Source organism: Acartia tonsa, chromosome 8 (genome assembly GCF_053477335.1).
Source record: "Acartia tonsa isolate MP-2025a chromosome 8, ASM5347733v1, whole genome shotgun sequence".
Classification (NCBI taxonomy): Eukaryota; Metazoa; Arthropoda; class Copepoda; order Calanoida; family Acartiidae; genus Acartia; species Acartia tonsa.
The window spans coordinates 18,493,792-18,605,169 of NC_137267.1; the positions used below are offsets into that span (position 1 = coordinate 18,493,792).

Here is a 111,378-nt window from a genome sequence, read left to right on the forward strand (position 1 = left end):
GCTTCCAAAACCCACAGAAAAATTGCAAATTTTCTTGCAGATTTTTGGCAATTACCTCATGTAATTTCAACATATGTATATGTATCTATGTTGTCTCAGGGAAAGATATAAATCAAATGAAAAATATTTTTTTTTAAAGTAGCTTAATAGAGCAGGGACGTCCAAGCTTTATTTTTTTTTAGGGGGGGGGGGTAAAATTTTGAAAGTAAAAATTCTGGGGGTGCCTACGGCACCCCTAAATTCAATTGGGAGGGGGGTAATCACTGCTTTACCCCCCCCCCCCTTGGACGTCTATTTAATAGAGCCTTTTAATGGATAGCCCTGAATGCAAATTGATTAGATTTGCCATTTTGATTCCCAACCGTGTATGAAGATTCATGTAGAAATAAGGTACTATCTTAAAAGCAATTCAACTTTACAAATGCATTTTTTAGCTCTTTATCAAATATTTTTTATTCTAATTTAGTTTTGAAAAAGTGATTTCTGATACAATTAGAATTGAATTGCTATAAGGGCTAATTTTGTATTGTTTCAAAATAATCGAATGTGTCCTTTTCCTACAGACTGTTTCTTTTATTTTTATTTTTATAACCTTTTTTAAAGAAAGAAACTTTATCTCTGTTTCCTTGTGGTGTGCAATACATGGAGTTTTCCAAAATTGTATCTATTTTTGGTCAAAATACAATAAAACATATCTTCATGGCAAATCCGTTGAAATCATTTCTTGGTTCTTAAATCAAAATGATAATACAATGATTTCATAGCAAATGACCCAAATACCAAAATATATCATAGAAATTAATTATTTTTCTCGTATTTATTTGAATCCGGTGGATAGGAACCGGTTCTCATCCATACGAAAAAACTATGTCTAGCATCGTATTATATCCAGTTTTCTACGAATATAGAAATGTACAATCACAAGATTAAAACTAGTTTTTTTAGCCGGTGCCTTTGGGCTATCCGCGAAAAGCCGTTTATAATACGATACGAGAAATAACTATTCTAACTTTTTAAAAATGGCCGAAAATAATCATATTAATTTTATTGACATCGTAATTACGCTTAAAAATATGCAATTTAACGATATTCTAATAATGCTTTTCTTTTTGCATATCAGTACAGAACTAAACTTAGAATTAAGTTTAATTTTATTCGTTTTGAAAATACGTCGTAAAAGACTATGTGTAAAATTAAATCCATTCACAAATCCGAAAAAAATATTTTAAATTTAACTTATTTTTTTTTACATAAGTATGTGAAAATTTATGAATGTAATGATTTAAAATAGTCTTTATTGTTTTGTATTTAATCTTTTTGTGTTGGTATCCAATTGTAAAAAAGGACAGGGTTACGAATTAAGGGAATGAAAGTATTAAAGAACACGCGTTGCATTTTAAAACCACAAACCATTTAAATCTAAAAATAAAATCCAAGTGAAATCGGGATGAAAAATTTATGATTGTGTTGAAACGAAAATCTGTTGTAATTTGTTTCTAATATTCTACAGGGAGGGAGAGGACAATGAAAGGTAAAATTAATCTACAACTCTTTATTCCCCTCCCCCCTGCTCCAAAAAACTTGCCTGTCACATAGGTATAACTCTACAAGAATTTGGAAGAGAACTAATTTCTCGTCTATTTTCATTTCCCTCCGGCCTGAGTATTACTGTGTATATCTGTTAATTTACACATGGAGGTAGAGTACAATAGCATTTGAAATAATCGCAACACCTCTCTTCTTCCTCATGTTTACAAAAGTGAAGAAAATCATTGGGAATACAGCACACCGCCAATTCTCGTATCCCTTAGATCCTGGATGTTATTATACATTTCTATGTTTAATCCTTTCAAGATTGGAAATACCTATAACGAGAGAAAACCCAACGACAGCTGTAAAACACGTAAAGGTTTTGTGATTTTTTCCCAAATTAATTTCGTTGTTTGTATTAGCTGGTTATTACCAATAGACATTAAAAATTCTATCCTTGATATGTGAAGTATTTTTAATGTATAACCTTGCTGTATCAATAAAATTTAATTTTGACAAAAATAACGATATATATTTTAATTTTCAATCAGTGGCGGGCACACGGTTTTTCCAGGGAGATGCACGAGGTGCATCAGAAAATCACCAACTTTTTTTACACTCCTCCTTTATCAATAGTAGAATATAGCAATTGATCAGTAACAATAAACATGTAAAATAAATCCTTTTAAATTGATTAAAATCACAAATTGCTTGTTTGAGTACATTAAAATCAAATCTGGATGTCACAAGGTCTAAATATATTATTTCTATAGTTTATGCCTCTTACTTTTCATGAACTAAAAAAGCTTATGGCCTACATATTATATTTAAAAGTTATTTTTAAATTGTAGAGTGTTGGATAGCAGCATCTGTTTTAATGCAATTACCAAACCCTGCTGATTTTCACGGCTCTGATTTGATTTTCTAAATATTTTCCACGCCAATGAACTTTGGATATTTAAAAAAAGGCAAATTTTATGTTTTAATTTAATGAATACATTTGAATTTAACAGGTTACCTAAATTTTAGCCTGTTTCAAAATTCAAATATTAAAAATAAATATATCGTCCAGTAAAGCACAGAAACAGACAAAGTATGTTAAAAAGGGTCGTGCACATTAGGTAGTATGTCTTTTAAGCCTATGTAACAGCCATTACCCATTCTCTTTAGTTTGTTTATACAGTGTGTTTTTTTTATGAGAACTTTTTTGAAAGTAATTTTATCCCACTTATAGTTATTAGAATTTAATGATTAATGGCTTATTTTCTTCGTTTTTTAATGCAATTAATAGAACAACAAAAAAATAATTTAGTTTTTATTTAAAATGTACAGTAAAATCTAAAATTCAAAACTTAAGTGTCAACATTAAAAATAGTTTTAGCGCATTTTTCTTATGCTCAAATATTCAACCTTTAGCAAGAATGGCTGCTAAACACTTCAAAGCTGAGATATAGAGCTAAAAATGTATACAGATACTACTAGAGACATGTACTAAAACATATTAAAGGTCATATCTCAACCAGGGAGGGAGCACTGGCCCCCCAAAGTCGACTACTGAAAAGGGTAGAAGATTTACGCATAAGAAAAATGTGCTAAAACCATTTTTAGATGTTGACACCTAAGTTTTGAAATTTAGATTTTACTGTACTTTTTAAATAAAAACTGAAATATTTTTTTGGTGTTTTATTAATTGCATTAAAAAACGAAGAAAATAAGCCATTAATCATTAAATTCTAATAACTATAAGTGGGGTAAAATTGCTTTCAAAAAAGTTCTCATAAAAAAAACACACTGTATAAACAAACTGAAGGACAAACTAGGTTCTAGAGCAGATGCTTAAACCTTTAGGGATGTGGTGGGGGAGGGTAGGAAGAAGCCTTCCCCAAAAAATAGTTTAAAACCTTTCCTAGGCTAATGATATCTTCACTGTAAAAAATATCTGTATCTGTTTAGTGGTTAGCAAGGTCTTTCCCTACAGACAAAAAATATTACTACCTATATAACAGGTTTATGGTTGGCGTTTGTAAATACCCGACACCTAGCCGACTGCAAGCTAATGCCGCGGGTAATATAGGGATATAGGGTCTATTAAAAGAATGTGCTTAAGAATTTAAAACTTTACAAAAATCTTTTAATAAAACGATTTAAAGGTACATAACAAATTAAATAATATTTAAAATATCTATTTTAAAAATTTATAGAAGTTTCATTAAGGATCTTTGAAATAAATTTAATTAAATTTAAATTTTAAGAGTTAGAAATTTAACGTTCTTAATCTTAACAAGTATGGAGTGAGCCAAAGTAAAATGTTCCTATAGATTATTTTTATGAAATTACCAGTTTGAAAATTATTTAATAAGTAAAATTGGTGTCTAAGAATCTTTTAGAATACATTCTATAAGTATTAATAAATAGAGTTGCAACGCTTTAATATTATTTCTTATTATAACAGGAATCTTCATAATCAGGCAAATTATAAAATGTTTAATTTTACAAGATATGTGCTACAGACAAACAAACCTTGAATGTATAAAGGATTCGTTAAAAAAAGTACTTTTACATCTTGAAAAGATACAAAGATTAAGATACACAGACATTACGCTCTGCAAAACAAATTAAAAGGACATTACAGAGGTCAAAGAATAGTGAAACAGCGTCAAGTGCCTCCACAAAAATGACCATTGATATGCACGTATACATTGTAATTGACCAATGGTAAAATTTATACTGGCCTTCATTGCTCATTTTATTGTATGACGTCATATTTTTGGCGGCACTTTACGCTGTCTATAGAAAAGTTAACCCATTAGTGACGAACCGGCTTTAAACGCCCGGTTCCAGAAAATGCCAAAATAAACCGGTTTTCTGTTTCTTGATTGCATCATGCTCGCTTGAGCCTACCCTTTACTGCGCTGTTTTTCAATTCCCCCCAGAGAGAAGCGTTTCTATCTATTAGGTCGGCCACAATCTTTCATCGAAAATGGGTGAACCAAAAAAAACAAGGTGATTTAAAATACCCCTCCTAACTTTTTTGTTTATGAAGTAAAGTTAGTGATTTTTTTCGTGAAATTTAAAGTTTATTGGCAACTACATTCATTTGTGAATTCGTTTTATTCAAATTATTATTTTTTATATGATTTTTTTATCGTTTTTTTACGTTCTATATAGGCCCGGTTCGGCGTGAGTAAAAATACCCGAAAGTTTTATTGCCCGGTTCGGCACTAATGGGTTAACTTTTCAACCATTAGATATATTAGATATTTTTTATCATTTATTATTCTCTTCAAATGTAAAAATTTCTTTATTTCCCAATGATAAATATCATTGATAAATAGATAAATAAAAGGATCAATAGATAGATAGATAGACTGATATATAGGGATAAGACAATGGCCGATAAATTTATGTAGATTCCCAATGATAATCAACAATTGTTAGATAGATAAACAAAAGGATGGATGGATAGATAGATAGACTGATATATAGGGATAAGACAATGGCCGATAAATTTATGTAGATTCCCAATGATAATCAACAATTGTTAGATAGATAAATAAAAGGATGGATGGACAGATAGATAGATATATCTTGGTTTAGACTTTATTACATAAATATTTTTAAGGTGTGGGGAGGGGGGGCGGGATATGTTTTTTTCTCTCTCAAAAAAACAATACTATTTTATATTTTGATTATCTTGTCATAGCCCTACAGGATGGGGGCATAACACACGAAAATTCAATTATTATTACTTGTAAATATGATGGTTTTAGGCCATTTCCATTATCTTGTCATCGCCTTCAGGATGGGGGCGTAACTAACCAGTATTCTATGTAAATTTGATGGTTTCAGGCCATTTTGCTTATCTTGACATTTCCCCACAGGATGGGGGCGTAACTAACCAGTATTCTATGCAAATTTGATGGTTTTAGGCCATTTTTGTTATCTTGATATTACTGTATTATTCTATTCTTTTGTTTGTGATATTTTTTAAATACTTTAGGCCAAAGATATGTAATAAGTCTTTTCTAGTCTTTCCTTTATCAATAAAAATTATATTTTTTTATATATTTGTCAATTACTGATACTACTAGAATAGTTGCTACTCTATAATTCACTTTGGACGTTCAAAAATTACATTATCAATATCCCTCCCATTATTATCAATACAAATATTAGCAAAAGTTTTAAAACTTCTTCGAAAATGGCTTTTTTAACCGAAAACGGCGGCACCTATAGCCAAAATCTTAAATGTGATATAAATTGTTTTGTATGTTAGTTGTAGCTCTATCAATTACATGAGGTTGTGTAGTTTTCAATTACGGATCGTATCAAAGTTCTAAAAAGTGTTCATCTCACTTTGGGCGTTCAGAAATTACATTTTTAACTTTTCGCGCCAAAAAAACGGGTATTTAGGTCGCAAACGGGCTTTAATGCCGGGGGAAAGCACCAAAAAGGGCCAAAAACGGTTATTAATGCCGAAAGGTTTTTTTACTCGCGCCGAACCGGGTTTTATTGCAACTTTCCTGTGCACGCCACTAGAGCAAAACAAAAAAATACGAATTCCGTTTTGACCATTATAAAGCTTCCCTGAGATTTTCAGCTCGATCGGTCCATAAAAGTGGCGCTCGGCACTAATGGGTTAATATTACTTGAATTCATTGTTTTTAATAAATCTATACATACATTTTAGAAAAAATAAACAAAAACGCTTTAAATCTTCTTTTATTGACAATAAAAAAACTACCTTACAAAATATTTGTTTAAGTCTGGTTTTATTGTATGAACATTTATCATTATATACAGTTTGTTTATTGTTAGTTGGCATAATAAGCATAAAACAAAGAGTTTCCTTTAAAAAGGTAGAAATCTCGTATGAAAAGTGTGCACCTATCAAAATAGTAATAAAGGCCTTGTTCTTAAGGATGGGGATTAAAAATATGCAAAATAAACTAAAAACAGACAAATAAGTTCAAAAAAAGACATGAAAAATTAAATTTCAATCGCAGTGTGATTTATTATTTTTCATGGAACAAATGACCAGTAATCAGCTCACTGGACTTTATTTTGGAATATAATTCGTTTGCATAATATAAAGACAAGTAAATAAGCAAAGGTTATTGTTTCAATCTTTTTTTGACACAATCTAAGCTCTAACTTTTACAAACATCTATCAAATGGTTCATAAATTTTGGTAGATTTTTTTATAATTGTGTTCTCTGTTTCTTTTCTGTTCTTTACTTTTTTTGACCACACGTCTTTATTAACAGGGATGTCAATTCAATTTAGTTACAAATGCCTAAAATTTGGCCCTGGCTTTTCAATAATTGTGCTTTCCAAAATGATTATGTTGAATAATGACTATGTTATTAGTTAAAGTCCTACCTAAACTGCATGATTCTAAGGTATTAAAAGTTGCTATTTCTACTGCTTTATAAAGTGCTTGACAATAATGCGACTGAATGCCTTGGTCCATACCTATACAATTAAAATTCATTACCGTGGACCATGTTTTTGTTTCCTGGCTTAAATTTAAAATAGCAATATATATAATTTAAAATTGACTTGAAAACGCTGATTTGATTAAAATAATAGGGTAGAGTAATTGAAACTATTAATCTGCAGGCAGGAGATTTTAATGGACTAGGATAGGATTTTAAATGGCCCCCGACTGGGATAACAAAATACAGCTGATATTTGATACTTAAAGTAATCAAGGACGCACAAAACAAATACAAGAACACAGGGAACGGGGGAGACAGTGGACTGTGAATTACACTGGTACACAATGTTTTAAAACCACGTTATATTATTCTTTGGCTCAAAAAAAATTAGTTACTTTTATTGAAATTTGATTTGTTGGTTAAACAAAACAGATATATACATAAAGTTGAAAATTTTTAAAAAGTTATTAACATAAAGAAAGATTGTTTTTTATTTAAAACATTATTAAGTATGAAAAGACAAAAGTAGGGATAGTTTTAAGTCTTTGATTTTAGTACATACAGGGTGTCTCGAAGATGGACGTGCGGACATACAATTATAGGGTAGCAGCACTTCTTTAGTTTCCTGTATTAAATCCATTTAGTTATTATACTTTGCAAAAAGTATTCATAAGGCTTCTAATATTATGCCAATTTGGTGCAAAAAGATAATCCATTACTTTTGTATAATTCAATACGATACGGATGTCTGTCTGTTCATATATCTTTTTTAGAAAATTGAATAAAAATAGTAATAATCTTGTAAATGGATTGTCCTAATGAATTATGCTATTTAGAGAATCCTTAAACCTATACAAAACAATATGGTTTAAGACAATTCCCCCCAATAACGCTTATAAGGCATTGGACTAAAAAAATATGTAAGAAATGGCTGCCATGAAAAAAAAATACTTTTTAGAGACTATAAGTCTTGATAAGGTTTTTGACCTTATTTCTAAAGGCTAGGGGCGACCGCGATATTATTTTTAATGGTAGTGGGTTTTAATGTTGAAACTTCACTTTACCTTGTTGTCATAAGAACCATTTTTTTAATATCAGATGAATAGGATAACTGTATCGTACAAAAAATGCTAAAAATAAGCATGTTTTGATTGAAAGGACGGCCTTTCTGGTAACGATTTTAGAGTTGCTACGCTTTCTAATTTATACCTAACTGTTATAGGAATTAATGTAAAGTTTTTAATGGAAGGGACAATTTTAACATTAAATTAACAAAAAGAGCTAACCGTGACGGACGTTTGAACCGACCCTAATTATAGAAAAGCTTCGCCTTTAAAAACAACAGGTGAATATAAGAGTAGTACATATATATAGTAGCTACACTACAGACAACTGTACACTTATTGCACAAAAATGGCTATCGTGAAATCTTTGCCGTGGCATAATTTAGAATTGTGAGAAATTAAAGTTATCACCTCAAAGAATGTGTCGATTTTTATGCTGAAAACATTGTAGAAAAAAGTTCTACTCTATAAAAAAAAACTTAGAAAGGGAATTAAATTACTTAATTTGAATAGTAAGGGATAGTAAAATGTAAGATAAATTGATCTAGAACTCCTAGGATTCAATTTGTATGTCAAATATTTAAAATTCCGGCTTTAACAAATAATACCCGCGACCGTGGCTCAACACGTAGTGCATCCGCTCGTCGTCGGGAAGGTGTTAGGTTCGAAACTCGGTCCGACACCGCGTCATAACTAAAGACGTTAAAAATGGTTCCCACTGCTACTATGTCAGATGCGCGACGTAAATAGTTAGAGTGGGGGGAATGCCTTGGCCCAAAACAGGCGCAACTCGTTACCATGCACAGTTAGGACCTTTCAGACAAAGGTCGTGCATCACAGAGAGTTGGTTGTCTGCAATGTACTGTACCACGGGTATGAGGTGATGGACCAAGAGTCTGGCCTTGAGTTGACAAGTTGACTGTTCAGTCCAGGTGCAACTCACCCATACGACATTAGCATAGCATTAACAAATAATACCTACTAAAACAATTTATGTAACCAATAGATAAACCATTAGGATTTTAATGGTTTGAAAATGAATAAAAATTCAATTTATATATTGTAATGGGTTATAGGTTATCTAAGACAAATAACATTTAGTTTATTGAAATTTTAAGTAATTATTCTTATTTATGAACAAATTCTGTATTTTTCTACTAGCGGCTACGGCCATTGAGGTCTCTACAGTGGAGTGTGGGCGGGGGGTTTGTTATACATTTTGTTTTAGATGATTGCATCAACCCCCCCCCCCCCCCTTCTTAAAAAATGTAATACACCTTCCCTGGACCTTCACTGTAAAGGAGAACCGTATCGGTTCAGAGGTTAGTGAAACACTTCGCTAAACAAAAATAAGGATTTAATGCAACATTAATAACAACATGACACTATTCTAATAATAATATTACATACAACTACAGTCTTATGTAAATATCATAACATAATCTAAGTTTTCAAATGATCCCTCAATCTCTGATAATTATAAAATTGTTATTTTGTGGTTATAGAAATGTATTCAAGGTATTCAATAACAATTTCATTATCCCAGGCTTACTAAACTTGTATGTACTATCAATAAATGTAATAAGTATAGATGTATAACCCAAATAACTTCCTGGAACCTTTCTTGGTGGCTGTTGTATGTCAAATGAATGACAGGGCGCTTCTTTATGCGATTTTGGTAAAGCTTATGGGTATAAATCTGTAATTTTGTATAGAAGGCGCATCATATAGTTTTATCGTTGTACTATAGATTACGCAAAAGTGACATAACTGCTAAAAACACATATTTTTTTCAAATCAATTTGTGACATTAGGGAAATTTATGGGAGAAGTCGTTTAAATGATGATTATGTAATGGATTTTTTTTATGAAATATTTATTTGCAGCACTGATATGTTTAGACATTATGCGCCAGTGATGTTTTACCAGTCTAATCTATATTATTTGAACAATATATGAAATATGTTGTGTTTACCATCAAAATTTGGCTTTAAACATAATAGAACCAGTAGAAAGTTTCCTCAAATATCAGAACCCAATAAGTCCTGTGTTTTGTAATTTACACTACTAAACGAACAGGCAAACATCGTTTTAAGGTGATGTTATATAAGTAAATCAAATTTTATTTGGAATTTTTTGCGGAAACGATAAAACATAAAATCTTTCAACCTCAATCATTTCCATAATCGGAAGTGTGATCGCTTTCTGTTATCAACATTTAAGAGATTTATAAAATATGACTTAAATTTACTATAAGAAATATTAGATTTTTAAAAATAGATAGGCTTTTATACCCATAATTAGCGCAGCAATGATGCTCCAATAAACCTTAAATTTTGACATGAATTGTAATTAACCCACATAATATTACATTTTTGTTATACTGCAAGAAATCTATCTAATTAAGTATTAAAATCCGTTAACCCTTACAGATCGGGCCCCAATTCCCACCTTAATAGATCGGGGGGGGGGCTCCAAGAGCCCCCCCCCCTCTATCTCGGCTCCTAGTACAGATAAAGACGTAAAATTTTTTTCTGGTGGTTCATGTGTATTTTTAGAGAAAATTACTTTTTCTAGTCATAGCGGTCAGACCGCTCCTTAGCCGCTTTATAGCGGCCAGCCGCTAAATTTTAAAACAGCTGTAGAGCGGCCAATTTTGCAGCTAGGATGACCAAACTTTAGGACGAACTTTCATTTTTCATAACAAAAAAATTACTTTTTCTGATCATCGCCGAAAAACGGCAAATAACGGAAACCGCCATTTTCGGCGGTTACGGCGGTAAAACGGCGGTTGGCAGCGCAAATTAATATTTTTATCTGTTTATTATTGCTCAAGGATTTACCAAAAAAAATTATAGGTCTCTAGCTGTAATAGAAGCCACGATATTCATGATATATGTCTGTAGTAAAAGCCGGACAAAAATCGGTCATAAAGGCGGTCAGGGAGCGGTCAAACGGTCATAACACCACTTTTCTCAGAAGGTCATTGATATCTAAGTATTCACCAAAAAATTTTTAGGTTTCTACCATATACACAAAAGTCATAATGTAGAAATTAAGATTTATTTAGAATGTTTTCTAATTTTTTTTGCTACCCAACCGACTTTGACCGGACACCACGACCGACACAGACCAGATATCCTAATAAAATCAACTCTTGCCGACGTATAATTACTAAACTTAAAAAGTCATGAAGTTACAGCTCTCCATCTTACCTACAAAAAAAATGAGATTGAAAAAACTAGAAGGGGGGGCTCTTGGAGCCCCCCCCCCCCCCGATCTGTAAGGGTTAAATAGTTTTAACATTGTCTAAACTAAAGTAAGTTTAGTTCTAGAAAGTGGCCTTTGATGCTAGGGATGTTTAATTGAATTTGAAATGAGCAGTTGGGGGCATTATTTGGATGTATTGATTGGTGTGCACTCACTACTGCACATGATCAAATATTCCTTATTATAAAGTAATAGGATCTCGCTACTCACTGAACCGATATGGTTCTCCTGTATAGGGTAGCTTCTCATAGGTCCTAGGAAGTTATATAACTATTTTGGGGGAGGGTACCACTACCTACCCAAGAAAAATCTTTTTCTTTTAAAAACTACTCTTGAAAGTTGAAAGAGTAAACTTTACCCCCTCCACTTTACTCCTCAAGGGCTCGAGCGTTATAATAATTTTATAACAGCATTTACTTCCATCATTTAATCATTTTTAGTTTAATCTAGTAACTTTTAGCAATTTTAAAATATTTTTGGGTGTAGTTATAAGTGGAATTAAAGGAGTACAGTATTGATGTTGATTTTTCTTAAAATATTGGATGCTTTTCCGAATAAAGTCAGGGGTGGGGGTATTTTATTCCTGATGCATTGACCCTGCAGGTGCCCTAACCTTGCGGGTCCCATATCTAATGTGTCCTTACCCTAACCTAACATAACCTAACCTAGACTGAGAGAAATAACAAACACCCCACTCTTACAAAATTTAAAAAAAAATTAAAAGTAAGAGGTGAGGATATCTGTTTTCGTCTGAAGAACTTTGATGTGAACATAAAATATTCATTTCTATTGGTGTTTCAGCTACTCTACAGACGCATTTGATAAAGTTTCCCTGAGGTAGTTAGTCTAAATTAGTTTCAGCTAATATAAACAACTTCATATTTTAAACTATATGTCATCTAGATCATCAAGTAAAAATGTTTAATATCTTTATTTCAAAACAGTGACCTCATAAATAAAACTTTTATTTATTTATAAACTTGAAATATTATGAATAAAATCATAATTAGATTTAAACTAAAGTACAAACTAAAATTTTAGAATATTCATTTTTAAAATTTATTTTGTAATTTGCAATTAATGGCCTCTATGTATTTTCACTTTTCAGTAACTCCCTCTGTATGTCTGTCAGTATAAAAAATTACTTTCACATTTTTCTTTTTCATCTGTCTGTAATGCTCTTTGAAAAATTTAATTTCTATGGGATGGTTTTCTCAGGAGTTATCAAATTTAATGTCTTAAATTTAGCTGAGGAAGAAGCTGTTTATTGTGCCTATAAAAAAGATGACGTTATAAAATATAAATAACCAATGTCACTACATAAAAAGTTTCGCTGATAAATTTGCCTGCTATTTTTCCATGAGTCCATTTTACGATTCTTGAACTACAAACTCGCTATACGGTTCTTGTTAAGTTCTTATTTATGTATTCATAGATTTTGTATTGTCCCTTTTCTTACAATAAGCTTCTTTTTCATAAAATTTGTTTGTATATTCATATAAAATGTACAAAAGAATCTTTTTTTAAATAAAATGAATACGTTTTTCGTTTTTGAATTTATCAATATAGATATTAGATAATGAATGAAAAAATCTACATACCTTTAACCCATCTTTCCTTTCACTAGCTTAGAGCTACCAGAGACAAAATTAACCACATTTGAATTGGGTTAAAGCTTATTCGTATAATACTTGAATATCTGATACATTATATAAATTTGACAAATTAAAAGAAAATAATAGGAAAACATTATACTATACATACATACATATATTTATAATTTAAATTATATTGTTATGAAATTGATTTATTCTTGTTTATTAGCAAATTAAATAATTTCTTTCAGAAAATATAATTTAGACAAAATGTACGAAAAATATTAAGTGTGACTTTTTATTTTATTGTTAAAAATTTAATGAATTACTTTATTTTTGGATTTTGCAGCGTTAATAAACAAGAATAACAGCATCCGTAGTTGCACATTGGCCAGGGGAATTTAATATCAATTTATTCAGGCAACTTTTTGGCAGAGGGAAGGGGGTGTTTGTTTACTTATCAACCTTAAATAGCTTGAAACCTGTCCTAGACCTACGACAGACTTCAGTAAACTTCTGTGTTGATCTTTAAAGATTATTTCGAGATCTTATTAGACACATAAAAATAGATATATCTTATACCTATATAGGATTGAAAGATTATTCAGGGTTTATAATTATTTTATTAAATAATTAGCATTGTGGTCAACTAGGCTAAACTGTATAACTATGAGCTAATTTAAATAAATTGAAAATATTTGATCTATTTAAGCTATGCATTGTATAGTTATACCCGGATTACTGCCGAGAATTGGTGTGCAAACATTATAACCACTTATTGCATTAAGAAAAACTTCTCTATGATTTAGCAAAAAAATGCGTTACTACTTTGATTAAGCAATTAGGAAGAGATGTCATAGGTTACATGTTAATTTACATTACTTAAATTAATACTAACGGTGCGCCCGGGATCTGAGGCTTTAGACAAAAACTTAAGTATTCTTAAGGTTCGAAGAGGTTTTGACACCACTCTGAGTCTACACCCCCCTTTTGGCACATTTGTGAGTTAATAATATTTCAACAGCTTAAATTATTTGCTGAATTGTGAGTGAGTTGAAAACTCCTAGGGGTTGATTATCAATATTGATTATAACCTTGAAATATGCATTCAACAGTTTAAGGGATAGGGAAATGGAATAAAAATTATACTGCATTTAAGAATTTTTGTAAAAGTTAAGTAAACTATTTAGTATCGAAGATTTAAAAGTGATCAGAAAAATTATTCTTGGCTTATGAACATTAAAAGTATGTATATAGACTATGCCTCATCTTGTCTGTATATCAGGTTGGCTTTTTGAATTCTGATTAATTTAGTAAATATTTGTTAATATTTTTCTATAAAATTTAATATTTTTTTCAATCCCTATTTTTCTGATTCAGACCTTTTAATCCCTTCCCTTCTCCCTCCCTCGCTGATCAATTACCCCCCTATCTATAAACATTCTTTTATCAGATTTATAGATAAATAGTTTTCATATAATTTTTATTTTAGTAAAATATTATTTGTAATTATAAAGTTTATATCATTTATATCATCGTTTTGCAAACAATTTTAACGAATAAATAAAATCATAAAATTTATTTATTTTTAATATCTGCAGAAACCTGTCTAATATACAATGCTGAAAATAACTATAAATAACGCTAAAAAAATAATATTTTTTATACTTATCCTTTTATGCTAACTTCTTAAACATACATACAATTTAAAATATACATATATTCTATGCAATTTTAAATGAAAGCCCTAATTCTGCCCATGGTTAGGGAATTTGCATTGAGATATTTTATTATTTGTATTATTATGCATTCTATATATTATGAATTGACGTTATTATAAGCAAAAATGGATTATTCTATCATTGTATGACTTAATTAGGGCTTAGATGAGGCAAGGAGGGAGGGGACATAGATCTGCAAATTATCCTGATATCAAAGATTTATTAAGAAGTTCTGTAAGTCGTTGGCTGAAAAACTTTGGTTCCTTTTATCTCTTTGGTTGTTTCAAAACAGCTCAAATAATTGTCATATGCAAAAGTGGTAATTTTATTTATTATAACAGGGGATGTACATCAATTCATCTTCCATTGTCGTATCTCTACAGATCTCTGGAAAGGAAAATTAAAATATTACTATTATATAATTGACTTTCTTAGAGCACAATAAACATGGATTTAAAAAAAGATAGATGGCTAACTTAGTGAACCTATTAAAAAAGGGAACTGTACACGTATTGATAAATGATTGTATATTGGCCTGGTCAATTTATCAGATACGTCAATTATCTGCACACTTTTTGCAATACACGATGTTCTAGACTGATTCATCTTAGAATAAGCAAAATAAGATTATTAAAATTGTAATAAAAAATGTCAGTAACGCTATCGGCTTGAGAAGGCTTATTATATTTAATGTGAAGGACGCCTAAAAAAAAGAGAATCTTCTTTGTAAATTGTACATCTGGCTATCCGTCAATTTAAAATTACACAGAGGGGTATTTACTGTAAATTATTATGGTACCCAAAGTTTTATAAACCTTAACATGCTCTCTCATTCGCTGACTTAAACTTTTTAGTATTTCTTAATTTGTAGGTTTGTTATGACAGTGTTCCAACATCTCAACTAATAATGGTCGACCAGAGGGGGCAATTTTGTTTCTCGTCATTGTGAACTTACAGGGGGATATTTCCTCCACTCTAAAACCTACTATGTCTGTCTATACTCCAAAAGGGCAAATTGAATTACATTTTTTATGTATGTTTTTGATTAATTTCTTTCGTCATTGATGTCTAGATTATTTCTAATATCTAACTCTATAAAACTTCCTAAATAGATTGATATCGGCTGGTGTGGTCGTCAGGTGTAGAGACAATTTTCCAGAGGTTTAACCTGTTTTAAATATCCTAATATTGTTGGTAAGGGGCTTAAAAGTAGGATAAATTTATATATATATTCGCAATGATGATAAGCAAATTTAGCCCTTAAATCTAACAAATGAAAAAACTTGTTTAAAAAACTTTGGGTACCAGTGCAAGTAACAGTCCCCTTCCTTTCTTGTATTTATAATGTGATCAACTTCCTGTCTTTTCCAAATCACGGTTCTTCTTTCAAATATCTCACGTAAACATATCTATATTAATTTTATTTACACAAATCTTACATGATTCAAATAAGTTTAGTGATTAGAATTATTGCAAAATATTTCCCTATCCCAAAGTGGTGGCTATAGCTTTATAATTTCAAGTAATTTTGCTTGATTTATTGATATCTTGCTAATTTTTAGTAGCAAATCTACTGTAAAAGTTCATGTGAGTCATTGGTTGGTTATTTTGACATTAAAATTGAAATAAGAAAACAGTAAAAGTGTCTTGACTATGACGTCAGAAAAAATTAACAATTAACCAATGAGAGGCCGCTATATATTTTACCATTGTGAATACTGGCTTCTCATTGGTTAATTGTTATTTTTTTCTGACGTCATAGTCAGACACTTTTACTGTTTTCTTGAAATAAAACTAAATTTAAAATAACTTTTACAATTGTAAGGACGTATCTAAGATGTTAGAATGTAAAAATAGGCATCAAGTAGTAATATCCATATTTGTTTCATAAAACATTTTTATTAGTAATTGCTCAGTTTGGACGTGATATTCCTTGTGATAATAGTATAGTCTATAATTCTTTTTTATCTGTCTGTTAATAATTGTGTAGTTAATATATAATTTATTGATCAGGAAATTGTTCTAGCAGCATAGGTTTTATACAGGTCATAGCTATAATTGAATGATTTAATTAAAACATTTTTTTAAAATCCTGACCGTTTATGGGTCTGTCTCTATATCAAGAGAAGGGAAGTTTAATATTAATCCAGGACAGGTGTTAGGCTAGTTATTGGATATGATGTTTATAAATAAAAACAATATGTTTTTTTTTCTTTGTCTTATAAACCATAACTCTAAGGTAACTCATACTCTATTGCAAAGTCACAAGTAATTTGAAATATATTATTTGATTTTATTATTAAAATTGTAAAAATAACTTTGAAAATGATTACAACTTCCACAAGTAAAGAGGCAAAGTAGTTTATGGACAAACGGACAAAGTGAGTATTAAAGAGATGAATAATGATAATCGCAACATCTTTATAATTTTTTAAAATTTACAGTCTTTCTGAATTAGCAGCCGAGAAAATTTGTTACAGATTGTCGGACAAATAAAGTGAATTATATAGTATCTTCGCTTATAGAAGTACATTAAATCAAACCGTTTGATTGAAGTTTGTCTATACATTTTATATGCCCAATAAACTCAAATTTGAAATGTCAGTATGTATGTGTGTAGTATACAAAAGAATTAAATATCATTCAAATGCTACCTAAACCTTTTATATAGGAAGCACAAGCTTGGGCACTTATTTTTCGTCACTTTTGTGTATACAATTTTCGGTATTTAAATGAAATAAAAACTGTATCTTTATAACTTTTTACAACCATCAAGTAATGCTTGAAAGCGTTAGGATGCTTATAACAGGCACCATTGAGGATTTCTAAAGACGGCGGACAGGCCCTAAATGTATAAAATCTTATAACCTACAAAACATTAGTTTAAGCACTGGTCATATCTCTGAGTATTAAATGCCCATTGCTTAATTGTTAAAAATTGAAAGAATAGATGATTTTAATTTGTTTGAAAAAATTGGGAGTTTACTTCTTAAGTTTCTATAAACAACTAAAAGTTAGATAAAATCGTCTATAAGGGCTAGTTTTAGGCATTTTATTCTATCTTTTAATAGATGGATTATGGAAAAAGAACACTGTAAGTGCGAATGCATGAGATTACAATACAATGTAGACAATGCCACGTACTTTAAGTGCTGGATTTAAAAATGCTTTTTTATTAACAATTTCTATCCCTTAAATGCCTGAGAAATATTCATGTATTGTTTTGTATATTGATTTGTTAACTTTGAATATGTCAAATTTAAATACTTATACGGTATATGTGGTAGTAGTATGTCTGTTGTACATATTTTAACAAACAAATGCCAAAGGGACAAATATGTTGGAAATCACTATGAATTCATCATATAAATGAAAGTTCCTGTGGGGCTACAAATACCAATTATAACCTAACCCAACTTGACCTAGAGTAATATATAAACAAACGAAGAACCATCCTCTTTTTCTCAATTTATTTAAAAATATGGTGGGGAAGGGTTGTTCATGTGTTCGACTACGCGCTTTGGGGGAAACCAGCAATAATGATAAAAAGTTTAGGGGTTCAGTTCTACGTTTACTTCGCTTGTCATTGGGTCATTGGCAAAAAAGATGGTTTACCAGTTTATATTTCCGAATACAAATATCTATTCCAGTATTTAAATGTAGTAAATGTTAACAAATGTTAGAATACTACTTCATAATAATATCTCCATATTGGAATAACTGGGAAGATTTTAAGATATATATTTTATATAGCCATTACAAAAGAGTAGTAAAGTTTAATATGCAAAATGTTATTTTTTAATAGTGTCAAATAAAAGACTAAATAAAAGTCGAAATATCTTATGATAAGGTTTCCTTAAACTATAATGTCTAAACTAGTGTCGTTCACAGCGATTTACCAAAGGGGTACAAGGCGAAAGGCAGGCCTAATTAATTATAATTCAAGGGGGTAGTTGTCACCCATTTACACCACTGCACTAGTCCTAACCATTGATTTCATTTGGTTCAAAATCATCCTTGTTTTCTATTTCATGATTTGTTGACTGAAAAAATAACATGAAAATGTCAAAATTTGAATTTCTGAATGTCCGGCTAAAACTCCATTTAAATAGAAATTATTTCAGACAAACAGCTTAGGTTATATTTAAATAGTAATACTATGGTTCAAATATCTTACAATATTTCTGATCATTACTGTTTAAGGGATTGCTATTTTTTTCATCAGAATTAAGATACAGATTGTTGCAGTGTTTTCCCTAATAATAGGATTATTTCCCCAGCCAAATTACCAAATTCTAAATAAGACGTCAAACTGTTCCAGTTTCGTCAATACATTTAATTAACTAAGACTCTAAATTAAAAAATTAAGTGAGGAAAAATTTAAAAGTAAATATTTGCTATTTTGTGAAAGCTATTTTAATTATCAATTATTTTTATTTTATATTACATATTTTGAAAACTTAAATAATTCTTATCAAAAGTATCAAATATTTCAAGTAGATTGGACAATTCTAACATGCCTAGAATGGCGACTCGGATTGACGCACTTCCCTCATTTGTCGAATATGTGTGTTTATGATTTAGAAAGTGAAAGCGAAAATAGATGAAGGATTAAAAATCAAATTGATTTAACATTACTTTATCCATACATGATAATTCCTGAATAACAGACCAATCGACAGATTATTATAGAGCAACTTTGCTCCTAATGAGGTAAAACTTACTCAAAGTTACTAAATTTAGAGTTTGTTTTAGTTTGATGAATCTCTATAATTAGAAAAATTAATATGGTATGTAATACAAAAATGTTTTAAAACTTCTTAATGAATATAATGACAAATTTTATTTTTCATAAATTCATTCATCATATAATCTATTTATATACTCTTTTAGTTGCAAAGCTACTATATTACTCACTTTGACTGTCTGTTCGTTTTTGACTCTAAGGAGGTAAATGTGATTTTCTTTGCAGATATTTAGCATAGAGTGCTAACTACCAAACTTCCTACACAATTAACATTCTTAAAAGTAAAACAATCGTCTTCTGATAATTAGAGTAAAACACTAGAGGGAGAAAGGGTTAAATAACTGTATCTCCCCATCGCAACTGCCTTGTGCAACCTTTCTATTGGGTCATTGAAAATCAACTAATGGTGTCGCTTTTATAAACACAGCCAAGTAGCGGGAAATATTTTAGAAGCAGACGAAAGAGGTCTTTGTAAAAGAAAGAGAGGTAGTTGTCTGTATATACATCTATACTATAGATCTTTTCTCTGATTGACCAAAACCAACTTAGATTTAAGGAGGAATAACTTACACCCCCTTTGGCTGTTTTAGATTGGTTAAGGGGTGGGGGGGGGGGGGTGATACACCCCCCTCTTGCACGCCTCTAAGCAGAAGACTTTTTTTGATGGACGGATGTACAAACCTAGTAATAAAGTAGCTGCTCTAATATAAAAATATTCTTAAATATCTTTTATTACTATTTTATTTATATTTTAGAAATAATATAAATTTAATGAACAACTTTTTCTTTTGATTATTTCTTAGTATAAGCTTTTCATTAAAGATAGACACATAATCATTAATATTTTGGTATTACATTTTTTTATTTACGCCGAAAATAATTAATAAAATAAAACAAAAGACAAATATTAAAAAAGATATTTTTACATTTTATAAGAAAAAATATTTAGAGCATTTTTTTCTCATTTCTTTAGTTTTGTTTATATGTATGGTGTCACCCATGTTATAAACTAAAGACTTTTCAAAGTTAGGACCAGTATATTTAACCTTACATTTTTAGGACGATCATTTCAAGTGTTTGTACATTCTAACAATTAGTTAGATGCACACTTTTAGCTAAATACTATGAAAGAAAATAAAACATTTACATCCCTTATGTCAGGGATCTTATAGGGATAAGACAGTGTACGATATATTAATGTACACCCTAAATTATGATAAACAAAAATAGCTCTCAAGTACTACTTTATTTTTAACTCTACTAGTCTTTTTATTTGTATATACACGCATAACTGTTTTTAAACATATATTCTGTTTTGATAAAATACTTGAAATGATTTTTAAAAATTGTAAACATTGGTCATAAACAGCAATTCATTGTTGTACATTTCAATGTTGCTGTTGTTTATAACAACAATCATGAAATCCACAAAAGCAAAGCTCAACAAACATTCAGATCAACTGAAACAAAAATAAATAATCTTGTTAAATAATTTATGCAGAATATACATGGATATTATGACAGGGGAAATTTTTTGTTATTGATATTTCCCCTGTCATTTATTGGTCAGTTTGTTCATCCAATAGAAAGGGAGGGGATGGGATAAAGGAAGGGATTTTTTTAGCCGTCTACAAGTTCACTTGATAAAATATAGTGTAAGATCCAAGAAATGATAAATCCATTTTTAAAATACTTAAATTGACACACAGAAAACTGTCCCGAATTTGTATTAATTTTGAGGAACAAGACTCCAGTTACGTCATATTTTTCTTTCCCGAAAAAGGGAAGAAGGAAAGAAAAAAAAGGGAAGGTGGGAAGAAAAAAGAGATGGGAGAAAAGGGGGTTTTCCCCATCTCTTTTGAAGAGATTTTCTTCCCCCCTTCCCTTTTTCGGGAAAGAAAAATATGACGTCACTGGAGTCTTGTTCCTCAAAATTAATACAAATTCGGGACAGTTTTCTGTGTGTCACTAAAATTTAGTATACATAATTTAATCTTCCATATTTTATCCCATGAGACCCCTGAATATTGAGTTAGGGTGTGGGGTTAGATTAGTATCAGAATTTTAACTTTTAATGGCTATGCATATTAAGAATCAAGTAAAAAATAAGAAGTAAGTTTTCTTAATGTTTCTTGAAAATAAGAGGCTGTTTATTTACAGATGACCTGATTTTATGTAACTGAGAGTTAAATGCGCAGCTCAAGTAAACGCGCTAAAACTAGCTGATATCAATCAAAGCTGGCCGGACTACCTATATCTGACCTGATTCCATATTTACAGGGATCTTAAGGGATAAGACAATGTACATTTTAACTAATGTATTTTCCTATGATAAAAGAATATCCTTTCTATAGATAAAATTCATTTGTTGAAAAGCGTGGAACCAGCCAACTAAAATTCAATTACAGTACCCATTGTTTTTATCCCAATGAATAAGATAACATGGTTAAAAAACTTTGGGTACCTTTGTAATTTACAGTTCTTTGGCCCCTCCTTCCCTGTATATTTAAGATAAATATCGTAACTTAACAAAAACTTGAAATGGACAGTCATTCTGGAATTATGGTAACTTGAGTATGGCATGGATATATCCTATAAAAGTACAGAAAGCAATTTGCTAGCAAATGAAAGGGTCTCCAACACTTGGGTCAGTTAGTTGAATTAGTAACATTTGTCCGTGTTAAAATATCTCGTTCCTAGACTTAGAAATGACTAAAAAAACACCTTTTCATTTTTTTTTTGTTGAGAATTTGCCAACTTTTAGAGGTTGTTCAGTCATTTCTAAGGCTATGAACGAGATATTTCGAAATGGATAACAGTTCCTGAATCTAGTCCTCAAGGCCGTTTCAGGGAGCACCTTGAAGCCATGTTTCTGATTCAAAAAATTTTGACTCCAATTCAAGAATAGCTATACAATTTAATGTATGGTTGCCATTTGTTTCTAAATGCCATTCCTAATTAATCTATTTTTTTTTATTTCAGAATAACCATAAACTAAAATGCGCAAAACAGAAGAGATATTTGGATAATTGAGAAGGGCACTTTTGAGAATTCGGCCTCAGAATGGTGACTACAGATATAAAAGACACTATTCTCCATCCGTCATTCAAGAATAATTTCTGGGTAAGTTTTTATTTTTCTTCTTTATTTAGTAAGAATAAATAAAGAAATAAGATATATTTTAACAACGATGACAACATTCATAAAAGCGAAGCACTAAAATCAGAAGAAGGATTAACAATTGTCGGAACTTAATAAGTAGAACATAATTTGTAAGTCTAAACAAAATAGGACAAAAATTTGTTGCAAAATTGCTTAAATACAGGTTACAATAGAAGGACATAGTTTTTTTAAAGAATTAATTGTAGGTATGTTTCGCTTTTGATATTGTACCTTGTTGTCCTGGGAATCATTATTACAAAAATCATATAAACATGATAATTATATCATACAAAAATTTGTTTCAGTAAAACGGCACGATCTTAATAATATAAAAGCTTTGCTTTTAAAAACGGTTATTTAAAAACAAATTATCCCTTTATAATTTATAAATTATTTTGTACCAATCAATCAATGACCCGCAATATTTTAAGACAACGAATGAGAGAACGTGCATATAAAATTTACTTTTTGTATAGAAAGAAATAAAATTATGATGTTTTTTTTTATAAGTAAGCTATAATCACCATTTATTGAAAAGAGTTTGCATACAAAATACAAAATAATCTATCTATCTATCTATGCATGTTTTTCAAATGTTGTTTTGTCTAATAATTATCTTGTTAAAAAAGCAATTTGCCTATTTAAATGACTTTTCATGACTTTAAACTGTTTACAAACAGTTGTTTGAAATTTTATGTTTGTATTCATTAATTTACATTTGTAAAACACATGTAAAACAATGGTGACAACATCCATAAGGAGAAAAGCTATAAAATATAAAGAAACCAAGTAGGAAAATTTTATTCATAAAATATTAGTAAAAAGGGCTGAATTCTGTCTAGAGGGGGAGGGCACCAACCCCCAAAATAAACCTTTCCTAGATCTATGAGAAACTTCAATCTAAAGGAGAACCATATTGGTTCATCGGTTATTTAGATCCTTTGGTACAAACACGCAACCAGACATATAGACATACTGTTACTTTTATTTAAGGATTAGTTTTTGACAAAACCAATCCCTTTTTTCCCCTGGGGCAGTATAAAAAAGAAGTTTCACTTTTAAATACATAAGAAACTAATTTTTCGGTAATCAACTAAACCATCTAGTCTACTTTTTCTTTCCTTCTACACAATTGAGTTAAATTAGATTATCCTTTTTCTGCTGCATTTCCATCAAGATTAGACAAAATAACGTTTCTCTCTGTTAGGTCATTTTTCTAAGAACTTTAAATATCAGGGAGTATCAGCTGCGCCCCTATCATCTAGGTGCTTTATATTCGAGAGGAGGGCTGAAAATAGATCAAATAAAATAAAGCAAAGGCGTGTTAAGGGAGGTATATCTCTTTTACACCCCCCTAATATAGCTAAGGAGGGTGTCAGAGTTAAATTTCATACCCCACGTAGATTTAACGGGGATGGTTAAAAAAATTGCGCGCTTCGCACGTCCATAACAAATTCAGGAACGCTTTTGGGACTTTTCATTGGTCATTTGCTTTTGCAACTTTTAAAACTTGCGTCCATTCTAAAACTACTAGGTGACTTTCATCGTACTAGATTTAACTTTCTATGAAAGAGTCTAAAATATATTATCTGTCTAATTTCTATCCTTAGTTCGACATGTCATTAGCTGATTTAAAATGACTGAAGAAACACGTCAGGGAAAAAGTTAAAAAAAGCAAAGCATAAAATTATACATAAATAGAAAATGTTAAAACTAAAATTTGCCATATATTTTAACTGCAAAGCTTTTCTGCATGTTGGAGACGACTAACTGTAAATTATAGCATATTAGAAAAAAAACCGAACTCTTTCAAGCCATGCTGGATGATATGATATAATATGAACATTTGTGCTACACTATAATTATTTGTCCGATTATCTTCTTTGATGATCTTTGGTTTTATAGAGTCAAACAAATTTTAATTCGCTTTCGCAATGGAAATGTAAAGTTTTTTTTACAATTTAAATATCTCTATGTCCCAGCATCATATATAGAACTCTATAGCTTGGGGCAAGTGTAAAAATGAGGGTGCTACCACTTCTACTATATATATTTCACTAGCGGCTTCGCCCCTAGCCTCTAGGGGCTTTGCCCCTAGAAAAAAATAATTTTCTGCACCAGCACCAGCAGCACCAGCTGCACCACCTGCACCAGCAGCACCAGCTGCACCAGCAGCACCAGGAGTATTTTTTTGGGGGGGGTAAATTTTCATTTTTGGGGGGGTTGGGGGTGTCCCACCCCCCAAGAAAATAGCTTAAAACCACCACAGGACCAGTAGGTATATTCCCTGAAGAGTAGAGCCCATTCGGTTCAGCGGTTACCGAGATCTTAAGCTTCAGACGGACAGACGGACAGACGGACAGACAGACGGACAGACATCGTTCTACTTTGTATTATAGATATTAACAATTCATAATAACCGCAAATATTTAGAATGTTTGCTCCACTCCCGTTATTAAATGCTTCAAATTTGTTTGTTACTTGAAGCTACGCCCTTAAATGCCTCTAGGGGCCCTTGAGGGGGGGGGGGAGTCGACCCTCCCCAACTTTCAATATAGGAAGGATAGTCAAGTAAGAATACAATGTAGCTTTTTAAACCTTTACAGTACCTATGAGAAGCTACACTGTAAAGGAGAAACATATTGGTTCAGTGGTTAGCTAGATACCTTGGTACAGGCAAACAGACACACCCACACAAACATAAATCCTGTTTCTTTTGTATTAGAATATTGTCTTTTTTAAAAACAATCTAAACCCAACTGCAGATAGGATAATTTGCGGAATTGATAACACACCGTAAAACTGTTTCAAATTATTATTTCTTACTAGTTTTCTTAAATGGCATTGATTTACAAAAAAAGACCACTGGGAAATCTTAATAATGCTACAAATTAACTTATTTTGACTTTACAGTATACTGATATCTTTATCAATAATATTTTACTGCTAACTTATTTTTAACATAATTGCTTAAAAATATCCTTTTTTTATTTTATTTTGATTTTCAATTATCCTGTCTTTTGAAACTTTTACAGTATAGCTTCTCATAGGTCCTAAGATGGTTTATAACTATTTCTGGGTTGGGTACCACAACCCTCCCAAGATAAATCACAATTAGAAAATGACCCTCCCCGCCTGACAGACTCATGGATAAACCCTTATTTTAGAGTATCTCCGTTTCACAAAACAAAAACACACATTTCATAAATTTTAGAGCATCAAATTGCCCCAAACCATACAAGACGAAAAAGTATACGAAAACAAAAAGAGAAAAAAATACGACTTAGTTGGCCTTTATAAAATCGAATGTATTATGTCATAAGTGAAGCTGCTGTATAATCTACTAAAAAGTTGGATGTTTTTGTTGCAGGGACCTAAAGGGAAAACTATAAACGATTAATTGATGTACATCACCAAAGATAAAAAAAATAACTAAAAATAAATTGATGTCTATCCCCTATGACGATACACAAAATTATCCCTTTTGTAGATTACACAATTAGTGATTGAAACGTTTGAACACTCAACTAAAGATCCAACCAAATCAAAATGTCCCATCCCTTCTTGATAAATTTCCAATCCAAGTCTTTTTAATTTAAACCCCATATAAACCTTATAAACTTATTACCAATTATAATTTTTCAAAAAAGAGCTAAGCATTAATGAACACGTTTGCGAGATAATCTTTGTATGACACCATGGAGGAAAGGGACATTTAAAAGTTTATTACACTTGTACCCACAGTTTTATAATATAATTCGTAGGTTCAACAACTTTAGGGACTTTGATTTAATTTGATTGGTTGATTCATTATGTTGAGTGTCCAAACGTTAACCATTAATTGTAATCTACAGATGGAATAATTGTGTGTATCATTATTAGTAATGAACAATGAACATCAATTTATCTTTCATTATCCCTTTAGATCCCTGATATGACACACCTATAAATCTTAACATAGGATATGGTTAATTTACCGTGATCATTAGATGATAGGCTTTTATAAAAATAAATATACCATTACCCGTCATTTACAAACATGGACAGCTATATTTGAAGGTATTGCAACAACTAGCTGAAAACTTTTTCAAAAATAAGATAATCAAAGATTTTCGTAAAATACTTTAATCAGGTTTGATTTTCTAAAAATGGTTTATTATTATTTGGATCTTCACCAGACTTTTATGGTCTCTTATAAAGTGAAACTTGCAGCAGGGTAAAATGAAGATTCCCCCTTACACTCCCTTAACCCAAACCTCTCCCCTTTTACTGGATGAACAAACTGACCAATAAACGAGTTCCATGTTAGCAATCTAACTTGACGACATTTTCCACCTGTCATGATATCCACGTATATTCTTCATCCATTTTTATAATTGACTTAATTCTGTTTTGATATTTTTTGAGGTTTTCTAACTAATAAGTCACTATTTCACAGCCTATTTTGAAGAAAAATATCCCAGTAGAGTAGAAAACTGTAAATCATACTGAACCAGAATCTTGATTTGTTGGTTTAAACTAGCAGTGTTCAAACTTTTCAACCATTTAACTTTTATCTACAGAAGAGAGGTAGTAATTTTATTGATCATCATTGGGGATATGCATAAATTCATAGTCTATTGTCTTATCCTTTAAGATCCCTGGAATAACCCAAAAAAAGGCTTTTTAGTCCTTGCCTGGATTTTTGTTCGTATCTTATACATATATGTTTAACGTTAATAATGGTAATTTAGGTTTCATAAGTTTATTATGTTTTTGTCAAATATGGAGATAAAAATAACATGTTCATATGCCAAAAACAAGAATAAAAATATTCTTTAAAAACATGACATGTATCATACATTAAAAACGAGTACTAAAGCGAACCAAAAAAATAACAGACAGCCAACAAAGTTTGTCATAAAGAAGATGCTCATTACTCAAAGGGATTTCAAATTCCAATTTTGAAATGTCAAACTTTAACTTCAGTAATAATCCTGTATTCCTGTAGCTTAGGAACAGACGGAATGATTATTAGGATTATAGAGTAGCTTAGGAACTAGAAATTAGCTAAAAAGTATCTATAAATCTAAAACAGGCAATAATATTACCAAAACGTGTCAAATTTTGGCTTTATAAACAAAGATTGTAAACAAGAAAGCCATCTTCCACATGCAAAAAAAAAATGAAATAACCCATTTGAGATTGATTAATCGTAATGGGGTTTGTCTTTCCCCCTAAAAATTTGCCTTATGCTTATAATCTTAGAAATATCCATAGAAACTTTCAGCAATATATCTTGAATAGCAAAAGCAACAAATACATTTCGGCAGAACGACGGTCCAAGTGAATTACAAAAAAGGGTGCTCAATATTTTCCAACTAAATATATTAAAAAAAAAGTAGCCGTCAACCTAAAGTATAATGCAGAATAATTCACATTCCCCCCTTAGAATGGTCATGCATACACGGACTAACAGGCAAAGAGAGTTATACAGTAGCTTCGCCACTAAAAAGTGAAACAGATTATCAGCAATGTGTCAAGATTTGTGGCTTTACAAAAAACCGTTCAAGGGTATTGAAGACCACGGACAGTGGCGGATTTTCTAAAAATAAGTAAACAGGACTATGAAACCACAGTCATACTGTTTTGCAAGCTACAACCATATACAGCAGTAATCAACGATTGAATTAATTTGAAAATATTTGATAGATTCATCTAGTTTTTTTTGTAATTTTAGGGGAAAATGCTTCATAATAATAATTACCTTTTTTTCTGCCCCTCAACAGTTATTTTAGATTTATTTCTCTTGTTGGCTATGCCTTATTTCCGATATACAGCCGCTAGAAAATATATAGCCGCATAATTTTGTATTTAGTTGCAGTTAAATTAACAGTCTACAACTAATAACCGAACCACAGTTTTTTAACCTTTTCAATAATCCAACAAGCCGCCTATTTCCAACAATTCATAGCCGCCGCAGTTCAACCTTAATAATTTTGTTTCGGATTTTTGTATTTTTTGCTCGGAATGGTCCCTTTTTTGGCAATGCCCCTTTTAAGGGGCAAATCGTTGTATTTTTAAAATGGCTTTTGAAAGGTCAGTTTAGGTTAGGTTAGGTTATATTGGGTAAGGTGATTGTTTCAAAGGGTTAGGCAATTGGCCCCGCAGTGTTAGAGCTCCACGCATGGGCTAGAAATAGGAGAAGAATCGCCCCTTAAGGAGCGTTGCCACGAAAGGGACTACACCCAAATTATTAAATCAAAACTGTCTTTTTCTAGCATTTATTTTAATAACATACATGTCTGTGTTTGTAAAACGATCAAAAAAAGAACCACTACAAAGAAAATTAGAAAATAATCGTCCAATCATTTTGTTCTTAATATAGACACACACACACACACACACACACACACACACACACACACACACACACACACACATACATGTAACAAGAACATTCAATGTCATGTATGAGAAAGCGCAGCATAGAGAGACTAATGGATATAGAACACACAGGGGAAAATTGTCGTCAATTTAGCTTGTTAACATGGAACTCATTTATTGGTCAGTTCATTCGTCCAGTAGGATGAAATCTCAAGCTGCGACAGAAAAACTTTATTACTTTATATAAAATGATTATATAGTTTTATTTTAATTTTTCAAGATTAATAGCATCTTACTATGAATTAACAAGACCCATCAAAAAAAGTATTTAAAATAATAATTAGTTTACCTACTCTATTAGCCTAGAGGTTAGGGGTGAAGCATCTAGAATTGGTAAAAAGATAAGCAAATATTTATAAAAGATAATACATATAAATATTTATATTTTCCTATCTTAATATTTTCAAGTGTTCTAAAAATAACTTTATTTGTAAAATCTAGGTATTTAATTCCTTCATTAAAACACTTGAGTGGCAAAAACATTTATTTTTAAGTGTTGTTTTTGTTAAATTATGAAAGAAAATTTTTACAATTACTTGTCTGAAACAAACATACAAAGCTGTTCTTGATGTGTTGTTTCTTTTAATCCAGTTTTAGATGCCTAACGCATAATGGTCAAAAGAATCTACACAAAAAATAATTGAGTCTTGAATTAAAACAGAAAAATTTATATTTCCAACAAAAATAATAGCTTTTAATTTAATAAATATTTTTTGAGTATTGCTTGGAAACCCTTGATCATAACCGGTTCTCAGAAATACTGAAAATTCATTTATAGCATCGTATTACAGACAATTTTCCACGAATAATACAATAAAAAAGATAAGTTAAATCCCGTTTTTATAGCCCGGGCCTTTTTCCCTTCGGGACTAAAATAACTGTGATATTCGGGGAATTCTGTCTTTAATACGATGCGATAAATAAATATTACTTAATTATATCACTCTTCTTCTTACAAATATTAACATCCTTGTTTATTTTCAGAATGCCGAGATTGGAAATTTTAGTGGTTTTGAAGTACTTGTCAAGAGAAGCAAAGAATCCAGAACATTATGCAAAGATTTCACTGACTTTATCAAGCAAAGGTATTTATAATCTTATTGACACATTAATAAGTTGTATAGTAATAGTCTTAGATGGTTAAATGAACAGAAAGAATCGTAAATAAAAAATCAAAGAATAGCTAGATAGAACTATTTGATATCAAATTATATTTGCATTAAATTTCCCAACCTATAATTTGTTAAGGTCTAGAAAAGTTTGTGTATTTTTTCCACAGGGGTCAAGACAAAAGATCACCGCATTTTTTAGGCCCATGCAATATTTATACCGCCAAAAGGAATTTCCAAGACTTGTTGGACAATAGTCAAAAAATTACAAAATGAGATTTTATGTCTTATGTTATCATATTTGGGTTAAACAAGAACAATACTGTCAATATGTTGCGCAACAATAACATTTTATTGATAATTAGACAGTAAATATAGTAAGACTAAATCATTTTCGACAACTATTGTTTTAAAATTGTTAAGATAGATGATTTTTTCCATTCTTTTAAGTTTTGTCAATAAATCTCTGATTATGACATATGACATACGAAATTTTGAAATATAATTAATCAACAATTAAGATAATATATATTTATTGAACAGTACAAATATGACAATGAATTTCTTGGAGGCCACAATTTCAAGTCCAGAAAATCTTCCAATTTCAAAGAATATTTTAAAATAGAAAGTAATCTAAGTTAATTTATACGCATATAATTCCAGCGTTCACATAGATGTATGTATCAATTAAATTTGTATGTAAATATTAAGCAAGCCAATTTATGTAATGCGATTGGTTTACTTAGCTTTTGTAATTAATCAATTAGTTGTTAATAAATATTTTGATAATATAACAAATTTATTTGTTGGCTCATTAGAATTTTCGAGATTGCTAAGACAAAATGGTATAATTTGTGATGAAGATTGTTGAACTTCCCATTGTCTGATAACTAAATCTGAAAATAGGGTTTATGTTTTGTCTTTTTGTGTATTTATTTGTGTGTTTTTGTGATATATTGTTATGCAATATTTTGAAAAATAGATGTTTTAGTTAGCAATATACAACTCAGAATCTGTCTGTATATCTATCTATCTATCCACCTATCTAATGTTTCAGGGCCCAAATAGAAGAACAATATGGAAAATCTTTGCTAAAATTAGCTAAACTACAAATAGGTAACTAAAAACAATCTTATTTGAATATTCATCGAGGGCGAGCATACTACAGAATACATACAAAGTAACAACGGATTTTAAAAGATAAGGCAATGAAGATAAATTGATGTAAATCCCCAATGATAATGTACACAATCACATCCTATGTTGCATAGAAATTTGAGTTGATAAATTTAAGCTTTGTTAGTCTAAATCAACCATTTTTGATAAAAAGTACTCCAACGATAGGAGGGCTTATAAAACATTTGGTACAATAATAATTCACCGTCCAGTGTTCATTTTCTCTCATTTATCTATAATGAGTAAGTATAGTATGAGTGTAATCCGCGATCATGGCTCAAAACGTAGCGCATCCGCTCGTCGCCGGGGAGGTGATAGCTTCGAATCTCGGGCCGACACCGCGTCATAACTAAAGACGTTAAAACTGGTTCCTACTGCTGCTATGTCGTGCAATACTTGGGTGTTAGAGTACCACATCCAATTACACGTGGATGATGCTCTAGATTCTCTATATGATCACTTAAATCGAAGGATAATGTCGCCCTTACGAGAAGTAATGGTAATAAGTATAGTAAGAATTTTTGTTTGAGGCGAAATATTTAGTAGTCTGATTGATTGTTCTTGTAATAAAAGCTTTATATGTCACTTTGGTTGGTTTACAAGTGGCAATCTGCTACCAAAGAAGTTGCTGTTTTTGTTGATTAGTTTCTATAAAGATTTATTTGAACACCAACAAAGATATGCATAATGACGTAGGTACATACGCCCAAAAAAGGATTATTGGGTCGTTTTATTTAAAATTCAATTAGGACATGTTACCTTACAGCATATACTCCCTATATGATCATGGATACAGGGAGTTGTTCATCATACTTTTCATTGGTCATTAAAAAGGAAATATTTTAAAAAGAGGCAGGAATACGAATAATCTTATTTAGCAAGGATGTCGATAACCGCTGAACCGAAATGGTTCTAGCAGTGAAGCTTCTTATTGGTCAAGGGAAGGTTTATAACTATTTTGGAATAGGGTACCCTCAACACTACAAGAAAATAGCCCATAGTGACAATGTAGGCTAAACATTTGTGATAGGAGTACAAACAAACGGACATACGGGTATTATATATTTGTACATCTGCTAAAAACATAGAAAATATGATCTGTGTTTAAAAATAAAATCATTTATTAAAGAGAAAAGGTAAAATATAAATAAAATGCAAAGGATATTTATAAATATTTAATATTCTTGACTTATTCCATAAATAAAAATATCTAATTTTAGATTTTAGTTTTAACTAAATAAATCCTAACTATGTTTTAAAATTTTTAAAAAATACTTTGTGTTATTTTATACACAAAAGTAGCTGAATGTTTGCATAATTATCCAGTAAGATCTCGTAAATGGCCAGACCGTTTATTTGGAAGAGGGGTAGATCACTCTCCCTAAGACATTACTTCACGACCTCTCCTTTTGTGTTTGTATCACCCCCAAAGATCTTTTTGTCTATGGGCAAAGCCACTAATGGATAAATTATTGCTTGGATCTTACACCATTTTTTTGTTCTCTAATAAAGTACAACTTGCAGCGGGCTAAAATAACGACTCCTCCTTCCACCCCCTTTACCCCATACACTTCCCTCTACTGATTGAACAAACTGACCAATAAATGAGTTCCATGTTAGCAAGCTAAATGTATCCCTTGTCATAATATCCACGTCTATTCTACATCCATTTTTTATAGTTGTTGAATTGTATTTAAGGTGGAGAAGAATTTGGACCACTGAGAAAAATCTGGGAAACATTAAAGGATCACACAGAAGCTGTTGGAGTTTCTCATTCACAGGTTTAATGATTATTCATCGTGTCGAATTAAAGACAGTCTTCCGCGGATATTAAAAAAAAAAAGATAAGATTAAAACCAGATTTGTGAGACCTGAAAGGTGAAAGCCCAAGGTAGCAAAACTGATATCAATTTTATGGTTTTTATTTATGGTAATATTTGTGGAAAATTGTCTGTAATATGATGCTTTACTTAATTTTAATATGGCTGAGAACCGATTTTCTTTTCTATTTCTATGTATTTGGATAAAATTTAGTTATCCTGTTATAAAAGCACACACAGAGAGATAAACAGAAAGACATCTAGTTACTTTCATAAGAACACAGTAATAGTGTCTGACTGATTATGACGTAACAAAAAAAATTAGCCAATGAGAGGCCGTTATTGACCAATGGTAAAATTTATAGTGGCCTCTCATTTTTTTTTTATTACGTCATAATCAGTCAGACACTATTACTGTGTTCCTTTCATAACTACCTAATATTCTAACTAAAATTGGTGCAGGCTGCTCAACAGTTGGATAATGAAATTGGATGTGTCCACGAGTTCCTAGAATCCTCCAAGGACAGACGAAGATGGGCGGAAGAAAACTCCAGGTAAAACTAAAAATCAATCATCTGCAAATTTCAAACTGCATCAAAAAAAAAGAAAACATTGAGGTTATTTGGGTGATTCAAGAGATAATAGTCCATATTGTAATATTAAATTAATGACTACCTATATTACCTAATTATGGTGGGATTATCCTTCGATTTCAAGTGATCATCTAGAGAACCCAATGGTTTCATCCGTTTGTAATTAGATGCATCACTATATATAACGCCCAGTGTTAGATATTAGGTTAAGTAACATACAAAAAAACCCTTGATTGCACGACCTTTTTAAGAGAAGTTCTATCTGTGCATGGCAATGAGATGTGCCTGTTTATAGGCCAAAACATTCACCTACTCAACTATTCATATCGCATACCTGACATAGCAGCAATAAAACCAACTTTAACGTCTTTAAGTATGACGCGGTGTCAACTCTACCAGACCATTTTTAATTTTAGTTTTAGGAAGAAAAAGAAAAAAAATAGAGGGGGGGGGGTTAGTCATTTTTAGCGCGCTACTTCTCTTGGGAGGTGGCTGTTAACCTCCGTCAAAATGGTTATAAACCCTTTTTTTTGTTACTTTTATTTCAGAATGTTATCAACTTAAATATTTTAAATTTGATCTATTTTTCAGAACCCTACAAACTCAAATAAAAACAGCACACAAACGAATGCTTGATCTCAGGTATAGTTTTCCAGCTCATTATCCCCACGGATTTCACGGGATAAGACAATGGACGATAAATTTATGTACATACCTAATAGTGATAAACAAAATATCCCTTCTATACAATTACAAATCAAAATAAATTAAAAGTCCCCAAAGTAGTCAAGCAAACGAATTTGAAACCATTATTATAAAACTTTGGGACTAGTTAATAAACAGCCCATTGTTCCTTCTCTCTATGTATTTTTCCAGATATCATACCGATGATAAAATAATTTGCCTCCATCCAAAATAAACAAAATTATCACTTTAGTAGATTAAAATTATTGTTAGATTAGTCTGTTTTTGTGTCTTAAATTATAGAAAATTTTTATACAATAACAAAATTCTTTTAAAAAGAAATTAATTAAAATCTACGAAATATTTTATTGCACTTAATCAAATATAGTATTAAAATATTTCATGTTTCGTATTTACCTCCCACTCTTTAAACTAAAGAAATTTTATATTTAGGTTTTGTAAGAAATTTATTATACACTTTTAAATTTATATTCATATAAAATATGTATTTTAAATTTTAAAAAATAGTATACAAAAAAGAAGGCAATGTTTTATAAGAAATTTATTATACACTTTCAAATATGTATTTATTTTTTTAAAAATTAGTATACAAAAAAGAATGCAATGTTTTACCCATTATATACTATGCGATATCAAAATTATATGTTTTAGATCTTTTTATGAACCTATTAGGTCTTTTTCGTTTAGTTCTTATATTTTGGTCTTTTCCCCTTAGGTATTTTTAAAAACAAAGCTTTTCTATAATTAGGGTCGGTCCGTCCGTACGTCCGTTTCGTTAATTTAGGCATGTTAGAATTGTCCTATCGATTTCAAACTTTCCATAGTGATTCCTTTAGTAGTTAGGTACGATTTAGAAAGCGTAGCAACTCTATAATCATTACAAGAATGTCCGTACGTCCATTTTAAACATGTTGTTTTTTTACTTTTTCACAACAATTGATATGTGATGTAATTATCTGATTGATCTGATTTTTGGTATGTTGATTCCTGGGACAGCAAAGTATAACGTTATAAGCGAAGCAACTCTATAATCAAGTCCTAAAATTGTAAGCATTTCCATAAACTTTATCCTGTATCAAGCAGTTTTTAAACAAATTTACTTACAATTTTGCTTCGACTCTTATACATTTATATTCTGATTATTCAGTTCTGACATTATACAAGTGTTAATGTCCGTTTGTCCTACCGTTTCAGTGCTTCGCTTTTATGGATGTTGTCATCCTTGTTTACTAAAGCTTTAGCACCAAAATTGTTTTTTCTTTCTTTTCTTTTTTATTAGCAAAGCTGCTCTATTATTCAGTTTGTCTGTATGTACGTTCCTTATGCTATTTGCTAGGCTGCTATAAAATAATGACTGCTAAATTCTTTCCCAATGCTCCACTGGAATATATGTTTTTTTTTCTCAGCCGCTTCTATACCAAAGATGTTATTATACTTTAAAGAAATACTTTTATAGAAACGTTAATTTTATTCTCTATAAATCTAATAAAATCAACGAGAACAGGTTTCTCTAATAGCAGCTAAAAATAATTCGTATTAAAATCTCTAACAAAACAGTTTAAAGCTAAACTTTAACAAATCTAGTAACTATTAAAACATCGTTACATACAGAAGGTCTATGCGTACAAATAAAATGATAATTCATAGCTTTGTTACTTATATATAAATTTGGTAACGTGATATTTTTATATCTTTTATAAGCATATTTAATTAAATATAATCCAGGGAATAATGGACAAACCTGGGTAAATCCTTCATTCCACTTGGTTCCACTCCCTTGTGGTTTCCTGTTTCCCAAGGAGTGACTTGGATGAAAAAAATATTTTTTTTCATTGACCTATCTCTGAATCCATGAATTCAGGATATATATGCAAATATAACAAATATCACCTTACATTAAAATTTTATATTTTAATATTTTATCTTACAAAAGCCCTCGCGACCTTAGTTTATACGACTGTACAATTTATAATTACAAAGACATTTATGCTGACTTTCAAAATTAATCTTGGGGAAATGTAATGATAGGAATGTAACCATTTTTTTAGCAAAATTACACCTTTTTAGATTGAAATTATTGGTAGTAAAGTTTTGACTTACAATACATATGCAGATGCTTATATAGATCCAATGTTATCTAATAAAACTAAATCTAGTATGGAGCTGTTTGACTGATACACCTCTTACTATCCTATGAAAACAAAGGGATCGCTAGTGTAAAAATAAGAGCAAGGAGGAGAGTCTATCTCTAAGTCAAAATAAGTTCTATAAATCTACTCATATCCTGTAACTGATCTATTAATATTTTATACTTTATTCTCATTTACTTAAAATATTTCTTTTATTTTGTTATATTGTCTCTGATGTGTTTTTGAATACTAAAGAATTGTTTAGTAGATAAAGATAAAAATCAATGAATAAAAAGAAAGAACCCCAAAACAATTAGCTTCATGTTAAAAACACAAAAAAATCTTTCTTCTAAACTTTCAATAGGTTCAAAAAGGAGAACATTCATTTAAAAATGTTATATAAAGATTTAATTAAAATATTAAATAGCAACAAATCTAAACTATTTATGTGTCAAAGTAGGAAAAACAAAAATTAATTCCATTATGTAAAGAAACCAGTGTCTTTGATATGTAGCAAAGTTTTACAAATGAAAGACTTTAGTTAAGAGTAAATGGGTGTTTGTAAATTAAAGATTAGCCTGTATGAATCATTAAGGTTCAGCGGTTAGCAAGATACTTTGCTATTCACACATAGACAGACTTTATATTTCTTTATATTTATGAAACAGGTATAAACACGATTACTTATCAATTTAAAGGGGTAGTTTTACAGAATGCATCTAAACTTAAAATTAATGAACTGCATATTTTTTCCTGTTCAATAGTTTAAACAACATTTATATGGCGTATATTTTAAAGAATTTCAATTTTCTTACCATATAGTTTTTTTTTTAAATATCAAGACTTGCAAATCATATTCTTCTGATTTATTGCAATTTATATATTATTTTCACAAAATCAGCAAGACGACTAATTTAGTGATGTCTAATTGTTTGATTGTTTGTTATTTATTGTAATTCAAAATTATATATGTTTGATAGTTTACTTGTAACTTATGTTTGAAATCATTGTTATGAAATGCACTTCATGCAACTATCCCTTTTTTAGGAAATTATATGAATGTAGGTGTAGAGAAGAGGTACAAGCTAGTCATTCCTACCATCAGGTGCAACAATAGATACAATAGATACACACAACATACAAATAGATAGATACACACAATATACAAATAGATAGATACACACTATATACAAATAGATAAATATACATACACTATATATGAACATATAGATAGATACAAACATATCAAATAGATAAATATAAATATTGGCATATTTATTAACCAAAGTTTGTTTGAAAAGTAGTTTTTATTTATAGAATTTTTTCTCTCAAATCGCATTACTCTTGATTTATTTATACCTTACTCCCTAGTCTCAAGGTGATGTAAAGGGTTTTGATAATAATATCTTTTATAGAAGGGGAAGGTGTAATAAAAGTAATTTTTTACAGGAGCCATTCAATATGGGTAGACGTGAAAACCTCCAAAGAATTAAAACACTTGTCCTATACCTCTTATGTAAAAAGATACTAACTTTGAGATGTAAATATTAATGCAAATAAGAAATGTAGATCATGATAATAACTTTAGGGGTTAAATAGACAGGCACCTCCCATTGGTTAGGTTGTCTCAAAATTAAGTTTTTCTTGTTAGGGTGTTTCCATGTTTATAATTCAGATATTTAAATTTCATTTATTGGTATGGTTAGGGTAAATTCAAGTATATTCAGATTTTAGTTTTTAGTGGTCTGAATTCTTTATCTGATAGCAGGGCTTCATATCACTCTAGAAATAACCCTTCCAAAGAAGATACTAAATATTTTCTTCGTATTTTAGGAGGTAGCACGAGGAGGTGAAGAAAGTGGGGGAGCAGATAAAGCTGCTGCCAGGCATAGCAAGGCTAGAAGCAGCATGGAGTCAGCTGAGACAGCTTACAGGTAGATTATAAGATAGATCAGTTAAACAGCTGCTAGACACATTAAAGCTCGAAGTATTATAGAATCAGCCTAGACAGCGTTTAGATAGATACATAGATAGTTCAGTATAATGGCTGCTAAGCATCTGTGAGTCAGTTAAGACATATAACAGGTAGTTGATTATAACAGCTGCTATTCACAACAAAGCTAGAAGTAGTATGGATTCAAATGAGACAGCTTATAAGCTTATAAGTAATACGTTTATTAGCTGCTATGGACATTAAACATGTGGAGCATTGCTAGAGGAAGAAAATAAATGTAGCTAGGGAAAGAATTGTTTGAATAACCTGGAACAGCTTACATACAAAGCATTTTTCAGTCAGTTGTATTATTAAAAGATTCTTTCTAAAAATTAGATAATAAGCTAGGCAAACTATTCTTATGCACCGTGTTCCAGAAAAGCCAAGAAATGACAAAAAATCATAGAGAGTGTATATTTTAGAATTTTTAAGAAATTTTATTTAAATAGCAATAAGTATCAATATATCTTTCAATATAATGGCGAAATTTTAAATATCTCCATCCTGGCTGGCACAGGATGCCAGCAAACCTGGCAGGGTCATACAGGTAAAGAGCAAAAATATTTTGTTTGCCTTAAACTAAGCATTTTAAGTTACCAAATACTAAAATATCCTATACCAGTACATACCAATATCAAATTTAAGTGTTTAAGTCAATTTTAGGGTCCAGGTATGATCCTGCAGGTCCTGATCCCTCAGAAATATTTAAACAGCTCTTGAGACCGCAATTTTTGACCTATAGACTTCAAATTTTAAACATAAGCTTTTCTAACAAGTATGTATGACCTACGGAAATCATATGAAAATCTCCCGCTGTTTTCCCGCCGACCGCTGTCGCCGAAATTTATATTTTACGATTTCTAATCCAAAGTTGACATACAGATGAGCCTATTTCTTATTTATTTTCTGTGTGTATATGTAGGGAGGAAGGGGACAATGTGCTGTTTATTATAATAGTCCCCAAATTCACCAAATAGCGTTTTCTTATTTGTAGGCATAACAATTTGCTGGACTTTTATTGAATTTTGATTGGTTAGTTTATTAATTGAGTGTCCAAACGTTTCAATCACTAATTGTAATTTATAGAAGAGGCAATTTTGTGTATTAGCATTGGGAATGTACATCAATTTCTTGGTCATTGTCTAATCCCTATAAATCTCTGATATGTAATACTTTTATTTTATTTTCAATTTACTTGAAAGGAAGCATTTTCTATCTTAAACAATACAAATTCTACTTGTCTTTTTTTAATAAGTATGAAAGCACCTTTGGAATAAGGTTGTTTAATGAAAGGGTGAAGGGAGTAAATAATGCTAACGAATTAAATAAGAATATATATTTGAATTAGGAAACGACATAAAATTTTTTAAACTTCTAGCTTTAATAGGTTCAGATGTGGATATAAGTGGGGCATTCCCCCCCCCCCCCCCAATAAAAAAGGTAAAATGGTTCAGATAAGAGCCTAGACATTTAGGGATAATCTTTATTTAAAACTTTTCTTTACTTTTAGTTTAAATGAATATGTGTTTTAAATAAGTAGAAAATAAATTACTTTTATATCTAAAAAAATTGTTATTTTTTGATAGACCCAGTATTTTTAGGGCTTAAAAAAACAAACTTCGCATACTTTCGCATACACAGGGTAAAGTTCTCTGATATTATACATACATCTAATATCACCATGTAAGAGGATTTGCTTGCGCTCTTTTGCGCTTACGAGATCTGGAACCAAACGTAAAATTTTCATTAGAAGAAAATTGTCTATTTTACAGAAATCGGGTATGCTAAGAAAACCATCTACAATTACATCAAAAATTGGAGATTTGACTTCTTTTAAAGGCTAAACGTATAAATTATTACATACTGATTCCAAAAATATATAATACTTAAAAATAGCTTTAAAAATAAAGGGTCCACACTGATTTGAATTGTAGTTTAGTTTACCTTAAAAATAGTTGTTAACAATGATGAAAAGGAACTTAATTCCATACCTCTGGTATAATTACACATGAAATTCTTATTTTTCATAGTAAAGAGCTAATTCTTTCGGCTTTATTTCCAAAAACTTGTGTATATTACTAAACAATTGTTTAAAAGTGTATTTTCCAAAATGTAAAAAACGATTATTTGTCACTCGCTGGAACATAGTGTTATGGTTAAAGATAGAGTTAGTTAGTGCATGTTATAAAATTTAGGATTAAAATTTAAAAGAAAATTTAATTTCTAGCATTTGTAAGGATTTCGAATTTTAAGAATCTTCAAATGTAAAATTATTACCTTTGAAAAGTTTAAATAATCTTGGATTCTTAGTATTTTATATTTACTGAAAGTTCTTGAATGCCCTACATTGAAATAGGAAAAGAATTATTTGATCAAAGTTTCTTTATTATTTTTATACTTTTAAATCACAGTACTTTTAAATGTACTGATTAAGCCAGGGATCTACAGGGATAATACAATGACCGATAAATTGATTTAATCCTGAATGACGATACACAAAATTACCCGTTTAGTAGATTAAAATTAGTGGTTGAGAAGTTTGAACACTCAACTTTATGATCCCACATACTCAATTTTGACTGTGGTCTCCAAAGATATTAAGCCAACAAATAAGAAAATGTTATCATAAACTTTGAGGACAGTGTAATAAACAGCCCATTGTAACTTCTCTCTCTCTCTGAGTTAAGCAACGAAAAAGAACGAAATGAACTCACAGACCTATTGGCAATGGTCATAAATAAAAAAAAGCTTTATGATAGGTTTTGTGAATAGATTACAACAACAACTTTATTTTCAGAGGTTCTGTAGATTACCTCCAAGAGGTGAAGGAGCTCTGGGAGAAAGAAACTGAATCAACAGCTGAAATATTTCAGGTTTTCACATTTTTATTAGTGAAGCTTCTCTAATTCTTTTTGTCTGTCTGTTCGTCCAGCAGTCTGTAATTCTTTGTGATTTTCTCAGATAAAGATGGACGACTTTTTTTGTGAAGATTCCCTGTACGAAAGAGCATCAAGTATGACTGACTTGGTACGTTTGTCTGTCAGAGATTTTTTTACTATATTCATCTTTCTAACCAAAATTTTTATGTTTATGCTCTTCCTTTGACCATAATTTGTTCATAGATGGCAATTAATAATTTATTTACATAAAATTTTAGGTAAATGGAGAAAGTCACTCAAAATCAAACATATAACGTCATAAAAATGAGTGATTATCTAACCCTTTTATAGGGGTTTTCTTTCCCACTTCTCCTCTTATCTCCCTCATTTTTATGACGTCACATGTCTGATTTTTGAGTGGCTTTTTCAATTTACAATTTTTTTATTTCTGTCTTTTAGATGAATAATTTTTTAGGAGTTAGAGACAACTCGATTGACCCTACTAAGAGACTCAATATGGAAGCTTTCCAATATTTTATCCAGTGTCTGTGTCACAGATGATGAGGTATGACCTACATTTTATCAGATTAACAGTATGTCCATATGTGTGTCTGTTTGTGCAAAACTATCGAGATAACCGATGAGCCGATATGGTTTTCCTTTACTACTGTGTAGCTTCTTATAGATTCTGAGAAGGTTTATAACTATTTTTGGTGAGGGTACCTCCACCCTCCTAAGATAAATCATCCATAAAAAATTACAAGAACCCTAAAAAGTATTATTAAATTCTCTGAAGTGCAAAAATAAACTATTGCAACTACGTAAAAGAGTAAGTTGTATTTTTAAACTTTGTAGCAACATATCATTTCAAGGCTTATGTGGACACAAGAAAAATATTAGGGACAATTGATTTATTCTGTAAATTTTGACTTTCTAGACAAGTGACTTATTTATAGAATGGCTTCGAAACAGATTGATATCCACTGAATTAGATCTTGTTCTCGTCCATTCTGAAAAATCTTGTATAGTTATAGAAAATTAAAAATCATAACATTAATACAAGTTTTGGTTGCTGGGCCTTCGGCCCTTCGGGGCTATCAAAACTGGTTTTAATCTGTATTTGATTTTAACATCAGCGGAAAGCTTTTTATAATACGCTGCTCTCATAACTATCATTAAACTTTGAAATTTTAACAATGCAATTGTTTAGGCATATGAGGACACGCGGAAAGTACTTGAGACAAGCGATATAGAGGAAGGAGTTCAGTTATTTATTGCTCAACATCAGACAGGAACTAAACGACCAGGTACAAAAATGAAGTCAGGAATAGTGGGAATTATTATAAACCTAGTTCTTCTAACTTCCACCATTTACTAATGAGAAAAATGTCTGAAGATAAAATTTATTTAAAAAATATAAAAATAAGACGACATAAAATAGATTGTTCAAGTAACAAACTATCTAGTATAGCTTAAAAACCGATTAATATCCGCTGGATTAGAACTAGTTCTTAGCAGCACTGCATAACTATGTATTGCACCATATGACATCCAGTTTTCTTCCAATATGAAAATGGTTTTATTCCTATAATTTTACATTTTGATATCTGTGGAAAGCTATTTAAAACACTTATAAATGTTATCAAAAAATGTTAATGTGTTAATTAAAAGTCTTGGCTAATAAAAATCCTATGAAAATTAATGACTTAATCATTAAGGTGCAATCAAACCAGAATCTATTCCTAACTCTTCAACTATTGGAATGGGACATGCAAGGTAAAATATATAAAATACCTATATTTGCGACAACTTTTTAATTCTTTTAAGAAGGTTCTTACAGAGAATGATAAAGCAATCTGGTAGTTTCCCTCAAAGTACCTAGTCAAGCATATAGATCCGCCCCTTGAATTTGAAAGAAAGTAGCAATTGCATGCTACTGAACTTATATTTGTGAGCAACTTTGTTCTTTTCAGCATTTCGCAACTACAAAAATTAATTGTCTACATTTTAATTTTAAGGCAATATGAAAGTGGAAGCCTAAGCAGGGCAAAGCATTTTTCATCACTTGGTCATCTGGTAGACGCTGGCAGATCCAGGTATAGACTATGTAGATAGTTATATAAACTAGAATAAAGTTCTATTATACCAATTTGAAAAACAAGCATATAGTTCCTTATAATGCTCTATCTAGTTATTTTCATGGTCTTCAAAAAGTTTGGCTGTGTGTTAGTACTTTGCTCTGTCCATTTAAATTTTTTTTGTCTGATATTTAATTTTACTTTGGCTACAAGCATTAGAAAATAATTTTTAATCGTTTAATGTGATTTGTTTGTTTGTTCACGAAAGGACAATAATTATATTTTTTATTTAAACCATCAACCAATTTTCATAAATTATACTCTTATTCAAGGTTTTTTTCATTTTTAGTAGATTTTCTTACGAAGACGACATTTCCTATATTTTTTCAATTTTAACTTGAAGTTTAAAAACATTTAATTTTATATTTTAAAATTTACTGGGTTGAATACACACTAAGAAATGCTGAACCTAATCAAAATTCAGTAAAATTGCATCTTGCTTCTAAAGTTTAACATAATTTATAACAATTTACACATTTATAATTTTGTTTAGGTCAGATCTTGGGTTCCTCCACCAGGATCCACCCGCCCGGCCCAAGAAACCTCCCCGCCTCCACACATATGAACCCCCCAGGGACACAACCATTATTGGGACACCACGGATTAATAATAACAGAGAGGATAACTCAGGTACAATTATAGTAAACATCTAGCGTGTCAAGCGCGAGCGGCAGAACACGAAGGACGGACGTTACTCAGTTTAACGGTAGAAAGGCTTCGCTTCAATCCCAAATAACACAGAGGTTCTATATACAAGATGATTTAATAATCATTATTATGGGTCGCACAGCTACTCTTCAACTAAGTCTGTCCGCTACTTCGAACCCCAACTTCGGAACAAAATAACCATATCAAGCATTTTATACAACAAGAAAATTAAAACTTTTGAAATATAAATTCCAGGTGAAAATGAGGAGCCTGGACTGGTATCAGGCAGGCTGTTAGAGCCGGCAGCTAAACCAGCCATGAAACACCATCTACCGGCCACAAGGCCAAATAATGGCGCAAGCAATCATATCATGACTTCACAAGTGCATCAATCAGCTGTTATGACGTCACAGCACCAGCAATCAGCTGTTATGACGCAACAAAACTCTCCGTCAGCTGTTATGGGACCACAACAACAGCCATCAAATGGTATGACGTCACAAAACAAGGCTGGTATGACGTCACAGCAGCCGCGTAAAGGCTCAGCTGTCATGGGACCACGTGGTTTAGCTGGTGGCAGCCAACAAATGATTGATTCAGGTTTATATTTAAATTAATAGTAGCGAAGCTACCCTAGAAGTACCTTTAAGTTATAGAAGTTAGTATTAAACTACCAGCAAAGAAAACCGCAAAATTTGTCTTAACCAGTCATAGGCTTGAATAAAAAATAAATCGCCCAAAACCATCCCGGGACCTGGAGAACTCAATCAGTTTAGATATTATTGAAAGCTTAAGTTTGAGGGAAAAACCCTTACTAATTTATATAATATGATTGTATTGTTTCAGGACCTCGCACCCCAAGTACACCGTCAGCTGTGCACACAGGAGCTAGAAGTGGACAAAGACCAATAGCTATGGTGCCAGCGGGAAGCAGGAGTAGGAGGTCGCAGTCCAGGGACAGGCTGGAGAGACATACCATACCTATCTGTAAGATTTTAACTAATCGTACCTTACCTCATAAGGGCGAGATTCTCCTTCGATTTATAAATCATCATCTAGAGGATCCAAAGCATTATCCGCTTTTAATGGCATGCGATACTCACCCAAGGATATCAGATTTTGTAACATCCAACATAAAACTAACTCTTTATTGAACGACCATTGGCCAAGAAGTCCTACCTATGCATGGTAATGAGTTTCGTCTCTTTATGGGTCAAGACATTCCCCCTTGCTCTAACTATTTATGTCGTGCACCTGACACAGCAGTAGTAGGAACCATTTTTAAATTTATTTATATTTATTTATGATGTTGGAACACGTAATAAAAGTTTTAGGTTGTAGATAATTCAGTTCATATTGTATAGAATTGTAAAGTATAGGCAGATTTTTATAATACAAATCTTTATATTGGAGTACCAATAATTTCACTAAATTCTAAATGTCAGTTCTAATTTTGTGGCAGGTATTGAAAACAGCGAGTACTATGGTATACAATCTAAGCAGGCCAGTCAAACCCTTCCCAATAATGCACCAAGTCCAGTTAAAGATTACAGGCCTTCTACAGGTATACACTATACAGACTGAATTACAACTCACATGTGTCCTACCTCCTTTAGACTATGGTATCTTATAAGAGAAATAAATTTAGTTACTCAAAATACACTTTTTGGATGCTGTGAGTATTGGTGCAAAAAATATGACGTAACAAAAAAAATTAGCCAATGAGAGGCCGTTATTGACCAATGGTAAAATTTATAGTGGCCTCTCATTGGCTAATTTTTTTTGTTATGTCATATTTTTTGCACCAATACTCACAGCATCCACTTTTTGGAATATAATTTATCTGCTGATCTAAAAAGTTACTTTAATATATGTGCAAAATTTATCTCTCTTTCTCTACTGGCTCCTAGCGCCAGGCCATTAAAAGATCAACAGATAACGGTACCATGGCGGTGTAAACAATTTCTCAGCAATTTGCAGGTGTTTGGCTCTTCTGCATATTTCAACTTAAACATATAAGGCCAAAGATTGATATCCAAAATATCTTTTGTCAAAGTCTTCTCTACACCTAGCGCCAGTCAGTTTTCCAGTCATGCATTTTACCTAAAAAAAAAAAATCTAATACAATGTGTTTTTTTTATGAAAACTTTTTTGAAAGCAATTTTACCCCACTTATAGTTATCAGAATTTAATGATTAACGGCTTATTTTCTTTGTTTTTTATAACCATTTTTAGAACATCAAAAAAATATTTCAGTTTTTATTTAAAAAGTACAGTAAAATAAAAAATTCAAAACTTAGGTGTCAACATCTAAAAAAGGTTTTAGCGCATTTTTCTTAAGCTCAAATCTTCTACCCTTTGCAAGAAAAAAAATGGATTTTTAGTAGTCCACTTTGGAGGCCAGTACTCCCTCCCTGGTTGAGATATGGCCTTTAAATTTTAATATGTTCTAGTAACTGTCCGCAAAAGTATCTGTATTAATTTTTAACTCCGTATCTCAACTTTGAAGCGTTTTGCAGCCATTCTTGCAAAGGGTAGAAGATTTGAGCATGAGAAAAATGCGCTAAAACCATTTTTAGATGTTGACACCTAGGTTTTGAATTTTTTATTTTACTCTACTTTTTTAATATAAGCTGAAATATTTTTTTGATGTTCTATAAATGGTTATAAAAAACGAAGAATTTAAGCCATTATTCATTAAATTCTGATAACTATAAGTGGGGTCAAATTGCTTTCAAAAAAGTTCTCATAAAAAACACACTGTATTTATTACCCATGTGGGCTGTACACAATAATCCGTTAAACTTAAAAAGCATTTTTTAGCGGACGAAGATTTTTGTTTATATTTTGTCACATACATATGATTCAAATACAAGTGATATAATTTTCAAAGGATAGCTTTATCTAAGAAATATAACTATTTATTGCTTAATTATAAAAATGATATCAAATGTGTACACTTTCTAACCAATAACCAAGATGGATTGTTACTACAAAGTGTTCTTATTTGTCCAAGTTACTAATTAGGGATATATTTAGTTATACTAAATTTAAGTAAGGGAATATACATTTTTATTTTATTTTTATAATTAAAAAGTGTTTTGATAAATCTGTGAAGCCACACACATATCCATTATTTTAGGTACACTATCAAGTAGTAACTCATCTACGCCTCTGAATGGTACAATAAACAAAAAATCCTCTTATTCTAAAACAACGGTAAAAGAAACAGGTGAATATTTTATAAAATTTATGGATTTTTAACACGTTTTATAAGGAAGAAATATAAACAAAATAGATAGAAAAACTAACGGCCTAGCCTCTGGGAGCACTTGAAGTGGGGGAGGGGAAGTCGAGCCCTATACCCATTTTTAATTTTGCTTTAAAAAATCTAAAACTGGGTGAGATGGTCATTTTTTCTATGGGCAATTAAAATTTCACTTTTGAAGGTGGTGTTACTCTCCCCCAAAATAGTTATAAACACTGGACATATAAGAATATTCACTGCAAATGACAACCTTATTGGTTTAGCAGTTAGCGACATCTTAAGCTATGGACAAAAATACCTTCGTACTTTATATTAGGATTAATGCTGAAGATTTCAGCTATTTTTCTCTACCTGCCTTATGTAAAGTCCTGTAAAGTAATTGAAGATTTAACAAACCATTCCATTCATCCTTAATTAAAAGTAACAGGATGTCTATATCTTAGGGTGTAAAGGATATACGTAGCCACTGAATCGATAAGGTTCTCCTGAAGCTTCTTATTGGTCCGGGGAAGGTTTATAACCACTTTTGAGAAGGGTAAATTTATTCTCAAAAGAGAAATTGATCGTAAAATTAATACAACTTTCTGGGTCATATCCCCCCCTCCCCTCCCAGACAGTCCATTCATTAACTCAAATGGGGCATAGCCTCTAGTAGTCTAAACATTGAATTTTCTTTAAAAGGTCATCCACAAGTAGTTGGAGGCGAAAAGAGCGGTCATTCCAGCCAATCCCAGCCACAGGCTCAGCAGAGTAGCTCCAGCCAACCACAGCAACATCTGCACCAGCCACAACAACAACATCACCAGGGAAAACAGGAGCTAAGAACAGCCATCCCTCCAGGTTTGTAGCGTATTTCTAGCATCGAGGTCGCCCCCCTTTTCCTTCCCCTCCCCCCCATTATTTATTTTTTGGGTTGTTAAAAACTCACATTTTGGTTGGTAAATGTTAAAATTTTTATGAGTTAAAGCCTAGAGGTTTAATAATGGTAAAAAACACTTAGGTGTAAAAATTTTATGGAATGGGTAAAATGTAGTTTGTTCATACATTTTGGGGCCAGAGTCGTGTAGTCAACTTCCCCCCCCCCTCCCCCATAAAGGTCCTTCCCTGATATATGTTAAAACTAAAAAAACGCACTTTACCCCAAAGTAGGACTAGTCTACAGGAGCTTTGAAGATGTGAGGCCAAATGCGGATGCCGATCCCTAAGTTCTGACGCAAAGTGCAATAAAACCAACTTAAATGCATTATAAATTTTTTTTTCAACAATAATTTTGTCGAGTTTTGAAAATGAGATTATATGAGACAAATTTTGACTAAACTAATTTCATTAAACTTGAAAGTTTTATAATTTTCATTAAAACTTGGCTAGATTAAATGAATTCTGGTATATTCTTGGTATGTGTCACATGAGATATTTTTGTACGTATATTAAATATGAATTTGTTTTTGCTTCTTGTCATAATTATTCTTATAATAATAGGGTGTGGGGGAGAGGGGGTCTTATATCTAAACAATCCAATGTTAAAATTAAACTGCTAAAATATCTACTAAGATTATAGATTAGATTAGACTAGATTTATTATTCTTGCACACTTATTGAATTTAACCAACCAAAGAATTTTTTATCCAATCTTAACCAGACAAATGCCATCTAGCTATAAAAGATGTGTAGATTTCATTTCTGGCAACCAGAAAATCCGCAGAAATCGAATTCACGAGATCCAAAAAAGTTTCATTAAAAAAAACCTTACACCAAAAATAACAAACAATAATGACTTAGTTTCTTTTTCCTGTTTAATACGAATATTGAAACTAATTTTCATGCATGCATGTTTGTTGGTATAGTCCTTTTTTTAGAAACCAAAATACAGACATATATAAAACTACGAAATTGTATATTAGTTACTAGAAAGATTATATTTTTTTTCTTGCTTTAAAACAACTTTTTGTACATAAAAACCCGTAATTTCTTCATTATTGACACAAACATGCATGCTGTATAGTTTTAAAAAATTTAGTCAAATAAAATACCTGATTAGAATACAAAGCAAGAAATAAAGGTTATCAACTCCCTATGAGCTTTTTGTGTTAAATAGAATTATTAATAAGAATAAAAGAGTTTCAAAAAAAAGTAAAATAACAAAATGTTAGGTGAATTGTTAATATTAAATCAATCAAAAAATGTTTTACATTTTTATAATTAATTTCAATAAAACATATATATGCTCAATAAAGGTTATTTATAATTATGAATTCTACCAGACTAAAATATAAAAGGGGAAATAGTTTAAGAAGACGACACAAAATGATTTTAAAAATTACTTATTTTTATCTTTTTTTTTAATCTTTAACAATTTTAATGTTTTTATTATGTAAATATATAAAGTATTATTCAACCTTAAAGGATTTAATCTTTTTCTTTGTAATTTATATGTCAAAACAGTGTAAAAATGAAGTTCTTAATTACGAATTTTCAAACCATTAGATTTTAATACAATTTATTATAGAAATAAAGAATAATTTCAACAAAAAAAAATTGCTACAAAAAGGCTTACTGTATTATTAAACTGACTTAATTGTATAATAGCATTTATTTTGTTTATTTACCTTGAAAAATGAGTGTTTAAGTGCTGCATTGGTTAAAATCAAACCTAAAAATGCTCTTTATTCAGTGACAGAGTGAAAAAAATATATACCTTGTTTTATAGTTTTGATCTCTTTTTTTATATATTTTTATCTGATATGTATATCAAAATTTAAAAGTATCTATTTCATTAGATATTCATACTTTGCTAAAACGTCTTGGTTACTTTTTGCACTATATTTGCTCTAAAAAGGATTCTTTATCTGACTTTTACATTTAAAATGAAAGATTTTATGCCAATTTTTGTGTTGACTGTAGAAAAAAATAATTACTTTGTTTATATGCAATTTTCTATAATAAAATGTGAGAAATGCCTTTTTTCACATGTAGGGCGAAAAAAGTAACACTGAAAATATTTTTTACGTCTTAAGCATGTCCTAAACTCAAAGATAATAAACTTTAATAAAAGATTTATTTAAGAATATGTCATTTAGGGGCATAAAATTAATTTTGCAAATTAACATTGCAAATGTTTGCCAATAACTTTTAAAAATGATTTCTGCGGATTTTCTAATTTACATGGGTGTTTTCTACACATTTTACCCTTTCTAAAAATACCTTCCTCATAAAGATTGGCTTCCGGAAAGTATATACTTTTCGAAAATGATATGTGCTTGGGTGTACATATGTGGTATCCGCCTAGGGTAAATGGCAGACACCAGAGTTCGAATAAAGACTACGGCAGTGTGAACAGACGTGGACACCTTACTATAGAGAAGCTATGCTTCTCTAGCATTCACTAGACAAGAATCAACATCTATTTCAGTTGTCACTTTATTGGAGGTGTAAAGGATACTAAAGTTATATACAACAAACAATAACTACATGGATAGGAATAAATGATCATAACATAAAAGCATTATAATACATATACAATAGTCAGTTTGGGCAATCATGATTCCCCATCCCTGGAAAGGGTGGGGGGGATTAAGAATACAGTTAACCATAATATAAATACATATGGATTAGGAATAAAGATGGTTAAAGATAAATCATACAGTAAAACATAGATAATTGCAATGGTTAGGTAGATGGCTATCCCTGTCTGGGGCAGGCAGGATAGCCCATGGAGCAGCACAATAGGTAGATAAGCATAGAGGGGTTGAGTGGTAGGTCTGGGTACTAAAGAGGGAAGGTTTGATGATTACTTGTGACAACAACAGTCTGTGTGGGGGCAGGTTTAGATCCTTTATCCTCAGGGTTGAGGTGGTGCTGATAACTTGGTGGTTGAAGGGGAAGGTTCCGGTGCTTAAGATGGGAGAGGGAGGGTTAACACCCCTCCCTCCATTGGCCGGACAACTGAGGGATAAAATCAGTACCGTTATCTGACATCTTTTCAGGTGGCTTCATAATTGTAGAATAACAGGATTTAACTAGGTGCGTAGCATCACTATAATGTCTTGGTTTCTGCATGGTCCAGAGCTGCCGCATACCACAACTCTCCCCTCGGAAGGCTGGAGGGGTTGTCTGCACCGCCAGACTTCCGACAGTGGTGGCGGCCTTCAGTTTGTTGTCCTTGTGGAATGGGTCCGCCAGGATACCAGTTGCTGGACGGTGGTGGACTCCAGCCCTCCCCAGGTCTAACGGAATCGGCTATATCTGCTGGAGTAGCTGGTCCTGTTGGATCTTCTGGCCGTTGGATGTGTACCTCTGAGGCCACCCTGGCAACCTCCAGGGGTGGCACAGCACCTGAGGGGGCTTGGACCAACAGCCTCCTGGTGGACACCTCTGCAGGTTTCTCCACTGGGCTGGTGGTCTCCATCGTGTTGATCACCTTGCTGCTGGCAGGCTGGCTACTGGATGCAGGCGCAGTTTCTTCGCCCTCGGGGCTGGTCAGGTTCATTTGGCTTCCAGGGTCTCTGTCAATGCGGGCAGGTGGTGGTTGCCATACTGTAGGAGCGTTGCCTCCTTCAGGCTCATTCTGGACATTGGCAGGGTGGTGCATGGCAACCCGACCTGCGGGGTAGGGAAAGGTAACAGTCCACCCTTGATGCCGGAGGCTGTCTTGGATCTGCAAGGGTGGCTCCGCTCTAGTTGGCTGGGAGACAGGCCCATCCACGGACACTACTGCTAGTGGACTGGAGGCACAAGGCTCCGGATTTCCTCCCCTAGCCTGAAGGGGTCCAGGCACATTGTCTCCATCTTGGGTAGACATAATTGTTGGGGATCCTCTACTTCTATGGTTAGGCTCGGCACTTGGCGCATCTAGTTGTGTTACTCCCCAGGCAGCGGTCAAAGCTTCTTCAGTTTGGCTGGTCATGGCTGATACCCTGGCTCCTGGGGCAGATGCAGGGGGCGCAGGCAAGTTTGGCCCAGCCCAAACGTCCTGGTACACCAGTGCAATACAATTACCCTGGCTTGGTTGAGGGAGGTAGACAGCTGGATGCAGTTGAGGGTGAGGGACAGCTGGACTCTCCCTGCTGGCTGGGGGCTCTGGCTGGCTGGGGGTGACGGGTGTCACCCCTTCCTCTGGGGCTGCGGGTTCATTCCGGGGTCCAGGTATCTCGGTGGCGGCGACGGTTGTCGCCCCAGGCACCAGTGTGGGGGCGCTGGATAGCACCCCCCAGTCTTCACAGGGGTCCAGGTCTCTCGGTGGCGGCGACGGTTGTCGCCCCAGGCACCAGCGTGGGGCGCTGGATAGCACCCCCCAGTCTTCACAGGTGGCGGCGACGGTTGTCGCCCCAGACATCAGCTTGGTGGTGCAGGGAAGCACCTCTCGTTCCTTCCAGGTGGCGACGCCGGTTGGCGTCCCATACATCGACTCAGACTCGCTGGCTAGCGCCTCTTGCCTCTCCCACTCGGCGGCCGCCAGGGCCTCCCCGTACACCGTCCCGGTGGCGCTGGGTAGCGCCCCTCGGCTCTTGCTGGGGGTGACAGGGGTTACGGACACCGGTCCCCTGTGGTTGCGGCTGAGGTCCAGGCCAACCCGGTTGGGTTCAGCCGCTCCTCCCAGCACGTTGATCCTGGCCACCATGGTCCCAATCTGAGACACAGACTCCTGGGTAGCCGCGGCCCCAGCGGCGGCAGCTAGTTGGGGTGACGGCTGGGCATCTCCCTCCAGGTGGACCTGGGTGGCAGACTGGTTGCCTGCAGGTTGTTGGGCGGCCTGGTGTTTCTTCATTGCCCGGTCCCAACCGGTTCTACACTTGGCGTCTGTGTGGCCGTTGAAGCGGCAGCGCCCCTTCGTCCAGCTGGGTCCCATCAGGCCGGCTTCCCCAGGGTGTATCAACCTGCCAGGTCTCTCCTCCTCCAGTTGGGGCACCAGCTGACAAACAGGGTCTCCCCTACTAGGGGTCAGGCGGTGCTGGGCTGCTTGTGGTGGCTCCTTGGTTACATTCAGCCTCCTCCCCATACACACAGGTTCCTTCCATCCAACAGCGGCTCTCCTCCCCTGGGTGGCGAGGCCAGCCTCGGCCTTAGCTTCTGCAGGTGCTTCTCCACATGAGGGATCCTGCCTCTGGGTATGCCAGGTGGTTGGTAGCAAAGGCTGTTGATGGTGCCAGTCGGAAAGGGGGCTATGACCTCTGGGGGGTACCTGTGGCCAGTGTGTGGACAGGTACCCACAGGTGGACCAGCAAGGCCCAGAAGATGCCATACTGATGGTAGCCTGAACTGTATTCCGGACTGTCAGCAGACTGTTGGTAGCCACCTGAGTTGGGCCAGAGTTGCCAGCTAGTATTGCGTCCCTGCCAGGCTCCGTCAGCTGCTGGTGGGGAGCCCCTGCGGTGGTTCTGGTCTTGGCAAGGGGTGGCCTTCTTATTGACTTTCCTAGTTGGAGCTCTGCATCCTGGTGGGCCTCCATCTTCAGCAGCATGGGGGAACTTGGCTGGGACATGTGCAGTGGTTCAACAGAGTAGCGGCATCTGGTCTTGGAGTGTGGGGGAACAGCCTCACTGCTGCTGGTCAACCCTGTTCCCTCCGTGCTGGGTAAAGTCTTCCACTGCAGCAGGTCACCAGTCCCCATCCTTAGGCCGGTCCCCAGTCGTTCCATGCCTGGGGGCTCCCAGGGAGGCTTGGGTGGCGGCTCCCCCACCCCCAGGTACGCGTCGGGCATCTGGGTGAAGAGCCTATTCCCCTGGGACAGCTCCCCATCCTCCAGATTGGTGAGGCCAGTGCCAGGGAGGACCTTTCCACCCCAGAAACAGGTGGTACTGGCCCTAGGGCTGGGCCCCTTTGAAATCTCAGTTCTGGGAGTAGTGTCCATCTTGGGGCTGGCCACTAGGTCTCTGAAGCTTGTCACCTTCTCATTAGGCTCAGTTGCATCGTTCAACACCCCCAGGAGGACACCTACAGGTTCAGCAACCCCCAGTCCAGTATTGCTATTTCTCGTACGTTGAGCACCAACTGAACAGGAGCTGTGCAGCGGACATTCAGTCACCCTTCCAGACAAGGGCATCTCAGGGACCAGGGGTCTGTGACCTGGCATGTGTTTGATGTTCACTGTACTCAACACCGTCGGCCAAAGTAATAACAGAAGTAGTATCTTGTAGATATAGAAGCAGAGTAGAGTAGCCGCGCCGCAAGGAGGTTCGAGCCGGCTCACCCCTAGTATAAATACTATAGCTGTGTAATTAGGGTGGTAGTCCACGTAGCCGTAGGCTCGGTCCTCCTGGCTCAAGAGTTTCTGTGGCTGGCGCGCCCCCATGATAAGTAGCAGGGTGTTGGTCTGTTGGTGCCAGCGTCTTGTTTAACTGTTGAGCCTGAGTTGTTCTCCTTTCCAGTATAGCTCTTGATTTCTGTGGTAACTAGCGGATCTTAGCTATATTCGCCCTTTAAAGGTAACAGGGAATATGTTAGGCATCCACAGATGTCTCTAGGAGCGTATCCACTAGTAGATATATGGATAGGTAGGCTATCTATATATATACATGGCTACACGCCCATATATATATATATACGTGTATAGGAATATCCCCAGAGCTAGCTAGCTTTTCCTCCTTGCTCCAAAAAAATCACGCTTCCTCTGTATATAGTTCACTACTATGAGGGTCGATGGTCCAGGTACACACCACCACTGCCCAGTGTGGGGCAGCAAGTCAGGCTATGTCCACAGGGTGGGCGTACTTTCGTTCAGTTACCATATCAGTTTCCAGTGTTGTTTGGTGAGGTTAGTATTCACTTGATTGTACCCATGATACAAAAAAACAACATTATTTATCACTTGGGTATTTATATATACATATATTTGTTTCACTAACCACTCAGCTTTGAAGTAGGGTTGGCAGAGCTAGGAGATGTTGAGGGTCTGAGCGGGTTCAAGGAACTGGTTTAGTTTTCCTTATCACACTGTAGACAGGGAGGGAGGAGCTTGCAAGTTTTTCTCCTAAAAAAATATCTCTGATGTATGCTATAGAATGGCCCCTCTCCTGTGTGGGTGTGTGTGTGTGTGTGTGTGCGTGAAATCTCCTGTCCTTGCAGCGCGCGTCCGCACCGTCAAATCCGCGCACACGGGGAAAACGCGCTCTCACCCCTCAACTCGCTCTCTCATTGGTCCGCTTCGTCCGTTAGATTTATGATATTTTCCGCACTCTGTTGCGCTACCCGTGAATGGCGCTCTGTGTGTCCGATCGCTAGCCCCACACTACAGACGGACTTAGTCTAGTGTATTTGCCTTCAATGGAGAGGGGGGTCCCTCCCCTTCCCCTAGAATAAGGGGTGTATTGTTATTGTGCTGTGGGCTTGAGATATTTTGATTGTGTATCAGGGTCCTTGTTTATATTGCATCTAGCTTTTATTATTGTCCTTATCACAATTGCATAACAAATTTGTTTACCAATTCTGTCCTATTTTTAGTTGTTATCACAATACCCAATAATCCAAGCCTGTTCTATTCTTAGATTTATCACAACACAACAATTTGTTTGCCAAGCTTTGCTCATAAATCTATTGTTTGGCCATAACACCAGGGTGGTAATCCTTGCACTGTAATATAATATCTGTTTTTCTAGATGGGTGGCTGCGTTGTAGCCTCTCAGGACACTTAGAGTTGACGTAGTTTTTCTCTGTTCTGGTGCACTACACTCGTATGTTGGCTCGCAGCTTGCAGCTATGTGGCATGTTTCAGCCTATTGGCGGCAGGGAATGTCCCGTCCTGCTAGCGCCGCTTATCCAAATCCAGCTGATGGCGGCAGGGAATGTCCCGTCCTACTAGCGCCACTGGTTCGGATCCTGCTATTTCTTGCAGTAAAATTGGCCTATTTTCAGCCGTTTACACTTCTTTGGCTTGTTTCAGCCGGTCCGCAGGCCTGTTTCAGCCCTTTTGGCGCTCAATTCTCCGTTAGATATCAGCGCTGCTCGCGGTTATTCATCAAATTTCGCTGTCTTGCTTCCACAACTGCCGGATGCAGAGTTAAACTTTGCTATCCAGGGTGGGTAATTCAGGTTGCTTGCGTCAGTTTTGCCAGATTCACTGCTGGGAGTACCTTCGTCTCAGATGCGCGTCTGCTCTACACTTGTGGTTCGCCGTAATCTCACACAGCTGTCACCAAAATTGTGGTATCCGCCTAGGGTAAATGGCAGACACCAGAGTTCGAATAAAGACTACGGCAGTGTGAACAGACGTGGACACCTTACTATAGAGAAGCTATGCTTCTCTAGCATTCACTAGACAAGAATCAACATCTATTTCAGTTGTCACTTTATTGGAGGTGTAAAGGATACTAAAGTTATATACAACAAACAATAACTACATGGATAGGAATAAATGATCATAACATAAAAGCATTATAATACATATACAATAGTCAGTTTGGGCAATCATGATTCCCCATCCCTGGAAAGGGTGGGGGGGATTAAGAATACAGTTAACCATAATATAAATACATATGGATTAGGAATAAAGATGGTTAAAGATAAATCATACAGTAAAACATAGATAATTGCAATGGTTAGGTAGATGGCTATCCCTGTCTGGGGCAGGCAGGATAGCCCATGGAGCAGCACAATAGGTAGATAAGCATAGAGGGGTTGAGTGGTAGGTCTGGGTACTAAAGAGGGAAGGTTTGATGATTACTTGTGACAACAACAGTCTGTGTGGGGGCAGGTTTAGATCCTTTATCCTCAGGGTTGAGGTGGTGCTGATAACTTGGTGGTTGAAGGGGAAGGTTCCGGTGCTTAAGATGGGAGAGGGAGGGTTAACACCCCTCCCTCCATTGGCCGGACAACTGAGGGATAAAATCAGTACCGTTATCTGACATCTTTTCAGGTGGCTTCATAATTGTAGAATAACAGGATTTAACTAGGTGCGTAGCATCACTATAATGTCTTGGTTTCTGCATGGTCCAGAGCTGCCGCATACCACACATACATAGAATAAAAAAAAAAATAATAACAAATGAATTAAATGAATATTATATACCTTTATATATACAGTCAAATTTTATTGATATAGTTAATTTATAAAAAAAAAATTTCTTCCCAAATGGCAGTTTCCTAAAAACTAGAAGGTATGCAGTAATGTGTATTCACACATTGTTTTCATACAGGCCATATAAATAAGACAAAAAAAAATAGAAAAAAAAGATAATGAGCAATAAATAAAATCATATTGGAGAGGAAAATGATAATAGGAAGGATTGATTAGGGCATACAAGTCTCACACCATTATTGCAATAATAGAAATTTTAAAAGATAATTCAACAAATAGATTTTGATTAATTTATCAGATTTCAAACAATATTGAAAAGAAATATAAATTTATCTACATTCTTGACATAATGGGTTGTTACACACTAGAGTTAAGCTTGATAACAAAGATTCTTTTAGATTTTTAATAATTTTTTTTCTTGATTGATTGTGGGTTAATAAATCATTATTACAATGGTTATTCCATAATTCTTGGAAATGATACTTAGGAAATCTTTCAATAGATTTAAACTTCGGTTTTTTGACATCAAACATATTAGCGTTTCTAAGATTTCTGGTATGTAATTGATTACGGAGAAGCCATGTACCTTGAAAGGAACTTGGTAGCTTACTGTTTATAAAATCATACATAAATAATAATTTCAATAATTATAAATTTGATTGCATCAAACCTCCTGGACAAGTGACTGCATGCCAATTGAAAAGCAAAAAGCAATAATTGCACAACAAAATCACGTTTTGAGTAAAAGAATTTTGAGCCAACAAATGACAGAATTTTCATTTAAAACGTTATCAACCTGCCTCTAATTCAGTATGTCCCATTCTTATATGTCAATTATATAGTAATTAAGATTCGAAATTATCTGTGCTATAAAGGAATATAAATATGTTTTAAGTTATTTTTCAAGCTTTACTAAAAATAATCAACTTATCCTTGTTATTATGTAATAGTTTTATTACTTTTATTATAGATTACGATTAAGCTATTCATTTAAACTTTCAACTTAGAATTTTGAAATAGAATCAACATTTGAGAATATATTGCGTGATTTTATAGGCAGTTGTCTGCAGAAACAGAAATAAAAGTTATAGGATATATACTCATAATAGATTGTTATTTGATCCAAGACAAGCATTTAAAATTATGAAACTAATTATGCAGTATAATATCGTTATTTTATTAGCAATAGTTTTGTATATTTTGATTATTGTTTAGGAAAAATATCATGTGGTTCTGAGAGTAGTGATTCAAGTAGTCAAGATTCTGGAAAATATTCAGCAGAATCCAGCCCTAGTGGAATATCTAATAGGTAACTGTAATGGATGTATTATTCTTTGGATGTTGGGATTACACCAGATTTTCATGTTCTTTGATAAAGTGAACCTCGCAGCGGGCTAAAATAACCATAGCCCCCATCAAACTCCTCTACCCCCTCCCTTTCCCTCCTACTGGATTAATGAACTGTTCAATAAATGCTAACAACATAAATGGACAACATTTTTTTCAAGTCAAATTATACTGGTATATTCTATATCAATTGTAACTGTATTATAGTATATTCTTCTTTTTAGGCTACACTATATAAGTCTGTCGGTATTTAATGATTGGGTGGCCCTATTTTTCCTAGAAGTGCAAATATTTCATTTTTTATCAACTTCACCTCTCTTAACTTTCCCTAAATTTCCCCTCTACTATAACAGGATGTCTGGATTTCACTAGCCGCTGAATAGATGTGGTTCTCCTTTACAGGGTAGCTTCTAATAGGTCCCTGGAAAGTTTATAACTATTTTAGGGGAGGGTACCATCACCCTCTAAAGCGAAATTTTCCTTAGAACCCCCTCCCCCCTCTATTGGATGTATTATCTTTGTGTTTTATATTATTATTCTTTTTTTTAGGTATTACCCACCAGCCTCCCCCTCCCCAGAGAGTCGGTATTACTCCCCCACATCTCCCACGTCTACTCCCCGCCACAGAAGGGCTAGTGTTTCCCCCACAAGGTAAGTTTTACATTGTATAATTGTGCTCAGACTCCCCCCCTCCCCCTCAAAAAAAATGTAGTGACAAAAAATAGATAAATTAACTGAAAATCAAAGATAAATTTCAATTGTTATTTTCCACATAATATAGATATAACTGCCTATCAATATTTTTATTTTTAGATCACCTCCTTTCACTAGCCCCCCCTACAGGAATGGAGGAGGGCACCATCTTGCCCGTCCCTCCCCCTCCTCCTCCCCCTACAGGGCAGGACCTGGAGGAGGGGCGACGGCGATGACCGCTAGCCCTGCAACGCATTACAGGTAAAATTTCATTTTATGTGGCTTCTTGTTTTAAAAATGGTGCATTAAAATAAATGGTCTTATAATTGTATATTTTATATTTGCGGGAAGCTGTTTTAATATAAAGCGAAAATAATCATTTCAAAGTGTAACATTTCATTTAAGTGTATAAAATAATGCCTTGCTGTTTACGAGATAATACTAGACATTGATACTTTTATTCATTTTTAGGTCACCGTCCCAGCCCCCCACCCCGTCCCAGTATCGGCATCACGGAGGTGGTAATGGTCCCCATGAAGGAGCATATAGGTCTGCATCCGTCGCAAGGTACAATTCTAATTTATCTTATGATTTTAAAGTAACCTGATTTCATTCAGATAATATGCATTTCCAGGGATCTAAAGGGCTAAATTGAACGATAAATTGATGTACATAACCGATGATGGTATACAAAACTACCCCTTTTTTAAATTATAATTATTAGTTGAAACGTTTGGACACTTAACTAAATGAACCAACCAATTAAATAAAAAAAAAACAGATGGACAATAAGAGAATATAAATGATAACAACGAATAATTTTGCACAGGGTACCCATGTCCTCGGCTCCCCAATCCTCTTACCACCAGCAAAACCAGCAACATGGCATGCTCAGTAGACAACACTCCCTGCATAATATGGCTACTATGAGGTACAGTAAAGATATTTTCAACAATCTTGTTTTAATGGATGTAGAATATACGTGGATAATTATGACATATAAAAAATTGCCGTCAATTTAAGTTGCTAACATGGAACTCATTTATTGATTAGTTGGTTCAGGTAGGAGGGGAGGGTATGGGGTGGATATTTATTTTAGCCCGCTATATTAGAACACATGGAAATCTTATTATACATTCTTGTTTTGTTGTCTATGCACTGAATCCTAAAAACAAGGATGATTTAACATTTCAGCTAAGCTTCTATGAAAATAAACAGATTGTATTTAATGGCACTAATTTATGTCTTTGTTTTTCATCCTATTATATAAAGTAGTAAGCTTTTTTTTTGTCTGTAGCGAAGGATCTAGCTAACCGCTGAACAAATCTCCTTTACCATAAAGCTTCTTATTGGTCCCAGAAAGGTTTTTAACTATTTTTTAGGAAAGTATCCACACCCTCCCATTAAAAATGATCCCTCTGTCCCACAAAAAAATATCTTAGTACCTAAAAAAAAAATCAAATTGAATGTGGAGGGGGTCTACTTTTCTCCTCCCACCTTATGCCCCTATTGGCTTCTAGGGGCGAAATAGCTAGTACTTATATAAACTAATAACGGCTGTTTTAAAAGGGGTATAGAATGGACAGAAAAATCATCCAAAGGCATAAATTCAAGAAAAAATTTGAAAAAACCATCCCGGGACCCATAGACGTCCAAGTGGGGGGGGGGTAATGGGGCGATTACCCCCTCCCAAAATTTTTTCATTTTACCCCCCCCAAAATAAAAAATCTCTAATAAAAAAGTTTTTGCGCGCTTCGCGCGCATTTTTAATACTATATATTTCATAAAATTTAAATTACCCCCCCAAAAAATTTTACCCCGGGGGTAAATTTTGGGGGGGGTAAACTAAATTTACCCCTGCCAACAGATTTCAGGGGGGGTAATTACCCCCCCAAGCAAATTTTACCCCCGGGGTAAAAATTTTTTGGGGGGGGTAAAAAAAAGTTGCGGCGCGCTTCGCGCGCCATTTTACCCCCCCCCCCTTAAAATATTACCTAAGTGAATTCTCCTCCATTGATTAATATAGTTTTTAACGGTGGACAAAACAAATGATTACATTTCCTAGTAAAGTAATTAAAACACTTATCTTTTATTTCTCAGGCGAGCCAGGGTTCTGTGTGAATACAAGCAAAAGAACAATACAGAGGTTAGTTTTCTTTCATGCATAAATATTTAATAGACATTCTAGAGATTGATACCAATAGTACAGAAATCAATGTCATGACACAAAACTTAACATTCACATATAATTATACTAATCTACAATATGTGGCTGTTTTAATAATCTAAACTATAATATCAACTTATCTAAAATACAAAGTAGAACGACGTCTGTCTGTCTGTCGGTCTACAGATTAAGATCTTAGTAACCATTGAACTAATTGGGCTCTACTCTTCATGGTATATACCTACTGGCCGTGTGATGTTTTTTTGCTATTATCAGAGAATATCTTTATCTTATAGTAAATGTAGTATTTAGAAAATATCTTTATCTTAGAGTAAATGTAATATTTTCACAATTTACAACATCCAAAGATAACAAAAATCATTGATGATCAAATGGAAAGTGAATTACAGAGTTGTTAGTTATTTCTAAATGTTTAATTAAATCTTTTGCTGTCATATAGTCTACATGTCTATGACTAGGACAGTTACAAATGACAGAGTACATGGGAGGGGACAAAGTGTCAAAAATCAGCCATGTGACGTCTTAAAAATAAGGGATTATCCATCTCTTTTTTAGCGTTTTTCCCACTTCTCCTCTTCTAATCCTTCATTTTTATGACGTCACATTTTTTTCAGACACTTTGTCCCCTCCCAAACACAATGACTGTATTTTCCTAGTTTTCTATTTAATTTATAAAACAAAAAATTAAACGCACTTTACTTATTATGCCATAGATATTTATTACAATAACTGCTAAAACTAATTTTAGTAGTTTTGTTTCATGCTGTACTACTTTTGAACACATTAAAACTTGTTAAACTAACCTTAATGAAACAAGTGCCTATATGTATTGTTATGAAAAAAGTTTGTTTTATCCTAAGAAAAATAACTTCCATCTTTTTGATCTCTGTTTAGCTCAGTTCAACTTTTTAAAAACACATAAGTAGCAAGAAATAGTTTGTATAACTTTTTTTGCAACTGTAAAAATAAACTTTCAGTTTATTGATAATACAATAAAAGTTTTTGAGGTTTAAGAGAGGAAGATACAAGATTTTTTTTAAAAAGTATAAAATAAACGGAACCTTGAAAAACTCCTAATAATAGCAAGAATCTACATGTGATAATACAATGCCTGATAAATTGATGTACATCCTCAATGATGATGCACAAAAAAATCCCTTGTGTAGATTACAATTTTTGGTTGGTATATAACAGGAAGAGTTTAATCTAAGAAAATATATTAATATTAGTCATTCCCCTATAATATCTTTATAAAAACATCTCATGGACCAAAAGAAGTTTCAGCGGAAAAGAATGCCATATCAGTTCACAACTCTCCTTACGGCACACAGGCTAGCGTTAATAAAATAGCGAGATACACCTTCTGTTAATTTTAGTTTTCTTTCAAGATTATAAATTATGATTAAATTTTACTTTTTTTGAATTTACTTTAAACTTATTTAACAGAATAATTCTTCTTTTTAATCAGGACAGTTTCATTTTTAGTTTATTTGTACTCAAGGAACAGATAGAATGCATAAATTTGGCGTTACACACTACAAATCTTTTAATTCAAAGACCATCGTCTTGGAAATACTTTTATAATTGAGTTAAGGTGATTCCTGAAGAAACCCTTAGATAGTTTTATAACACTTTATCAACAGTCTAGCAGGATATAATATCTACTGTAATAATTATAAATTTGAGAATGGTAGGACTGCTCCATCATTACATTGACAACCTCATTAGTAACTTGTCATATAACACAGTTCTCAACTGATACATTTTTTGAGAGTTGGGAGAGTTTTTTGAGACAATAACCAAGATTTGTACACTTTGTCCACATGTGTCTTAGGAAACGGATTTTAGTTTTATTAAAAGTTAACTTTAAGTTTAGTAATACTCAGGGATCTTAGGGATAAGACAAATGAAGTATTCTACAATTTTGATTACAAAATTACTCCTTCTGTATAAACTTTACTAGTTTGTACAACCGTGTAAAGATTCAAATAAAATCTCAAATATTTTAATCCATACTTTGGTTTAGTTGGGATCAATGTTATTACATTATGTCCATTACATAATACTAAAGTAGTATTTTATGTATAACAAAAAAATTTAATTCAATTTCTTGACAATAAACAATTTTGAATTTGAATTTATTCATGCAAAATCTTATTTTATATTGCAAAATAAAGAACAATCAAATCAAACAATATTCAATATAAAATGTGAAAATAATCTCATGCTACCATATTTTGTTTCCATTACTCAAAACTTTTATCTCTTCATTTTCTAAGAACTTTCAAAATATAGGAAACAAAATAATTATTTCTTTTGAAAGTCTAGAACATTTATGATCTTATAATTACTTCAGTAAGATAATCTAAAGCCTGTAGTAGATTGCTAATTATGGATAAACAATTAATAATTCTAAATAAATTAAATATATAATGGAATGGGAACCTTAGCTTAAATCTAAGTTCTATATTATTTTCTTGACTAGCCTAGAAATTAGGGTTTCCTGAGTCTAAAATAAATTGGGATCGGAAGCCTCACGTAAGCCGCGTGTAAGCCTCAGTGAAATCGTGATTTTATCACTATAAAATTCAGCTGGATGTATAAAACGGCTCTTTAGCAGACAATCCTTCTTTCTTAAATTTTTTTTTCTGCTCACAAGCAGGTTTAAAACTGAGGCTTATGCGCGGCTTACGTGAGGCTTCCGATCCCTGCTGAAATAATATTTACTGGTAATTTTGAAGAATGTGACCAACTCACATTGATATATGTATATGTATAAATATATAATTTAGACAACTATCTTACCCAAGTTGTGGAGACACATTTCCTGTGCTAGTGAATCGTTTCATGTTCTTTTGTCAGGACTGTGCTTATATTTCCGACGCTATTAGCTGATTTCAAAGACCTAATACAAAATCGGAACAGATTCCCCGCCCTGTGGGCTGATATTCTTATAGCTTATGTCCCTTTTATTAAGAGAATAGTTGCACTAAAAAAATTTCTTTTTAAATAATTATTTTTTTCCATTAACATTGCTATTCACCAATAGAATTCTATACAAAATACTTATACAGTTAGGGAGCTAAATCCATTTTTATAGAAGCAGAAATATAATCTATGATTACGGTTTTGACCCTCTAAAAAAACGTAATCTCCCCTCTCTTGGTGATGTTATCATCAAACGCCGATATTATTTTTGTAATCTACCATTCCAATTTTGCCTTGCTTTGTGATGCCATCATTAATGCCGATACGATTTTTGAAATGTACCATTCCACTTTCAAGAGAGGCAAAACTGTAATGGTGGTTTACACTTTAAACATCAACATAATTGAAATCATACATACTATTTTTAAATTATGTTAACCGTAGTAATGTATGAAATACTATTTGTAATTAAAAATCTTTTATGTAAAATAAAAATAATAACTAGAATATACCATTACTATTATGCCGATTTAAATTAGGAAATCAATGTTGATAAATACGCTGATATGTAAACATAAATGTACCATTCCAGTTTCGCCTCTATTGAAAGTGGAATGGTACATTTCAAAATTCGTATCGGCATTGATGATATAATCACCAAGAGAGGGGAAAGTGGAATGGTAGATTACGTTTTTTGGAGGGTCAAAACCGTAATCATAGATTATATATTTCGATCTGCTTCTATAAAAATGGATTCAAATCCCTAACTGTTATATGTAATCGTTAATTAAATGTTTAAACAAATAGAAAATACTTCAAAGACATACATTCAGCTTTCAATTAATTATTAAACAAACTATTGAAGCGTTTTTTCTGCATTTGATAGTTTTAGAGAATAACAGTTGGAGCGATGACAATTTTTCACCTCTTAAAAAGAAAATTAAAAAAAAAAGAGAATAAAAATGTATTATTTGAAATATAGGCTAGTTCTTAAAAGTAAAGCTTTTTAAATTCGGTTCGTCTGTTCGTAAACCTGTTAGGTTCATCTGTCTATTCATAATAGATAGTTTTTATTATAATATCGGCATGTTAGATTTGCTTTATAATTCTTAAAGTTTGAATAATGATTAATAAAATGATTACGATTTATTAAACACTAGCCACTTTGCCCCAAGAGGTAAAAATAAAAAAATAAGTACCACTGGAGATGCCACAACTAATTTCAAATAACTTTTAAAAATGTGGAGGGATTTTTTGAATTTTCAGGGGGTTGGGGGTGTCACATTCCCCAAGAAAATAGCCTAAAACCACCACAGGATCAGTAGTTATATTCCCTGAAGAATAGAATCCAATCGGTTCAGTGGTTACCAAGATCTTAAGGGACGGACAGACAGACGGATGGACGGACAGACATCAAGCTACTTTATATTAAAGATATTAAATTCATAAATGGGAGGAATAAATTAGCAGAATTAGATAATCTTTTTTAAGAGAGAAGAAATAATTCTACTTTTTATGGATTAATCAAAGAATGTGTACAAGTGTTCTTGGAAACAATAAAAACTAAGAAAAAAATTAATTTTATTAATCTGTTTACACAGTATGTATATCAAACAACATTATTTAATTGTTTTAATTTATTTACTTGTTTTTAATTCATTTAATATATAAATACTTATAAACAAAAAAAGCATTAAAAAAACTTAACTTATTCAATCATTCAGATTTTAAGAAAACTTTTCCCAAAGTTTGACATTAATAGGAATGTTTTTTATAATCTATTTCTGTGAAAATTAAATGCGTTTATATTAGCTGATATTCATATGCTTCAAACGTTTGGAAAATAAATATAAAAAGTTTAATATGTTCTGCTACAACAAGGTCACACACATCCTTCACAATAGATGATTAAACTACTGCCAATTTGCAGTTGCTATTGCTGCAATTTAAATGTATAAATATAAGTATATGTTATTTTTTTCAAGACATTAGAGTATAATTTTTTAAATTTGTGCAAAATTTAGGGTTTGAACTAATTGCTAAGTAAAAATAAAAGGCCATTAGATATCAAATGGACACACACAGGGTAATATTTTAAAGGAATAATTCAATCAACTGAAATTACTAACTCCTTAGCATATTATTTGATGTATTTTTTGAGCAACCTAGTAGCTTCAAACATCAAAAAGTAAAATAATAAAGTTCTTTGTTTAGTTTTGTTTTTAGTTTTCTGAAACTTTAGTAAAACTAAAAATAACTTTTTGTACCTTTAATTTTTTTAAAAATCAAATGTGTATATTTTGGAAAAATAATTATTTTTTACAAATGTTTTTGATTTGGTATAAAATATGTTTTAAAATTGAAAATAAGGTCCCTAATCCAATATCATATGTTATAAATCATATAACCTCATATGATATTTATTATAGATAAGAGTAAAATGGAAAGATTGAAGAACCTGTACTAAGCTTCAATAAGCTTGTTCTTTCAAAAAATTATAATCATTCAAATGAAATTCTAATATAAAATTTTAGTTTTATTTAAGATTTAAATTTTTTTAAATTAGATTTTAGTTCCATATCAAACTAGGAATCATATCACTATTATTGTTTTGATAGACAAATGTGAAATTCTTAAAACAAAACAAGGAGATTACATAGAAAAATTGGTTAAGTAAGCACAAAAACTGATTGTATTAAACAAAATATTTTCAAAAGATTTACAATTTTTCAATTGTAAAAACTCACAACATTTAAACTTTTATATAATGATACCATGTCAAAATAAGAAAAGAAAAATGACCTCATCCTCTTAACTAAATATTGCATTTGCCAAATTGGGTCAAAGCAATATTATAAGATGTACATCATGGACAGAAATATATATAAAGGAATAGGAAGTCTTTTTGTCCGTCTATCTGTACCTAAAGATTAAGGTAACTGTTATATTTCTCCTTTACAATGAAGCTTCTCATGAGCCTAGTAAAGAAATGTAACTTTTTTTGGGAAGGGTACCTCTTACCTCCCAAGCGAAATCGCACCTATCAAAAAATTCCCTCCCACCTTAATTAAGTAATAATGAATTATGTGTTTATCCCCTAAAAAGGACTAAAGAATTAGGTAAAAACTTGAAATAGATGTAAATTTTGCTATAATTAGGAAAATGTGTTCATGTACATTGAAGTATTCTTAATCTTACACAAAAGTTGCATTATCATGAAAGTCACTCATTAGAAAAGTTACATCAAATCAAAATTAGAAAGGAACAAGAATATTTGTGTACTACGAATTTGAGCCAAGCTCCCTGAAATTGCTTAGAATATCAAAATTTTAGATATTGAAACAAAGAATTGCTTATTTGTGCTTAAATTTAGATATTAAATTTTAGTTTTTCTTTCCCATCAAATATAAAAAGAAATTTCCAGGATTTTTTTTTCTTCATTGCAATTAAAGTTTTCTTTCAGATCCTAATCTCCAACTCTGCTATTAAGCTAAATTATATTGTAAATCGTAGATAATCCTGATTTAACATTATTAGATATTTCAAATCCTTTTCAAAAGTTTTTTTTATACAAAATGAGTAATAAAAACGAATGTAATTTTTTTTGTGGTGCTATATTATGAAGTAATGGCATAGTTATTAAAATGTTCTTCGTAGCGTAAAAGCTATGGTTACATTATTATGTTACTATACTAACAGCAGAAAAGGTTAATTTCGAATATTAGACATGTATTTATTTTATTTTTGAATGAGACTACATTTTTTCAGATTGTATTTATTTATTAAGCACATTATGAATTAATTTATTGATCGGTAATATACCTTATTTACTAAGTATATTTGCGATAACTTTTATTTAATGAAATCTTCCAATTTTTAACATGTACAAAACGGCCTGCTTAATTGCTTCAAGATCCATGTCAGATCTATATAGGAAATAAATGTCTATAAACGAGCTCAAGTTTTCCAAGGAATATTTGTTTAAAACTCATAGTGCTCCAATAATCCATAATAAACTCTCATTGCCCAGAACGATAAGACCCATTATTTTACTTTATTAAAAATAAATTCCTTTTTTTCATTTCATGTTGCTATTTACCTTATATCAATGTAATTAATTTCTAATCATAAAAAAGAAAATTTAGATTTATAATATAATAAATTTAAGAAAACTCTATTTTAAAAGAATTCGATTGTGGCGACACTTTGTGTGTTCAAATATTAAACTAAAATTGTAATCATCATCATTAACCCTTTGGTGATGGTAATGTAAAGAAAAAAATATAATTTAAAAAAACTTTTTAAAATCATTTAGATTATTAAATATTTACTTTCTTTTAGATAGTAATGCCGGGTGAGGAAAATAGATTTATTGAGAAATAGATATGCATATAGAAAACTAGCCAATAGGGAGATAATTATATCAAGCCAACTCTAGTCATGCTATATAGACAGCTAACATGAATGTATATAAATGTAGTCTCAGGTAGCTTAGTCGCCTTTTAAACTTTCCACAGTAATTTCATCAACATAATACTGTCATCAGTGACTATATTTATTGTATAATCTATTTTTAAAATATTGATAATACCTTAGAAATTACCACTTTTCTTATATAACATTAACCACCTTCTAGGCTTTATTTTTGGTGTCTATTTTATTGTATTCTATATTTTTCTGTGGCTGTTGGTAAATTAATTATACACAAGATAAATAGAGGATTAATATATCATTGAGTGAAATCCCTCGAACTTAATAATAACCACAGAGCAACCCCCTCCCTCCCTCTAATTGTTGCACCTGCTGGAATTATTGATCACTCTTATAACCTAACCTAAAATAAAAATTATGAATAAGTGTTTTTTTTAAAATATTTTTGTGTCCACTTTAAGTTTGAATAAGATTGTCTATTGAAATAATTAATTGATATACACAGAAACGTAGCAATTCATTACTCAACATTTAATATGGAGCTAAGAATCATTACATAACCTGACAATAACTTAAGTATTATGTGTGTTAAATATTTATACCTTTTTGAATTTTCTGAAAATAACAAACAGATCAATTGATAATTTGGTTCAAAAAACTCATTTTCTTTGCCCCAGTCCTAACTTTAAATAAAAAATTTTGATTTTTTAAAAGATAATGTTGGGTACTTTTCTTTGTATTGAAGGAGTTGACTTAACATTTTACCAAATCACTGAAACTATCCCATAATAGTTCTCTGTGGATGACAACCATTTTGGTCCAGTAGTTAATGTGAAGTCATGATAAAAAACACCCTTACAGACTTAGTATTCATTTTAAAAGATTTAGCTATATTATTATTTACTAATCATTTGTTTCATTTTCAGGTAAGCCTACCCCGCAACGAGCTTGTGTGGGTGGTGGAAGGAGAGGAGGGGGAGGAATGGTGGTGGGTCAGGTCTGACCAGGGAAGGGGAGGATATTTTCCCGCCAATTTTCTCAGAGTTATTGATAGCCCAACATAAGCCACTGTGACAAAACAACAACTCTGTACGATTTGCTCATTGTTAATATGCAGAAAACAAACAGTAAAAGAAAACTTGAATTTAAATCTGCTCTGTTATTTTTTAAAGTAAGATAGACGAAGAAAGGTATTTTTTGGTGATTTTAAGGTTTCTCATGGGCAAACGAATGAACGATGCACATCATTAGACATTTATACCTAAAAATAATCTGGATTAGACAAAACAAAATAATAAACCGGTAGCATACGGCTAGAGCCAATGCGCGTGAAATACAACTTTTTGGCATTTACTTTGGTTCTCCCAATGCGTTGGTGAGTCTTGATTATTCCAGATTATTTTTGAAGATGTTTTACTGGTTCTTCCAACTGTTTTCCTCTCAATAGCCTTTAAAATTACAAAAAATACACCTGTAATTGTTTATCGAACTTGATTCGTTTTTTTCTTTCACTATTTTTGTTGTAAAAGTTTCAATTTTATGAAACAAACAACTAAACTCTCATTATAAAAATAAATATGCAAGATTTTAGAAATTAAGCATTAATATTTTACCACAAAATCCTTTACAATTTTGGATTATGAAACCCTAAATTGATTGAGTTAGGAAAGGATTAAATAACTTCTCTAATTAAACCACAAATTTTCACTAGCGAAGCTTCTTCACAACTACATCGGTATGTCAGTCAGTAGTAATCCATAAATAATGCGCTAGAGTCTAAGATCAATTGTAAACGCAATAATTTTAAAAAAGAAAACCATCTTAGACTCTTGAATCATTTAGAAATTTATTTTTTATGTTGAATGACAGAAAAATTTAATCCTTCACTAATAATAGCTTTGATCTAAAATAGGTTTTTATTCTTGCTCAGATTTGCTTCATTATCTCAAATTTTACGTTACGTTAATTCAAAATAAAATAATTAATTTTGTAAGTTGCTCAAATGTTAAAAATATTGAAATTTTTATTTAATCATGTATTGTTTGTTTTAAACCAGTGTATTTTATCTAGTCAATTATATTCAAAATTTATTGATTTTTATAATATGTGAATCATTTTTGCTTTCAATGTACCTATATTAAAAATATTTTATCTTGTTTTTTTAATAATTGTAAGTCTAATGATGTTGAAACAATAAATTGTTATATAGTAATCTTTTGTATATTATATTAGTTTTTATTTTCTGATGTTTTTGGATAAAGAATATCAATGAAATAAGTGAGATTTTTAAAATTTTTTTTTATGAATTAGAGAAGTACTTAGCGAGTAGAGAATTCAGCTCTCACCCCCCCCCCCCCCCCCCACCTTCTCCTCGTCCATTTCCTTTTATTTTTTAATTAAATTCAAAATAGTGGGGCTGGATGTATTAACTATACCTAACCCCTGCATGGCCCAAACCTGCGGTGACCAAACCCTGCAGGGCTCAGCTATACTCAAAATATTTCTACCTAAGGTAAAACATTAAGACACTATTGTAACTCCGGCCCCTTAAATAGACAAAAGAAAACGACTCCTCGCCTAGCTTATTTCTAATTTATTTCAATGAGAGAGGGAGGGGTCTAGGCTCCCTTAGAAACTTTGAGGGAAACCACCCAGGTGACTTCTTAGTAGATTCATTATTAGATAAACTGTTATGCAATCTAAGATATAAACATTTCTCTATGTTAGCCTTATGTAACAAATATTTATTGTATTTTTGACTGAAGCGTGGCATTTAATAGTTGCAAAAACAATATGAAAATATTTATATAAGATTATCATTAACCCTAACAGATCGGGGGGGGGGGGGAGGCTCAAAGAGCCCCCCCCTCTAGTTTTTTCAATCTCATTTTTTTTGTAGGTAAGATGGAGAGCTGTAACTTCATGACTTTTTAAGTTTAGTAATTATACGTCGGCAAGAGTTGATTTTATTAGGATATCTGGTCTGTGTCGGTCGTAGTGTCCGGTCAAAGTCGGTTAGGTAGCAAAAAAAATTAGAAAAAATTCTAAATAAATGTTAATTTCTACATTATGACTTTTGTGTATAAGGAAGAAACCTAAAATTTTTTGGTGAATACTTAGATATCAATGACCTTCTGAGAAAAGTGGTGTTATGACCGTTTGACCGCTCCCTGACCGACTTTATGACCGATTTTTGTCCGGCTTTTACTACAGACATATATCATGAATATCGTGGCTTCTATTACAGCTAGAGACCTATAATTTTTTTGATAAATCCTTGAGCAATAATATACAGATAAAAATATTAATTTGCGCCGCCAACCGCCGTTTTTCGGCGATGATCAGAAAAAGTAATTTTTTTGTTATGAAAAATAAAAGTTCGTCCTAAAATTTGGTCATCCTAGCTGCCAAATTGGCCGCTCTACAGCTGTTTTAAGATTTAGCGGCTGGCCGCTAAAAAGCGGCTAAGGAGCGGTCTGACTGCTATGACTAGAAAAAGTAATTTTCTCTAAAAATACACATGAACCACCAGAAAAAATTTTACGTCTTTATCTGTACCAGGAGCCGAGATAGAGGAGGGGGCTCTTTGAGCCCCCCCCTTCCCCCGATCTATTAAGGTGGGAATTGGGGCCCGATCTGTAAGGGTTAAATATAGGAATTGCGCAGAAAGCTTAACAAGTAAAATATAAATATTTTCCAAAGCGAAGCTTTTCACATTAAGATGTGTACATAGAGCGCAATTATAGCTCTAATGGTGAAGATGAAAAAGCATGACAGAATATCCTATTATATGAAATACTAAATATCTTAATAACCACTGAACCGAATGAGTTTTACGGATTTATTTTATATGTCCTGGATTGGATTTAGTAGGCTATTTCCCCTCCGTATTGAATCTGGTAATCTACAAAGTGTTACAATTTAATAAACATCTTCGCCTAAAAACTCTTCCTTCAGTTCCTAACAATTTTAAAAGTGTATAATTTTAATTTTCCCTTTTTCTGACGATGATGATGTTATCTTTTAGTGAAGAAACTTATTTAAAGTAACAAGAAGGTTATAATCCACATATAGCAAAGAAAAAGATAGCATAAAGATACATGATAAAAAAATGCAAAACCTTCACATATCAATACAAAAAACGGACCAAGTTGTATACTGGGTGCTCTTAGGTTAGTGGTTCTTCACCAGTTTATCTTAAATATCAGCTGTTAATAGCGTTACGGACGGACTGACAGAATGACGTACGAACGTGAATATAGAGTAGTCCCGCAATAAAAAAAATAATCAATTGTAAATAGAAAGAACGGAAATTACGATCTTATCAGAAAGAAAATGAAATTTTTACGTATTGGTATACTATTTCTCTTTGAACAAAACTTTTTACATTTATGTAATAACATAAAAGTTTTACCAAGTAAAAAAGATACTCTTCACCTTAGGTTGTAGGCGAAAATCAGCAGCAAAGGCAATAGTTTTGATTTGACGGCTTCATGAACATTGCGAAAGATTCGTTTGCGGCCTTAAATATACTGATAATACTATGAATACTGTGATTTTTTTATCATTAGCTACTGCTAGAGATTTATAAAAAAATTGCTTGTCTCAATAGTTTAATAAATTTGTTACATGCAGAACCAAATAAGCTAATAAGCTAAAAAAGGGCACGCGCAGTAAAGGAACACAGTAATAGTGTCTGACTGATTATGACGTAACAAAAAAAATTAGCCAATGAGAGGCCACTATAAATTTTACCATTGGTCAATAACGGCCTCTCATTGGCTAATTTTTTTTGTTACGTCATAATCAGTCAGACACTATTACGGTGTTCGCAGTAAAGCTTTAAAAGCTTCGCTAGGACCAGATTTTATCATCATTGGTTTCTGTAAAATTTTGTAATAAAAAGTTTTTTTTCTTTCGATGAATTGGAATACTTTGTAATAAATACAATTTTAGTTACATTTTATGTCAGGGGACTTTGGGCTGTTTTTTACCAGTCTCCATAATTTTTTAACAACATTTTCTTATTATTTGGCTTGTCAATTTGGGGGACTTTAATTGAATTTTGAAAGATTGGTTGCTTAAAATGAGTATCCAAACGTTTCATACACTATTTGTAATTTATGGAATGGGTAATTTTGTATATCATTATTGAGTATGTACATCTTCCCTTTAGATTCTTGTTTTTATGTAGATGCTTAAACCTTTTTTTAAAATTTTCTAAAAAGCAATGAAAAGAAACAGAAATTCTTGAAAAAATTTAAAGAAAACAAGGATGACAACAAATACAATGAATAATTGAAAATTCAACATTATTTAGATTTGATTATAGAGTTGCTATTCTTTCTTAACTGTACTCAACTGTTAAAGGAATCACCATTCTTAAATCATTACGGAAACCATAATACTAATCATATCTATATACAGGGTGTCCCTCGTAAACTGTTTTTTTTGAAACGCTTATTACTCCCTTAATATTTGAGCTATCATAGTAAAATAAAAAGTATTTTGCAGCCTACTACTGACCATTTTATGATATAGTGATGAAAAATCCGCAAAGTTAACAGAAAAAAATCTACAAGGTCTTACATAACAGGCTGATTTTAGTGAATATAAGACTAATACACAAGAAAAATATGTTTTAGTTAACTGTTAAAGAAGCTAGTGGTCAAATGGTGGATCACAAAGACTTGCTCCATACATTATAAGAACTGGCATTGTAGTCTAATTAAATTATCTGGTATATTTCAGGTTCTTGTGTGCATTTGAAGCGAGCTCACATGAAAAATTAACGCAGAAGATCAATGTTATGCTTATTTTCACATATTGTTCACTTATATTACACTTCAGATTCTTGAATATTGGGAATTTTTGGTTTGCCATGTCAAGCCAGTTCTTTTAGTGTGCTTAGAAAGTTTGAGCGACCAGCCGTTTGGCCCCTGGCTCATCCTAAAGTTCACAAAGCAAATATTTTCTTCTGGGTTAGTCTAAACAGTGGTACAAAATGATGATACAAAAATTACCCCTTATATAGATTACAATTAGTGGATGAAATGTATGAAAACTCGACTTAATTAACCAACCAATCAAAATTCCATTAAAGTCCCCAAAGTTGTTGAGCCAACGAATAAGAAAATTTTATATGAAATATTGGGGACTAGTGTAATAAATAGCCCAAAAACCCCTACCTCCCTGCATATTTGAAGAAAAAAATTTGCACTTCGTGCCCTTCCAAATGGTTTCTGCTTTTTATCACATTGTATATTTTGTTTTTATTTCTATAAAAAGATGTGTAAACAACAAATATTTAATCAAAAAGTTATTTTATATAAAAAAGAAACAGCGTTGATATTTATCTAAGCCTTTTTCTCAACACTGTATGTCTGTCTAAATAAATAACTATATATGATGTCATATTATTTTTAGGATAAGTTTATCATTTTTTTTGTGTACATACCCTTACAAAAAGACATGTTTTTTATGGCAATTTTCATTAAAAACCCTTAAAACTAACTACCACTCTATATTCCTAACTTGATAAAATACGCCACTCTTGTTGTCTTTAATTGATTTTAGTTCAAAGGGGGAGTAAATATTTTTAGGTGCGCTTTACGCACCGCCCTTATAAATCCTTGGAAACACCACTTAATCAAAAATTAACAGAGGTTTAAAGTGCCATTTAAAGAGGGTAGGATATGTTGATATAACTTTTTAGCTTCTCTATAATTCACTATGGCTTTCAGTACGTAATGCTAAGGGGGAAGTGTGATTTTTTCAACTGCAATTAAAGATAGAAGGCTAAAACTTAATGTTAACATTCCCATCATTATGGAGTATAATTAAGTATTAAAAATTCATGGAGGTGGGACTGCTTTTCAGGACGTTTTTGGCTATTTTTGTATCTTTTAAATTTCGAGTATAGTCCCTTTTGTGACATTGCCATAAGGTGCATTTCGTCATATTTTCACAGTAGCTTTTCAATTGCCTAACCCTGCCTAACCCTGCGGTGAAATCACCTGACCTAACTTAACCTAGAATAACCTATTAAAAGCTACTATGAAAATACAACAAAATTCCCCATAAGAGGTGTTGCCACAAAAGAGACTATACCCCAAAGTTTTCCATATTTCTAAAAGATTTTTATATCTGTAGATGAAAGGACAAGTAATTTTTTATTTTTTACATAGTTCTTTACGCCTTTGGTTTTTATGGTATGATAAATTTTTTTGTGGATTATAAGATTAAGAAAAAATAAAATTTCTCGCTGTTTTGAGCATCCAGTATGTAATTTTCTTTGACTGTCATCACACAACATACAGGAAAAAGGATTTGTGACTTTTTTATCTAAAATATCTATTTATTTCAACAGATGCTCTTTAAATCTACTTGTCTGTATTCTTATTAATGATTTTTTGTGCTTTGCTATCCTTTGTCATCCTTGTTGTCATACAATAAAGAAATATTTAAAATCAGTTTTACATATTAGGTTAATTTTTGGTAAATTATTTCCAAAATGAGTGTTTTTATCTCCCCCCCCCAAAAATTTTTTTAATGGGGTTATTCATCCTTCCTGCTGAGATTTTATAACATCCCCTTCCACCCATAAAAAATGTTTTGTGGTGGGGGGGGGGGGAAGGTTAATTCGAAGATGCTTTCTAGCTCCCTTCCCTTAGGTCATTGCAGGGTGAGGAGAAGGAATGGGGGAGAAGAGATGGGGGGGGGGGAAGAGATGGGGGGGAAAGAGATGGAGGATATAAATGGGAAATAGGGATGGGGGAAGGGATGGGGAAGAAGAGATAATGACTAAAAGGCCCATAATCAAATAATCCCACCCCTTAAAATGGATTTTCTGTAGTCGACTTTGGGGGGCCAGTACTCCCTCCCTGGTTGAGATATGACCTTCAAAGTTTGATATGTTCTAGTACATGTCCCTAATAGTATCTGTATACATTTTTAGCTCTATATCTCAACTTTGAAGTGTTTAGCAGCCATTCTTGCAAAAGGTTGATTATTTGAGCATAAGAAAAATGCGCTAAAACCATTTTTAGATGTTGACACCTAAGTTTTTAATTTTCAACTTTACTGTACTTTTTCAACAAAAACTGTAATTTTTTTTTGTTGTTTCATAATTTCCCTTAAAAAACGAAGAAAATAAGCCATTAATCATTAAATTCTGATAACTATAAGTGGGGTAAAATTGCTTTCAAAAAAGTGCTCATAAAAAAAACACACTGTATTAAGTAGTAAGGTCTTATATTTGCAGTTAAGATCTCACTAACCACTGAATCGATTGAATTCATATTTTAAGGGAAGCCACCCTAAGCTAGTTTACGCTATTTTCTTAAACCTTTTTCTTACCACTTCTCCTTTGAATACAAGTCATCTAGATACTAGAGGCGCAATAATTAATACCGTCAGTTGTAAAATGCATTTTTTAATAGGAATATGAACTAGTTATTTGTTTTATTAACATTTTTCCTTCCCAGATTTTTTGCTTCTGTCTAAATACCTTTGCTAATGGAATTATTCAATTAGGCTTAAATGCATGTTTGTATACAGGAATAGTAGGTATATTTAATTGAGGTAAAGTCCCTTTCGTGGCAACGCCTCTTAAAGGGCGTTTCTTCATATTTTCACAGTAGCTTTTCTCCTATTTCTAGCCCCTGCGGGAGCTCTAACTCTGCGGGCCCAATATAACCTAGCCTAACCTAAAATAACCTATCAAAGTCATTTTGAAAATACGATGAATCGCCCCTTTAGTGGCGTTGCCACGAAAGGCACCAAAAAAGTGTTATTTGTAAATATGCGTCTTTTTAATTTTTTTGATTTATTATGTAAAAATTATAATCCAATACCCAATACAGCTCACAATCAAATTTGTTTTCGTTAATTGAAGACTGGCTGTGAACCGTGACTAAAAGACATGTATCGTATGTTTTTTATAGAAATTAAAGATAAAGAACAAGCATAAAGAAGAAGAAAAATCATAGTATTAATCCCTTAAATTCATTGATGTAAACGTAGATTGTTAGTTTGTATAGATATAGTTAGTGTAAACAAGAAAATACAAAAAAGAAATTCAAACATAAAAATTACACATGTTTGACCCTTGAACTTAGTATAAAATTAAAGGACGCCTGCAAAAAATAACACGCTTTAACTGCTGAAAGACTGCCACAAGAAGAACCAATACCCCAAATTTAAAGCCTTCAGTTTCAATAACCCAAAAGTTCTAGGCATTTCAAAATAGCATATTATGTACAATGGAATTTTTGAAAGATTTCCAATGCTCATAAAAGAAAAAACAATATTAGATTACGTCGCCTAGACACAATATTATAACCTTATCTTTGTCAGAAACTTAGATTGCCTGTAACTGATTACATTTTTACAATAAAAACACCACATTTCATAGTCAAAATCTAAGAAAAAAATTCGATTTAAATTGCATTTTTAAACGAAAATCATAGCGGAAACAAAGGGGTAAACCAGTACAAGCTTAGCTGTGATTGGTTGTTAAGCTGATTTAGCCTTCTGATTGGCTACAGTACATTCGGTACAATGCAAGTAAAACTTAATTTCTTTTAATGATTTTGACTATAAAAATGGGTATTTTTATTGTAAAAATATAATTAGTTACTGGAAACCTAAATTTATGACAAAAATAAGCTTATAATTTTGTTTCTAGGCCACGAAGTTTAATTTCAAAGTTTTCAACATGAGCAATGCAATTCTTTCAAAATTTTCATTGTACATACAATGTCATTTTAAATTGCCTAGAACTTTTTTGTTATAGAAGCTGAAGGCTTCAAATTTCGGGTATTTGATCTACTTGTGGCAGTCTTTCAGCAGTTAAAGCGGGGTATTTCTTGCAGGCTTCCTTTAACCCTATACTTAATTATACTCTAAAATACACAGTAAATTTTATAAAATAGTAAGAATTGTAACAGCTTCTTAAAATACACTTTAAATGTTTGTCAAGATACTTTATTTCAGTTTCATATTTCTGTTTGTGAAGGCATAAGGGTGTAAATATGTTCAAAAAACTGTTCTTGTGTATGCTAGATCTTAGATTAACTGTTAATACTTCATAAAATATTAATAAAGAAAATAAATGTTTTTTTTTATTTCTGGTAATGGTTGGTTTGCATTATATTAACTTAATATTAATATAAAGAGGAAAAAAAAAGATTTTTCGTTTTTACTTTTATTTAGATTTGCTCAATTTGATGGAAGACCTTTCTTTTTGGCAGAAAATTGTTTTTTTTTAAAGAAAATTTTGCTTTTTTTTAGTGGGTGAGGATGGGGGAGGTTGTGAAGGGTGAGGGTGTCTCAGCGGGTAGTGGTTACGCTTTGGTTGGGAAAATTAGAGTAAAAGTCACTTCAGTTGTAAGGAGGGAGATTTATAGGAAGTAAGGATCCTACCTAATAGGCAATTTTAATCATGCTTTCCTTCATTCATGCTCCTTAGTAACACTTCTCATAGATATTAGCCAGGTATAAAAAAAAAGTAAATTAGGAAAGAAGACTATATACAACCATTGACGAAAGTTTGAAAAACTACTCACAAACTGATAAAAAAAAAGTTATTTGTGTTCGTAGCACAGTAATAACAAGAAAACAAATAGCAGCAGATATGAGCAAAGTCATACCATTCATAAAGACACCAAAAAAATCTAAATATTTTTGGTATCTCAGCCAAAATCAGAGCGTCCGCAGCAATTAAAGTTTTTGGGGGACCTGTGTAATCATACCTTATAGTTGGCTTGCATCATTATATATTTTTCATATTAAACAATTGCTTTTATTAAGTCATTAACACACTACTCTTTGCAGGTTCAAACTGTTTATGGAATTTTTTTTATAGTAAACAATCTTGTTATGTTTACTGATAAAAAAGCACATATTTACAGAGTTGCTTTACCACATAAAAGGGTAAATATAATTATAGTTGGTAAATAAGTCTCTACCATAGCAGTCACAGATTTGGACAAGTTTTCTGCCAAACATTTAGCAAGTCACATCATAAATCTTTGCTAAAAGTAATATTAACATCGTTAAATGGGAATTCATACAAAAATCTGTCCAAAACCAATAGTGATCATTCTTTGAAAGTGTAGCACCAGAGTTTTACAACAAACTGTTATGCTTCTATGATTTGTAGTCAAGTATTTTAATGAATGTATTCTTTTAGATATCATAATTTCTTACCCCAAAAAAGATAACATGATAAAAGCCAATTATCTTTTAGTTTTCTTAATGTTTATCTCTGTTATTAGTGACACGTGGACATCCATGTGTCATAAATACATGAAGAAATCTAGGGAAACTAGGACAATTATTTCAAAAGAAGCAAAGCAAATAATATAAATACAAAATATTTATTATCAAAAACAGTTAAAATAAATAAATGAATATGAGCTCACTTGCCTATGTATTGTAATTTATGAGATTGAAATTCAATCTTATATCGGAATCCTATTATTAAAGCAGTAAGGTTCTTTTGTCTTAAGCTTAAGATTTTTATAACTAGTGCACCGAGTGGGTTTTTATATTTTAGGTAAGCTTTACAAAGGCCATATGATGGGACGGGTTTAAGCTGTTTTTTTCTCTGCCTCTTTTAATACAGAGCCTCTAGATGCTAGGGTTGCATTCAATTGTTGATAGATAAACTAAGCTGTTTGATCAAATACAAATCAACATTTCTTCCGATGCCGAACTAACAACCATACAATCAGACCAAATAGCAGCTCCACTTTAATAATGTAGTAATAATAGAGAAAAAAAAGTGAGCCTTTACAATAGTATTTCTTTTGTCACGTGGCTATTAAAAGTTAATTGGGACTACTGTTTAATCCATTCATATAATTAATCTTTTTCGTACATCATAACTTATTTTACATTTCCTTTACTTCATTAGTTTTTTTTCTTTTAGTGTCTCAACCCAAATGTGATTACCCTCAATTTGCATATGGACCACAAACGAAAGTTTTGAAGAACGTGTTGTCGTGATGCTTATTATAGGTTAATTTAGGTAAAAGTTGAGCAGGAATAAAAATCTTTATGGATAGAAGCCCTACAGGGCTAAATTTATATTTTTAAAATTAATTGATAATGAGGGAGAAGGATATTCGCTGACCCAAAAAAGGATTGTTTAAAAGGTAAAAGTTCCCAAAAGATAATGAAACAAATCTTCCCTGAAAATTTATGAATGTTACAGAAAATTTAATTGTAGCTTTACAAATTGTGTCTCAAAAATCAGCCATGTGACGTCATGAAAATGCGGGATTATCCATTTAGAGGGTTTCTTTCCCACTTCTTCTCTAATCTCACTCATTTTTATGATGTCACATGGCTGATTTTTTGAGACAAAAGTTACATTTAATCACCTGTAAATAGTAGAGCCATTTAAATTCTAATCACTAAATGACTACAAGCCCTGGCTTGGGCTTATCTAACCTAACTAAGATTCACCTTTGTGACCCTAACCCAAATTTATAATAAAAGCTAATTAAATCGATGCTGATTTAGCAAGGTATAGAGATTTATAAAATGTACAACAATTTTTAAAAATATTACTTACCTTATATTACTTATCGTTTTTAATATTCTCTTTATGTATTCTATATACATTGAATATATTAAGTCTTATCTACTAACACACAGAGAATGATAAAGTTGTCTACTATAACTCTCTATATTATCCCATACTGTCTGTCATCTTGTCAGATTAGTGTTTCATATTCCATACGCATAATATTAGTCATCTATAATACAAAGTAGAACGATGTTTGTCTGTCTGTTTGTCTGTTTGTTTGTAGCGAAGGATCTCGCTAACCGCTGAACCGATCAGGTTCTCCTTTACAAGGTAGCTTCTCATAGGTCCCGGGAGGTATATGACTATTTTCTTGGGGGGGCGGAACACCCTTAACCCCCCCCCCCCAAAAAAAAATTAAAAATACCCCCCTCCCAAAAAAAATTTTTCTTTTTAAAACTAAAATTAAAATAGTGGGGTCGACTACCCCCCCCCCCATATTTTTTTTAAATTTTTTTTTTTAAATCTAAAACACGAAAAATTAGTTTAATCAAACCTCTTGGGGCAAAGCCCCTAGAGGCTAGGGGCGAAGCCGCTAGTAATAATTATAAAACTTCAAAATATTATTTGGAAATAATAAAAACGTCATTAGCGAAATTGGTATTAGGCGCCTGACATCAATAGTAAGAGTAGGGTAAATGCCATAAACATTCGCAACTCATTACCATGCACAGTTAGGTCGTGCAAACAAAGGGTTGGTTGTCTGTTGCGTAACCCAGTATCCATCAAGCGGATAGACTCTTTTCATTGCAATTATAAAAAGCTAAGTATGCTTCAAGATGCGTGGAGATGTCTAGAAACTGATGCGACACCAAAGGCCCTATAGGTCATCAACATTGTCCAAAAAAAAATACTCTTCAGGAAGTAAAAAGACCAACCTAGCTGTGAATTATAAGATTTTAAAACGATTAAAAATTTTTTAAAAAATTAACAGAAATAACTTAATTTTTTATTACTAATAAATATATTTAAAGCCAAAAAAAAAGTTTATTTCAACAAAATTTATCATATTTTATATATATTTTTGATACATATTCTGTTATTTCTAAAATGTAAAATTATTGTCTGTTTGACTTTAGCATAGCATTTGATTTATGAAAGCCTTTGTAATGCTTTCAACTGTTTTATATTTTAGCTTGTAAACTACTTACGAGAGAAAAGTATGCCTTCCCCTTAAAAAAAACTATGGGACCTGTGTTGTGCCTTAGTCCTGTGGGGCAACCCTGTACCCAATAACCTTAAGTAAAATAACCCTATTTTTAGAATTTATCTAAAAATACATAATTGATGTATCACATTTAAAAATAAAATATAGTTAATTATTTCTATAAAAGAAAATGAAAGAAGTATTAATCATAAAAGATGAGAAAGAGATATATTTTCAATTTCTGGTAATCCACTAGTATTAAGACATACACACACACACACACACACAAACACACACACAAATAAATTACAATTGTAAACAATTACTAAAACAAGGATGACAACATCTAAGCGAAGCTCTAAAACTGTAGGACAAACGAACATTAACACTTGTAGAGTGTCTAAAATGAATAATCAAAATATAAAGTATAAAAGTCAAAACAAAATATTAAAAACTGCTTAAATACAGGATAATGTTGAAGAACATAATTCTATTTTTAGGACTTGAATATAGAGATGCTTTGCTTTTAACATTGTAGTTTGTTGTCCTAGGAATCAGTATTTTAAAGATCAGGTCAATAGAATAATTTTATCACAGAAATATTTGCTGTTAAAAAACTTAAAATCAGCATGTTTAAAATAGACATACGGACATTCTGGTAACGATTATAGAGTTGCTACGCTTTCTAAATCGTACCTAACTACTACTGGAATCACCGTGCTAAGGTTGAAATCGATAGAACAATGTAATTGTTGTTATGGTTTCTAAAGTTCTAAAAATGAAAACATAAATTACTAATTGGTTATTGTAATATAAAAATATTGGGAATAGTCTCTTTCGTAACATCGCCCCATAAGGGGCGATTCGACGTATTTTTGTAACGACTTTTTATAGTTATTTTAGGTTAGGTTAGGTTATATCGGGTTAGGTGATATCCCCACAGGGTTGGGTAATTGGCCCCGCAGGGTTAGAGCCCCCCGCAGTGGCTAAAAATAGGAGAAAAGCTACTGTGAAAAATACGATGAATCGCCCCATAAGGTGCGATGTTACGAAAGGGACTGTACCCAAAATATCTTGTAATGTACAAGTTATAAAAAAATCCAATAATGACATACTACTAAAAACCATATACATACACACACACCTATATCTACTCTATCAAAAGCCTGATTCGATCAATCTCAATGTGTCAATTAACAAAAAAAGGGGAAAAGGTTTTTCCAATTCTTTTTTTTATAACTTAATAGCTTGTTATCAAAACAGTTATAGAAGTAAAATTCTATAATGTTTTTGCCATCCATTGTATAACATGAGAAATGCACCGGCGCGAGAACAGGCATAAATATCTTGCAAGTACAGTAATACCAAAACAAGAATCACCACTTGTATAAGACAGTGAAATGTATTATCACTCGTGGATGCGCCCCTGGCATCTTGAAACTTTGCATAAAAGAGAGTAGAAGCAAAAATAGCCTAAAAATATCCCAAGACTTTAATCTAAAAAGGACCTACGTGAAGTTTCTGTAAGGAGAACTCAATTAGTTCATTAGTTATCGAAAATTGAAGCTAGAGACAAAAAACTATCACTTTTGTAAAGTGGGAGAGTTGTTAATTTTCTTCTCCTATAAGTTGATTTTAATAATACCTTTTTTCGTATTCATTCGAATCCGGTGGATAGGAACCGGTTCTCATCCATACGAAAAAACTATGTCTAGCATCGTATTAAATACAGTTTTCTACGGATACAAAAATGTACAATTATGAGATTAAAACCATTTTTTTTGCCTGTACCTTCGGCATCTCGGGGCAAAAAAATTGGTTTTAATCCTATAATTGTACTTTTTATATCCACGGAAAGCTGTTTATAATACGATGCGTGAAATAACTATTCTCTTACTCCTGAACCAATATATCGGATGGCTGGATGGGAATGTAATATGATAAACAATATGTATCCTTATCATATTATTACATAATGTATATAAAAGTAATTGTATGTTTATAACTGGGAAATTTTTATAGAATACTTAATTACTATTTAACCTTTAACAGTCGGGCCCCTTGCCGCACCTTTATCGTTCAACGCCCCCCCCCCCTTATTATCTCAGCTCCTATTATAGCTAGAGGGTTAAAAATGTTGTGCATATCCCCTGTTTGACATGGTTGGAGGGGACATTAGACTGATGAGGATCTACCTGGTATCCAAAGTTTTTAGAACACGATATCTCTTAAAAACTTGAAAATACTTTAATCAAATCTTGATTGGATTGTACAAACCTTCAGTGTCTGCTTTTTTTCGTATTAATCTTTAAAAATTAGGCCAAAAAAGTACTTTTTGCTATTTTGCTAAAGTTACTGCAAATAATATAATGAAATAATACTGATATAGGCAAAGTTTAAAGAAGTTAATTGTCCTTCAAGTTATTCAACTGATAAAAACAGTAATGTGATCAAATAGAGAATTGCTATTATTTGATAAGATCGCATTTGGAAACTTATGAGAATTAGGTGGAAGTAGTAAGTAAAATAGAAATTGAAAACTAGGTATTTACTAAGGATATAGTATAAAGTCCTTGTGCTCATTTTCCTGATTGCACCGATTTCAAAAATTCCCCGTCTCACTATCCTATTATATAAAGTAGTAAGCGTTTTATGTCTGTCCCGAAGGATCTTGCAAACCTTTTAACCAATATTGTTCTCCTTTACAGTGAAGCTTTTTATACGTCCACGGAAGGTTTTTACTATTTTTGGTATGTCTTCACCCCCACCCTCCCCCCCCCTAATTTTTTTTTTATTCTTTTGAACACAAATTTTAAATGGGATGAGTTCGACTTTTCCCTCTCCTACCTTAAGTGCCCCTAGAGACTCTAGGGGCATAGCTGCTAGTTTTTAAATAAAACAATAAAGAGGGGGTGGGTGTGGGTTTATGAAGCTTTACGTATGTTTGTTTATTACTTTAGGTCAGTTAGGTTTGGTTCAATTTGGTTCTAGGCAGTCCTGCCCAGGTGAAGGTTTAAAACACATTATTTTATTTTATTTAAAAAGGGGGGGGGGGTAGAGGTTTTTCAGTGATCAACAGGATCTTTGAGGGGAAGCACCCAAAAAGTTTACAAGCCTAAAGGCCTTGACCTAGATTATCTTGTCTGTATAAACTCTACCCGCCCTACCTATATCAAATCAAGATATTTAAACAGTCTATTAAATTTTTTAATTTGGAAAAATCCTGCCTAAATCTTTAGTAAAACTATTTCAAACTGGGTGTCTAATATGGAGGAAATACCTATATTCTAAACTTTATCATAGAGATGAGAAATCAAAATTAGATTAAATACTTTGGTTCAGGACTAAATATATAGTATTTTTTAAAAGCATTTTTGTTCAACACAAAACGATTTTTTGTGGCCAAAATAACTAAAAAACCCATTGCCAAAAATATACTTTTTTGTTATTAAATCATGCAAAAATGTTTCAATGTCTTGATTAAACTTAAGTGCTGGTTGGTTGCATTTTCTTAGACCAATCATTGTATTGTTTGTTTAATAGATTAAGCTTGTTCAGTCTATGTTTCATGTTTATACAAGACGTTTACAAGAGTTCGGATCACAAATGTACATATGTAACTGTAAGAAAAATTGGGACAATGTTAATAATAACCCAGCCACTCTATGAATATAAAAAAAAACCTGTTTTTAAAATGAGTGTGCTTAAAGTTAAGGTGAATCTATTCACTATTTTTTAATTAAAATTAAAATTTAAAGAGGAGGGTCGACTTTTCTTCGCACCTTTTCTCAAATGCCCCAAGAGGTTTCTATATAAAAATTTTAAAAGGCGCTGCCGCTAGTATCTGTACGCGAATGGGAAATGGAAGGCAGGATAATGACTTAAAACCATGAATAGACTTTACTTTACACATGGAACCTAAGTCAAGCTGCCCTTTTAATGGAGAACTCTTTCAGTATTATAATGGTTAGCGATATAGAACGACAAAAACCTTCACAATTGTAAACTAAAGGATAAAATTATACAAAAATATCTGCTCTCTTGTGTATCACATTGTTTTTTTTTTATAAAAAAAATAATGTCCATCACAATGTACCATTGTATTCTAATTAAAAACAAATATTATTTACTTTTTTTACAAACCTGTAGCTGAGTTTTTATGTCGTTTTTTTGAAAGCGAAACTAATCTATAGTTCTCGTTGCCCGTCTATGATAAAATGGGGAATATTAGAATTTCTCAGTTGATATTTAAGATAGACTGCTTATTTGTTTGGTAAAGGTACCTGTCACTGAAGACCACCCAGCAGGCATACATTTAAATTGGTCTACCTATTTTTCCCTCTCTCTGTATAATCTATTTTGTATAAAAGACTCATGAATATTTTGTTTACTAAGCTACATTCGTTTATCTATTCTGTAAAAAGTTGAATTGTTTACCCAGCATTTTGTTACATAATTTTATTTTTACACTTCAAGGCTGAAAATGTTTAGTTAAGGTTCCACAGATGAGCTAGATGCTGCCAGTTTTAGTGACTTTAGCGACAGCTGCAACTCGTTGAGAGCTTGCTGAAAAAAAATACGAATCTTTTTTTATAATTTGGATTCAGTGAATACAATATGACCAATCAGTGACGTCAAAGCTTAACAACTGTGGTTACTTTTGATTGGTTGGTTCATTGAGTTGAGTGTCCAATCGTTTCAACCACTAATTGTAATCTACAAAATCGGTAATTTGATGTATCATCATTGGGGATGAACAACAATTTATCGGCCATTGTCTTATCCCTTTGGATCTTAGGAAGATATTTTAAATTATGTAATTGTGAATTTTGCAAAATATATTACACGTTCGCTGTTGTATATGCAACTTTATCTTTCCAATTTAAATTTTCAATATGTTCTTAACCGTAGCAAATTTAAAAAAAGAATATTTTTATAATATATGATGAGAAAATTGTTATCCAGGAAGTTTATTGTATCATTTGACCGTAGAGACCCCAGAGAAACCCTTAACTGTTAGAAGGAGGGTTGGATTATCCCACCATCTTAAAATTCATATTTTTGGGTAGAGTTATCCTTCCCCATAATTGAGTATAAACTTTCAAGGACCTATAGTATAGAAGCCTTACTGAAATGAAAAGCCATATAGGTCCAGCGGAAAGCGAACTTTTACCTTAAGAGACACAAGCTCACAGGTATACAGACACACACCCTACTACTTTACAGAAAAATAAATGAAACAAATCAATAAAAGCAAACAGTAGTGATTTTCACATATATTTATTAAACAAAACAAAAACATATTATAAAGATTTATCATGAATAGAGGAAAAGAATAACTAATTCTTAAACATTATTAAATGCATGATAAGGTGATTAATAATAATATCATTAATACACTTTTTTATTGTAAAAAAATTAATACAAATTTGGCAAATATTAGTTTGTATTATTTCCATAAGCTTTAAAATAAAAAATGTTAATAACTTGCACCTATATACAAGTCAAAGTTGGTTTCATTGTAAATTGTAAATTTGATTTAGCTGTTTACTAGATCTATTGAGATACATAAATATTACTTCTATATGCAATAAGATAGAGTTAAAAATTTAATTTCATACTCTAGGTCATGAATGCGAAGCTTTTTTATAATTAGGTTCGGTCCGTCCGTTCGTACAGATAGCTTTTAGCATTGATTTAGGCTTGTTATATTTGGAATACTGATTTATTTTCCAGGACAACAAAATAAAATTTTGTAAGCGAAGCATTTCTTTAATCCTAAAGTCCTAAAAAATGCAAATATGTTCTAAAGTTTTGAACAATTTTACAAAAAAATGTTTTACAGTTATTTATTTTCATTCTGCTTATTATGTTAAATTATATCAGTTTGTTTGTCCTACCGTTTTAGAGCTTCACTTTTATGGATATTGTCATCCTTGTTATCATAAAAATTACTTTCCTTGTTTTTATAATAAGTTTACGATTATTTTAAATAAGATTAAATTAAACTGCTGGTCCTGATTGGTCTCTCTTCTAACGCTGTCTTGATAATTTTTAACATCAGTGTGTATTTATTTTCTTACACAAAATCCAATTAACACTTTGTTTTCATAATATGTATGCAATTTTTTTCTATAAAAAAAAAAAATTTTCTTAGACTTATAAGCGCAACAATAACAAGCTATAGAAAAAGTTATTTTATTGAAAGCTGAATCATATTTTTGTTAACTAGCCTATCAATGTTTCTAAAATCTTTCAGCAAAATTAAATTTAGATATTTTAATTTTCAAACAGAAGGACGGGCAAACATAAAATTGTAGTAGAGTAGTTACGCTACCATTTATAAATAAGTCATTTATTTTGTAGTATGTTTTCGAAACCGATTAATATCCGCTGGATTAGAACCGGTTCTCGTCCATAAAGATAAATCATGTATAGCTTCGTGAATTTCCATGATTTAAAATAAAAATTATAATATTGATAACTGTTTTGTTCGGGTCTAACAACAGGTATTTTATAAATCTGGGTTTGATCTTAAATCTTTCATTTTAATATTAATGAAAAGCTGCCTGTAATATTATGCAATTAATAATAATTATTGAAAATTGTTTCAAGTTTTAACATCTTTTTTTTTACTGAATTTATATCAAGTTTAAGCTGACATATATTTGTTTACACCTTCAAGATTTGTTACACGGGAACGTTTATTGCATCTTTAAGTCAAAACAGAGAACTTTCAAACATTTTTAAAAAACATATAGTTTATATTAAACTAGCGGCTACGCCCCTAGAGGCCTCTAGGGACAAGTAAAATGTTTCATTTTCAATCCATATCAAAAGCAGCTTTTCAAATATCCACTGGGCGGCACTTTATTTTTTTGATTTTTGGCGCTTTTTCCCGGGAGGATGGCTGTACAGTCCCCCCAATAGCTTTAAACCTTCCCAGTACCTATGAGAAGCTCCACTGTAAAGGAGAACCATAAGAGCAAGATCCTACGATACGGACAAACATCAATTTTCTTTACTATGACGATTAATTTTTATATAAAATTATATGTAATGAAATACAAATGCTTTTTATAATTCAAATTATAGTTTTGTTATAAAACTTTCAATAAAGTAAAAGATATTTGTTGATATAAAAATGTCACAGTTGACCTACTTGGAGTCTTTTGTAGTAAAAAGTTTTTTACTTTGATGAAAAAAGTTTAAGATTAAGATTTGGGATTTTATTAAGTTTAATACAACAGCTATATTTGTATATTATGAACTGTAAAAATACTGATTTATATAATTTTTTTTATGAATGCTTAAAAACATTTTGAGTTGAAGTTATTTAACTTTAGCTCTTTTGGGTTTAAAAAGCTATTCATTTTGGGGATTAAGTCGGAAATACAAAGAAGTTTTTACTTGTTCTAATAAATTTAATTGCTGTTTTTTACTAGTATTGGGAAATTCCAAAAATTTGTCCGTTTCTAATGATATGCTAACATAGGCTGTACGGCAAGAAGGTTGTCCGTAACCAGCCTTTGCAGTTATTGTAAAAAGGAGTGTCTTCGCATTTTCGTCTTGTTCCAAATTTTGTAATAAAAAAGTATTTTATGAACTTTAACATGAATATTGTTTATGTTTATGGGATAACTCTTAAAACAGGGTATCCAAAACAAAATACAAAATTTTTAATCAAAAAATAAATTGTATAAATGCATTTTCTTAGTTTTTAGTTTGGCATCTCTCATTTAAAGAGGATATTTTTATAGATTGTGTTTATAATAAATATAATCTAAAAAATATTGAAATATGGATAACCTATTCGCTTCATTTAGAAATATGAAATATCAAGTTTTGGCATTTACTTTTAAATTTTAACTTTTTTGTACAATGTACAATTTTACCAAGACAGGTTTTTATTAATATTATAAATTTTAAAACAAACAAATTTTAAACGTACAGGCATAGCAATTATCTCTTGTCGTTGTCCACTACAAGATTTCTGTACCAATTATAAAATCACATTAATAACAGGGATGGGACAATAGAAGATTAAATTACTCTCCTCCCACGATTACTGTGTAATATTAGAAGCTAAAACTAGATTGGAAAGAATAATCTATCTACCATTGTCCTCTTCTTCCTGCACATAGCTTAATAATTGATGTAAGGAGCCCTGGGCACCCTGCCACATCTGTCACAAGGCTCCCCTGGGAAGTAGGCCGCCTTCTCACCTATCTCAACCAACATACAGTCAGCACAGTCCGAAGAGGCCTAAAAAACAGCATGTAAATCAATACGTAGATCATCTTAGATATTTAGCTTTCCTAATTCTAAGCATATGCTACTTATTAATTAATTTAAAAGAATCATAATTTTATTGTTCAATTGATAGAAAAAAATGAAGCTCTACAAAGTGTTCAGAAAAATTGGCCGTGTTACGTCATAAAAGGGAGAGAGGAGAGAAGAAGTGGGAAAGAAAACCCCTTAACATGAGATTAATCTATTGACGTCACACGGCTCATTTTTTTAACACTTAGTAGAGCTTCGAAAAAATAAGTTATTTTTATTTGAATCAAACGCTTTGTTGATATCAAGGTGTCACAAATTCCGAAATCGACCTATTTAGAAAAGAAAAATAGTAAAACAAATATATCGTAGAATTCTTACATAGAAATTGGATTGTCTGCGGCAACGAAAATAAATTAAAGCAAGATTCACTTTAGAAAAAAAACTGAACATTAGTTTTTTAAAGATTTATTAAAGAAGATATGCCAAACTTTGAAGTGTAGACAAACTTTTTGGAGACAAATTTTTTAGAGGTCCTTAACAGGGACCAAAGTTATAAATATTCCCACTAATGATAAACAAAATTTATATTTCTATGTATGAAAGTTAACAGTTTTAACGTTTGAAAATTTAACTAAATGAACCACCATATTTTTTTTTTTACAAATTTTAGATTTTGTGTATGCGAACAACCTAGGTTAAATTTTTACGAATTGAAATTTTTGTGTATACGGCAAACAACCTGGGTTTAATTTTTACAAATTGAAATTTTTGTGCATACAGCGCACAACCTGGGTTTAATTTTACCTCAGAGTAATTAAACAAAGAATAACTTTTTTGATTATTTCTATTTAGGAGGGCTGACTTTTAATTACTATATAGGGCGAAGCCTCTAGAGGCTAGGGGCGAAGCCGCTAGTATAAAATAAAGGAAATACCTGAAATACACTTGGTCTCAGCTTGCCACGGACAGATTTCTTTAACTTCAGCGAGAATCGGGGCCTTCTGAAACATTAGGCATGTATCACTTGGTAAAATACAGTCTGCACTGTGTAGTCGGATGAAAATTATTTTACAGGCATTTTGTTCGTAAGTTAAAGATTGCGTAGTACTTTTCTTTATGTGTAATCGGCAGTTTTCCTGCCTAGTCGCATTGAACCCCTTCCCCTCTTATTTTCATTTTTTTCAAGTGAGTATGGAGGCATTTTCTATGATCGACTATGCACGTAAAGGGAAACCGCCTATTGTACAAGCTAAAACATGGAAGATATAAAGGCCATCAAAAAATCTACAAATAGTTAAATTGTTATAAAACTATTCTACGTTTCGATGCTAACATGTATACATGTTCTTGATCAACTTTAATTAATGTTATGGTTTAATTTAAACTTGATGAAATTAAATAAAAATAGAGCAAAAAGGATAAAAAGAACATCAAAGAGAGGAGTATTTTTAGAGAAATTAAATAATAAGTATTTTATTATGTCAAAGTAGCCATAGAGTTTGCCTATCCCAGCGTATTATGTAATTGTACATACCTAGTCATAATACATAAATTTTTTAGTGTATAAAAACAACATAATGAATTTTCAGAATGCATCTTGCTCATACCGTTTACATTAGGGTGGATTAATTTTCTCCTTTTATAAAAATACTGAGTAAAGATGTTTTAGGTTTAAATAATAGAGAAGAGAAGACTAAGTTAAAGAAAAAAAGGTAAGGGAAAGGGAATTAAAAGGATACTTCAAAAAGGAAAGAAGTAAAGGGAGTAGTAGGAGAAGAAAAGAAATGAAAAGCTAAGGGAATGGGAAGTAAAGATAAGAGAAGGGAAGAGGAACGAAGGGAAGGGGGAGTGACGGGAAGGAAAGGGGAAGGGAATGGAAGTAAAAGATCATATCTTGTAATAAAAAATCAACCCACCCTTGCATTAAAGATGGACATTATGATTATTTCAGACCCTATAAGTTCCTTTGAACCTTATTTAACCTGACCAAACTTTACAGAATTATATTTTAACAAGGATGACGACATCCATAAAAGCAAAGCTCTGGAACGGTATGACAGACGAACATTAATTCTTGTAGAGTGTCAAAACTAAATATACAAAATATACAAGTTTCACAAAATTATACGTAAATTTGTTGCAAAACTTCTTAAATACAGAATACTGTTTAAGGACATACTAAACATTTTAAGACTTGTAATAGAGATGCTTTGCTTATAATATTGTACCTTGTTGTAATAGGAATCAGTAATTTAAAAATCATATAAATCGGATGATTATATGACATAAAAAACTGTTGTTAAAAAAGTTAAAAATAAACTTGTTTAAAATGGACGTACGGACATTCTGTTAACGATTATAGAGTTGCTACGCTTTCTAACTCGTGCCTATCTACTGCAGGAATTATCATACAAACTTGATATCTATGGAACCGGACAGACCCTAATTATTGAAAAGCTTTGCTTTTAAAATGGTTGCTGTGTTAATAAAGCCTTTGTTCTATTCCATATGAACAACAATTCTACACAAATGTTAATGTGGTTCTTTATAAAAACAAAAATATATTTTCTTTAGCTTCAGAGAAGTGTAAAAATATGACAATAAATGTGATTTTTACCAAGAATATTAACACAACAACAATATTGGGTAAGATCATAACAGTCGAAGGTGTAATAAAACGTTATTTCTTTATACATTACTAGCGGCTACGCCCCTAGTGGGACTCTCCCCCAAAATAAACCTTCCCGGGACGTATGAGAAGCTACCCTGTTAAGGAGAACCAGATCGGTTCAGCAGTTAGTGAGATCATTCGGTACATACACACAAGCACCAGACAAACAGACATCCGGTTACTTTATTATATGGATTATTTGTGACTTTGTCCCTTTACCATTTATTTTTTTTTTGGTTGAAAACATTTTTATATGGTAGTTTTTTCTTTGGAAATTTGCCCCAAAGAATGGTTTTTGGTTACCCTCATACAAGGACGCAGGGGCGTCCAAGCTTTTTTATTTGGGGGGGGGTAAAATTTTTTTATTTTCCTAAATAGGTTTGGGTAAATTTTAAATGAATGGGGTAAAATTAAAAAAAAAATTTGGGGGGTAATCAACCCTTAACCCCCCCCCCCGTTGGACGTCCTTGCAAGGACGTCCAAGCTTTTTATTATTTGTGAGGGGGGGGGTCACCCCTTCAACCCCCCCCCCTTGGACGGCCCTACCCCCACAGTTATTTTTTTAAAGAAACATTTGTGGCAGTTTTGCATGTTTTTTTTTATACTTCCATGGTAACATATAAAAACAAAGTGTGAGAAACCAATCTGTATAAAACACGCTCTGCACACCAAAACTATTTATAAGTTAAATTGATATTATTCTTAGAAGTATAAATTGTTTCTGGTATTTTCTTTATATTCTTTTCTTTTATTTATGGAATTTTCTTTTATTTCGATCATATTTGTCAGTTTTGGAACTTTTCCATATTAGAATAGGGAAGTTCGTTATTTTTTTATACCTAACCTTTGCGAGGCTCCTCTAACATAACCCAAAACAAATGAAACAAACAAAATCCCCCCCTCCTTTGCACTTGTTTCCAAAGTTTTAAAATAGTGTTCTCTTATTCGTTTGCTTAATAATTTTGATCGGTTGATTCATTAGGTTTTAAAACGTTTTAACCACTATTCTTAATCTACAGATGGGTTAATTTTATGTATTATCATTGTTGTTGTACATTAATTTATCTCCTATTGTCTTATCCCTTTAGTTCACTGACCAACCCCCCCCCCCCTTAACTTTTAGTTTATATCAAAATCTGGGTTGTTAGAAATCAAGTGCTCTTAGTCTTCTAGGCACTTTGTGGAAACTGAGGAATAATTTAACCAAATTCTTAATCAAAATTGATTGACTGCTAACGCTAATTGTAAAAATGTTGCCAAATTTGTTGGCAATCTGGAGACAATTTGCCTATTATCATATAATAGATTTACCCTAGTTTTTATGTTTATCTGTCGATCCGTCCGGCTGTCTGTTTGTATAAGGTCAAAGATCTACATATTAAATTTGATTCCTGTAATAGTTTTGATATTAAAAAAAAAAACGATTTTAAAGTGTAGTATAACGTTTTTAGGTTAATATTGAAAATAAACCAGTTCTTTCAAGTGTAGAGTAAAATTCGCTATTAAAATTTATGTTAGCTTATGTTTATAGAAACTAAACCTTTAGTAATACATTTATCTCCAATATTCGATATATCTAGAAAATTTTACAGGGTTCGGAAGCCGCGCGTAAGCCGCGTGTAAACCTCAGTGAAATCTTCATTTTATCACTATAAAATTCAGCTGGATGTATAAAACTGCTCTTTAGCAGACAATCATTCTTTCTGAAATTTCTTTTTCTGCTCACAAGCAGGTTTAAAACTGACATATGCGCGGCTGAGGCGCGTCTTACGAACCCTGAAATTTTAGAAGAAACTATCCCTATATCTAGTTATCTTATATTTTTCCATATTATTCAGAATTGTTTTGCATAATATAAAGATTGCATTGGAAAATAATCTAAAACATATATTTATTTGAATATTTGGCGCTTTTTGGACATTAATTAGTTTTTTAGTTATTTTGACGTTCTTAATTGGTCAAAATTGATCAAACGCATGGATGGCAAACGTCAGAGTGGACATCTAACCAAACCTATGTTAAACTCTCATATAGGTTTTTTAAATGTCTAACCCCTTTGGGGGGCATAGTTGATTATTCATATTCTAACCAAACCTAGCCTGTATAGAAATACACTCAATAAAGTTAATTCTTTATACAATCCGACCTTGGTCAACTCTGACCTTTGTCACTCCTGCGTTTGTCCTGAAAACTTATTTTTTCATTACAACAGACAAACCGACAAAATAGACTTTTTGTAGCTTCATTCCAAAATTGATTATCTTAAATTTTAAATTAATTTTAAATAAAATATTTTCTTTTATTTAAGCTTATCTTCCGATTACCAAAACCATGTTTTCAATTGGAAGGGAAGCTTAATCGGATTGTAAATTACATTTTTACCGAAAATAAATAATTATACTCATTTATTCGTAGCTTTAAAACTTAGGGCACTTTACTATCATTAATTTTAATCTTTAGAAGATGTCAATTTGTTTATTAAAAATGTAGGTGCGCATCATTGGTCTATTGTCGAATTCCTTAAAATCCTTATTAAGGTAAACAAAACATACCTGAATGATGATTTTTCGCTATCACAAATATCTTCAAAACCTTCCTCTTTAGGCTCACTAGATTAAAATTGTCATGAAATGCAGCAAAAAAATTATGATTAAATCGATGAACTTTAAAATGATCTAGAGAAGCTCTTTGTAGTTCCTTTAAAAAAGGAGATAAATTTAAAAACTTCTGCTTTGGACACAATTTTTTTTTATTTATCCCCTTTTTTAATAGACACTATAAAGAGTTTCTGACCTACAAAATTAAATCCTCTAATATGTGTTTATTGTTATATGTTAAAATAAACAGTTGTTCTTTTCATATAGGTATTTTTTCTAGTTCAGAATGTTTAAGGGAAAATTTCTAAATTTAAACATTAACGTCTTTACTCCTATAATTTTGCAAAGGACATTTTTGCTTAATTGTATTCTTACCTGGATTTACAACAACACAATCCCATGATGATTATATTTGATAGAACAGGCACTACAACTTAGATTAGGTCCACATTGTGTTCTTTTATATTGTAAAATCTGAAAAATATATGGTCAACATCTTAAATTCAGTTAGGTTAAAGGTTAGGTAGTTGATTTTAACTGGAAAATAAGTTTCAGCCTTCTATCTTTTATAGGAGCCGAGAAAATCACGTTTCCTCCAATTCATTAATTTTGGACGGACGGACAGACGAACGGACGGAAAGACGGACAGACGGAAGGATGTACATTGTGAATTATAGACTACTACTAAAAAACGGAGGGACAAAATTATTCAAAGCAATTCTCTTCATATTTTAGATTAGATCATCAAAAAAGATAAAGGACAAAGCAAGTTGAAGTGCAGATGCAATTTGATTATCCTCATATAAAAGTAACATAATTTTTGAGTGTGTACTGAAAGATATCACAAACCACCAAACCAATATGTTTATCCTTTATGGTACAAGGTTGGTTTTAGGTTATATTATTTGGAATTTAGGTCATTGAAAGATTTTTATGATTTCTATCCCTTTAACCCTTACAGATCGGGGGGGGGGGGGCCCGGGGGGGGGGGGGGCTCCAAGAGCCCCCCCCCCTCTAGTTTTTTCAATCTCATTTTTTTTGTAGGTAAGATGGAGAGCTGTAACTTCATGACTTTTTAAGTTTAGTAATTATACGTCGGCAAGAGTTGATTTTATAAGGATATCTGGTCTGTGTCGGTCGTGGTGTCCGGTCAAAGTCGGTTGGGTAGCAAAAAAAATTAGAAAAAATTCTAAATAAATCTTAATTTCTACATTATGACTTTTGTGTATAAGGTAGAAACCTAAAAATTTTTTGGTGAATACTTAGATATCAATGACCTTCTGAGAAAAGTGGTGTTATGACCGTTTGACCGCTCCCTGACCGACTTTATGACCGATTTTTGTCCGGCTTTTACTACAGACATATATCATGAATATCGTGGCTTCTATTACAGCTAGAGACCTATAATTTTTTTTGGTAAATCCTTGAGAAATAATAAACAGATAAAAATATTAATTTGCGCCGCCAACCGCCGTTTTACCGCCGTAACCGCCGAAAATGGCGGTTTCCGTTATTTGCCGTTTTTCGGCGATGATCAGAAAAAGTAATTTTTTTGTTATGAAAAATAAAAGTTCGTCCTAAAATTTGGTCATCCTAGCTGCAAAATTGGCCGCTCTACAGCTGTTTTAAAATTTAGCGGCTGGCCGCTAAAAGGCGGCTAAGGAGCGGTCTGATTGCTATGACTAGAAAAAGTAATTTTCTCTAAAAATACACACAAACCACCAGAAAAAAATTTTACGTCTTTATCTGTACCAGAAGCCGAGATAGAGGGGGGGGCTCTTGGAGCCCCCCCCCCCCCCCCGATCTATTAAGGTGGGAATTGGGGCCCGATCTGTAAGGGTTAATAAGAAAGTCCCTATATGCTAGGAATGTTTTCGCAGCTAGGAAAACCATAGAATCATTATCACAACGCATTTAGCGAGGAGGGGGAAAATAATTTGATATTCTATTAGTCATAGAAATCTACATTTCAAAACCGTTTAGAAAAATTGACCCATGAAATTTCCAACTTCACTGGAGCATAATGGAAAAACATACAAATAGAGCTAAATAAAAGATCGATGATTGAAATTTTAAGAAATAAGAAAAATATAATTTTATTATTCAAATAAACGTGTCCCAAAACATTTCTTTAGATATATAGGAGAACATTTAAATTTTCCTGCTTTGTAAAAGAACATATAGCTTTCTTTTACAACTATTAACAAGGCTTTAGGAGATAGGATCTGAAACTTTAAGATAATTTTAGTTCAAAAATTTAGTTTGTTTGTCTGGCTTTAAGTTTTAAATTTTTAAGTATTGATTGGTTGTTGCAACCTAGCAGTGTTTAAACTTTTCAATCAATAAATTATTATTTTCATTCTATTTAATTCTAATCGTCCTTTGTCTTACCCCTTATTTAATTAAAGGCTTTGTTAATGTCAAACGAATAATTTAAAGAATTTTAAATAAAACATTTTATTATTAAGATTTGGCTAGCATTGCAAACTAAAAGTTTAAAGTGAATGAAATCATGAATTATACGGCACTTTCCCCAAAAATGTCTTTCAAGCACTGAATCCCTCCTCTTTATTTAATGAAAATAAAACAAGGGAGGAGGAGGATGGCAATTCATTCAGGCATAAAAACCCTAACCTTGCGATGCCCTAATCCTAAAAGACCAACCCTTCCCTCCAAGTTATTTTAAAATAAGGAGGGAGGGGGGGTTCTTGTGCTCGAATAATTTTTAATGGAAACTGAAGAATATACTAGGATAAAACTTAAGAGGACAGGGTGTCAGTTTGATACATTTCTCAATGGATTTGGGGTTTTCGAGGGAAACTGGGATAAGAAATTGAAAAATTAATAAATCTTTTGTCTAATCAGGGAAAAAACTTACCCTTACCCTACTCATTACCTCCTAATTTGTCTAATATGTCTGTAGTAAAAGCCGGACAAAAATTGGTCATAAAGTCGGTCAGGGTGCGGTCAAACGGTCATAAAACCACTTTTCTCATTCACAAAAAAAATTTTAGGTTTCTACCTTATATACAAAGTCATAATGTAGAAATTAAGATTTATTTAGAATTTTTTTAAAATTTTGGTGCTACCCAACCGACTTTGACCGGACACCACGACCGACACAGACCAGATATCCTAATAAAATCAACTCTTGCCGACGTATAATTACTAAACTTAAAAAGTCATGAAGTCACAACTCTCTATCTTACCTACAAAAAAAATGACATTGAAAAAATAGAGGGGGGGGTCAATATGACCCCCCCCCCGATCTGTAAGGGTTAAGTAAGTCAAGGTCAATTTCCGCTTCCTTCACCCTTTTATTTAACAACCTTTGTTTTTAGGTCCTTTTTTACCTAAAAATTTCAAACGGCTGTAATTTTTTTATTTTTAAAGCTAGAAAAAAATTTTTTTTGCAGAAAATGTTTATTTTTATTTAAATTTTATATTTGAAATATCAAAACATAAGTTTCAGCGGCCGCAGCTGTACTTGGCAGCTGCCAGCCGCCGCAGTCGGCGGTCGGCGGGAAAACGGCGGCGGATCTTTATGAAATTTTAATACATTATGTAGACATGTAAGAAAAGCTTAATTTTAAAATTTGAAGTCTCTAAGTCAAAAATTGCGGCCACAGGAGCATTTTAAAGATTTCTGGAGACCTGGAGGATCAGGACCTGCAGGATCATACCTGGAACCTGAAATTGACTTGAACACCTGTATTTAATATGAGAATGTACTACTAGAGGATATTTTAGTATTTTGGTAAGATAAAATGCTTTGTTTAAGTCAAAAACAAATTTTTGTTCTTTACCTGGATGACCCTGCCAGGTTTGCTGGCATCCTGTGCCCGCCAGGATGGAGATATTCAAAAAATTCCAACTCTCAGTTATGTGTCATACCCATACTTAAAAAGTCAAGCAGTTTGGGCTCTTTATCATTCACACACAGAAAATGAGATAGAAAAAAACGGATGGGGGGGCGTTCAACGCCCCCCCCCCCCTGACCGTTAAGGGTTAAACCAATGTATAGTTACTTAGAAATTGATAAAATAAGCAATATTTTTTTATTGAAAAACAAATACAATAACAAAACTAGAAACAGGTTTTTTATTAGTATCCAATTAACTTTAGATGGCCCATCTCTCGCCCACCTTTAATTACAAATTTGTGCATAATGAAGACGCAATATTTCTTTATAAACAGTCTGATAAAAGTGTAAACTAATTCTCCAAAGTGGGTTATTTATTGTCAAACACAATAAAAAAGGATAATATTATTTTAAATAACCTATGAGATTCAACCCTTTGTAGACAGTGAGGTATTTTTTTGTCAATAATACAAATTTAAATTAGGTCTTTATTACCTAATTACTACGTTATAAAAAAACCTATTGGCAATTTTATATCATAAAATAAATCCTTAACAGTAAGTAAATTGTTTCAACTATATATGAGAAGTTAAATATCCCTACAAACAGTATAAGAAACAAAAACGTTCAGATTTTCCCTGTTTTTTTCCTTTTTCCCTCCCAAAATACCATAAAATCAAGGCATTATTCCTGGATATTAGTGTTAATAGGACGTTTTTGGTTGATCAGTGTAATGAAATGTGCTTAGAAAATTTTAAGATTTGATAATCAGATGAGAAATATTTACGTTCACACTCCCTTTAAACATCTTTTTTTAATGATTTATACCCAACACTGGAACACAAAAGAAAATATTGAATCTATTTCTCAGCCACACATTCAGGATAAATCCTTTCCCAACCATGTGCAGGTTCAATGTAATTTATTTTTTTGGTAAAAATTGATTTTCTGCTGTAATTTTTTCCAGTAGCAAAGTTTCTCTATGATATTGAGAAATTTTACATTGGTAAATACTATGTAGTTAATTTTCAGCACTTTTTGAAACCGGTTTTACTTTTTAAGAAATGTATGAGACTTGCAGCCATACAAAAACTATTATCTTAAATAAAAGTAACAGGATGTAGGTCTGTCTGTGTGTAGCGATTGATCTTGCTAACCCTAGAAACTGATAAGATTTTCATTTACCGTGAAACAATTTATTTGAAAGACCCTAACACTGACCTTAGCTAATATCTTACATTAAAAATCCCAATACATTATGAGGAAGACAGCTATATAATTTCCAATAAAATCCTAGGATTGAGTTTAACTATCGCATCATTTTATAGACACTTCTCCGTAAATGTAAGATGAATTATTATGAAATTGATTTCAGTTTTGTTGGCCCTTAAGGACCGAATGCTGAGGACATTAGAACATGAATTAATCTTATGCTATTATATTATTAGTGAAAGATTGTCTATTATACGATATCATACATAAATTTTTCAGTAGGGCTTTGAACCAGCGTTCCCAGCGGATACGAATCTGTTTCGGAGGAGCTATACTATAATTTACTATTATTCTTTTAGAAGTAGCTCTGTTAGAGCACCACTAAGGCAAATATTACATCATAATGCAAATAAAATAAATCAGTGCAGCTTTCCTTAAAAGGACTCTCCACAGAAAAATAAACTTTGGATTTTTGAAAATCTAACCTGAAATTATTATTCTCTGTTCAATTTTAGGCATTTTTTGTTTTTGTGGCATCGCGATCGAAGCCCTTTGAAAATTTTGACCGCCCTTAAGTGAATCCTCCCGCCATTCAATTTGTGCTACTTTAGTGATTTTTAGCTTCTATGTTGCCGCATTCATCGCCCTTCTCCGCCGCTACTCCGCTATTCATTGCTGTATGTCGCGGTTCAATACATGCTCCCCTCTCCCTTATTCAGAAATTGAGTGGAGGCTGGGGGATTTTGTGTATAGCGATGTAAGCGGTATATAGCATTGTATAGCGGAGTAGTGGCGGAGAAGGGCGATGAATGCGGCAACTGCGATTTTATTGGGCGGAGGCGAACACAAAAAAGTGGCGGCAATATTGTCCAGCAGTTAGGAAGCATGAGTAGAGTGGAGGCAAAAGTTATAAACCTTAGATTGTGTATGGTCTGTATATGACGTGGTTAATATATCCGCGGTGTCCGCGGAAACGCGGTTTTGTTTTTTAGCGGTCCATGGCGCACACCAACAAATTCTCGTTGTGTGTGTGTGTAGTTTTTTTGGAGTAAAGATACAGGTTGACATAGGAAAGGGAAGGCAGGAATGTGATAGGTGGGAGGGAAGGGGAGGGGGGCACCTAATCAAATTTTAGGTAAAGTTTTGGGCCAATTAATAAGATAATGTGGCAATACAACTTTGGTTACCAGTATAATTTACAGTCCAATGTCTCCTCCCTCCCTGAAAATATTATAGAAATTTTAGATGATGTTAAAAAAACAGATAAATAGGATGATTATATAACATAAAAATTGTTGTGAAAAAGTGGAAAATCAAAATTACCATTTCTGTAGATCAAAAATAGTGGTTGAAATAATCAAACACTCAACTTAAGGAATCAACAAATCAAAATTCATTGAAGTCCCAAAAGTAATTAATCCAACGAATAAGAAAACATTGCTGGGAATAGTGTAATAAACAGCCCATTGTCCCATCTCTCTCTGCATTTCTTATCTATCCCATGTTAACATTTTTCGTCAATTGTGCTATCCCTGTAGACAACTCTTCTATACCCAGGGAGGAGATAACATTAAACTGTAAATTACAATTATACCCAGGGAGTGAGGAGACATTAGTCTTTATAGTTGTATAATGTATATCGACAATCTGCCATCTTAAAAACTTTGTATTATTGAATTTTGATTGGTTCAAATTCAACCAATAATATTGATCCACAATAGGGGTAATTTTAATTATCATCATTGTGGATGTAAACGTTCGTTGTCTTATCCCTGAATTATATAAAAAGTTACATTCTTATTTGTTGCCCAAAACTTTCATTTTTTTATTGAAGTTTATAACCACCAGGGATCTAAAGGGATAGGTAAGACAATAGCCGATAAATTTATGTCCATCCAAATGATTCTACACAAAATTACCATTTTGTAGATTACAGTTAGTGGTTGAAATGTTTGGACACTATAGTAATTGAACTATCCTATCAAAAAATTTAATTTCCCAGAGTCCAAAGTTGTTCAGCTAACGAATAAGAAAACGGTATCAACCTTTGGGTATTAGTGTAATAAACAACCCAATGTCCCCTCCCTCGTTGATAACTACGCTCGCTCATTGGTCAGCATTAAATCTTTGGATATTTATATATTGAATTTTTTATGGTTGGTTCCAAGTTATCAAAGTCCAAACTTTTTTTAACAATAATTTTGATTTATTTCTTTTAGCAATGCTGAGAAAAAATATTTGCACTTTCACTCAGATTACCTTGCTGATTACTGAAATATCCTCCCCAAATATAGGGAGGGTGAAGATACCCTTGCCCGAAATAGCTATAAACTGTCCTAGGACTTATGAGAAGCTACACTGTAAAGGAGAACCATATAAGTTCAGCGGTTGGCAAGGCAGTACAGATAAACAGACACACAATGATTCATAAGGATAAGATCAGGTTCTCATCCAATCATGTATAGCATCATATTCCAGATAATTTTCCACGGGGCTAGAAAATCTAGTATTTATCTTATAATTTTTCATTTAAATCCACGGAAAGCTGTCAATGAATAGCTATTCCAGTATTAAAGTAATTTCTGCGGTTTCACAAATAACAAAACGAAGCATAAAGGGGAGGGGGTTAATGCAACAACTTCGTAATCAATGAGTAAATTGCACTTAGAATTCGAATTTTGATCTGAAATTTTGCATGAGTAATCCTTGGTAGGTCTATTTTCCCTAAATTAAACAAAAATTTGGAAAAGTAACAACTTGGTTTAATTCATGATAAATTGTAGATGCTGCATCTAAGTTTCAAATAAATTGAACATGTGAATGCTATTTTTAAAGAAAAGCTTCCCTCCCAATTAAATTAAGTAAGTCATAATTATGTGTATGAATAATTTGATACACACGCTGACCTTGACAGACACACTTCCTTTAATTGGAGCAGAGCTTGCCCTCTGACTTTTAAGGCGAAAGTCATAGTTATCACAGCTCAGAATTAGGCAACCTTTATGCACTATTTGGCCTGTTTCTTATTAATATACACATATATATGGACCATGTAGGCAAACCTATTGTAATTTATCAATGTTATAATTTTATATCCAACCATATACCTATTGTAATTTATCAATGTTATATGTTTATATCCAACCATATACCTATTGTTAATTATCTATTTAACTATTTCTGTATATAAGCCATACCTAAGCCTTTTTCTCAGATAACTTTCTTATCCAAAGTACCATGAACAATTTTACGCTCACGCTAACTTACAAACACAGTCTACAGACAGACAACACTCTAAATCCAAATATTTAGTTTTCTTTATAGCTTGCAAGCACTTTAAAGCTCAGTTATCATTTAACTTGCAAACCAACTGATTCTCCCTCTTCTCTCCTGGCTTAAGAAGGTAAATGGCGTAGTTTATTTAGCATGCATTGTTTAGTTTAAATTTAGGTTCCTTTGTACTTGGCATATATTGTGCATATGACTTATGTTAGAGGCCTAACTATATGCACAATCATGACTTGGACTTAGGCACATCTCATCCTACACTACTCACACTTACTAAGTATTATGTAACATTAATATCTGACTGATCTATATGTAAATACAATTAACTTTATTAAACTGTTTTCTTTCCTTTTAATACCTTACTATACTTATCTTATATTGATCTAACATCAAAAACCAACCTTTACTCTTAGGTTAAAGCACTGTAATACCATGCGTAGGTATTTATGAATCGCCACGGATTCAATAAATTTGTATTATAATTGTGGGAGTAAAAGGACAAAGCATTCTATACTGACACTGATGTTGATAATACTTATGGGTATTTTATTTAAATTCTATTTTTAAGCAGTACTCATGAGAGAGCATTCCCCACATTCAAACCCATGGGCAAGCGCCCTATTCACACTACCAAATAATAGTGTATCACTGCGATATGACTTAAGATCTTATACATTCAGTCAAACGGCCAGTAAGATTGCCGCCAGCTGCACATCCGCTGAACCGCCTGAGGATGAGCTACTAAAAAGTGGTAATACATGTGGCTGAGCCACAAACACACAGATCATTCCCTTTTTATGTCAAATCATCTAGGATTAAGCTAGAAAGGTGTTTAAGGTGTCTATAGAAAGCTCTTTGCATGCCCTAACAAAAACTCTACAGGATATGGGTTCTATCTCCAATATTTAAAATAAATCTTCAAGATTTTGTATTTTTTAAAATTCCTGTTGCATAAAATGTGTTGTAATATTAGAGACCCCAAATCATTTCAAGTTTATTGTCAGGCAACAATTCTGCATCTTCAGACACCTTAACCACCCTTGTAGGTCAATCCTAGCCAATTTGAGACAAGAAAAAATGTATTGAGAACTGCTACAAAAACTGGCAGGATTTTGAAAATAAAAGATTTTAGGGAAAAAAATCACTTTTGTCAAAAAATTCCAAAACCTGCGAATCAGAAATTACCTCTAATTTATGAATAAAGCCTAAAAAAAACATAATGACATGATAAAAAGTATGATTTAAAAAAAAGTTTGGATGAAAAAAAGGATGTTCTTTAGACTTATTTTTAACCAAATTCTAGTTGTGAGATCTTAATGGAACCAAGACAGGCATCATCATCATTGCCATATCATTCATTAGCGATCAAAATAAAAAGTTTTTTGGAAGTATGTTTTTTTTGGGTAGAAATAAAAAATTGACCAGAATAACCCCACGCCACCCTAGTTGATTCCTACATAATTAATGATAAATTTATCCTGAAAATAAGAAAAAAACAGCTAAAAGGCTGAGCTGCCAGCTGCCAGCCATTAGCCATTACTTTTTCAACTTTTTGTTCAATTTAGGGAAAATAGACCTACCAAGGATTACTCATGCAAATTTTCAGATCAAAATTTCAATTCTAAGTGCCATTTACACATTGATTACGAGATGGATGCATTAATCCCCCCCCCCCCTTTTTACAAATTTTGTATTAGCCAACAAGTCTGGAAATAATCTAATAATATATATTTTTTTTAAGCGAAGCCATTCTATAATTAGGGTCGGTCAGTCCGTCAGTAAGTCCTTCCGTCAGTCCATAACGGTTAGCTCTTTTCGTTAACTTAGGCATGTTAGTTGTCCTATGAATTTCAAACTCTGCATGGTGATTCCTGTAGTAGTTAGGCACAATTTATAAAGCGTAACAACTCTATAATCGTTACCAGAAAGTCCGTACGTCCATTTTAAACATGTTGATTTAACTTTTTTAACAACAAGTTTTATATGATAAAATCATTCGATTGATCTGATTTTTCGAATACTGATTTCTAGGACAACAAAGCATCTCTATACTTAAGTCCTAAAAATGTAAGTATTACAGACAATTTTCCACGAATATCAAATTAAGATATCATAAAAATAATACCCGTATTGTTAGGCCGGACCTTTTAATATCCACGGAAAGCTGTCTATAATACGACGCGATGAATAACTATTTTTGTTTAATAAAGATGGTAGCGTCTAACAGTAGCGATAAACTGTTTATTTTATGACTATTAGCCTACTATGTTTTTTTAAGCGAAGCTTTTCTATAATTAGGGTCGGTCCGTCCGTCCTTGTGGCATGTTAGAATTGCCCTATCGATTTGCATGGTGAATCCTGTAGTATATAGTTACGTAGCAACTCTATAATCGTTAGATTGTCCGTACGTCAATTTTAAACAAGTTGAATTTTAACTTTTTTTTAACAACAAGTTTTTATATGATAGATTCATTCGATTGATCTAATTTTTGGAATAGTGATTCCTAGGACAACAAAGTACATTGTTATAAGCAAAGCATCTCTATACTCAATTCCTAAAAATGTAAGTATGTCCTTAAATATTATCATGTATTAGCGTAGTTTTTCAACAAATTTGCTTAAATTTTGTTTATAATTTTATACATTTATATTCTGATTATTCAGTTATGGCACTCTACAAGTGTTAATGTTCGTTTGTCCTACCGTTTCAGAGCTTCGCTTTTATGGATGTTGTCATCCTTGTTGTTTTATTGTCATTGGAAAGGGGACTGAGAAATTTTTCAACCAATAATTTTAATCTTTGGAAGGAGTAATCTTATTTATTATCATTAGGGATGTAATACATTTATCGTCCATTATCTTATCACATTAGATCCCTGTCCAAACTCTTCAATTTATTTCTACAAAAATATTAGTATTGTTTAGTCATTGTTGGATATTATTTAATTATTAAAAAAGACATGTTAGAATAGTCCTATCGATTTTGCCTGGTGATTCCTCTAACAGTTGGGTATCATTTAGAAAGTACGTCCATTTAAAATCTGCTGATTTTTAACATTTTGACATTTTTTTTATATAGTATGATTATCCTATTTATCTGGTTTTTGGAATAATGACAACAAGGCACAGTATTATAAGCGAGGTGTATCTATAATCAAATCCTATAAATGAAAGAATGTCCCTACTGTTTCCTAAATTTACGCAGTTTTGCATCAAATTTATGTACAATTGTGTTTAGACTTGTGTTTAGACAAGTAGCAGGTTGTTTGTCTGTGCAATGTGTAATAAAGTATCTTACTAATAACTGAACCAATATGGTTACCCTTTGCAGTGAAGCTTCTTACAGGTTCTAGGCCTTTTCTCTACTTCTCCAAGCTACGTTGTCTTATTTTTTCATTTGTAGCATGAATTGTAATGAGGGGAGAGAATATTGCGTATGAGAATGAATAGGGGTTGGCGAGTTAAATCTCTGGAATGGAGAAAATGTTCTTTAGCGGCGAACATATATTGAGTGGAGGTAAAGTGTAGAATATATTGTTATAGCGGTAGTACAAATAGGCGGCGGACAAAATTTTCAAAGGGCTTCGATCGCGATGCCACAAAAACAAAAAATGCCTAAAATTGAACAGAGAATAATAGTTTCAGGTTAGATTTTCAAAAATCCAAAGTTGTTTTTTCTGTGGAGAGTCCTTTTAAGTTGAGTATTATTTAAGTTTACTATAGCTTACAAATCTACATAAATATGTATTATTTCACAAAAATTTTAGATCTAACTATAGTTGCCATCCTCTTTTTCTAAAAAAAAAAGTTATAAACAAGTATAGAATTACATTATAGGTAAACAGTCTTTTTGTAACCACATACAATATTGTACAGTTATTAGTAGCGAAGCTACTCTATAATTCGAAATGTCCGTCCGTCTGTCCGTCTGAGACAAAGTGGGGGAAACGTGATTTTCTCGGCCCCTATAAAAGATAGACAGCTGAAAAGTGAAGATTCTTATACATATGCCCATCTAATCTATAAATTGTTTTGTCCATCTGTCTGTTATTTGGGGTGCTAGATCGATTCCTACATTTTCATGTTTTCCTGATTTTCTCAACTTCTTTTTTAAGATAATGAGCTGAAATTTTCAGGGATTGAATAAATTTACATTCTACCTATTTTCCTTAAGTTTTATTACGATTTTCTTATTAATAGGGGTGCTAGATCGATTCCTAGATTTTAAAATTTTCATGATTTTTAAGGTTGCGTGATTTTAAAGATTTTCTGATTTCTCTATTTTATCAACATTAATGTTTATTGTATGACACTGCTTTTTAGTAATTTTTCCTGATATATACTCATAATTTTTGAGCTTCGCTACTTATGGATGTTGTCATCCTTGTTTTAAGTAGTTAACAATAGCAATTTTGCAAGTATTTAGAGTTAAGTGTAGCCTATGAGATTGTAGTTTTAAGCACTTTATAACCTACAAACCAAAAAATATATAAAGGCTTTGCTTTAAAAGCATAAAATATTCAATATATTCGACTAAAGTAAAATTACTTTAAAAAGAGTCTATAAAAATAAATCAAGTATGAAGTATATTACTCTTTGGAAAAAGTTGAACTTATTGATTATGCTATTCTAAAAATTAAACATACTTCTATCGAAAAGGTTTTGAATTTTCCTTTTCAATTTATTTTCAATTGATTCTACATTAATAAAAAAGTATAGAAAATTGTAGTATAATTTTATGACATCATGGAAAACATGTTAAAATTAATCGAAAAATTCTCAAAAAGACATAAGATGCATTGTAGATTCTCCGTAAAGTTAAACTCATAAAGTTTTCCTTGTTAACCTTTTAACAATTTAACTTTAGTCTTAAATTATCATTTGTTGAATTGATGTTAAATGTATACTTTAAAAATACTTTTGCTCATAGTTTATAGAAAGAAAGCATTATTTTGGTATAAAAAAAATAAAAAATAAAATTTAATTGCAGACAAAAATCTACTAAAATAACATAAAAAAAATGTGCCACTTGACTCTACACAGCAGTACTACTCTACCCAATATCCGAGGCTTTACTAAAAACTTTTCCATTCTCGTTCTTATACTGAGGAGTTGAAGCAAAGGAGGTGATCTCAAATTTACCCCTACTCCCATAAGCGCCGTCTCTATTTATGTGTTTATACAAAATTGCTAAAATAAAATGAATTTACAAAATTAATCGTTTTAAAAGATAAATGTAAAAACTCGAAAAATTAATGTTCTTTTAAAAGTTTTAGCAGAATTACGATGTATAAAAAATAAAACCATCTTAAAGCAGAATAATTTTATAACTACAAAGTTCTTCAAATATGCCAAAACTTATGGGAATCAACATCAGAAATTCAAATATGTATCTTACATACTAGGAGTTATACTTAAATTTTCACCAAAAAAATGCAGGTAAGTTCAATTAAGAATTTTGGTTTGGTTACTCATATTTAAATACTAAAGTCAAACTAACTTAAATATTTTAAAACTTCTAACAAAAAAATTTGCTAAGTTAGCGCAGCTACAATATATCAATTGTCACCACAATTCCTGCAACTATTTTTGCCAGTTTTGTAAAAACGTCGTCTCGAGAGACTTGTTCTCTGCCATTTCGTTACGTTTTTTATTACATACGTGTAGTAATATAAATTACAAGGGTTATTTACTTTAAGTGGAGCGAAAATACAGATTTGTCAACAATACCTGTCCAGAAACGTTTTTAGAATGCTACTTTCATGGATTATTTTATTATTCATTTAATGAAATTATCTGCGAAAATAATTTCCTAAATGTTTCCTTGGCCGTTTATATCTTAAACGTTTAATATAGATTATTTACTTTTAGTAGAAAAAAATACATATTAATTGACAATACCTGCTACTAAAGAAATCAAAGAAACATTAGTGGTTTTGAATGGCCAACTATACAGAATAACAAATTAGACTTGCAGACTAGATTGTTTGCAATAGTATACTGTCGCTGTTTTTTTCTATATTAACAGCAACAGATCTATAGTATAGATGTATATACAGACAACTACCTCCCTTCCCTTTTAAAGACCTTTTTCGTCTGCTTCTAAACTTTTTTCTGCTACTTGGCTGTGTTAATATAAGCGACACTATTGGTTGATTTTCAATGACCCAATAGAAAGGTTGCACAAGGTTGATGCGATTAGGAGATACAGTTATTTAACCCTTTTCCCTCTAGTGTTTTATTCTAATTTAACAGCAATTCCTTTCTACTTTAAATTAGTTAGGTTACATAAAGTAGTAAGGTTTTTTATCTCTTTCTGTAGATCTCTCTTAACCGATTGAGTTCTCCATTTTTTTTTGTAAACTTCACAAAATTCCAATTCCTCCTTTTCTGTCAAAACGGCTTTTAGTTTCAGTAACACCAAGCATATAACCAACTTTTTGATTGTAGACGACGAGTAGATGAGCTACCTGTTAAGCCACGGCGCGGGTTATCATAATCACTTGAAGATATAAATTGTAAATAAGTTAAAATATGCATAAGTTAAAGGACAAACTGAGATGAAACTAAATTGGTTTTAACCACATCCATTAATCAAGATTAAATTATCATTTATGTTACACAACAGAAATGCTTTTGGTTTGCACATTTAATATATTTTACTATTCATACTAAATTTTGAAATTAATTTCAATTTAATCTTTAAAAGTTTT

At 32.3% G+C, this 111,378-nt stretch overlaps 1 protein-coding gene and 1 long non-coding RNA gene across 3 annotated transcripts; one reads left to right on the top strand and one right to left on the bottom strand.

Annotated features, from left to right (window-relative positions):
- Positions 1–22,348: 22,348 nt before the first annotated feature.
- LOC145326160 (uncharacterized) lies at positions 22,349–71,222 on the top strand. Its single transcript, XM_080169306.1, has 26 exons — positions 22,349–22,491; positions 29,941–30,041; positions 31,123–31,181; positions 32,940–33,022; positions 33,524–33,615; positions 34,246–34,296; positions 37,536–37,593; positions 38,322–38,422; positions 41,279–41,354; positions 41,836–41,925; positions 42,571–42,667; positions 43,079–43,136; positions 43,379–43,456; positions 43,992–44,128; positions 44,402–44,746; positions 44,993–45,133; positions 45,609–45,710; positions 47,289–47,378; positions 48,096–48,254; positions 58,639–58,732; positions 59,320–59,421; positions 59,584–59,724; positions 59,935–60,030; positions 60,293–60,394; positions 61,564–61,609; positions 69,937–71,222. The coding sequence occupies exons 1-26, from the start codon at positions 22,432–22,434 to the stop codon at positions 70,072–70,074; spliced, it is 2,697 nt and encodes an 898-aa protein (XP_080025432.1). The 5' UTR covers positions 22,349–22,431; the 3' UTR covers positions 70,075–71,222.
- A 16,794-nt stretch (positions 71,223–88,016) lies between these two features.
- On the bottom strand, positions 88,017–96,779 carry LOC145326161 (uncharacterized). 2 transcript variants are annotated; one of them, XR_013881783.1, is made up of 4 exons: positions 96,679–96,779; positions 96,259–96,315; positions 91,970–92,033; positions 88,017–91,017 (listed from the first exon to the last, which is right to left on the bottom strand). It is a non-coding gene; the product is annotated as an uncharacterized LOC145326161 (long non-coding RNA). The 2 variants fall into 2 exon arrangements; XR_013881782.1 differs by having other exon boundaries at positions 91,970–92,036.
- Positions 96,780–111,378: the final 14,599 nt, after the last annotated feature.

Bases quoted from the DNA above. Each gene is read 5' to 3' on its own strand.
- LOC145326160 (XM_080169306.1), top strand. From the start codon at position 22,432: ATGGTGACTACAGATATAAAAGACACTATTCTCCATCCGTCATTCAAG. The intron at 44,747-44,992 runs GTTTATATTTAA...GTATTGTTTCAG, and splicing joins CCAACAAATGATTGATTCAG to GACCTCGCACCCCAAGTACA. The intron at 45,134-45,608 runs GTAAGATTTTAA...ATTTTGTGGCAG, and splicing joins GAGACATACCATACCTATCT to GTATTGAAAACAGCGAGTAC.